At 35.1% G+C, this 143489-nt stretch overlaps 15 protein-coding genes and 1 pseudogene across 20 annotated transcripts in view; 9 read left to right on the forward strand and 7 right to left on the reverse strand.

Annotated features, from left to right (window-relative positions):
- Positions 1–1081, forward strand: part of LOC116120345 (multiple organellar RNA editing factor 7, mitochondrial) — a 1734-nt gene extending 653 nt beyond the window's left edge. Inside the window, exon 4 of the mRNA XM_031406298.1 lies at positions 766–1081. Coding sequence (XP_031262158.1) covers positions 766–908 — 143 coding nt within the window. The 3' untranslated portion in view covers positions 909–1081. The remainder of the gene's footprint in view (positions 1–765) is intronic.
- A 3665-nt stretch (positions 1082–4746) lies between these two features.
- LOC116120250 (putative receptor-like protein kinase At1g72540) lies at positions 4747–6718 on the reverse strand. Its single transcript, XM_031406195.1, has 5 exons — positions 6227–6718; positions 5990–6125; positions 5747–5883; positions 5525–5648; positions 4747–5428 (listed from the first exon to the last, which is right to left on the reverse strand). The coding sequence occupies exons 1-5, from the start codon at positions 6626–6628 to the stop codon at positions 4881–4883; spliced, it is 1347 nt and encodes a 448-aa protein (XP_031262055.1). The 5' UTR covers positions 6629–6718; the 3' UTR covers positions 4747–4880.
- Positions 6719–12708: 5990 nt separating this feature from the next.
- LOC116120283 lies at positions 12709–14380 on the reverse strand (annotated as a pseudogene).
- Positions 14381–20706: 6326 nt separating this feature from the next.
- On the reverse strand, positions 20707–27530 carry LOC116120302 (exportin-T). The gene is given in 15 exon segments (XM_031406263.1): positions 20707–20935; positions 21048–21101; positions 21185–21337; positions 21919–22065; positions 22256–22354; positions 22441–22506; positions 22640–22813; positions 23158–23322; positions 23917–24012; positions 24103–24165; positions 24480–24539; positions 24657–24761; positions 25012–25101; positions 25245–25334; positions 25467–27530. Coding segments are annotated over 13 exon segments (2973 nt in total). The 5' UTR covers positions 27195–27530; the 3' UTR covers positions 20707–20935; positions 21048–21101; positions 21185–21247.
- A 7062-nt stretch (positions 27531–34592) lies between these two features.
- Positions 34593–38255, forward strand: LOC116120239 (probable GTP diphosphokinase RSH2, chloroplastic). Its single transcript, XM_031406183.1, has 6 exons — positions 34593–35755; positions 35856–36041; positions 36414–36874; positions 37056–37214; positions 37306–37657; positions 37750–38255. Exons 1-6 carry the CDS (start codon positions 35093–35095, stop codon positions 38056–38058), a joined length of 2130 nt encoding a protein of 709 aa, XP_031262043.1. The 5' UTR covers positions 34593–35092; the 3' UTR covers positions 38059–38255.
- Positions 38256–38778: 523 nt separating this feature from the next.
- LOC116120286 (transcription initiation factor TFIID subunit 9-like) lies at positions 38779–40789 on the reverse strand. Its single transcript, XM_031406240.1, has 3 exons — positions 40711–40789; positions 39748–40020; positions 38779–39331 (listed from the first exon to the last, which is right to left on the reverse strand). Exons 2-3 carry the CDS (start codon positions 40003–40005, stop codon positions 39029–39031), a joined length of 561 nt encoding a protein of 186 aa, XP_031262100.1. The 5' UTR covers positions 40006–40020; positions 40711–40789; the 3' UTR covers positions 38779–39028.
- Positions 40790–45388: 4599 nt separating this feature from the next.
- On the forward strand, positions 45389–47060 carry LOC116120245 (2-hydroxy-6-oxononadienedioate/2-hydroxy-6-oxononatrienedioate hydrolase-like). The gene is made up of 4 exons (XM_031406188.1): positions 45389–46218; positions 46413–46505; positions 46598–46665; positions 46760–47060. Exons 1-4 carry the CDS (start codon positions 45475–45477, stop codon positions 46875–46877), a joined length of 1023 nt encoding a protein of 340 aa, XP_031262048.1. The 5' UTR covers positions 45389–45474; the 3' UTR covers positions 46878–47060.
- A 746-nt stretch (positions 47061–47806) lies between these two features.
- LOC116120244 (E3 ubiquitin-protein ligase SPL2) lies at positions 47807–51119 on the forward strand. The gene is made up of 6 exons (XM_031406187.1): positions 47807–48190; positions 48767–48865; positions 49440–49610; positions 49802–49923; positions 50368–50487; positions 50621–51119. Exons 1-6 carry the CDS (start codon positions 47807–47809, stop codon positions 50913–50915), a joined length of 1191 nt encoding a protein of 396 aa, XP_031262047.1. The 3' UTR covers positions 50916–51119.
- A 67-nt stretch (positions 51120–51186) lies between these two features.
- Positions 51187–53114, reverse strand: LOC116120246 (nodulation-signaling pathway 1 protein). Its single transcript, XM_031406189.1, has one exon. The coding sequence runs from the start codon at positions 52494–52496 to the stop codon at positions 51336–51338; it is 1161 nt and encodes a 386-aa protein (XP_031262049.1). The 5' UTR covers positions 52497–53114; the 3' UTR covers positions 51187–51335.
- A 7061-nt stretch (positions 53115–60175) lies between these two features.
- Positions 60176–62901, forward strand: LOC116120346. Its single transcript, XM_031406299.1, has 7 exons — positions 60176–60184; positions 60262–60799; positions 61017–61166; positions 61315–61461; positions 61543–61545; positions 61696–62132; positions 62302–62901. Exons 1-7 carry the CDS (start codon positions 60176–60178, stop codon positions 62899–62901), a joined length of 1884 nt encoding a protein of 627 aa, XP_031262159.1.
- Positions 62902–67612: 4711 nt separating this feature from the next.
- On the forward strand, positions 67613–70150 carry LOC116120406 (ankyrin repeat-containing protein NPR4-like). Of its 5 annotated transcripts, none has more exons than XM_031406367.1 (5): positions 67613–67992; positions 68211–68640; positions 68716–68778; positions 68921–69278; positions 69431–70150. In XM_031406367.1, exons 4-5 carry the CDS (start codon positions 69015–69017, stop codon positions 70028–70030), a joined length of 864 nt encoding a protein of 287 aa, XP_031262227.1. In that variant the 5' UTR covers positions 67613–67992; positions 68211–68640; positions 68716–68778; positions 68921–69014; the 3' UTR covers positions 70031–70150. The 5 variants fall into 5 exon arrangements, with proteins under 5 accessions (XP_031262227.1, XP_031262224.1, XP_031262223.1 ...); XM_031406364.1 differs by having other exon boundaries at positions 68211–68360; positions 68509–68640; positions 68722–69278; XM_031406363.1 differs by having other exon boundaries at positions 68722–69278.
- Positions 70151–73662: 3512 nt separating this feature from the next.
- LOC116120347 lies at positions 73663–75729 on the reverse strand. The gene has a single exon (XM_031406300.1). The coding sequence runs from the start codon at positions 75727–75729 to the stop codon at positions 73663–73665; it is 2067 nt and encodes a 688-aa protein (XP_031262160.1).
- A 3346-nt stretch (positions 75730–79075) lies between these two features.
- Positions 79076–83024, reverse strand: LOC116120349. Its single transcript, XM_031406301.1, has 2 exons — positions 79296–83024; positions 79076–79162 (listed from the first exon to the last, which is right to left on the reverse strand). The coding sequence occupies exons 1-2, from the start codon at positions 83022–83024 to the stop codon at positions 79076–79078; spliced, it is 3816 nt and encodes a 1271-aa protein (XP_031262161.1).
- A 4110-nt stretch (positions 83025–87134) lies between these two features.
- LOC116120230 lies at positions 87135–90331 on the forward strand. Of its 2 annotated transcripts, XM_031406171.1 has the most exons (6): positions 87135–87326; positions 87415–87912; positions 88669–88721; positions 89775–89868; positions 90042–90178; positions 90278–90331. In XM_031406171.1, the coding sequence occupies exons 1-5, from the start codon at positions 87167–87169 to the stop codon at positions 90125–90127; spliced, it is 891 nt and encodes a 296-aa protein (XP_031262031.1). In that variant the 5' UTR covers positions 87135–87166; the 3' UTR covers positions 90128–90178; positions 90278–90331. The 2 variants fall into 2 exon arrangements, with proteins under 2 accessions (XP_031262031.1, XP_031262030.1); XM_031406170.1 differs by lacking the exons at positions 89775–89868; positions 90042–90178; positions 90278–90331 and adding exons at positions 88989–89125; positions 89225–89278 and having other exon boundaries at positions 88669–88815.
- Positions 90332–90484: 153 nt separating this feature from the next.
- Positions 90485–96718, forward strand: LOC116120350 (ankyrin repeat-containing protein At5g02620-like). The gene is made up of 5 exons (XM_031406302.1): positions 90485–90844; positions 91094–91488; positions 91664–91848; positions 96493–96630; positions 96699–96718. The coding sequence occupies exons 1-5, from the start codon at positions 90485–90487 to the stop codon at positions 96716–96718; spliced, it is 1098 nt and encodes a 365-aa protein (XP_031262162.1).
- A 39238-nt stretch (positions 96719–135956) lies between these two features.
- LOC116120351 (classical arabinogalactan protein 1-like) lies at positions 135957–136328 on the forward strand. The gene has a single exon (XM_031406303.1). It carries the CDS (start codon positions 135957–135959, stop codon positions 136326–136328), a length of 372 nt encoding a protein of 123 aa, XP_031262163.1.
- The last annotated feature ends 7161 nt before the right edge of the window (positions 136329–143489 follow it).

Below are 143489 nucleotides of genomic sequence, written 5' to 3' on the forward strand. Positions count from 1 at the left end.
TTTTAGTGAGACATCTGATTTTAAGCATGAGCTGGAGCTAGTAAATTTAGGTGTTGCTAAAAATTGAGGCATCCGATTATAATTTGTTTTTTTATGGTGGTGGTGGTGGTGTTGGTTTCTTTTGTGACCAAGAAGTGGAAGGCATTAGAGAGGATACAATTGAATAGTTTCAATGTCACACGACGGGTTGTATGAACTCCTTGCTTGGACGAATAGGCCTACATGCATTTGAATTACTGCAGAAACAAAAGTTGATGCATTACTTTGTAATTTGTTCGTTTCCGGCATGTTTATCAATATAATTGTAGTCAATGTATTCATCCAATGGATCTATAACTTCTCTAGTGTGTGCTGTTAATTTGTCATGATGATAGTTGTGTTTGATGAAATCCCATGTGGTGTCTATGTTGTTCCTAAGATAATAAATTAAGTACTTGTACTGGGCTGAGGAAATTGTTATGAATGTGTAACAGTATAAGTAACACCAGTCTCAATCCATTAATTGGGAATCCATAATCAAGGTCTATGTTCTGACTTGATACAATGAACGATTTGATGCTAATTGCAAGTTGTTTGAGTCCAAATCTATGTTAAAGGGAACTCAAACAGAATGATAACGTAATGATTTTGCCGTGCATATCCTGATTTTGCATTCATTGCAACATCATGTGTTATTTGGTTATGTTTTTGTAATTGGAAGGCTCATTTTGGGTAAATTACAAGTTCTTTTTTGTTTATTATAAAACTGTTATTATTTTCTCGCAGGAGAACCGTTTGTTAATGGGGAGGTTGTTCCATATAATGACAAGTATCATATGGACTGGATCCAGGACAGAAATGTTGATAAATGTAAGAGCTTACCCAACTTAAAGAAATCCAGGAGAAAACGTAGAAAAAACCACGTCTAACTATAGGCATGCAGCTGGATTTAAACTTTTCCATCTTCCTGAAAGTGAAGAAGCAGTGCCATCCAATCCACAAGTTGTACTTTGCCGAGGCTATCATTTGGATGCATATCAGTGGCTGGTTTTCTTTGCCAAGCTTGGACTCAATTGGATTCAGGCTTAGAGAAATACTTGGTTGATGTGGAATCATATATAGTTATGTCAAAAATTTAAAGAGCAACTTGGTACTGCAACTACAACGGCATAGATAGTTACTTAACATGGTATTGGAGTTAAAGTCTTCTTATTACAATCAGCATTTGTTCATCTGTAATCTGTTCTGTCTGGGTTTGATACGTTTGCGGACAGTCCACATTTGATAGATGGAGAAGTTGTTATTACACAGGATTTGGCTACTTAGGAGACATCCCCCTTGGGAAAAAAAGTTGTAACATCAGCTGATAGAGCACAGGATTTGAGGGCCAGGAATTGTAAGAAAAATTTTGACAACTGATGAAAGGGAGGAGCATTCTCATTGATCTTCAGGATTTAGGATTTGTATATATCATGCTGACATGTTCTGTAGGTAAGCAAAATGTAGCAAATTGTGAATTTTCTTTGTTTCAATGTCTTAAACGTGTGTGATTTTGTTCAGACGCTTAAGAATCAATCAACTTCTTCCGACTCTTGCAAGGGAATCATCTTACCTCATTGATTCTGACCATGAGCTCATTTCAAACTCCTTTCACATGAACTACCTGCAGCAAAAAGTATGATGTTCCCGAACTGGATTGCCAAGTTTCTCAATAAAAAATATATACCTGATAACTCCAATGGTTAGGTTAATCTCCAAGATCTAGAACTGACTAAGTTTGTCCAATTAGGCAAGAAATAAGTCAAGACCAGTTTGTCTGCTTATCTTAGTATTTAGTTCTGCAAATGGTCAATCATGTTCTTTTATTCTGTTAAGATAAGATGAAAAAGAAAGAGGCACAAAATGTGGACCAAATGAATTTTACCCCTTAACTGAAACTATATAATAACCAAATACAGATGTATAAAGTATGCTTGGATCAAACTTCAAGGTGACAATCTTTGAAATTTAAAGAGTCTTGTTAGAGGTTACACCATATAACACTAGTGTTTACAATTTTAAACTTGTAAAAATACATATGCTGCCACCAAAAATCTTTCCACAGTTACATCATCTTCGGTTGACAATTTCATTGTTTATACAAATTTCTCCAGACTTTTGATCTTCATCATTGCTCACTTTTCCAGAATTTCTGAGGCCACACGTTTCAGGAAAATAGAATAAAGAAAATGAGCAAGGCCAGATATTTATAAAATAAGATACATGCATTTCAGCCTTGCCTACTAAATTATTTGTAAATTGTAACAGTCAGAGGCATGCTGAATTATAATAATCTAGCTTTCATTTCCCAGTTCTGACCAATGAAGAAGCAGAGTCCCTGTCTAGCTTTTTGTTTTACAACTTTTTCCTTATAATGATAAGATCTGGTTAGACTTTTTGAATGAATACAGCATTGTAACTTTCTGAGATGACTAATCATCAGTAGCTTTATATTAACCACTTTATGAGACTCATGGAAGAAGATTTCACACCTATGATTATCAATATGCTCAACAGCTGGTGATTCTCCAATCCTGAAAATTACACTAATAAAGTTCTTCAATGACTTGGTATGAAAAATTACTACCATATTAGACTGATAATGTTGATGCTTAATTTTGATACTAACAATTTGTAAGTGGGAAATGCTGAGCTGACTCAAGAGACACACATGAATGAGGGATTGAGATGAGTACAAGGTGGAGAAACAATATTTAAAGTGATTCGGATGCTTAAACAAGCGAATCTTACGTCTACTGATATTATATTTATATATGTAGGATCAGGTCGCATCTAGCGAGCTGATTTAGAGTATTTGAGAATACAAGTGAGAGAGAGAGAGAATGAGCTATTACAGAGTGAAATTCGCTAATCCTACAAACGGGAGGGGAACTCTCTATTTATAGTGGGATGAATTGGGGTAATGATTACTGGATCTGTAAAAAAAAAGATATCGTGCAAATCCTTCTTTGCATCCCGTTGTTCACCTGCTCGAGTGATTTTCTTGGTTTGTGCAGGGATTGGACACGTAGAAAGCCTCCAGCCTTTCGTCAGTCTGGCGCACACCCACTGCACTGGCAGAAGCATGTTGCTCACGCCAGCATGCGACGTGGTTGCGTCTGAACGGCTGCAAGACTTGCCTAAACTCTGACCGCTGATGCTGACAGGGCTTTATGTCAGCCCTACTTTGTCAGGCATAACAAATAACATTATTATTTTCATTATAGTTCATGTTTGATTTTTGAGGAAAATGATGTATGACGTGTTATTTTATGAATTTTTTTATTTTTTATTTTTAAATATTAAGAAGAACCATTTACAGAAAATGAAAACACGTTTAACTTGTAGAAAAAGTATTTTAATAAGTGTTGATGCGTGATTTAGGCACCAACCAATTGACACGTGCGCAACGTTGATTGGACAAGGAACGCATGTGAATACGGATTATGAATACGAAATAAATGCTATGAGAGTTTTTAAAGTGGTTCGAATGCTAAGGTAGCAAGTCCTACGTCCACTGATTTGTATTGATATTGATAGTGTGAGTCAGATCGCAACAGCAGACTGACTTACAAAAGATTTAGAAAAAAGTACAATGTGTTGTTTACAAGAAAGAGAACACAAATGTAAAATTGTCGAATCCCCTTAATGAAGGGGTCTTCCTCTTCTTATATCCAGTTGAATGTGCGCAATCATCACTAAATCCTTGGGTTGGTGTGATTGTCAGGACCTCATCTGATTTTACATCCCATTATCCATTTTCCAAACCGATTTCACGCGATTTGGAGCAGGTTAACGGACACGTGGGAGCACTAGGACATTTGGCAGGCCTGACGTGCGCTTACCGTTCTGACGGGAGCAGGCCACGTTTCATCACGCGACTCCACGTCAGCCTTTGATTTCTTAGTCATAACAATAAGAAATCATAAATCACAATTTTATTAGGCGGCGGTTGTGCGATTTATTGTTTTCAGTTGAATTATATTGTTTTTGACTTTAAAATCACATTTAATTGTTTTAGAATACTGTTTTTTTGGCATGAGTTGTTTAGAAAAGAAGTTTTAAATTCCAATTTCCTTTTCATTTATAGTAAAAATCATATTTTCATCGTTTCTTATTTAAAATTAGGATTTCCTTAACCATTTAAAAAGCTGTAAATGCTAAAACTTTTATTCAATGTTTATTCTGAATAAAAACTACTCAATATAGAGACCGACAAGGAATTCTCTTTCCTTATTTTTCACATTTCTACTTCAAAATCCAACCCTGCCAAATTTTTTGACTTAAACTCAAATGGGAAATTTAGGGTTCATGAATAGTTCCTTGTAGTTGCCTCAAGTTGCTGTAGATGGAGTAGGTGAAATGGTGGGAATACTCCAAGTCTTTGCTTATAGAAGTTTAAAATATCCAAGCTAGCTAGCCCCATAGAATTTGTTGCACAGCTTTTAAAGATTAGTAAAACCTGAGAGTCATCATCTCTTAGAGTTGTTGAAACTTTGAACATCCCACCCCAAGTTAGCCTGTTCTTAGAATGTTGACTTTGAACTTTCATTGAACAATTTTAGTTTTGAAATTCCACAAGATTTTAGGTAGAGTTGCACTTCTCAGCAAGGCCTCAGCATGAGTAAGATTTCCAGAAGATGATTAAGTTGGAATGTTTGTGCTCTTGAATATTAATGAACCACAAATTCAGAACACATTGGACTGTATTTTATACAACCTGAAGTCCACAATTTAGGCTGATTTAAAATTTTTTAATAACCCTTTTCTCCTTTTAACAATATAGAACAATTGTAAGATTACATCACTCAAACCAAAAAACAAAAGAACCAAAAAAAAAAAATCTATATGTCCCCTTGCCTTTAGGTTCTGGGGGAGTATAAGCTTGTTCCAAGAGCTTTATACAAAACAGTATCAGAATATACATCTCTAGACCTTGATGGCCTAATCCGTCGACGTTGACGGCGACCTTTTCGAAGCCGATGGCAGCCGATTTCTTCCCTTTTCTCATCCTTTTGTTCGTAGTTTCGGGCATTGTTGTGGACATAAGTAATGTTGCCATCATTTGAAACAGTGCAGACAAAGGATCCCATGCGGATGTCATTCAATTCCAAAAGAGGCTGCAAATTCTTGACCACAGTGCTCATTGTGGGTCTGGACCTGGGGTGATGGCTCAGGCATTGATAAGCCAATAGTGCAGCCTTCTTAACTCCCTCAGTTGAGTACTGACCCTCTAGTCTTGGATCTATTATTTGCTCCAGCCTGCGAAAGTCCTTCAACAATGGTCTTGCCCATTCCACAAGATCTTGTTCTCTTCTTGGGCGGTTCTTGTCAATAGATTTCCTGCCGGTTAATAGTTCCAACAGCACCACTCCGAAACTATACACATCACACATAGCTGTCAAGTGACCTGCCAAAAAAACTCATCGATGTTAGCAATCTTCCATGATTAACCCGATAGTGTCGCATTAAAAATCGCATTAAAATACTTAAAAGCGATTATTACCAGTCTTTATGTATTCGGGAGCTGCATAGCCCTCTGTGCCCATGACACATGTTGTAATGTGAGAAACATCACCCTGCGGACCGTCTGTTGCCAATCCAAAATCAGAGAGCTTGGAACTGTAATCCTGGAAAGAAAATTAAAACAATTGAAAACATAAACTCCAGCTCACTGAATATGATATCTTTTGAAAATACAAGAAAGGCTTGGAAGAGAAGTGCTTACTGTATCCAGTAAGATGTTTGAAGCTTTCAAATCTCTGTATATTACTGGCTTTTCTTCTTCATGGAGAAAAGCCAGACATTGTGCAGCTCCTAGAGCAATTTTTATTCTTGTTAACCAGGGCAATGTTGCAGCATAATCTGCATTATACAATTAAAAAAAAAAAAACGCTCATTAATTATAAAAAGAAATACATGTATTAAAATACAGATAAAGCAGCGAGTTCAAGAAAAAAAGCTTATTTACTTTTAAACAGTTTATCCTCCAAGTTTCCAAGTGGCATGTATTCATAAACCAGAAGCCTGTGATCATCCTCACAACAATATCCAATCAAATTCACCAGATGAGGATGCTTCAATTGTCCAAGAAAGATTACTTCAGCCTGGAAAATCAAATCCATTTCTCATTAAAATCACAATCTTCAATTGATAGTAATAAATATACTTCCAATGAACTTTATTTATACACTTATTATAATCTTACCAGCCATTCCCTATGCCCCTGCGAGCCATTCAAATCCAGGACTTTAACAGCAACAGGCTGAGCCTTCAAGCCAGGCCTTAGATTATCATCAATAAACCCTTTATAAACTTGTCCAAACCCTCCTTCTCCAAGAAACTCGCTCTTGGAAAAACTATTCGTCATCACTTCCAGCTCCTTGTGAGTAAAAATATGAAGATTTGATCCCACCAGAGAGCTCGACAAATCATTCAACGATATCTGAGAGCCAGTGTTACTCACATCAGAAAGTGACAATCTCCGCATAGACATTTGATTGGAATCATCCTGAACTCTCGGAACCGATGAAGAAGGATGTGGCTTCTTGGCCTTCACACAACCAGGCAGAAAATATTTCCAACTGACCCTTTTCAGAACAAGAGCCATAGTGTATTGATTAAGCTAAAGGTAATTCCTGAGGTTCTATATATATAAACCAACCCACCAATATTTATTTACTGAGGAGTTACAAATGTTAAAGAGATTCAAATGCGGAAGAATATCAAGAAAATGTTTTAAAATAATTATATATATAGAGAGAGAGAGAGAGAGATTTCTTGTCACGCCTCTACTGGCTTGAGAGCAAAAATGGAGAGGCCCCAGCTTGACTTTGAATTGGACAGCGGTTTCATATTGTAAAAAATGAGGTTTGTGGCCGAGTAGATTAAGTGTTTTGGCCTGTTTGTTTGGTCATATGCTAAAATGTTGAGCTTCTTGGCATTTTCATGGCTATAATCCAGTTGGGTTCCTCTATAACTTCATGTCATACCAATCAAATAGCAAGCTGAAAATAAATTTGAGAAGAGAGAATATTATTTATAAATATGTATAAATGAGTATGAAAATCAATAAATATATGATTTTCATGGCAATCTTTCTTCATGTTAAATGATTAAAATAAGGTTCTTGACTTTATTTGATTATGAGTAAAAAAAAAAAAATTTAGTGTGCTGGTCTTTGGGAGACTGCAGGGAAAAGGTTAGTTCATACATGGTGGCAATTTTTTATTATCCACAGTCCACACGCCTTCTTTCTATTTTTTTTTTTTTCTTTTTTACAATATCATGATGTAAATTTTACTATTAATAATCCTTGAATATATTATATATTATTAAGTCGACATGAAATTTTATCAATTAAATTAGTGAGTACCCATAAAAGAAAATTATGGTTGTTGCTGATAGAGATGGTCATTGAAACTCTTAATATAGTTTCAAAGTCTCAGAAGATTAATTGAGGTACGCACAAACTGACTAGACCACCTCCAGTCATTAAAAACAAAAAAGTTCTGAAATTTCAAAAATGTCTTTATCCTTTTTTTATATATTTGATTTGATTTCATAAGCTCTTCTATTTTCTTTTATAAAAGCTATATTTCCATAAGCTCTTCTTCTATAAGCTCTACTCGAATAAACCGTACCAAGCGTACACTTAATCAGTTTCCACAATAGAATTTTATCTTTGTTTCGTACAAAAGTTTTATAATTCAGAATTAGTTAGTAACCACAAAAGAATTTTACAGTGACAGAATGATGAGAGGAAAGAAAAAGAGGCCTATAAAAACTGTCGTATTATCAATGACAAAAGTTCTTGGAAAGAAATGAGAAAGAAGAAATTACTGTCTATAGCATCAGCCATCCCATTAAATTCAATAACTTAACAAGAAGGCAACAACAAAATTTAGTAAGTCAAAGTCTTGACAAGGTGAGCCGTAGCTGAAATTATGAAGTTCATTAAACAATTAAACCTTTGATGGGTCGGCTCCTTTATATCCCTTTCAGCATAATGCATGCATCTCTTATTCTTGAACTCATTTTTAATCAATCAACACTTAATTAGGTAACTCATTTTGATTAAACATTTGATTAGGTAAACAAGACTTTTCTTTCTTAATTATCTCATTCTTTGACAATAAATAAATAAATTAATTAATTAATTAATTAATTAAATTAAACTTCTAGTGTATATATATATATATACACACCCTCGTTCTTGTAAAATTATATGTTTTTTTTTTAACACATAAAAGATTTAAAAACATGTGATTTATATGTAGGGTTTCTTTTATAGATCCTTATGAGATTGATTAATATTAAATATATTTAAAATTATTAATAGTCCCTCGGAATTATTGAACTTAAGTTTGTAAAAATCCACGTACCAATATAAAAAACATGATACTTGATACTTTCTAATAATTATAAGTAAGTTTAGTATAAATATCATAATTTTATAAGGATTTGTATATATGATACCCTTGTTCCTATAAAATTATATGATTTTTTTTTTTTTTTAACATATAAAAGATTTTAAAACATGTGATTTATATATTGGGTTTCTTTTATATACCCTTATTAGATTGATTAATATTAAACATATTTAAAATTATTAAAAGCCCTTTGGAATTATTGAAAACCCCTCTTAAGCTTATAAAATTCCACGTAACAATATAAAAAACATGATACTTGATACTTTCTAATGATTATAAGTAAGTTTAATATAAATATCATAATTTTATAAGGATTTATATATATGATACCCTTGTTCCTGTAAAATTATATGATTTTTTTTATTTTTTAACATATAAAAGATTTTAAAACATGTGATTTATATATAGGGTTTCTTTTATATACCCTTATTAGATTGATTAATATTAAGCATATCTAAAATTATTAAAAGCCCCTCGGAATGATTGAAAACCCCTTTTAGTTTATAAAATCCACATAACAATATAAAAAACACGATACTTGATACTTTCTAATAATTATAAGTAAGTTTATTATAAATATCATAATTTTATAAGGATTTATATATATGATACCCTTGTTCCTGTAAAATTATATGATTTTTTTTTTTTTTTTAACATATAAAAGATTTTAAAACATGTGATTTATATATAGGGTTTCTTTTATATACTCTTATTAGATTGATTGATATTAAACATATCTAAAATTATTAAAAGCCCGAATTATTGAAAACCCCTTTTAAGTTTATAAAAATCCATGTAACAATATAAAAAACACGATAGTTTATACTTTCTAACAATTATAAGTAAGTTTATTATAAATATCATAATTTTATAAGGATTTATATGTATGATACCCTTGTTCCTGTAAAATTATATGATTTTTTTTTCTTAACATATAAAATATTTAAAAACATGTGATTTATATGTAGGGTTTATTTTATATACCCATATCAGATTAATTAATATTAAATAAATATAAAATTATTAAAAGCCCATCAAAATTATTGAAAATTCTTAAGCTTATAAAAGTCCCTATAACAATATGAAAAATGTGATAGTTATGAGTAAGTTTAATACAAATCAATCTCACAACGGTATATGAAATAAATTCTTTTCTAATATATGTAATTGGGTACTCATACTTTATCTACTTATATCAATCACATTTTATATTAAACACGAGGAGTAAATAATACAAGTGAATTGAATGGTTCTAAAGAAAAATCAAATATTATACAAAAATGAAAGCAATAAATTAATAATTACTTGGGGAGTCGCGAGGGTGGGTTGTTGTGGGATAGTTTTTCTTGAGTATTAGTCGAGATGTGTGTAACTGATCCGGAGTTCGGACATTTCAATTAACAAAAATAAAATAACATAAATAAATAATTATCAAAAATAAATTTCTCGTTTTAGTTTCCAAAAGGTAGACACCAGAGTCGTTGGGGAGTCTAAGTCCCTTAGGAAAAAAGTTACAATGGCTAAATTGTCAAAACAATATGCTCAAAATTCCAAATTAATGATCTTTCTTGACGGTTCTATTTAAGCAAAGAAAAATTTAAAAAAAAAAATAAATTATAATCAAAGTCATTGGACCACATCACTAATGCCTTTCAAAATTATTCCAATCAAAGTCTTTCTTTGGATGTGACTTTTGGGTGTCAAAGTTGTCTATCTTTGGTGCCTCCATGACAACCCCTTAATGTTTCATACCTTACCTCATCAAATACAGAAAATTTCCTCATCACATTACCAATTCTAAAAAATAAACTTAAAATTTTCTATATTTATATCATACAATTTATTTTATTAATGATCTAAAAAATCCTAAACTAATTCATAACAAGTCCCCCACCCATTCTATAATTTTTTAGGAATAAACAATAATCTTTAGTCATGTAAGTGTATTTAACGTGAGATTTGAACTCAAAGCTTGAATTTTAAGGATATGATATCTTGAATTTATTTCTTAACATAAAATTTATATGATCAAATGATTTCATCACAGTGCAACGATGTATAAGATGTCAGTACTTAGAAATATAAAGTATGGATAAAGATGAAAAAAACGCAGCTCATCAACTTTGATAATTTCTTTGATTAATTCTTGGTCTTTTGTCACAAGGTTGAACTTGAATGGAGATTAATGGAGATGAAAAGCAGCTACAGAAAACCCACTGAGCCCCAAAATTAATTTGAAAGAATTATTATGATGGGTTTTTGAAAATATGAAGATTAAAGATGAAGACAAAGATTAATTGGGGTGATAAAATTAATAATGGTTAGAGATTTGATTGTCCATTTCAATTTATATTTAGGGCCTTTGGTTAGAGGTAATAGAGATATTGGGGTTATGTCATATTATATTACTTGATTATCATGTGATTCAGTAATCTTGCATACCAATAGTTGTTACTGTTGGTAATATGAAGGTAATTTGATTATCTCAATTTTCTTAATATTGTAAAATTATCAAGGTAATTATTTTTGTTATAATTCTATCTTTATTAATAAACATTTTGGACAATAATGCCCTTATTTTAAAATAAGTTTACATTAATATACCATTTCAATTTTACCTTTGTTTAATTAAATTTTTGGACAATAATGCCTATATTTAAACAAAATTACAAACCACCACTGTCACCCAGCCACCACTGTCGATAGTGGGCCAACACCACAGATTGTCGTCGGAAAGTCATCGGAGTCCCTAAAAAAGATCGAGATTCAATGGGAGGCTCCGGGAGGCTTCAATATCGTCGTTTCCAATCTGGCCATATCGGAGCCTCGTGGTCACGGTAAGCCTACTCTCACGCGACCTTTTGCGAGACTTCCGGCGATGGTTTACGGTGGCGGCAGGAGGCGACAAGTGTGGGGGTGATTTTGTCATAAATTAAAGTTTTATATAAGCAGGGGTGTTTTAGCTAAATCTGAAATATTGGGGGTTAAAAGAAATTATTCAAAAATTAATAATAAAAATAATATTATATTAATATTTAAAAGGGGATAATTTAGTAATTTAAATAACATACCCACCAATTTATTCCCCCTAACCAAACATATTAATATAACATACCCACCACCTAACCAAACACATTTTCCTAAAGATTCCCAATAATCTTCAAGGTAATATAAGATTTCAGTAATCTAATATTCCCTGAACCAAACGCCCCCTCAAAAGTAAATACAAGCAGGACCAATTTGGCCAAAAGAGCAAATGGGCAAGCATTGTTTGTTTATAACTTTTGATTTAGAGTAAACGACTTTTTCCCACCCAAGGTTTGCCTTAAGGACACTTTTCCACCCAAAAAATTTCAAAATACCACTTTCCCACCCAAAGTTAATATTTTGTTACCACCCAAAGTAAATTCCAACGATGAAAATTCTGTTCGTCACCATTTGAACCTCTGGTCTCCTTTCTACAAAATCTCTTTCACTTCGACTCCTGATGTCTTGCCGATTATCGGACACCGCAAAGCTATGGTTTTTTGTTCTTAACTGATTTTAGACTGATTCTGACTGCGAATATTCAATCAGTCACCACCATTTGATCCACCGAACTTCACTCTAAGAAAAACACTCTTACCCTGACTCCTTGTAACTCGCCGAATATCGGCTGAGAAAGTGAGATGCATTTTGGGTATTAACGGAATACAAACATTGGGTGGAAAAGTAGTATTTTGAAACTTTTTGAGTGAGAAAGTGCCATTAAGGCAAATCTTGGGTGGGAAAAAGTCGTTTACTCGTTGATTTATTAGGCCAGCTTCAGCCAACCCACACAGAAATAAATAGCAAAAGAAAAATGACAAGTTGTGAGTCTCTCTGCCTATGTTCAGCTCAAAAAAGAACGAAAAGATTTACACATTGATGTCTCAAAGACCTACACCAGATTTGTCTCCAAAGAAGGGTAACAAAAGTCTTGGCAACCATCATTCATAAAGCTACAAATATTGTTCTACTTCATTTATACGTATGTTCGATTAATCAGATTATGTTATATCAATGTGTTTACATGTTAGGTATCTCAGAATCAAACAAATGTATATTAATGCAGCTAAATCTTTCCTTTTGATTGCAAAAACATGCTATTTTGGTTAAATCGAATAAGCCTTTGGATTCGAATAAAGTATAGAGATCTGATGAGCTACTAATGACTAAAATCAAGATTATAAATAAATCAAAGATTCGTATGAACAGTTTTTTATCTTAATTGGTTTCTTATTCTGCAAATACATCACTCTAGAAATAGTGCCAAAAGAAAATTGATCATCTTAATGCTAAAAGCTATGCCTCATTTTGCCCCACTATTGCCTCTAGTTCTTGAGAGAGTACAGTCTACTTCCAAGGGCTTTATACAAAGCAGTATCAAAATATACAGCTCTAGACCTTGATGGCCTAGTCCGACGCCGTTGTTGTTGAACCTTTCGTTACCGATGGCTGCTTTTGTCATCCTTCTTCTCCTCCTTTTCTTCACCCTTTTCATCATTGTTATTAAGCACAAAACTTGTGTTGCCTTCAGGTGAAACAATGAAAACAAAGGGTCCCCTTGGGATGTCATTCATGTCCAGGAGAGGCTCTAAAGTCTTGACCACATTGCTCATTGTGGGCCTAGCCTTGGAGTCACGCCTTAGGCATTGATAAGCCAATTTGGCAGCCCTTTTGACTCCCTCTGTTGAGTACTGGCCTTCAAGTCTTGGGTCCAAAATTTGCTCAAGTTTATTGAAGTCTTTGAGCATCGGCCTAGCCCATTCCACCAGATACCGCTCTTTTCTGGGCCGGTTTCTGTCAACAATTTTCTTACCAGTTAGTAGCTCCAAAAGCACCACGCCAAAGCTATAGACATCGCACATAGTCGTCAGGTGACCTGTATAATCCCATTACTGTTAGTAAATCCATTGTCTAATAGGACATATTCTTATACATCTAGCATTAAACTGAAAGATACATATTATGAAACAGACCAAAATTCTCTCGTTATCTGAACATTCGGATAAGTTTGAGGATCACGGTTCAGCTTATAATTGACTATATTTACAGATATATTACCAGTTTGTAGGTATTCCGGAGCTGCATAGCCTTCAGTGCCCATGACACGGGTTGAAATGTGTGTATCATCTCCCTGTGGACCATCCTTAGCTAATCCGAAATCAGAGAGCTTAGCAACATAATCCTGAAAAGAAAAACACAAATTAAATCAGAATGTTCAGAGAAAGAAATAATATCATCAGGACCAGGAATTAAAATGAGAAGAGATTACCTTGTCTAGTAAGATGTTTGAAGACTTTAAATCTCTGCATATTACTGGTTTTGCTTCTCCATGGAGAAAAGCTAGACACTCAGCAGTTCCTATTGCGATTTTTATTCTTGTTAACCATGGCAATGGTGCATAATAATCTGCATTATTCCAGAAAAGAATCACGTATATTAATCACTTTAGCTGATATATATTATTGTAAAATAAAATGTTGAAGAGAAGGCTTCACATACTTTCAAATAATTTGCTCTCCAAGTTTCCAAGTGGCATGTATTCATAAACCAGAAGCCTGTGCTCATCTTCACAGCAAGTCAGCAACATCCGATCAATTTCACAAGATGGGGATGCTTCAATTGTCCCAGGAAGATCACTTCGGCCTGTGAAATATAAATCAAAGCCAAATTAAATTGTGTCCGGATCCTTAAAAAATCAGGATGTCTGCAAGTAATCAGAAAATCTATATGAATAGGCTTACCAGCCATTCATCATGACCTTGAGAGCCATTTAAATCCAAGACCTTAACAGCCACAGGCTGAGCCTTCAAGCCAGGCTTAAGACTGTCATCAATGAAACCTTTATACACTTTTCCAAACCCACCTCTTCCAAGGAACTCATCCCTGGAAAAATTATTGGTCATCACTTCCAGCTCCTGGAGGGTAAAAAAATGCAGATTTGATCCAACAAGAGAGCTCGATAAATCATTTAGTGAAATCAGCGAGCTGCAGTTGCTAAAATCGGAGACTGATAGCCTCTGGAGAGAAATCTGCAGCCTGGAAACATCCATCTGAGACTCTGAAGCTATCTTCTTGACCTTCACAGAACGTGGAAGAATAATACTGGGCTCGACGCAATCAGGACGAATAGTTTTGCACCTCATCTTCTTCAGAATGAAAGCCATAATGTCTTGAAAGAATTTTCGAAGTTTCTATCGAAGTTGGTTGAATTTATAAATAAGACGTTTCTGAATTCGAGTCAGGACTGAAGTTCAGGTAGATATAGTGAGAACATTATTTGGACTTTTGGATGTGTACTTGGAGCAGAATCTGTATATTGACTTTATGATAACTAACACACAAAATTTTTCAACGTTAGGCACTAATCTTAATTCAATCCTAGTATCGTAGAAACCCTTAGTCTTATATCAAGTTTTTTTTTAATTTGAAGTGATTTGATTTTTTCACATAGGAATGCATAACGTTTTCATATACAACTAATCAAATCTTAAGAGGTGTATTACCGTGAAAATGTTTACCCAAAACCTGAATGAGACAATATCAAATTATAGTTCTTGATAATTTCATTAATTTTGATAAACTAGATCGAGTATAACTCATCACATGTATACGCTATAACAGCTCTTGACGTCCAAACCTACAAAGATTCACCATCGTACCAAACAAGAGTGGCTTTGATATCATAATAAACGGGTTTGGGTAGAATTTATTCCCAAAAACTAGTTCAAAGGAGGAAGAAACTCAATCATATATATACACAGTCCACGAAATTGGCATGAATACAAAACAAATACAACTTCTAACAAATTTCATGTCCTGAAGACATTTGGAAACGTTGAAGGGGAAAGTGAGTTGAAAAATTAATGGCATTGTCATTAATTTGATTAATTCAACAACGTGTGGCATGCAGATCAAGGTTTTAAAACCCTACCTGGGGAGTGACCTAATCAGGTCATTGGGTCGGCCTGTCGAACCGGTTCAATCGCTGAGTCGAATCGTGATGTCATCATACTAATGTCAGCGTGATGACATCATTCTGACATCAAAATGACATATAAAAAATAAAAAAAAAACAGTTCAATCGTTGGACCGGCCGTTCATAACAAAAAATCCAGTCCACACGCGGTTCAAATTAGATTATTTGAAAATTTCAGTTTTTTAGCGATGACTGACCCCGCTCGATCATCGTTTCCAGTTGAACCGGCTGGGCCAGGCCAGGTTTTAAAACCATGATGTAGATTACTACAAATTTACAAGTTTGACTGACTGACTTCACGAACGAATTGAGTTGATTAAATAATTAATTATCCGATTTAATTAGTAATTTTGAGAGAGAAAGATCTATTATACTGAAGGTGGCATTCTTTGACTTCCATAATCCAAAATAAATTAAGGATTTAAAAATGGAAAAGAGCACAAATACATGCATTACAGCTCTTCCATTTGTTGATCATGTCAAAAGATTCTTAAATGTGAACCAAGAACTAGGAAAATACCTTTCTCTACGGAGAAACCAGATCCTATTTTCTTCAAAAATAAATTTAATATACAAATAATTAGTTACCCACCTGTTTATTTTTATAGTTTCCAGAAAGTGTTTCCAGAAGGGTGGCCATGGCCAGGCCAACCAAAGTCAACACGATAGCAAGAAAATCGGAACACTTTGGCTCAGAAGTTTGTTGTTGTTTGATATATAATTATATATACTTCCAATCTCAATCTTTTTGAAGGTCTAGTTCATACTTAATTTTTCCTTTTTTTCTCTTTTTTTTTCTTTTTTTCAGTGAAATAAAAGCATTTTAAGGTTGAAACTTTGACCCATCCGTGGGTACCCCAGATAGTTAGGGCGAATTGGGGATAGTGTGGATAGATGCACAATCTTAAGTTTGATTCCCCATATGAGCATTCGCAATTTAAATAGAGGCCCTATAACGGTGGATTGGTGCATTGGTCTGGAGGACTAGTCGAGGTATATATAAACTGGCCCGAACATCTTAGTTAAGAAAAAAATGTGGAAAGTTTGATTTCTCCACTGGGCATTTACAATAAATCAGTGATGACGCTTTTCTCATTTGGGATATTATTAAGGGGCAATGTTCACTCTTCTTATCGATCCCTAAATCATAATCCAAAAGTTGAGTATCGACAGGTATTGCACCCCAAAAAATTTTATTTATACATTGCATAAAACACATTTGTTTTATCTCCGTGCGTTCAGTGATGGACAATCTCATACTTTTAGTAAGAATATGAAATCTTTCTATTTCTAGATTCAAGTAAAACACATTTGTTTGCTCCCTTTATTGACTTTATAGATTCGAACCACTTTAAGATCGTCATTACATTTGTGGCTTACCTTGAAACATTGAACTGATAGGGTGTTCAATGGGCCCTAAGAATTAGTTAACAGTTCTCTCTAGAAATGGCCATGCCCGGTTTATCAGACACTATTCTCTTCTAGGACGGTACTTGTTAGTAGATCGCCTGCCAGTTAGCAGCTCCAAAAGCACTACTCCAAAGCTATACACATCACACATAGTTGTCAATTGACCTGCAAAATCCCATTATTGTCAGTAAAATTTTGGTATATATTTTTGAGAGGATTAATTGTGGAGTATATTACTACTTGCTTACCAATCATTATGTATTCAGGAGCTGCATAGCCATATGTGCCCATGATACGGGTTAAAATGTATGTGTCATCTCCTTCAGGACCATCTTTTGCCAACCCGAAATCAGAGCGCTTCGCGATATAATCCTGGAAAGAGAAGTAGAAAAAATTGATTAAAAATCTATCATGCAATTTGATGCTTAAGATTTGAATAAATTGCCTTGTCTAATAAGATGTTTGACGATTTTAAATTACTCGTCATTAATGCCCGCTCCTTGAGTGAAAAGATATGCAGATTTGATACAAGAAGAGAGTTTGATAGATCTTGTGGTGAAAATGGAAAGCTGGGGTTGCTAATGATGTAGAACGAATTCATGGAGGGGCTGAACATCAGAAGTCCATGTGTAAGGCCCAAAGGGCCTAAATGAGCATGTCCCATTCAAACGGCCATAATTTTTTATCGGGGAAGAGTTAAGAGGCCTGTAAGATACCGTTGGAAAGCTTTAGCCTATTGGAGGTCATTATCGAGGTCAAAATCCACCGTTTTGGCATGTTTTGGAGCTGTTTTAGATATTTATGCGTTTTTTCCTATTTTATTTCGGATTTTCTTGTTTTAATTGATTTAGTTTTTGTTTCCTGTTGTTATTATGAGCCTTATTAGGGTTGGTTGTCACCCTATATAGACTTATTTTTCATTTTGGAGAGCATTTAATAAACTATTTGGATTTGAATTTTGATTTTAAGTTTTAAGTTTCTGGTTTGAGACTTGTGTTATCAGTTCTAAAGGCGTAGTCGAGTGCTAGTCTTGTTTTATCACGCTATTCACTGCATCAGCTAACTTCAGAGAGCGATAGCCTCTGAATCTGAGGAGAAATCTGCTTGGGAATGTTAACTGTAGAAACAGGAGAACATGGCTTCTTGGCCTTGAAACAATCTAGAGAAACAATTTTGCCCCTCATCTTCTTCATAAAGAGAGCCATAAGAGTGTTTACAAAATATGCGCTGGATTTCTTTGACAAGTTCAATGATTTATATAGTTCATGTCAGCCTGAAACGAATAATTGATTACCGAGTTAGGAATTTGACATTGTGTACCTTGTGCAGAAGTCCATGGACTTGATGTAACAATACAAGTTTTGTACTCCATTGTCTTAAATGTGTTATTCTTCGCAACAAACAAAAGTCATAAATGTGTGAAACCAAGAATTTGAACTCTCCATTGTCTGAATTGCTTTTGATAATATATTTGGCTAAACTATTGGATAAAAAAAAGGCACAAACTCTTTTGATAAGCATCATCAATGGCATCAGCTAAATTAAGTATATCGACTGCATCAGCTTGCAAGAAAGTTAGAAGTACATTAATTAATCCAATTAAGTAGGACTATTGAAAGAGAAAGATGATAAGAGGCTGACATTCTTGACTTTGGTAATTCAGGTTCAGTAAATTAAAACTTAGAATCAACACGACTGAAAAATTCTTTGGATTATCAAACAAAATTAGTTTAATCTATATATAAATATGCTTCCAGAAAGGATGAAAAGTTCTTGGATTATCAAATAAAATGAATCTAAGAAGGTGGAAAGAGAAAATATAGATTAATACAAATAAAATACCAAAGTTTATAATGAGTCATTTTCTGGTGTCCCACCACATATTCTGGTTTTTATACTGATGAAACTATCAAGAAAGGGTATTATTATTGTACATAGACAAGTGTTGTGGTGGTGGTGGATTTTTGTGTCCATGTTTTTTAGATTTTTCTTTCTGGATTTTGTAGGTGACAGAATCAGAAAGAAGTCAAATTAGAATATTAATTGTTAGAGGTTGGAGGAGATAATCTTATATATTTATGAAAAGAAAAAACAATACTTGAAGTTGAAATGGAGAAGTAGAAATATAATTGTATGTGGTACCAATTCATTAATTAATTATAGTAAGAGTTAAGAGATGGGGTCGGGCGTGGTTGAAGGGGGGATGGCTTTAAGAAAAGGAAGGACTTTGTGTCTGCAACTTTTAATGATTTCAAGCAAACCACATTGATTAGAATTGTAAAATGGAATTCGGGCCGAGGATGGGATAAACCACATCCCTGCGGGCCAAGCTTGGGGATTCCCCATCCCAAGGACGGATTGGGCTTTGAATCCCCTTGGCAAGAGGGCCTGGAGACAGGGATCCCCGGTCCTACCCGGGCCCGTACCTATACTAATTCTAAACTTAATTAGGGTTTTTTTTGTTTTATACCATTTTTCTCAATCTCAAACTTAATTATGTTTTTTGTTTACACCCTTTCTCCCTCATTTTCCTAATTTAAAATTTGAAACTTACTGTTTCTTCTTCAAGTTCAGATTCATCATTCATCCCGTTTTGTGATTACTTTTTCCTTAGTTTTAATATTATATTAAGTAAACGACATTTTCCCACCCAAGGTTTGGCAAATCTTCAAGTTCCCACCCCTAGTTTCATAAATTGTAGATTCTCACCCTTAAATTAACAGAAAACAGTTTAATCCAACAATTAAAAGGGTAAAATAGTCATTTCAAATATTAAAATTTTAAAACGACCCTTCACTTCTCAAATTCACCCCACCGAAAAATTTTAAAATAACCCTTCATTTCTCAAATTCACTCCACCAGCGATTTCAGGCTATTCTGGCACAATCGACCCCTCCCAACACCACCATTACAATCCCCTCAACCCCCACATCAAAACCCCTAACTCCCCGCCTAATTGAACTCCCCAATCGCCGGCCGTCGCTTTTAGTGTCAATCGGTGTTTCATCCAAATTCTAGCAGGTCTTAGCACCGAAAACCACCCCTAAAACCACCAATAGCATCGTCGACTTCCCCCACCAAAACCCCCAACATCACCGACTACAATTGCCCGTCGATCATCGCTACCTCTCCCTTAGGTTTTCACGTTTTGTTGCCCCTTTCTAGCCAAATTCCGACACCTTGCCGATGTGCAATCGGATGAAAAAGTTAGGGGTTTTGGTGAGGAGGATAAAGGGATGCTGATAGTGGTGTCAGGGAGGTTCAATGGTATCAGAATCAGACCAGATTTTTGGCTTGGTCGGGATCTCCTCTGGGGGTTATTTGAGAAAAATTTGAAATGTGGGGTTATTTTAATTATTTTAAGAGAAAAATAACAGTGGGAATTTACAATTTATGAAACCAGGGGTGGGAACATGAGATTCGCCAAACCTTGGGTGGGAAAATGGTGTTTACTCTATTATATTTTATCAAACAAACAAAAATTTGAAATATAACAAAAGGACTCAATAATTATGAAAATTGAGGTTTAGGATTTATGTAAGGTTAAATGGTAAAAATTAAAACAAAAATATAAAGTATGAATGTATAAAAATTATAATATCATTTCTAGTAATTTTAATTATCGATCAGTTTGTCGAAACAAAAAATGTATTTTTATAGTAAGGGATATTGATAACCCCGTTTGTTTAATTTTTTTTTAATTTAAAGTAATTCAATCATCTTGAAACACGCCAATTTAACGATTTATACAAAAGAGTTCATATAGTAATAAGTTTGTAAACAAATTATTACTGTCTACTCTAATATTTGCTATGGTGAATTCCTAAAGATAAATATATTGACTTTATTGAGTACTACAGTAAAAATTTTACATTTCATCCCAAACAAAATAGTATACAGAAACATAGCCAGGAAAAACATGGCCGTTTTACCAGGGGATAAAGAATTAAAACAAAAAGACTGTCAAATACACACATTAGACGAATAATATTAGAACTTTGAGAAGGTAATATTATAACAAACTCTTCAACTTCTTCATGAGCAAAAACGCCTTTTTCCCGGAAATCTACAACTACAAAAACAATGCCGAAGAAAAAAAAAATTAGTCACTCTGTATGAAGCGGTTAAAAAGGTGCGATAAGAGGTTTTAGTAAGATTAGGCGAAAACGAAATGTCCTATGTACCTCAGTTTCATTGAATGGACAATGGACATAAATTGCTATTTACAAAAAGAAATCCTGCAGAATATGCCAGTATAAGTTTAACAGAAAGAATTTATTGATTTGAATGGAGAAAGAATCTGATGCCGAGACATTCGCACCTTTGATGAACAAAAAATGGATTGCGGCGATCCATAACAGAAATAGAATTTTCTTTTGTGCTGCTATCTGAAAACAAGGCTCCCGTTTTGTTGGAGTCTTAGTTTTTCAATCAGTGATTGATAGGACGATTTTAATGCCTTAATATCACTACCCTGCAAATATTGATAGCATATCATAAATTAGAGAATGCTTTCCTGTATGATATGCATCGACTAATTAAAATGTCAAACACCAAATTTAACTACTGTACTGCTATTAGATGCAACACTTCCCATTTCAATGAATTTACAATGGTCAACGGGTAGGGGGTGTAAACTACAGGAATTACTGACCAAAGCTCAATCAGCTTCCAAGGCAAATTTAAGCAAATAAGCTCCAAATTTAAGGCCAAAAGGTTTGTTATTATATAATTTCTCGCTCCAGTTTGGCCAACATCCCAGCTTGAGCAAAGTATAAATGGATTATTTCAACAGTACAGATCGTGTGCAAACATGGGCCAGAAAATTTACTAGGATTAAACTCTGGATTACTGAATGGCAGTCCAAATCATACGAAACGGAGGCCACAACTTTAAAATAACGAAGGAAATTTTCTTTTAACTAGAGGTCCTGCCCAGACTAGCTTTCAACGATAAGATGGATAAATATATAAATCCATAGCAAAGGCTTCATTTTCATATGCACATGCATACTAACAAAATGCACTCTAGGAAAAAAACACATTATTTCATTACCTGCAACTTTTGACAGTATTGCTCAGCCAAATCGTGAGGGCAACATGCGGAAGGAAAGTCTTTTGATACAAGATGGATAAGAAAATCATTGCCAAACTTTTCATACATGACCTTCTGAGCAGTCACAATTTCTCCAAATAAAACAAGCTGGAAAACAGCCAAAATAATATTTGTAAATAAATAGGATTTCCAGAGAATATGCTCAGTAAAGATTACAAGAAGCATATAAAAAGATATCAATTAGTCGAAGACCATCAATCAAGAAATTATAAAACCTATTAGCACACAAATATTTAAAAATAAAAAACAAAGCACATAAAAGTGAAGAGTTTCTTACTGTATTTGCATCTCCAAACTCAAAGGATTTGTCAAGCACGCTGTACAAACAACAATCCCTTGCAAAGATTTCAATTATAAAACTTTGGAAACCAGGCACCTAAGCTCCATCAAATATTAGCCCCATTAGATTCAGAAAAGTATGCTCAATATGATAACGATAAAAAAATTTAATGGAGAGCAAACCTTTTCTTCCCCATAAGGCCTGACACACCAATCTTTGATTAATCTAATAAATATCTGCACACATGCCTATACAGAAAATAAAACTTTTAGGTTCACTCTATAGTATTCTAGTATTTTAGAAATCACAATCCTTCCAAAATAAAAATGAAGAAAATCTATATGCAGTGAAGAAATGATAACTTGGATGTATTACACATACCTTTCTCACAAGATAATCCTTATGATTACAAGATGTAGACAATAACAATTGCATTATTGGATCCAAGTAGCTCCTACTTTTGGGGGAAAGGAACACTGAAGACAGATCATGTGTGGCTATCACATGAAGAAATGTATACAATGTCCTCTGAAGCTCTTGCAATTCACGAATTTCCTACAAGGAAAAAAAAAAGTCGCAATAAGCAAAAAATTGCTCAACATACCATCTTCACAGTAGGAGTCTGAAGCACTATTTAAGACTCCAGTATGCAAAATACACGCGCATTGGAATCTAATTTTAAGCTAATGCAATGAAAGCCACATGTGGCTAAGAATTCAAATATTTGAGCTACTCAGCATAGAGTTTTGAACTAGGTCAATCAGCCATGCAATCAAACTGTGAATATATACTCATAACATTTGACTGGAATATAAAAGCATGCATCGCATCAAGGCTGTTGAACCATTCACATGTTTTCTAAGAAATTTAGGGAAGTGTCACTACACTAGAGGTTGTACCTCTGTATTGGTTCCAGGTCCTGAAGGAAACCCATCCCTTGGTATAACATTAAATATCCTTCCAGCAATAGCAGGAAATATTTCATCCAATATGTCACGCACTGAGGTGTTGAATTTACATATCAGTTGATTAAGTAATACAAGGAAGCCAACCATTTCCTTTGGCTGCAACACGAAAAATCCAAAGTCAGACAGTAACATCACATGGGTAAAAAAACAACAGAAGAGCACATATATTTAACAACTAGATGTTCACAAGGCCAAAAACCACTTCATTTCTAGTAATGAGCAGGAGACCTAATGTCACTACGGTTCTAAAAGGTATACACAAAAGATGATCATGTTTTTGACACGCAATCAGCCTATACACAGCAAGAAAATGGCTCTTTCAGTAGGTGCATCATATTCCAACACTATTGACAACTGGCAACAGATTTCGCACAGAAACAGTGACAGGGTATGCCAACCAGATCAGCCACCATAGTAACAGAATTAGATGTATTATAATTCGCATAGGCTTCTCAGATTCTAAACTTCAATTAATTTAAATACCCAAAAAGATGTATCCAGATGAGATCATTTGCTCGCCATACACATGAGAATGTAAACACAAGTTATAATAAAAAAGAGCATAGTTATAAATGATCAATGACTGCACTGTAGCATGTGAACAACTGGTTCCTTGGGTATAGAATTTAAACCCACCCTCAAACCCCCAAGAAAAGAAAAAGTATTATACTAAACCGGTTTCCACAATACCTCACTTTCTGCAAGCAATTGTCCCAATGCCTTAGGAAGATAAGGAAATACAGATGATCCCAGAGTGTCCACCATCCTATGTATGAATGAGGTGACCTGTGAATACCAAAATGTAAGATTTAGGCACTATGTACAGTCAAGAAAACAAGAAAATATTGCTCACATTATTCCATAAATAACTCTTACCTTGCTCCGCAGAGCCTCTACCCTTGGAAATACCACGAGAATTTGAACAAGGACATCTAATGTCTGGATCATAAAGAAAGCAAACCCATTAGTATGAAAGGGAAGAAAAAGAGACCATTTTCAATATCAAGTCTGCTGAATTCATATGTTATCACTTATTAGATAAGTAAATACCTAAAATAAATAAAAAAAGGATTAAAAAAAAAAAAAGCCATGTCTGATCATTTATAACTTGTAATATCAACTGTGAAGTAATATCAACTGTGAAGTTTCATACACTCCTTAAGTTTAAATCCATAAAATTGACATAAAACTCAAAAAATTAAATGACATCATGCTTACAAGAAAAATACAGAAATCCAAATTCAATTACCAACCTGCTTGAACATGAGACCAATTGCAGGGCGACTACTGGTTACAAGACGCTCACTGAAGCCCTGAATTACAAATGAATTTGTGAGGGAAAATTGCATATATATAAATAAAAATCCAACTAGCAACAAAACCATATACAGAAAATAAAAAATGAAAGCAAAAAAGTGGAGAAAAAGAACCTTGCTAAGAGAATTAATAGCCATGATTATTTGCTGGGCATTCGCAATTTTTACAGGGGACTCTTCAGGATTTAAAGCTTTTGCATTCTGAAGCAATGCTTGAACCTGGATACTAACAAGACAACTTCAGAAAACATATACTATGGAATTGCCTAAAACACTAGGCATATGAAACATAATGCCTCAGGAAATGCATGTCAAATAAGATTGGTTACAGTGTCAAGCACATGAAGAACTTTGAGGAGGAACTTGAGAAATGTACATAAACACAAGATTGTAATAAGTTTAAGCACATGAATTACAAAAGCAAACATATAAAGGATTCCTAAACAAATAGAGATTTAATAACCATAACCTGTTGACAAAGGGGAGTGAGCAATGAAGAGAGATAATCTGATTGCTTTTCCAGCAGTACATCTTCCATCCCAATCAATAAACCAATTGCCTGTGAAGTTTGAACAAAAGTTAGAACCAAAAAGAGCACCCTAAACCTCTCTGAAGAATAACTTCTACCACTTCAAGCCATCTTTTTAATATGTAGTGTTAATACATGCATATTATATACATAAAAGAGACAGGACCAAATACCTCAAATATGTGACTGCCATCTTCGGATCCCGAAAGTTCTTTCGATGAATAATTCATACTCGTAAAACGAGCAACTGTATCTTGCAAGCTCTGACAATAGATTAATAAGAATCAGGATACATAGAAAGAAGCAAGGTATTCTATATGATACGTATATACAGAAAAAAAACAAAAAGTATATATGATGAAAATACTTAAAGGTAGAAGACAAGTAGATGATACCTGCAAAATTTTCTCTATATAAGGTACAAGCTATGCTTTCAAAAGTTTCACAACCCTCATGAACAAATAACTTGCCCTACGACTAACATGGATGTTCGGATGGTGTATACCCCTGTCGTCAAGAAAGGCACCCAGAACCATAGGAATATACTGGATGTTCTCCTGAACAAACTTCATATATCTTGTAACAGTCTCCAAATACACAAGTGCAACTAACCTATTAGAATGGCAAGGAAGCCTTGTCTGTAAAAGCATGGGCATCAACTCACTCAAGAATCCACTTCCGGATCTCATTGCCTCATCACTCATAGACTCCCCAAGTGCATATAAAAGGGAAAGTGCAGCTTCCATCTCTTCAACATTTCTGTCGGGGGAGGATACAACAGAACTAACTAATGCAGTTCTAATAAATAACTGAGTCACATCAGGTGCTACACGACCGACACTGCGCAGCAAAACAAGTAAATCCTTTCTAAACTCCACCATTCTGGCTTCCTCTTCTATCCCAATTTTATCCAATACATCAAGATGATCTCGGTACACAGGCTCATAACAAATCTGTGTACGAATTACTTCCAATATCTGACCCACATGCAACAGTTGTTCCTCTCTCAACGGCGAAAGGCTCCTCATAGTGGCAACATAACCTGAAAGAAACTGGACAATACTGAATGTGGTGTCTATCTCACAATTCTGCATGACATAAAATACTGAAGGCAAAACTTCATTCAACAGCTTCATTGAAACCCCAGTAACATCTTCTGAATTCAACCGTTTAACGCACTCTAGAGCCTCCACTGCGTATCCAGTAAGCAATGCAGCTACCTCTGAAACCAACTCAGATTCAACATCCCCAGAGACCAAACCAAAAACCCGACTTATTTGGAGTCTTTGCAAAAGGCATAGTTTTGATTGTGGATCCATCCTTTTAGAAACCACAGCCAGAACACACCGCACAGCTGCACCACGGAACCGTTCCGACAACCCGTCCCCCAAAATCAACTCAAACAATAATGGAATAAATGCATCATTCACTATCAAATTAATATCAATCCAAGATATGTACCTCCTCATGCAATCCAAAACGCTAGTACAAAGTTCAAAATCCGAATTCCTATACATTGTCACAATTTCATACCATGCTCTAACAATCTGCTCCACACATTGCTGCCTCATTGCATCCTTTACTCTTCCAGCCACAGCTATTTCCTCAGAAGTTCGCAGATAATCTAAACTAATCAGTTCATCATCCAACGAATTCAAAACCCGGCAAAACATATCAATCACAACAGAACCTTTACTTAAATGAGGCAAAAAATCAACAAACACTGAGGACCAAATTAAAGGGTACTCAAAATAAATCAAAGTAACCAACACTTGAGCAAGCTTGTTCCTTATATATGGAGGACTCTCTAAAACCCGAACAGCACTCTTGTTATCATCAAAGAACTCATAACAAGCCATCGAAAACACGGATTTCCGAATAAAATTCTTCTCCTCTACACTCATCAATGCATATTTAACCTTAATAACCTCATATAAAGTCTGTAAACACCAAAACTGAACCTCCACAAGCTTGCAAAAGTAAAGCTTTTCAATGCAAATAGTACATATCAATGGCGCCCCTTTAATCTGCTGACAAAAACTCACTGCTTGTGATTTCAGCGCTGAATCAACAGCACCCGATTGATCAAAGCTAAAACGTATCGCCTTTTCAAGATCATCCATTGGTTCAACCGCTCAAAACCCTTAAAACAAAACACCCACAAACTTTTTCTTCACTTTCTCTTCAAATCCCAATAAAGTTCAGATTTGTCCCTTGATTTTCTCAAATCTCATCCGGGTTTTTCTGGGTTTTTAGGGTGTTTCGGTACAACAAAGAAAAGGGTTTTTGAAAGCTTACCTTAAATTTGTGATCAGATGAAATTGAGAGATCTTTTATAATGTGTATTACGTTTGTTTCTGTGCTTAGGGTTTTGTGTTCTATAAAGAAACCCTAGGGCGTGTTTGGATTGGATTTTAATTTTATAGCTTTTTAAGATTTTCTTATCACAGAAGGACGAAAAAAATATATGTGAAAGCAATGAGGAAGAAGAGTTTGAAGCGAAGATTTTATATTGGCTGTTTAATTACTATTATACCCTTCCAATTTGAATGTAAACAGGGCTTTGTTGTGATTTGATCCTTTTGATTTTACAACAGATAAATAGATGCGGTAACGTGGCAGAATCTTAACCGTGAAATACTTTTGTGATTCGGTGGGTCCATGGTTTCTAGGTGAATCAAGGAGAGAACAAGAATGTTGAGAATTGTGGAAGGATTTTTTAATAATTATGCTTCCACTAATTGTGGTTGAGTTTAAAAATTTAATGAGGGTATTATTGGGATTTGGATTATTTGTTTAGTCTATTAAGCCCAAGCCCAAGTCAAAACCCAAACCCAAACCCAAGCCCAAGCCCAAGCCCAATATGTGAATAATGAACTTCCAAGAGTGGTTTGTTTCAAAGTTTAATTTAAACAGAGGTTCTGAAAAAGATTTGAACCTCTTGAATTTACTTTTAAAAAAGTTTTTTTAATATATTATAAAATCATGTTTTGAATTACAGAGAATCTTTCCTATAACAATCATATGTAGAATCAACCAATCATAAGATACATGAATGTCGTAATAGATATACGATGTCATTACACATACAATTGTTATAAGAATTTTATTGGTTTATTCGAGTCTTAATTAATTTTTCTTGTGAAAATGATTTAAACTTAAGAAAAATAAATAAAATAATTGATATCTCATAAGCCCAAGCTTAATGGGTATCAAGCCCAAAAGTATCAATGCCCCTCACAAATGTTCCACAATTGACCATAAGACATGATAAAATAATAAAAACTCTCATTAGAATTTATATTTTATATATTAGTAGTTGTATTTATCTCCCATTGTCAACTTGGTAGACCATTATGGTGTATATATATATATGATTGGACTCCCTTCTCCCTTAAACTAACTTTTGAAAGTGAGTTCTATCCAAACTCGTTTATCATGGTATTAAAATTACGTTTGTTTGCGTGAAGAAGGGTGTTAGGAGTACTGTTTTAAAAATCGAACCGGACCGGCCAGTCGAATCGGTTGGACCGGGAACCGGCAGCTTCTCTGGTCCGGTTTAGGTCTCAGGGGGGCTTTTGAAATATTTTAAAATTATGATGATTACTTTGTAATTTTATAGGGGTATTTTAGAGATATATCAAAAGTTTAGGGATTAATTGGTAATTTTATTGTGGCATTTTTGGAATAGATAAAAATTTTAGGGACCAATTTGAACTTTTTAAGGGAAATTTTTGTAATATATTGAAATTTAAGGGGTTAATAGTAATTTTTTAAAAATAAAATATTGCTGACATCATCGCTCCAACCGGTTGGACCGGTTGACCCGTGACCCGGACAGCAAAACGGTTTGTCCTTAGATCCGGTTTTAAAACAATGGTTAGGAGTTGTATTTAGTTCTCTCATCTCTTGAGGTAATTTTTGGGAATGAGTCTTAATCAAACCCGTTTATCATTATGAATTGATATATATTTACCTAAATGTTTTTATGTCCTATAGTTTATTTTAACATCTAAAATTTAACAATAAGAGAACTTTTGTTAGTTAATCAAACCCCCAAAGAATCATGCAATTAAGCAAATCTGAATTAGTATTAGGAATGTTGGATATTTTAGAAACGTATATTTCTTAAATTAGTGATAACTAGAAGCCACACTCAAGCAAGTAATTTGAGTACGGACAAAATGGTAGTTCCACAAGCGTCTAAGCAAAGTAACACATTCAACACGCGCTAACTCATGCAATGGTGTTGGTTTGCACGTTTCATCAGACAGTTTGTGATTGTGATTAAGTTGCCTTCACTGCCCAATCACATGTTCAAGCCTTTTTTGCACATTCTTTCCAAGCTTTCTCTTCACATGCATAATACAAACCAAATGCCCAACACCCCAATAATATTGGGTAATGCTTTGGATATTTATGGATTCTACAAATTGGTGTACTAACTTAAAGCATAGTACGTGTACCATGTACATAGTATGTGTATTATGTGTGATTTTAACAAAGGTTAATACATTGGTTAGTAAAATCCGTTAATACGTACAGTATTATTTATAATATTACTATCATCATTTAATCTCAAAATTCTATGACAGAACAATTTAGATATTTGGTTGGGACTTACAATATTTGGTTGGGTCTTTGGATGTGACAATCAATATTTGAGTGTATTTGTGTTCAGGCAAAAATGTTTTTTCTTTTTTTTTTCACCAAAAACGCGTCTATTTAGTTATAGAAACTCAAACATAATAAATTGAAAAGTTAGATTACTTTGAAGATTATTAGAAATCTTTAGGAAAATGTGTTTGGTTAATTGGTGAGTATGTTATTTTAATATGTTTGGTTGTGAAGAATAAATTGGTGGATATGTTATTTAAATTACTGAATTGTTCTCTAATTAAATATTATTATTATATTATTTTTTAATATTGATTATTATTTGGATTATTATAACCCTCCTGCATTTAAAAACTTAGCAAAAACAATCTCATAATAAAAGTTTAAAAAATCAACAAAGCACTCCCACCAACCCAGCCACTGTCGGCTGTTGGCAACCACTGCAGGTCACTGATAACCGACAATCTAACGGCACACAGAAGATAGGAAATGGCCTCTATGCGCCGTATGGCCATTTTCGGCCAGAGATCTGGTTGGAAATGGCCATATCGGCGTACGCCGGCCTTTTTGGCCTTCCATGCGCCGTTCTGACGGGCGCGATGGTGGTTGCCTGCGACAAGCGATGGCAGGTGGGTAGGGGTGGTGGCGTGGTTGAGCTGCAATTTGTTTTGAATTCAAGGATAATTTTGTCCAAAAAGTTAATTAATTAGGATGAAATAGTGAAAGCTATATTCATATAAATAAATTTAAAAATAAGGGCATTATTGTCCTAAAATTTTATTAATAAGGGATATAATTGTAACAAAAAAAGATAACCTTAGTAATCTTAGAATATCTAAGAAAATAAAGGTAATAAGATTTCTTCCAATATTACCAATAGTAACCACTATTGGTATTTGAAGATCACCAGTATCTTATATTATTTGACAACCAAACATGATAATCAAGTAACATAAGATGACTTAACCCTAATAATACCAGATAACTCTCAACCAGACGCCCGCTCAATATGATTCTACTTAATATTATGATTAATTTGTACTAATTCTCATGTGATAGTTGTTATTGGTTGGGTGATGTAATAGAATAGTCTCCTTCCATTTATTTCATAGTTTGAACTTTGAAGTTCTTGTACCAATTGGGCAATTAGTGTGGACTTAACACCAAAACGACACCGCACAAATTTGCGGAGACTGTGCTGAGTCTGCTGACAGACCAGACCGCCAAGTCGGCACAAACACAAAAGCAGCACGTGCGTGAAGTTTGACAGTACGGGACAGTGATTGTAGCCAAACAAAAACCCGCACCTACTGTCCGTCATTGCAGGGGCACGTGGAGGACGCAACGGCTGACCAAATGGCGCTGTTCTTTGCCACGTGCTGCTCAACGGCGTTCACGAAACACTGAATCAGAGAGAAAAAAACAAATAAAGAATCAAAGAAATGGAGTGTGTTCTTATCGTGGACTTACATGTTCTAGAGGTTCAAAAGGATGGTGACATGGAATTATCACTGACTTTTACTTGTGTTGTCCATATTACCCCTCTATGAATTTTTTTTTTTAATTTTAAGTTATTATGAGAAAAAAAAAACTTAATACATTGCTCAATTAAAATTAATTAAAGAATTAAACAGTAATATTTAATTAAAATCAAAATCAATTCTTTAGATAATTAGATAATTTATTTCAAAATTTTACAAATTTGAAAATATTTCATAATGTTAAATTTTTATAATTTTTAAAATTTTTTAAAATTCCAAAAATCTTCAAACTGATTAATACTCGTTAAAGTTATAGTCCGACGACTTTTTGGCATGTTTGAACAACATGATCAATGCATGGAGAATAAGCAATGAACGATATGCCAATTAGGGTAGATCTCAATCATGTACGACCGGCGATGTGACGCCATTCGTGATTATTGCGATCAACAATCATAATGAGTGATGTCATGTTGTCGGTGGTATGAGGTTGTGATGAGCTCAAATTGACATATCTGATCAAATGCGTTTATCTCACTTAAGATTTTTTTTAGGGTTGATTTTCTATTTTCATATAAAACCTAGTCAATATTAAATTTAAAAAAAAAATCTATATAATTAATATTTAAATATTGTCATTGACTAAATATAAATAAAATCTTAGTTTAAAATTCCCATAAATCATTTTACTATTACAGTAAAACCTCTCTATATTAATACTCTATATAGGAATAAACTTTATATTGTAATAAGTTATAATTTTTATGATTCCTGCCTTAAGAAAAGTTATCTTTACATAGTAATAATTATCTGTATATTACAAAAAGAAAAAAAAATTGTTATGTTACATTTAAGGTTTAAGATGAAATAAAATATTTATCTAAAGTTGTTTGAGACAATGATTTATGCTTTATAATTGTTACTACATCTTTTATCTGGTAAGTATGTAATAACTCGTTAGTATTGACATCTTCCTTGTTAAAACCAAAATATTTTTAACTTCTCAAGCATGTTTAAAGTTTAATGGCATGAAACTCTTTGTAATTTCATACTATCATCTTTAGGATTATTTTCTTTCTCTTTTTGTCTAATTACAACAATAATTTCTTCATTGGTTAAAGCATACATGATTTGTTGCTTATTTGGATGATCGAGGAAAACATTAATATCCATTTGATTAGTGTAGTAAAATTGTCAAATCTGATCACTGAATTCTGCAATGACTCTTTTATTCTTCTCATCCACTTTATTCGTAACTTTTAATTCATCGACATTGGGGGGTCCTAATTTTGCTGTGCTTAAAACCATTTGCAATTATCTGTGGCTTTATATTAATTGACTATGCATCAACTGCATTTACAGTTCCATCAATGACATTGATTTTTGCTCGTTCCAAGATACAATCTTCTATTCGTTTAAAAAATAGACAATTGAAAGGTTGAATTGAAATCCTAATACTGTATTACTAAAACGTTAACTATAAAATAAAAAATTAAAAAAAAAAATTTTGTAACTACACCTCCATTAAGTTATAACCTCCTCATAGTAATAAAATTAGTTAGTTCCATCATTATGACTATAAAGAGGTTTTACTATGTTATCTCAAATCAAGACTTTGCTTAAATTTTCATAGAAATATACCTGTTTGAAGTTAGAGAAATTATAGGTCCGTTTGTTTTATTATTTCATACCCTATTCCCAAAATAACTGTTTGTTTAACTATTTAGGAAATGCTATAATATTTTTTTTATTACTTTTAAAACCCTTAAGTTTATTAATTTCATAAACACCCTTAGAAAAAAAGTTTAAAAATTAACAAAAATATCCCCACCCACCCATAATTGCCAGATTCCGGCAACCACCGTCGGTGGTAGCCGAAATCTATTGCAACGACCTACAAATGACCAGAATTGGCCTGTAATTCGTCGATCTGGCCTTTTCCTGCTAGATCCGTGGTAGATCTGGCTAGAAAAGGCCAGATCGATGCACTTCCGACCAGATCCAATCGGTCTGCGTCGTAACGGAAGATTCCAATCAGATTCCGACGGTGGTGGTCGGAATCTGGCACTATGGGTGGGTGGGGGTGTTTTTGTCATTTTACAAAAATTTTATATATTGGGGTGTTTAGTTAAATTAGCAAACCTAGGGGTTTTTTTAATTAATTTTAAATTTTACCTCGTAATAATCACCCTATTCAACTATCCAATATTATTTTTAAAATCATATCCAAAATAACAAACCAAACGGACCCTATAATTTAAAATTAGAGAAATTATAATTTATATACTAAGAAGTCAATATTCTTAACCTTTTTTTTATTTTTTATTTTTATTTGGGGGTAATTCAATATTCTTAACTTGATATCCCTTAGACTCCTTTATATCCCACCAAATCTAGAATAAAGTATTTAGGAGATCTAATTTATGGCACCAATAAGAGCCATTGGATTGCTTAGTGAACCAATCAATGGTTATGGATGTGACAAATCCACCACCATATAAAATCATGATATTTTATTTTTATGATAAAATATTTAAGTGGAATCTCTCTTATTTTTATGACCCTACCCAACTTGCCATGCACTAAAAGTAGGGGATTACATCACTACAATGTTCCTCGAATCACAAGCAATAAATAAATAAATAAATAAATAAATAAAATTATTTTTTATATTATTGAGTTCCAATGACATGGTCGTTCCAACAATGGATTAAATTATGATTAAAGAAAAGGAAAATTTAATAAGAGGATAAGATCAAACAAGTTATAATAAGTTAACCAAGATTTTCAATGTTGGGATAAAGTTGTCGCACTAATCAAATCATGTAGTAATAAATAAATAAAATTAATATATCATTTAACACATTTCATTGACTCGTATGGATTTCTGATAATTTTTTTTAATCGAGTATTCGAATTAGTTTGTCGTACATTTTAATTCATTATCAGGGTTTATTAAATACCCTAAATAAATAATAATTGTGATAGGTCCCATCTTTAGGTAATACACTCGGATGACTAAAGTTTTATTGTCCGGTCACAAAACTAACTATTCTTAATTATTCTTTTTCTTGTCTTTTATTTCTTAATTTTTTCATAAAAAAAAATTTGATTAAAGGGAAATAAAACATGTATGTTCAATATAATTCTACCATCAAAATGATATTTAGAATTTTTTTTTAAATGATACATATTTTGAAAATTTAAAATTTAATTATTTTTATAATGTTTTGGAGTATTAAAATTTCAAATTTCAAATTAGTATTAATTAATCAATAAGAATTTTATAATTAAATATCCCACTATAGAAAATACGGAAAATACCGTTAAATCCGGTATAAAGCGAGGACAAAACGGTAATTCTACTATCGTATTCCCCGGCCACCAACCAAAGAAGAACTTAAGAACCAGAGGAAAGAGAAATTACATTCGCAAGAAAAATCACAGAAAGCAGGAAAGAAGGAAAAACGAAATTCTCTAACACGCAAATTTCAACATCTCTTTGACTTTCTGGTTTTTTCTTCATAATTCTTTGGCTTCAACGCTGTAATTTTTTTTTTCTTTTTTTTAAATTTCGGCTTCTCTTGTTTACAAATCTGTGTATATAAATTTATAAATTCGACCTCAAACAAACAGAGCTTTTGTTTCCAGTCAATCTCTCAAGTTTTTGGGTTCTGAACCAGATTGGGTGTGTTAATTTAAGTGGGTTGTTCCCAAAAATTTGATTTTGATAAAGATATTTTAGTTTCACGATCTGGGTTGATTTCCAAAGTGTGTGATTAAAAACGTCATGACAGAAATTACGTCAAACAAATCTGCATAGTTTCTGTCTTTTTGATTCTAAAATTCAATTCGATCTCTCAATTTTACTGGGTATTTCTCAAAATTTGATTTTGTATAAACAAAAACTCAAGATTTAATCAATGACGGGCATGGCGGTTCCGGCAATAGCTCTTTACGCGAGTCCACCGAGCAGTGTGTGTTCCTCAGCTCACCAGATCAACGCCCACACAACGTACGACCTGGACCTCAACTCCAGATCTTCATCTTCAACTCCCTGCTCTACGGCGCCGTCTCATAAACAAATAATCGGTGGGCTGTCCTGCTTGTTCTCTTCTTCAAGTACTGACGTGGCAGCTTCCTACAATCGAGGGGAAGATTTGAAGGAGCTAAGTAGCTCATTTGGCTATTCTTACGGGTCCATAAAGAGGGAACCCAGTCCGGTCTCAGTTTTTCAGGGCCCGGTTTCGTGTAGCGGGTCAAGAAGTAGTCCCATAAGTGTTTCATTGAAGGGGAGTAGTGGGTTGTTCAATGGATTTGTGAGGAACGCTTTGGGGTCCTGTGTTGATTATAATAATTATAATCCTCCAAGCTTTGAGGTTGATGATAGTGGGGGTTTAAATGTGGGTTCATCTTCAGTTTCAGTTCATGAATTAACGTTTAATATGGAGGATAGTATCGTGGAGGGTACTGTAGAGTCGTATGCTAAGGATTTTCTTGCTGATGCACAAGCTAGACACAAGATTTTTTGTGATGATTTCGTTGTCAAGGCGTTTTATGAGGCCGAGAAGGCACATAGAGGGCAGGTAAATGAAGAAAGGATGGGAATTGGTTTTGATTTTGAATGAATTTTGTTGTTTTCATAATTTCTGATGTGGGTTGTGTTGTTTATTTTTTTTGTTGTAGATGCGGGCGAGTGGGGATCCATATTTGCTGCATTGTGTGGAAACTGGAGTGTTGTTGGCAACGATTGGTGCTAATTCTACCGTGGTGGCTGCAGGGCTTTTACATGATACGCTTGATGATTCCTTTTTGAGTTATGACTACGTTCTTAGAACATTTGGAGCTGGAGTTGCTGATTTGGTTGAAGGGGTAAGAAAGAGCGTTGTTATTGAGAATGTTTATGAGAATTTTTTTTTTTTCGTGCATGGAATTTATACGTGGATCAGACATTTATTGGTTGATAAACTTGAGTTGTTTGTATTGAGCACAAGAAACTAACGTGAGCAATCTTTTATGATTAGCACATTTGATTTTCAAAGCAGTTGCGTTTAAAGATATGTGGACAAATGTTGCAGATACAACAATTAGGCATTGAAGAAATTGATTCAAATGAATAATTAAAGATAAATATTTATGCAGGCTTGTCATATATTTAGTGTATGACTAAGAGCGTTCTTTTTCTTTCAGTAAAATGTTTGATCAGTGAATGAATCTGATTGAGATTTTTATGCCTTTTATTAGGTATCTAAGCTTAGTCAGTTGAGTAAGCTTGCACGTGAGAACAACACTGCGAGCAGAACAGTTGAAGCAGATCGACTCCACACCATGTTCCTTGCCATGGCAGATGCTAGGGCTGTTCTTATTAAACTAGCAGATCGATTGCACAACATGATGACGCTTGATGCTTTGCCTTTGTGCAAACAACAAAGATTTGCGAAGGAGACATTGGAGATATTTGTTCCCTTGGCTAATCGTCTGGGTATCTTCAGCTGGAAGGAGCAACTAGAAAATCTATGCTTTAAACATTTGAAACCAGATCAGCACAAAGAATTGTCTTCTAAGGTTGTAGAATCTTTCGATGAGGCAGTGATCACTTCTGCAATCGATAAATTAGAGCGGGCTCTCAATGATGAAGCCATCTCTTACCATGATTTATATGGACGGCATAAAAGCTTGTATAGCATTCACTGCAAAATGTTGAAGTATGCTCTCTCTCTCTCTCTCTCTCTCTCCCCCTCTGTATATATTTTACTGCTGATAAAAAATTGTGTTAGTGATGATTGTAAGAAACTTTATGATATCAAGAATCAGTATGTCAAGACATGTAGTTGCTGTAATAAAACTCCCATAAGCAGTCTGATATTAGTTAATAACCTTGTGCAGAAAGAAGCTGACCATGGATGAAATCCATGATATTCATGGGCTGCGTTTGATTGTCGAAAATGTGGAAGACTGTTACAAGGCATTGAATGTCGTGCACCAGCTGTGGGATGAAGTGCCTGGAAAGTTGAAGGATTACATAGCACACCCCAAGTTCAATGGGTATGTTGTACCTCTTTAGTATTGGTATTTTCATGATTATAATAATATAATTTATTATTCATGTTTGTCTAACTCTGAGCTTACACTACAGGTATCAGTCTCTTCACACAGTAGTGATGGGTGAAGGCGTGGCTCCCCTTGAAGTTCAGATTCGAACGAAGCAGATGCATTCACAAGCTGAGTTTGGATTTGCAGCTCATTGGATATACAAGGAAGGTGACTGCAAGTATGCTTCTTTTGTGCTTCAGATGGTTGAGTGGGCACGATGGGTTCTCACCTGGCAGTGTGAAGCAATGAGCAAAAATGGGTCTTGCATTGGCTATGCTGATTCCATCAAGCCACCCTGCAAGTTCCCCACCCATGCTGACGACTGCCCATATTCTTATAAGCCTCAATGTAGCCAAGATGGACCTGTCTTTGTCATCATGATTGAGAATGATAAGGTCTGATTAACCATCTATTACATTTCTTTTGTCATCTTAATCCATTACTTTAGTGGCATGGATTGAACATGTTTGGTGTTCGAATGTTGCAGATGTCAGTCCAGGAGCTCCCTGCAAACTCCACGATAATGGATTTACTGGAAAGAGCTGGACGGGGAACCTCAAGATGGTCTCCACATGGTTTTCCTCTAAAGGAAGAATTGAGGCCAAGGCTGAACCATGAGCCAGTGGGTGATCCCACATGTAAATTGAGGATGGGGGATGTGGTGGAGCTCTCTCCAGCCATACCTGACAAGTCTTTAACAGAGTACAGGGAAGAAATCCAGCGAATGTATGAGCGCGGCCTGACCGTTTCAAGTTCAGGGCCTGCTGCTACCAGTGTGGTTGGATGGAGAAGCTGACCATTCCCTCATTCTTGGTTTTACACTATACCATTTAGTCACAATTGGTTATTCTTGTAAATACATGATAAATGTCTGTACAGAACGACTATATATGTTTCTGCCATGAGGAAGCAATATCTAACTGGATTCAACAAAGTGCTAAAACGATTGATTTCACAAATTCCTTTATGAATGAAATTATATTTATATTTCCACTGTTCTTCTGCATTCCAATTTGTTCATATTTTGCTTTTCTAATATGTGTGAAGGAAGCTGATCCTTCCTGGAATTAGTATCTCAGTGCTTGCTTCAAATAGTATGAAAGATTTGCCAAAAAATGTATAAAAGATGTCTTGGAAAATGATAGTCACCGAAAATACTCACCGAATCTGTGCACCGAATGACATGACAAAATCTTGACCGTTGATTAATATCAACTGATAATGAATAAACGGTTAGATTGTGTCACGTCATTTGGTACACGAATTCAGTACGCATCCTTCAATAACTGTAGCATTATTCGAGATGTCTTTGGTCTTTGTTTCCAGCAAGATAAATTGTAGTGGTCATTTCTCCTCTGGTCTTTGTCGACTAACACAATGAAAAATTGGTTGCCATTTGTTTGTCCCCAACAATTGTTAAAATCAAGTCACGATGCTTTCTAACTGTCAACCGACAATCACTGCTAAATCAACCATTCAAATTTCAGAGTTTGCTGTGCCTAATTTGGATGTTGTGTTTCTATACTCATGGGTTAAGTCCTTTGCAATTAAGTAGAAAGTACACATCAAATCCTTAATAATAGACTTAAGCACTGGACATTTATAACAATAAGAGTATACAAGGGCTGAATAACAGTAACCAAATGGTCCAAATGATTACAATGATTCAATTAATATGCTTTCTTTCTTTCTTCTTATTGACTGATGATGCACCTTAAGCCCTATTTCTTTCACATTACAGGGCGTCAATGAGATGTCTTGAAAAGCTAGAACGTCTCGCGCTTTGGGCGTTTAAGTTGAAATGCAACCCTTTGAGCTTGAGGCGTTTGTTGTGGCAAATCTATTCTTTGTTGAGGCAAATCTGTTTTCTGTTGCTGGGATGTGCTGGGTTCAGCAGTTTCTTCATCCTCCTCAGTTTCTTCCATTGGCTGAGCAGAATTCTTTGGGATGAACAGTTGGTAGTTAGGACCGATTAATGTGTCCTGCTCAGGTGGAAGTGCAATACCAGGTGATGCTATTACCTTTGGCAATGGGATTCTGTTCCTGGTTCTAGACAACTCTAGTAGGACCTGATAGACGGTGAGATTAAAAAAGTTACTCAATAAACTAGAATCTCTGTATGCTTGTATCAGCGACAGAAAACAGAAATATATTGTCACGAGAAACTAACAAATGAACAAAAGGAAAATTGTGCATCTGAACTCGTAGTTTGCTAGAGCAATCAAATGAAATCCTACAGCAGGGAAGCTACTTTAATAATGGGTTGCCAAAAGCGAATAAGAGCCAACAATCCAATCAATTCAATCTCAGTCAAAATAGCACTGTGAGTGAGTAAACCAGGACAAACACAATAGAAAAGAAACAGAAATTTGATCTTAAAACCAAACCACAAATCCCATTGCATTTATATTTGGGACTCTTAGCACGTGGAACATCAAGTAGAATAAGCTTCAGCATATCAAGGAAAAGTAAGCGACTAACTTACCTCTCTTGGTGGGGGTTGCGAGAAGCTAAAATTGACTTTCGACTGAATAGCAAGCTTGATATCCTCACAATCAATTGTAGACTTGCCAGCGTGCTCTGAGTAAACCTGTGCATCTGTTAATACTTCAACAACATACCGGTACCAGAACTCCAGGAACTGATGTATGACTCGAGGTTCATAGTCTTCCACACCCATCGATTTCAGCAGTGATTTAACAATCTTTGCATCCCTAGGCATGTTCTCATCTCCCTCTGCCATTTCCTTGACCGAATACTATCACCCACAAAGTAAACCAACATTAGACATCTTTGCAAATGCTACCCACACAACAAAATATTCTCACCCTTATCTCAACATAACATCACTTTCTACAACATAAAAACTAACATAGCAACGGATTTAATACTTCCTACGAAGCCGAACACAAAAGCTCAGATGAATGCCATTAGTTTCAACCGGGTATGAAAACTCGAATGTACAGTTATAAAAATGAAAAACGCTCGCTTCCATGTGCCAAGTAAAACTCAAATTTATTTATAATTTCATGGAAACTAAGTAAACTGTTACAATTTATTCAAATAGAGCAAATCTCAAACAAAGATAAACATGCTGAAACCATGAACAAATTTTTCTACTTTTAATTCAGCAAAAGTTTTATTTTTTCAATAAATTATCTTATATAACTTCCACAGACGCCAATAAACAGAAGCTGCAACTTAAAAAATGGAAAAAAAGAAAAAAAAAAAAGGTTTTTTTCAGCTCACGTTGAACCTGCGAGCTCTCGATTGCACCAAAAGCTAACTAAAATCGAGTACAGAAGATGAATCCGTTCATCCCTCTGTTCAAAACCCTAGTAACAAAAACCATTGAAGTCGCAAAACTTCAGGCTCAGCCCAACCTCTATTGACTCAATGACACCGTTCAGAATAAAAAGATTAAAAATTTAGTCTCCGCTCGACTAACCTCGGCTCGTCGACGAACAGTGGAACGCGCAGCAGTGAGTTCTGTTGAAAGCAAGTGAATTTCAGTTGGTAAGTGTATTTCTGTCTTGTTTCCTCTTTCCTGCTTTATGTGTTTCTTTTTATGAAGAATGAAGGTGATTGACTTCATGGGCTTGTTCAAAAGCCCAATGGGCCTGAGCCCAAATTAAACTAATGATGTCAACAAACCCAATATGAGATGAAAGTAGTACGAGAAAATCTTGAACAAGATGAGTAATCAGACACACCCAGACGTACATATGCTTATTTAAGATAGGTCACATATACATACTGTTGATATAAAATATTATTTATAAACTGATGTATCAATCCTGTCTGTCGGCATGTCGTCTAATTTATTTAATTTATCATTAAATTAAAGTAATATGATTAGCTTAAAACACGTTTGTTTATTTGTATGACATAATTTGTTGATGCGTCATTTCGACACCAATCAAATGCATGTGTGAAATACTGAGTTGGCTTAAAAGACACATATAGATGAAAGAGTGAGAGTAAAAACAATGGAGAATATCATTTAAAGTGGTTCGGATGCTAATGAAGCAAATCCTACATCCATTGATTTTGTATTAATGATAGAAAGCGAACTGACTTACAAATGATTATACGAGAGAGAATGCTATTTTTCCTTTGGAGAGATTAGCTAATCCCCAAAATGAGAGAGGAGCTCTCAATTTATAATGGGATGGAATAAGGTTATGATTACTAATTCTGTGAGTTGGTGGGATTATCCGTGTAAATCCTTCTTTATGTCCCATTGCCCACCTTCTAGAGTGATTTATGCGATTTGGTGCAGGGATTAGACATGTGGAATCGCTACAGATCTTGGCTGGTTTGACGCACACCCACTGCCCTGGCAGGAGCATGTCGTCCCTGTCATTGTATGACGTGGCTGCCTTTGACTGGATGCGGGCCTACCTAAGCTCTGACTTTTTACACTGACTAAGTCTTGTGTCAGTCCTACCATTTTCAGGCATAACATAGTTAGTATAAGAAGTTTGTATATGAAATATGATCGATACTTATATAAGACGATACCATTGTCTTAATTTGTTGACGAATGGTGAATCATGACATATGCTAAATATTCTTGAAGCTCTTTTTCGATGGTATTTTAATATTCATTATAATGGGTGATTTTAAAAAGTTATATAAGACATTGTTTTATTAAACGTCTCCTCTTGTGACTGAATGGGAAGCCTTTTAGCTATTGGGGTTAATTATATCCAGAGGTCTTGTGTTTGAGTCACAGAAGAGATAATTACTGAGTTTACCGAAAAAATAAATTAAGAGGTTAAGTTATTGAAATGAATTGGAAATTTGGACTAATATGAACAACAAAAAAGTGGAGCTTGAGCATCACTGAATTTTATCAAGCATAAGTATTATTTGATATTCAACTTGTACAATCAAAATGACAAATATAATGAACTATATATGATAACTAATTATAACTAAAGTTGTTTAATTGACCCTTTGAATCTCTCTCATCTCCAGAAGAAATCTTGGACAGAATCCTGCCATGAAAGCACAAGCATGAGCAAGATCAAGACGCCAGCAAGCCCCCATGATGAGCTCCCAATTCTAAGCACCCAAGAAGGGTCAGGAGATGGAATAAATGAAGAAGAAGGTGAAGAAGAAGAAGAAGTTGTTCTAATGGCAATTATAAGCCCACCAAGAACCACAGGAAGAAGAAAGCCAGAGTTCCATTTTGTAGTCTCATAAAATCTTGAGTTCTCCTCATGGTTTTTTCTTGTCACATATAATGGTGACAATACTACTGCTGATATTAAAGCCAACACCATGGCTACTCCTCTTGAGTTTTGGCCATTTGAGTTACAATAAGCATAGGTAGAAGCCATGGGATTGGGAGGAGGACTCAAAATGTGTCAAACAAAATACCCTTTTGATCTTATGGAAGAAACTTAACCAGATTGATTGAATTTATAGGAGGAAGAAGAGGGAGAGAGTAAAGGAATCTAGTTGGAAAGGTTGTGATTTGATGAAGGAAGAGATAGACAGCCGGCCAAAAAGTTGTATTATAATAATTAAAGTTAAGAGAAAGGTAAAAAGAAAGAGATGGAAGATTTCAAAAAGATTGTAAAGCTTTGGAAGTAAGGCATCTTATTTTGCTGTGTTCATACATGACTACAAGCATTTGCTAGCTAGCTGGACTCACTTTTCTGGGAATTCTTTCTACTTTATTGTTTACATTTGTCTCCGAGAATTCAGAGAGTAGTATAAAAGATATATCATCCCCATCATGTAATATTCTTTCAATGTCTATTTGGATCCAATTATTTGTATCTTTTATGTTAAAAGAATTAGAAAAATGATTTAGTATAAGTTCTGTGATTGGTTATGACATTCGTATAGGGCTAGTAACGGGTAAGCTGTGATGTAATTGGTCCGACTGGGAATCGGTCCCTAATCTAGTCTACTGAAGTTTTAGCCATTAGACTGAATTGACTTGGGGTTGAACCGACGAAACAATGTCAAACTGCGGTTCAACCGTCAGGTCAAATAAGGAATGCCCTTACCCCATTAAGAAACACCTGTTTTCCATTAAGGAACGCTTGTTCCCCATTAAGGAATGCTCGTTCTTATTAATTATTAGAGTTTTAAAATTTTATTACATCATGTTGACATCAGCATGATATCACTAGTCTGACCCATTGGTTGGACCAGTCGAACCGATTGGACCGCCTAACCTTGGGACCGACCCCTTGACTGCGTCAAGGTCCAGTCTAGGTATAAAAACATTGGTCTTAAGACGTTGTCTTGTAGATATAGATTCCTATTACCGTCCATGACATTATTGTGCATCAGTAGAATAAGCGTCAATACATGATAGAATTCCTGTGGTGTACTACTGGTATATCATTCATTTTCATCTATATTTCCACATATTTTAAGATTCGTTCTGGGTTAATAGATTGATCAGCTTAATTACTTAGATTGATAGACAAATATTCATGAATATAATGTGGAAGAAGCATGTGATTTGGAGGGCCACAAAGCCTGACATGTACCGATTTATATTATATTGTTTATGTATGAGAATTAGTGATCACTTGAATAAAGTAAATAATTAATAGCTTGAAATTCAACACTATGACATTACTTTTTATATGAATCTATAAATAAAATATTTTGAGACCTGGGTTTTTCCCATTTTTGTGTGTCTCTCTCATGTACTTCTGTAGTCACTCACTATAACCATGAAAGCTCAGTCTAATCACATCACCAAAATCCTCTCATTCTGCCATCTCTAAACACTTCTCATTTATTGTGGCAATTTTGATTTTTGATAGCTGATATTGATTACTGATGATCATTTTTTAGAGAAAAAATTAGACACGGTGTCCAGATCAGTTTATACGTACTTCAATTAATCTACAGGGTTCATTGAACACCTCACATGATCCATTACACACTCGAACATAAGACCTCTGAGAAACCTATCTAGATAACTAAAGTTTTGTTATCCGGCTATAAACCAAATGGTTAACAACGAATATACTTATATACATACATTGATCGATTATGAAGTGTAAATACAAGTCATCCACGCACGTTTCAGTGATTGGATTTATATATCACAGAACAACTGATCTTAAAGGTATAATAGGAATGTATTTGCTGTTTTTCTGTTAAACATGCACTCAAAATCTTTATGATAGAAAGTGTCTACTTTAGTCACTTAAATACTACATTAATTAGAGTTAGCTTTACTCACCCGCATCAGGTATTTGTAACTTCAAGTATTGATTTAAAAAAAGATATAAAAATCCTTAGAAGGGTCAGATCCAGGACAAAAATCTTGGGGACCCTTGTCTCAATCTGCAAGCCAAAATATCGCAAATGGATTCCCATTTGCCGGCCACCAACATGGTTTGCCTTCTCGATATATAAAAGTCATTCTCTAGACTATATAAATGTTCTAACTATGATTGAACGAATACTCGTATATACATTTATAGATTCATATAAAAGTAATGTCACCTAAACAACGTGAGATTGTTACGTTGATGTATGTTGGATCCAGATATATGATAGGTGTATGCCGAATCCAGATACAACATGATAGGTCGATTCCCAGAGGTTAGGTGGTGAGGGTGTCCCCATGGGGCAAAGGGACTAGGAGTAACCTAGGCCCTCAGACACGTGGTAGGTGAGTTTTAAAGGTATTGTCCCACTTTGAGCCTTGAAAGTGGCATAATTTTGTTTTGGAAAAATGCCTTTAGAAGATGAAGGTGTTTTTGTGCTATATAAAAGAACAAAACCATAGTTATCTAACAGATGTGGGAATTGGGCACCAACATACATACTGTATATACTCGTTTTTTCTGTAACAACCTCGACTTTACTTGCAATAGAATCGGGAGAAAGTCCGAACGTATGCAGTTTCAGTTTTCTTTTATTTACAACAATATAAAATTTGATTTAACTTTGGTGACCGTCGTGACCTTCTGAATTATTATTAATTTGATTTTCGATTCGTGAAACGTACACGATGTGAATTGCTTTTAGTGTTTTACAATGGCAGCTTTTGCTTCAAGTCATGGTATTTAAGTAATCATATAACTATTTAACTTACTTTTGATCTTATTTTATATTAACATAATATTCAGGTAAAAAACAAACACAAAAAGCTCAATTTCTGCCATAGAAGTCTACCCACAAAAGCTTGAGAAGACGAAGAAAGAAGAAGATTGATCCAGAAATGGATTTACCAAAATCTATTCTACTACTCATTTTCAGATACTTTCTTTTCATCTTCCAGAATTTACACCGGTTTTCAATCTCAATTACATTCGATTCCTTTCAAGAAACCATTTCCAGGGTTTTCCAGGCTCCGATCGTCGTTGCATCCATCGATACAATGCTGTCCCTCTATTTTCATATGTGCAATCTTTCGCCATGCACCATAGATTTAGATGACAAAACCACCATGCATTTCTGGACCCCGAAACACAGGAGATTAAACAAGCCTGATCTGGTGATTCTCCATGGCTATGGAGGCAATTCCAGGTGGCAATTTGTGTACCAGGTTGGTTCATTATCTAATAGGTTTAATCTTTACGTGCCGGATTTGTTATTCTTCGGCAAATCCTACACTACCAGGCTGGAGAGAAGTGATTATTTCCAGGCTGAGTGTGCGGTAGAAGGGCTGAAAAAATTGGGCGTGGAGAGGTTCTCGGTTTATGGAATCAGTTACGGCGGTTACGTGGCGTACCGTATGGCTGAGATTTATCCTCAGGTGGTTGAGAAGGTTGTGATTGTGAGCAGTGGAATAAGCTGCACGGAGAATCAGAAAGATGGGCATCTGAAAAGAATTGGGAGATCTCTTTTGGGAATTCTGGTTCCTCAAAGTCCTCAAGATCTACGGTTGCTAGTTAATTTATCTGTTTACAATCAATATTTGATCAATTGGGCCCCTGATTTCGTGCTTCGACAGTTCATCAAGGTGATTAGTTTAACTTAATTTCTGGATTACAGTTTAGAGTTAAGAGTGTGTTCTTGACAACAAAGAAAACACTTCCAAGTTCCAAGCTCCAACACCTCCATGTACAGATAAAAAATGCTTTATGAAAACACTTTCAAGTTCCAACACATTCATATGCATAAAGGATTGCACTAACTTTTAGAAATGTCTTTCAGATTATGTATGACAGTCACAGGAAGCAGAAGCAGGAGCTGGCAGAGTACTTACTGTATAAAGGTGCCAATCCAAACATACCCATTTTATCTCAGGTAATTTTGATTCAACGTTTACAGAGAGAATGACCATTCGAACGTTTTCAACCTCACACTGACAAGATCTCTGATCTGATTTTGGGGTGAAGGAAACACTGATAATTTGGGGTGATCAAGACAATTTCTTTCCACTGGACTTTGGCTATCAGTTACACAGGTGCAGAACTGCTACTTAATGTCCTTTCAGTTTTGACCTTAAAACTGCTTGATCCTAAAGTGATTTGTGACGAATATATGTTGATGAAATGCAGCCACTTGGGACCCAAATCAAGGCTGGAGATCATCAAGAACACAGGCCATGCTGCAAATGTTCAATCACCTTCACAACTCAACAGCCTAATTACATCTTTTGTTTTGGCTCAGTCCTAGCTTCCTTGCTACGTTTAATTTTGGACATTTCTCATTCAGGCATGTAGAGGGGCTAAATTAATGTTAATTAGTCTTTGTTTTTGTGAGATCAAGTTCTGAATTTTCTCTTCTTTAATCTTTGTATATGGGATTTAATTGAAGAAAAATGCTAAATTTACCCACCCATGGGTAGCCCAACGGTAACGGCGAATCAAGGAGGTTGTAAATGGTTTCAACCCATAGTCAAAGTTTGATTTTTTACTGCACGCAAAGGTACCTCGTGGTGTTGGGTTGTTATGGGATAGTTTCTCTGAGGAATATTTAAGATGCACGTAAGTTGGTTTGGATGCCTTAACCAAAAAGAAAAAAAAAAAAAAAAATCCTTAATTTATTTAAAAGCTTACTATCAAATGGCAATGCCCAAATCCAAGATAGGAGCACGCCCGACAAGTCGTATTAACCAAGGCGACATACACGACTAATAGTTTAAATTGAATTAAAAACTCAAGAATAGAATGTCATCCGCTGAAATGGCATGAGCAAGAACAAACATAATAAACACGACATGTCGGTCCAATAAGAAATAAAAACGAGCCGCGTCGGTCGTTAAAAAACGAAAGAAGTAATACGGCTGGTAGTTTGATTCAATACCATGAAAACGACAAATCGGTCAAACAAAACAATTAAAATTTTACAAAATACCCCTTCTTGTTATATATTTTTATCCAAATACTCCCTGTCTTCTTGTTTTCTACAATAAATCTCACTCGACCACCGCCACTCGCTCGATTCTCTCCTCGACCACCACCACTCGCTGGATTCTCTCCTCAGGTGCAGCTCACGTGACTCCAACACAGCCCAGCGACATCGCTCCGTCGCACCACGTGCCGCTGACGCGGCAAAGGACCGGATGTGAGCAAGAAGAACAAACAAACAAAACATTATTAAAAATGTCATCGCACGGGAATGACTTCGCTGCCATCCTCTGCCACGTCTTCCTCTCCTATGACGGCGCCGTTTTAGGTGTAACCCTAGCGTACTCCGCTGTCCGTACGCTCTTAAAATTCCGCAGTACTTCCCACGCCCTAGGCAAAGTCGAGAACGCTCCGCAGTTTAGAGTCTCCGATCTTCGCTCGCTTTTGGAAGACGATGACAAGAAATCGAAGCAGTCAGATCACCAGCAGAATAATAGTCGCCTTGTGGTCGTGCGTGGCCACGTGGAAGCAAAATCGGCGGTTGAGGGAAAGAATTGGAAGAACTGGACGAATGGTACTGGCGTTTTGGTCTCTCATTACAGTGGAGACAAAGCTGTTATTATTCAACGAACACAAACTGTATGCATTCTTGAAAATCTTAAATTTACGTTTTCTTTTTTTAATTTTTTTAGTTATTTATTTGTTTTTAATATAGGGTTCTTTAGTTCACAATTTTAGAACAAAAATTTTGAACAAGCTCGAAATTGTATGAGTTTCTGGGTGTCTGTATGTGTATGTGCATGTGTTTATCTGAATTTATGTGTGCTGTTATATCTCATGAATTTTCTAACTATGACAGATTGTGTTCTAAAACGTAAGAAAAGTTTTGTGAATTAGCTATAATTTGTGGATGAGCTATCTATATTGAATTTTTGTATGAGTGATATTTTTGCATTTTTATTTATGCTTAACTAAGTTGATGTAGTTGGTGTTTTGCTTATTGTAGTATGAGTCAGCTTTCTTGTGTAGGAATAATATGAATGTCTTGTTGGGGATGATTTTAGTTTTGGCACACATTTGTATGAAAAATATTGTTTAGTAAACAGAGAACACACCATTTTACTTGTAATTTGTATAGACAGATACAGATTATTGATATGCCCTAATGAAGAAACTATTTCTTTTCTAACTGATTTTCTGGTTTGTGTTGCAAAGTGGCTGTACAATGAATGGAGGGGCTTTTTGGGATGGACTCCTGATATACACGCCATTTTTGGGAGATCTTGGAGAAAAAAGGAATCGTCTTTGAGGACGGTAAAATAATTATTTGCAAATTCAAATTGATATGTTTGCTGATTAGTTACTTTTAGTAAGAATGTCGTTGAAGCAACTAATGCTTTTCTGTCAGTATTGACATACAGAGAGCATTTTTCTGTGGTTTGAACAGATAACCATTACAGTTCCGTGTTGTGTTGCATATTCATTCAATAGCCTTTAGTCTTCCATATATGTGTTGTTTTTTCGCTGACACTGCCACTTCACACGTATTTGAGCATTGACTTAACATAAAGTAGTGATTCTTTAGCCTCAAGTTGGGAGCATGTTATTTTGATTTTGGAATATGTTATAAGATTTTTGTTGCTTCATTTTTTATGTATAAATGTCTCTGTTGGCCTGGTTGGTGTAATTAAGATTTTGTTGAAATTTAGTTGAGTTGCAAATGTGATTGAGCAGCTTTTGTTAGATTTTACCTTTATAACTTTGCCTTCTTAACCATTTGAATCCTTAAAACCATTTTGGCTGGTTGTTGGTATTTTAAAACTATTCATGTTGAGTTTAATTGTGGTTGTTATAGCTATGATTAATCTAATATATTTGTATTATTCAGGTTCCTTTTATTCTCGTTGAAGGGGGTTGGTGGCCACAATCTGATTATGTTGTTGTGAACATGGATGGCTCCAAGCATCGCTTACCTCTTGTTAGAGTCTATCATGATTTGCAACCGTTTAATGTTTCTCCTTATGCACTTCTTCAGACAATTTTTGGTCATGAGTGCCCTGTAAGTTCAAATTTTGTGAAGTCGAAATGTGACTAATGCATTATAGAGAATCTGACAATACCCAAAATCTGAAAGATCTGGTTCTGGTGTAGCATTTTGTTTGTCTTAATGATCAGCTCATTCTTGTTACAAAAGTATGATGTTATTCTTGTTACAAAAGTATGATGTTCTACTTTGTTTGCTTGTTGAAGGTTGGTGTGCTTGACGAAGAGAAGATTCTTCCACTGGGAGAGAATATCAGTGCTGTTGGCATCTGCAGTTTAAAAAATGGAGTCCCTGAGATCCAGTCATGCAAAGATCTTCCCTATTTTCTGTAAGTGTTTTATTAAAGAACAATTTCTGTTAGGTCTTTTTGTTGTAAATGCAAAAAAATCCATGCATGTGTACGATGTAGTCTCTCTCTTCCTTGATTGTGTTGCTATCATTCATCTTAAAGATATTTGAAGTGTTTAATGAGTTTCCAGAAAGTCATTGGCCAGTTCCCTCATTCTATGCATTGTTTTCATCTGGTATAGTATTAGGGAATAGATTTGAGAACGAGTTTGCCCTGTTTTAGCAAATTAAAACATATAGTGCTCTATATGCTAACCTATTGATCTGCTAAGTCTAATGTTAACATGCAAATCCAGCAATTGGGCTATAAACCTTCTTTTATGCTGGCATTTTCTTAACAAATTTGGCAATGGTGTCTATTAGGAGGTTCTGGTTTTAGGAGGTTTCCATCTTTAGTTGAAACTAGTAATTTGCTTTTCTGCAGGACTGAGATGACAAAGTATCAAATGGTAGCCGATCTTGCTTTCAAGTCACAAGTACTCTTCTGGAGTAGTATTGTTCTTGGTTCGCTGTCTGTTGGTATCCTTGGGTATGCTATTTTCAGGTACATTAGTTTTAAAGGACAATATCTTTCATCTCTCATCATTAAATTTCAATGAGTTCAAATCTAGTGTAAAGGGGTTATATTAGTAATTGGTAATTTAGTTTTGAACCTATTAATCAACATTTGTCTCCAGGAGCTGGAATAGATGGAAAGAATGTAGGGAACTGAGACGGTTGCAGCAGTCAACCCAAGCTACTGGAGACAATGCCAATTCTCAGGTTGGTGGAGACGATGAAGCAGCTGGAGATATTCCAGATGGGCAGCTCTGTGTGATCTGCCTGATGAGGAGGAGGACGTCTGTATTTGGTCCATGTGGGCATGTTGTTTGTTGTCATCGATGTGCCACATCAATCGAACGTGAAATATCACCCAAGTGTCCCATTTGTCGCATGCCAATCCGTAATTCAATGCGGATATTTTTCTCTTGAGCGAAAGCGTTTGGTAATTCGATGTCGTCTTCTTTTTCACTAGTCCATCCGAAACTTTCCAAGTCAAAATACATAGGCGAATTAGAGTTGTAGAGTTAAATTTTGTGAATATTTTTTAGTACATATTCTTGTAAATGCTTCTCATATTCTTGGAAATGCTTCTTTGACAGCTAGAAAGTGATACCACCTAACAAGTTACTGTTATCTACTCCCTAGCACATCATCTTTTTACTCTCACCAAACTACTAATGATAGCACAATTGACAGCAAATGAGTACAACAGAAACATTCACTGATAAACTAAAAGAGCTGCCAAACAAGAACAAGGATTACAAAATCAGCATTCTAATGCATGGCTGAATCTTGTTCAAAAGTTACACAGAAATTCTTGTAGATAAAATAAAAAGTAAGAACGGATAGTTATGTATTTGATCTAATCTCATTTACTTTCATCTCCAGCTTCCACAGTGAGCAGAAAGAAACAGGCTGAGCTTTCCACCACAACCCAACACACCCATCTTTCTCATCAACTCTCATTTCCCAGTTACTATCATACTTCCTCAACAAAGCCTTCCCTCCATCAATCACATCTTCTCCAAACACTTCTCCAACAAACCCCACTTCTTTCATTCTCTCACACCATTTCTCCTTCCCTTCATTCATCTCTCCCCTGTTTGTCAACGCCTTCGCCGCCTCCCCTTCCATTACTCTCCTTTCTTCGCTCTCTCGCCCTTTGAATGCAGCACTTGTTGAGTCCAAAAACCTCCATAAGTACTCCACTCGCCGCGCAAAACCTGTTGCAAAGTCCGCACAATTGCTGCAGCTGCAATCCATGTTGTTTTCGCTAAGAATTACTCCTTTTGGCTCCAAGCTTTTTATCATTCTCAAGAATTCAGTTCTTTCATCTGGGGTGTTGTGATTCAAATGATGCAGTCTAAATTGCGCGCAAACGATTAATGTTTCTTCAGGGGAGAGGTCGATGACTTGTGCATTAAGATTCTGTAAAGGGTGGTTATCTAGTCTGTTGATTTGTAAGTTTATGTTCATAGACTTGGCAAAAGTGAGAAGTTGTAAAGTATAATTGTCACCTTGCGGACCAACTGAAAATGGGATTTCAGTGTTTTGGTCATTTTCAACACTTGGAGCGACAATTGTTAGGCGAACTAGAGGAGGAGGACCTCCTGGTCTTCTGGTCAGGGGCTCAAGAAGTGTAGGCCATTGCACACCATGAGAGACTCCAATATCAAGAATGTGAAGATTCTGCGAATTGTCGTGTTCTTGAGCAAGAATTTGAAGGATGGAAGAGTTTGCAATGTTGTTAGGAAAGGCAAACCATGGACTCTTATCATAGAAATTGAGTAAAGATTTTTGGAAGAATTTTGGTTCTGTAGAAGCAAAAGTAACAGCTCCTATTGAGGTAGATGTTGAAGAGGAAGATGATAACGAAGACAAATGATAAGTCATGGCTTTGAGTCCGTGAGCCGCCAGCCGGTGATTGGCGTCACCGGTAGGTGAGGCAAGCTCGTGGAGGACGTACAATAGGTGCTGGACACGTGTCAGGTTGCCTGCTGTGACCGCCATGGCACAAGGGTTAAGCAACTGCTCTGCCCATCTACCATCCTTGTTATTACCGTTAGTATTGTTGTTTCCTGAAGACTTGTTTGAGGTTTTCTTGTTACCAACTGACCTCTTAACTGTCACAATTTCTTCATCCCCTTCTTAACTTTCATTGATCCGACGGCCATGATTCTTCCTCTGCTGCTGACTTTGTGATGATCTTGGAAGAGGGTCATCGGCATTCCTCCTTTTCCTGGAAGGATCCGACGGCCGTGGAGGGCTTGGAATGGTAGAAAGATCACTAGGCGTTATGCCAGTAGCATTAGTGCTAGTTGTAACATTTATGTTCTCCACAGGACTAACACTAGCACTAATCAGCTGTTCTTGGACTAAATTCTCTCCTTGTGTCCACCACTGATAAGTATCGATACCGCCAGCGTGGTAGGGATCATCAAGGAACGAAGGGAGGAACGTTAACGAGTCCTCAAGCCAGTCCAGAATATGATCTGAGGTGGGGTTTGGTTCAGGTTCTTCAATGGTCATTGTTCCTGAGAAGAAAGAAACTTTGAGTCTTTCAAATGCCAAAGAAGGGAAAGCTGTACTGTTTTGGTAGGTTTTGGTCATTGACCAAAAAAGGGCTCAAATAAGTTAATCTTTGGTTGAGAGTTGCGCGTTAAAATAATGAAATGGGCAGTGATGTTTTGCGGAATGAGGTCAGTAAAGAGAATATTGTAAGCGTTGGCGTGGTGATTTATTTGGAAGATGTGATGTTTTTATTGGAGATTTAATAAGCCGATTAGAAAGCAGAGACTTTGTCTTTTGTTAAGTTATTGGTTTCTATGCCAATGGTGGTTGAGATCTACAAGTTGAGGATTGTGATGTGTTGAATATCACTTTTCAAGAGACGGCAAACTCTCTTTCTGCTAATTAAAAACTATTCAGTCTTTGTTTGTTTTTGGTTTCTGCCATTTGGGACCAAATGGATTTCTGATAAAATTTTAATGGAGACTGTTGTTTATTATTTCCCATGTGAACAAGTATTCTAGCCTCATGTCACATGAACACTTCGTTTATGTAAATTGTCAGTCAAGCTTAGCTTGGAGGCTGATTTCTGAGTCAAAAGTTTGGTTCTGTATTTTCCAATTTTTTCAGGTTCCTGAAATTGACCCAGTTCAGACTCATCTGTTAAGCCCTTTATTATAGGTAATCTAATCAAGATGGGCCTTTATCCACTTTGTGCCAATTAGGCTGGTCAAATTAAGAAAGAGGCATTAGCTACCCCATGAAGATTGAGTCATTTGGTGCATAAATGTGATCACCATACGCTGTTTGATAAATCTTGTAATTTGATGGATCTTTTGCGGAGGATGAAGAGGACTACTTATTGGACTTACCTTAGCTTGGATGAATATTGAACTTGATCAGACTTAGACCTTTGATTAAGAATATGAACTTGGACATAGATCAGATCAAGGATACCTCATTACTGATCAATTGACCGAACACTTGCAGCCATCACCCAAGTATGATCTATCCCTTGAACTCGGATTCGGATGCCGCGACGCCTAAGTTCACATTACTAGTTGATGTTTGATAAAAAAACGACCGTCAACAGTTGACACATCAGGTTGCAACAAAATTATTTGATTACTTTATAAGTTAAAACTCTTAACCACTTCCCTTGTGACCGGATTGAAAAAAGGGGCTTGGCTGCATAGGGTCTCCCCGACCTCGTGTTTGAATCTCATAGGGAGTGATACTCACCACATTTATGACTTACTTAGTTCATTAGTTTTTTAGAGTATTCAATGAACCCTAAGGATTAGATAGACTAATTTCAATAAAATCTCACTCTGTTCTTTATCCCCTGTAGAATACTTTCGAATATCTAACCCCTTTATTAACAATAATGTTAAGGTGTAGAAAATCAAGAAAGAGAGGATGAGAATGAGAAATCCAGGGGGAAATTCATGGACAAACCAGAGTTGGGTAAAATTCCTTAGCACCCATAGGTTTTGGAAACTAACAATAGACCCCAACCGTTTGGTAAAACTGTCAACTTTTATAGTAACGTTGAATGTACCCTTACCCTTATAAAGAAAAATGAAACATATAGATAGTATATCATTATGAAACCATTTGTTATAAAGAAATGTGGATTTTGGTAATTCCTGGATTACGTAAGAAGAAAATTACTATGTGTAAACAAATTTTCATAGATGAAGTTTCTTGTCAGATTGAAGGTTGTGGAAAAAATGTTTGATATGAAATTTAAATACAAATGGTAAAGTCACTTATTAGATAAGTTTATACCTGTTTGTCTCAATATCTCCATAACTTCAGGTTGAGTATAAGAAAAAACAAAAGCATATTGAACACAAACAGATAAGGATAATCCTGCACCACTTTCTTTTAACTCATCCGGGTTTAAATTCTTCCTCATTTGTGATTCAGCAGTACTATTCTGAAATTTCATTGCTTTTAATCTCAATGACCTTTCTCATCCCAATAATTTATTGAAACAGTTGAAGTTAATGTAAGATTTGCAACTTTGACTGTCATGGAAAAGATTAGCCAAAGCAAAATACACAATATCTTAACCTTTACTAATTTTTTTTTTCCATTTATTCTGTTTACGCATGATTCGTTTCCAAGGATGAAGTCTTAGGTTCGAAGGACATGCNTCAAGCTTAGCTTGGAGGCTGATTTCTGAGTCAAAAGTTTGGTTCTGTATTTTCCAATTTTTTCAGGTTCCTGAAATTGACCCAATTCAGACTCATCTGTTAAGCCCTTTATTATAGGTAATCTAATCAAGATGGGCCTTTATCCACTTTGTGCCAATTGGGCTGGTCAAGTTAAGAAAGAGGCATTAGCTACCCCATGATGATCGAGTCATTTGGTGCATAAATGTGATCACTATAGTCTGTTTGATAAATCTTGTAATTTGATGGATCTTTTGCGGAGGATGAAGAGGACTACTTATTGGACTTACCTTAGCTTGGATGAATATTGAACTTGATCAGACTTAGACCTTTGATTAAGAACATGAACTTGGACATAGATCAGATCAAGGATACCTCATTACTGATCAATTGACCGAACACTTGCAGCCATCACCCAAGTATGATCTATCCCTTGAACTCGGATTCGGATGCCGCGACACCTAAGTTCACATTACTAGTTGATGTTTGATAAAAAAACGACCGTCAACAGTTGACACATCAGGTTGCAACAAAATTATTTGATTACTTTATAAGTTAAAACTCTTAACCACTTCCCTTGTGATCGGATTGAAAAAAGGGGCTTGGCTTCATAGGGTCTCCCCGACCTCGTGTTTGAATCTCATAGGGAGTGATACTCACCACATTTATGACTTACTTAGTTCATTAGTTTTTTAGAGTATTCAATGAACCTTAAGGATTAGATAGACTAATTTCAATAAAATCTCACTCTGTTCTTTATCCCCTGTAGAATACTTTCGAATATCTAACCCCTTTATTAACAATAATGTTAAGGTGTAGAAAATCAAGAAAGAGAGGATGAGAATGAGAAATCCAGGGGGAAATTCATGGACAACCCAGAGTTGGGTAAAATTCCTTAGCACCCATAGGTTTTGGAAACTAACAATAAGACCCCAACCATTTAGTAAAACTGTTAACTTTTATAGTAACGTTGAATGTACCCTTACCCTTATAAAGAAAAATGAAACATATAGATATTATATCATTATGAAACCATTTGTTATAAAGAAATGTGGATTTTGGTAATTCCTGGATTACGGAGGAAGAAAATTACTATGTGTAAACAAATTTTCATAGATGAAGTTTCTTGTCAGATTGAAGGTTGTGGAAAAAATGTTTGATATGAAATTTAAATACAAATGGTAAAGTCACTTATTAGATAAGTTTATACCTGTTTGTCTCAATATCTCCATAACTTCAGGTTGAGTATAAGAAAAAACAAAAGCATATTGAACACAAACAGATAAGGATAATCCTGCACCACTTTCTTTTAACTCATCCGGGTTTAAATTCTTCCTCATTTGTGATTCAGCAGTACTATTCTGAAATTTCATTGCTTTTAATCTCAATGACCTTTCTCATCCCAATAATTTATTGAAACAGTTGAAGTTAATGTAAGATTTGCAACTTTGACTGTCATGGAAAAGATTAGCCAAAGCAAAATACACAATATCTTAACCTTTACTAATTTTTTTTTTCCATTTATTCTGTTTACGCATGATTCGTTTCCAAGGATGAAGTCTTAGGTTCGAAGGACATGCAGAAATACACAATATCTTGACAATGAGCCGTGTTGACAAGATATGAATTTTACATATTGGAATAAATGTAGTAGAAAGAAATGTAAATACATATTAGTTCACCATGAATACCATAAGTCTATGTTTTAATTTAGACCGTAACTTAACCAATGACATTAAAATAATGGTTAACCCGGTCCACTGTCAAGATATTGTGTATTTATGTGCATCTCTCTTGATTCAAACATGAGAAGTCATTCATTTCTTAGGTTCAAATCAAGAGAAATGAATATAAATACACAATATCTTGACAATGAGCCGTGTTGTTACATCTTTGGCTTTAAGAAATTTTATAAAAATCAATTTGATATAATTTAGTACAAAAAAACCGCTCTCCTTTTGAAAGTAACATTTAAGTAAGAATTGAGTTGGTAAATTTTTTAGTTAAGAAAGTCAATATTTATTGAACACTATCCGTTTTAATATTTTAATTGGTTAGGAGAAAATTAGAATTATTTTCATTCACTAAAATAAAATTAAAACAAAATCGACTTCAATATATTTGTAAGAGGTACTATAGTTCATGAGTAATCCTTAAGTTTTGGAAGTTAAAAAGATAAAAAATAATAATAATAATAAGTGATGTAATAAGCTATGAAGATTAGACAAAAGGACGATATCACTCACTAAATGAAAACTAATTAAAGAGTACCTATCAAAATTTATGCATCACCTTAGCCAAAACCTCAGCATTTATAAAGTCTTGTTGGAGTGGTATTGTTGGTTGGAGTTTAGAGGGCATGGCCTAATTAGTGTAATCTGTCAAGGGTCATTCATGGAAGATGGAGTTGTGTTACATTGCCTTTGTGAAATTAAATTACACTAATTAGGAATAAATAGTTCTTATTTTGATAATTAAGAATGTTTATAAGAAGATTACGGTATTCGACAATCATATCCAGGAAGTACTTCAAGGTATATTAATCTTCCAACTGAAAAAAGCTATACATAAGCATGGAACATGTTGATGATTTTAAAAATCTAGAATGAATGAAAACAGCTACTGAGGAAAGGAATAAATGGAAAAGAAGTAAAAAGAAGAAAGTATTCTTGTAAACTTTGATTATCATGGAAGAAATGAATTTCATGCGTGTTGGGATATTATGGCTCGATTTCCTATTTGTTACCATGTAAAATTGTATGTCTTTATAAATAGAATTATGAATGTCTTGTTAGGAATTGAAATATGGATTCTATTAGAAATAGAATATCTAATGAGAACCAATTTAAAGTTATAAGAGAATGTGAGAATACAAAGTATTTGGTATAAGAGTTATTAAGCACCATGATGCAAATCGAGCTTTAATGGGTTCTAATTTGCAACCCCAAGCAGATCCGCTCACTCTTGGTAAGGCGAGTAATTATTTTGAAGCTTGACTTGAAAATCTGAACTAAAACAGAACAAAAACAGAGCAGCAACCTTTCAGCACTTCCTTTCAAGCACTGGACTTCCTCTCTCAGCCCAATAAAATATTAAGAACGAGGGTTCATCAAGTTAGAAAAATCCTTGAAGTCAATATTTACCAGATCCCAAATCCAAACATCTTTTTCCAATCAATGATTGATTATATAATGAATAGTTGGAACCTGTTTGGCACTAAAAATAAAGGTCCAAATTACACTGGAAGATTGAACATAACACAGAGAATGAGGGTTCATCTATTTCTAGGCGCAATAATATTGTCTTAGCCAAATTAAAACAGTCTAATTAGGAATATCTAATAATTACTTTCGTAGTAATTGCTTATAAGCTGACTGTTTTTTGCTATAAGAAAGCAATTCTGAAAGAAATAGAGAAGCAACAGGAACAAAATAATAATAGTTAAACAAAACAAACAGTAAACAAAGAATGTAATACGCGCGATTTACCCTGGTTCACCCAATGTAGGCTACGTCCAGCTGAGTCAATATTATTGCAATATGACTCACATCTCTCGTTTACAATGAATGAATTGTTCTCACACCCATAACAAGAGAAAAGAATGTTTATATACTAGGTTTAAGAGATTAAACCTAGTTTTACAAGAATTCCTATTCCTAAGCCCAACCCAAAAAGGAATTAATAACTTAAAAGGAATCCTACAGCGGTTATACATGGAAAAGCCCAAAACCGCCTACGGGCTCGGGGGCGCTGCCCCCGCGACCCCCGCCCGCTCACCGGGGAGCGGGGCACCCGCCCGCTGACCGGTCAGCGGGACCCCCGAGTGCGTCTCCGTTACCCATTAATGCTGAAGTAGTCGACAACTCCAACAAATTCAAGGATCAAGACATTTTTTTGATGGGAACAAGAAAAAGATTTAAATTTGTGGAGGCCAAAGAGAGGATTTTAATTTTGAAAGTGTCAGGAAGTATTCCATGGAGCAATTTAAAGTAAATCAATCAAAAGCTGGAGACTTAATGATTTTTGGATGATAGAATATATATTAAAGGAAGACAGCTACCGAGATGAGAGGCATAAATGGAGAACAGTAAAAGTTGAAGTGGTTCTTTCTTGTTTTATTAATATTAACTTGTTTTCACTTTTTCTTTTTCTCCTTTTAGTGATAGTAATGTGCAATTCTTTCATAAATTGGAAGTGTTCCCCAGGCCCCAGCAATTTGTATCTTTAGGAGAGAATTGCAACTTTGCTTGTCATGGAAGAAATGAACTGATGCAAAAATGAGTTTCATGCAAAATATTCTAAGAACAAAGTATTCTCTTCTAGTAACACACAGAGTTAAAATGAAAATAATGAACTCTGCGAATTCATTTCAATAAAAAAAGTTATAAGAACTTTCTTCCGTTTTGACTCAAAGAATCTAACAGAAAAATTAATTCCCAGCAAAATTTTGTCCCGGGGAAGTTATTGCTTTTCCAAGAGAAGAAATGAATGATTACAGTTGTTTCTATGTATTGGCTTTAGGCTTTTGAGATCCTTATAAATAGTACTTGAAATTAACTGACAGAGCACTCTTTGTCCTAAACTGATATCGACAATGGATTCTGCTCAACCTTTCACTAATTTGGTTAAAAGAAAAGGAGAGGAAATTACAGAGGTAAATGAAGGTGCATCGGGTGAGCAACCAGCAAAGTCTCAAAGCCATAAGAATGATGAAGCTGTGAATGCCGAAGGTAAGTCAACGACACTGATATTAAGTGAACATTAATGCATTGCATAGTATTGATTATATCGTTTAAACTCTTTTATTTATTGACATGCTTTCTCATGTGTGCATGATTTGGAATATGACAGCGAACAGTAGGAGTATAAAAGGCAATTCTGTTCAACCTACGATTGATCAATTTTTTAGCAAAACAGGACAAGGAGTCACTGAGGTGAAGCAAGGTGATCCCAGGGAACAAACTGCAACAACACAAAGCTATAAGAATGATGAACGTGCTAATGCAGAAGGTTAGTTAGTTAAAGATACGTACTGATGTGGTGTGAAAGTTCTCATTATAAATAATTATCTTTTGAACTCTTTTTAGATTTATTCAGTAATATATGTTCATAATTTGGAATTTATAGTGAAGAAAAGCAGCGAGGGGAATGAGGATCATATTAAGTACCGGTCATTATACAAGGCTGTACAAGAGAATGATTGGAAGGGAGTTGACGATTTCATATCCAAAGATCCCGCGGTGTTAACTGCCAAGATTAAAGTATATACTGAGGAAACAGTTATTCACGTAATTACTCGAAACTTAGATACCCCCTTTTGGCTTCTGGAGAAGCTTGCATCGATGGCTGGCCCAGAATTACTAGAACGATCGAATAATGAACATGGCCTAACGCCTATATTCGAGGCTGCTAGATATGGCAATACGAAGGCGGCAAAAGCCTTTGTTCATAAAAACAAAGAATTGCCAAATATAAGGAACAGCAACGGTTTACTTCCAATTCACGAAGCTACAGTTCGTGGCCACAAGGAAACAATTCAATATTTACTCTCAGTGACAAGAGTGCCCTTAGATGACACGAACGGAGTGACTCTGCTTAAAAATCTGATCAATTCTAGTATCTATGGTCAGTATGTAAATTATATTAATTCTCTTTTATTATTTAACATTACAAAGGATATGGTATTTATATAATTGTCATGACTCATAGATTCATCTTTCAGATATAAGTCAATTTTGTTTTGCTTTCTCAGTTTTATTAGTTTAACATATTTTCTTCGGACCCTGGTCTTGCACAAAAATCCTTTGCTCTAATTTTTGATTGATTTCTACTGCATTTACAGGTATAGCTTTAGACTTATTGAAAAGATATCCAAACTTAGCATGTCTCCAGAGCCAAGACAGACGAAGTATTTTATTAATACTGGCGAATAAGCCTCTGGCGTTTGAAAGTGGGATCAGACTTGGATTTTGGAAACGCTTAATCTATGAATGTTGGTGTCAACAATCTTCTAATTTTTTACTTTCTCTGCCAAGTCGCAACATACGCAGAACTCTGTGGTTAAAATAATACTACATATACAAATTCCTTATAGAATTTTTCTCTCAAATGTACGTCTCATAACTAATATAATTTGTCAGGGATTCCTGTGCAAGAAGAACATATTCCTGGTCCTGAAAGTGTGGACAGAGACATAGAAACTCCCTTCGAGAGACCAAAGACAAAGTTAACAGAATCCACACATATGGGATTTTTTCAACAAATGATGTCTACTGCCAGAAGCTTTGGTTTGTAAACCTCCCATCTAAATATCTCTTCATTCCTAGAATTATGATACTGAATGCTGGCATTTGTTTTTATAATTATAGCAGGTGCTTTGTGCCAAAAAATATATATTATGCTCTGGAATGCCGTCATGCACTTAGGTAATTAAGCATTGAATTATTTATTCTCTTAATTAAAGGAGCAGTTTGAAAGAGAGTCTCTAGCTTGTTAAATGAGTAGAGTTTAATTGAATGCAGTTCCGATCACCAAGAGCATACATGATACAAAGTTAACGAATATGCAAGCACATGAAATTGTCAGAATCATGTGCCATGACAGAGTTATTTGGAGCAATGAAGAAGCCTTAAAGTCATTAACTGCACCAGTTATTACTGCCGCAGCATTAGGGACTTACGAGCTTGTCAATGAAATTATGAAGGCCTATTTCTTCTCGTTTACTTTATCGATAAGTGGTGGTGACATATTTCGAACTGCAATTCTAAATCGCCACGAAAAAGTATTCGGTCTTGTAAATAGAAAAAATATTTTACTTACATGGGACAAGGACATGAAGGAAGTGGCTGACATGAGAGTAAAAGAAGACAATATTTTGCATTCCGCTGGAAGGTTTGTCCCTTCAGATCATATTCCGGGTCCCGCATTGCAGATGCAGAGGGAGCTACAATGGTTTAAGATAAGCATCCAACCATGCAACGATTGAGTTCTTTTTATTATTTTAAATACTTCTTCAATTTAAGGCCCGAAACTCATGAAAATGAGATAAATTTTATATAACATGTAGTCCTCAAATTGTCCAGCATTTTCTTATCTATTAAGCTAAGGTTTTATGTTTATATGTTCAGGCTGTGGAAAATTTTGTTCATCCATCCCGTCAAGAACAGCGAAACAAGTCCAATAAAACTCCTAGACAAGTGTTTACCGAATCACACAAGAATTTAGTCAGAGAAGGTGAAAAATGGATGAAAGAGACAGCTTCGTCCTGCACAATTGTAGCTGCACTCATAATCACAGTAGTCTTTGCCGCAGTTTTCACAGTACCAGGTGGCAATGACTCTGCTAAAGGGACGCCCATTTTCTTGCGCAAACCATCTTTCATAGTGTTTGTCATATCAGATGCATTTGCACTCTTTACTTCGACTGCTTCACTACTGATGTTCTTGGCAATCCTCACTTCGCGTTATGCAGAAGAAGATTTTTTGGAGTCGTTGCCGAAGAAGTTAATCTTTGGGCTAGTCACCTTGTTCTTTTCTATTGCAAGCATGATGGTGGCATTTGGTGCAACCATTTACATATTTCTTTCCCATCCATGGAAATGGACCATCATTCCAATTTCCCTTCTTGGCTGTCTCCCAGTATCCTTATTTGCTCTTTTGCAGTTTCCTCTGTTGGTTGAGATGATCTCTTCAACTTACGGACGAAGCATTTTACAACCAACCAAGTAATTCTCCAGAAGAGCAACAGAGGAATACATTACTTTAACAGTACTCTGCCTCTAAGTTACACGTTTTTGTCCCTTTTTTTTATTTGTAAAATGAGTGTAAATGAAATTCTTGAAATTAAGAATTACATGCCTCAGTGCCTCTAAGCCATAAGGCCTAAGTAATTAGAACAGAAAAAAAAAAATCAGAGCAGCAAATTGCTTTGGCACTTTCATTTTAACTTTAGGGGTTTAAATTCTACCTCTTTTATGCTTTGGTGGTGGTGTAATGATTTAGCCTTATGAAATTAAATCTAATTCTGTGTGTTTAGAAAAGATGGACTAAAATTTCTTCTAAGTTACATAATTCTTATGTAAATGACGTTACTGACTTTTGTAAACCAGTATAAAATATGGATTTAACTGGTCTTGTGTTAAAGCCACTTCTCTTTTTCAGTTTATCCTCAAACCTCAATATCTCGAGACTCAAATGCTCTCTTCTTGATAAAGTGGGCTTATACAAGCCCAAAAGTTTTACACTTCCAAGAGTTAGCACACTCCATAATGTCAAGTGGGCTGGTGTAAAAGCCACTTGCAAAAGCTAACATACACCATAACATAAAAGCGGCCCCTCTCGAAACCTTGCATACACCATAACTAGGGGTGTGCAGGAATTTAGAATTGAAAGCAGCAGGTACATGGGGTTCTAGTTCTGGTTGCTACCAGGAACCAGCCCTCACAAGGTTGGTTCTGATTGCACCATTGTAGCTTGTAGGAACCGGAATCAGAAATTGGGAATAAATTAAAATTTTAGAAAAATGTGGGGACCACTCTAAATTTTATCATCAATTTCAATTAAATATTTGGGGGTGTAGTTGTAATTTTCATAGGATATATTTGTTATTTTTGTTAATAGTAAGGATGGGTCGTAATTTTCTCGAGTACCCGAGTCCATGGGAGTTGGCCTAACTATAACTATGATAAAGAGGACTAGTAAAACTCACTCCCAAAAGTTAATTTAAGGGAGGGGAGGGCCTAATGATATATATACATCATAATAACCCACCAACTTGACGATGTGAGGTATCTCTTCTAACCCCTTCTTAATTTTCATCTTCAAATCTTCTCAAAAAAACTGTAAAATATTAGGGAGTATCACGTCATTAACATTTATTAATGTGATTAATAGTTGTTGTATTGAATATTTGTGTTCTAGCCCAGCTTCCCTCTCCTCTCTCATTGTTTCTTGGCTCATTTATTTTCTATCAACCAAAGGATGAACTACTATTCGTATGCTTTCTAAATTTCCTGCAATTTATGGGAACAGAGAGAGGAAATTAAGCAGAAAATACAGAAAGAGAGGACAATTATTATTCTTATTGAAACGTCCGTACAAAACGCAGAATCGATCAAGAAAAAAAGTAGAGAAGAGATAATGAAAACAGACAAAATGAAAGGATATCATTTTATCCATATATTACAGCCTCACGGCGCAATTTCCTTTTCTAAGAACATGTAAAGAGTGATGGAAATATTGAAAAAAGTTGAGTGAGAAAGTGTGAAGAAATATTAGCTAGAATCTTTCCTTCTTTACTTTTGCTGCAATTTGTATTTTGTAGGACCTTCTACTTCTGACTAGAAAACATCCCTTTGACAATAATGCCAACAGGCAATAGGAGAGGTAGATCTGAATGTTTTTTTAAGTATTAAATCCTCTTGAAAATATAAAATATCATTTATAAAATGATCAAAAATCCCTTATAATTATCAAAAACTGCATATCTCTTACAAAATTATCAAACAACCTCCTAAATAAAATGAATGTGTTTTTTTTTTTTTTTTTAAATATCTGGAAAATTTGGCTTAACTATATATAATGGCCGATAAAATTAACCCAACGACTAAAAAGTGAAGAAAAGAGAAGTGGACATTGGTAAATTATTGCTTCTCTCACCTTGTTCAGCACACATTAATATTATTTCCTCCCCACCAAATGCCAGAGTTCAGAAAGGAAAAGTAAAGAAGAAAAGTTTAAACGGACAAAAAGTAAAAGGTCGCAGCAATAATGTATGTTATATAAAGCTTTGGCTATTACACATCATTTCAGCTGGAAGTCACGTACGAAATAATTAAGTCACAATATCTTAATTTCGATATAAAAATTAATTTAAGAAGGTTTCATCTTCTATATTGCCTTAATGTGTGTTCTAACAATATACATAAAAGATATTAGAAGATAAAAACTTTAGCATTTTGATATATTAAAATTAAATTTTTTTTTTTTTGTCTTTATATATAACATACATCAACATAAGTAAATATATTATCTTTTAGTGTCTTTAACATGTACATATGCTCTAAAGACACATGTTAAAACAATCTTTACCTTATGGAAATGAGGTGGTGCAAAACTAGAGGTTTTGGATCATAAAAATGTTTTAAAATGTATAAAATAAGAGTAATGTTATATCCATAAACTTTTCTCACAATTTTTTTCTCACTATACCGACGTGATAGCTCACAATTGGTCAACCGTGGGACCTAAATGGGACACATTACGAGCTGAGAGTTGTCACGTTTGGGTTGTAAGAGAAAATTTGTAAGAAGAAATTGTGGGTGTAACATTTTTCATAAAATAATGGAAAGGCAAGATATTATATTTGCTACAAAGATACGGAGATTACAAAATTAGTTATAAATAATTAATAATGTTTTACAATAATACAAAGGCAAGATTCAGGATATGCTACAAACAAAATTAGGTATGGAGCTTCCTTTCTTTATTAATTACATTATTACAGCTAAATATTACTTCTTTTACTTTTTTTAATCTATTAATCTTTACTTTCGCTTTAAAATTCTACAATTTGTGAATATATTCTCATTAAGGAATTAAAAATAAGCAAGAGAAGACGAGAATTAGAAATCAAGGGGGAAGTTTTGTGGACATCCCTCAGGCTAGGGTTAAAACCCTTATCGGCCATAGGTTTTGAAAACTAAAAATACGACCCCCAACCGTTAGTAAAACTGTTAGGCTCCGTTTGGTACATAGTTTGGGAATGCTATTCTAGTATTCCCAATAAAGTTAAACACAAAATTTGTGTTTGGTTCACTATTATCAAAATATTATTCTAAATTATTCAACTTCTTTTAAACCCCATAAATTTGTTAATTTAACTAAACAACCCAAAAAGAATTTTAAAAATTGACAAAAACACCCTAACAATCCACATTTATCAGATTCCAGCCACCACTGCCGGAAGTTGGCCGAAATCTGATGTAATGGTGCACTACTGACTGAATCTGGCCGGTAGTGCGTCGATCTAACCTTTTCCATGGATCTGGCTAGAAAAGGTCAGATCTACTACCAAAGATCTAGCCGTAGACAGTGGTCAACGACAGCCAAAATATGGTCGTCGTTGACCATCAACGATGGCCGTATCTTTGGCCGTGGATCTGGTTGGAAAAGACCATATCGGCGCACGAACGGTAAGATCCAGTCGGTCATGTGCTGATACGGCGACTCCGGCCACCCTCCAGCGGTGGTGGCCGGCTGTCCGTATTTAATGAGTGGGTTTAGGGTACTCTTGTTAACTTTGAATATTTTATTATAGGGGTTTTTAGTAAATAAACAAACATAGCGGATATTTTTGTTAATTTTTAAAATTCTACATTGTAATACCCATCCAATTTAACTTTTTTCAAAGTATTATTCTAAAAACTATCGAAACCAAACCGGCCCTTAACTTTTACTATAGTGATAATGACATACGCCAGTGGCGAAGCTAAGAATTGAGGAGGGGCAAAAATAATTCAATTAGTAAAAAAAAAAAAAAGAATATGGGAAAAAGACACTCCTGGAATTCATTTCAATAAATAAAAGTTATAAGAACTTTCTTCCGTTTTGACGCACAGAATCTAACGGAAAAAGTAATTCCCAGCAAAATTTTCTTCCGGGGAAGTTATTGCTTTTCCAAGAGATGAAATGAATGATTACAGTTGTTTCTATGTATTGGCTTTAGGCTTTTGAGATCCTTATAAATAGTACTTGAAATTAACTGACAGAGCACTCTTTGTCCTAAACTGATATCGCCAATGGATCCTGCTCAACCTTTCACTAATTTGGTGGAAAGAAAAGGAGACGAAATTACAGAGGTAAATGAAGGTGCATCGGGTAAGCAACCAGCAAAGTCTCAAAGCCATAAGAATGATGAAGCAGTGAATGCCGAAGGTAAGTCAACGACACTGATATTAAGTGAAAATTAATGCATTGCATAGGATTGATTATATCGTTTAAATTCTTTATTTCTTCGACATCTTTCTATCATGTTTTCCATGATGTATTTCCTTTTGTTTCATATTTTGGAATGTGTAGTATAAGTGGAAAACCTGATACCAAAAGTTTCCCTAACTATTTTCTTTTGTAAAACGAAAGATGATGTATGTATTTAAACAGGTTTCGCAGTTTTTCTACATGGCACGTCTCGGGTATCCGAGTCTTGTGGGAGCGCCCGGATCCTACGGGACGAGGAAATTCGGGACGGGTTGTGTCAGTTCTCATTATAAATAATTATCTTTTGAACTCTTTTTAGATTTATTCAGTAATATATGCTCATAATTTGGAATTTATAGTGAAGAAAAGGAGCGAGGGGAATGGGGATCATATTAAGTACCGGTCATTATACAAGGCTGTACAAGAGAATGATTGGAAGGGAGTTGACGATTTCATAACCAAAGATCCCCAGGTGTTGACCGCCAAAATTAAAGTATCTATCGAGGAAAGAGTTATTCACATACTCGAAACTTAGATGCCCCCTTTTGGCTTCTGGAGAAGCTTGCATCGATGGCTGGACCAGAATTACTAGAACGATCGGATAATGAATATGGCCGAACGCCTATATTCGAGGCTGCTAGATATGGCAATACAAAAGCTGCAAAAGCCTTTGTGCTGAATTGCCAAACTTAAAAGACGGCGAGGGTTTTCTTCCAATTCACCATGCTGCAAATCGTGGCCACGAGGAAGCAATTCAATATTTACTCTCAGTGACAAGAGTTCCCTTAGATGACACGAACGGAGTGACTCTGCTTAAAGATCTGATCAATTCTGGTATCTACGGTCAGTATGTAAATTATATTAATTCTCTTTTATCATATAACATTACTAAGGATATGGTATTTATATAATTGTCATGACTCATAGATTCATCTTTCAGATATAAGTCAATTTTGTTTTGCTTTCTTAGTTTTATTAGTTTAACATATTTTCTTCGAACCCTGGTCTTGCAACAAAAATCCTTTGCTCTAATTTTTGGTTGATTTCTACTGCATTTACAGGTATAGCTTTAGACTTATTGAAACGATATCCAAACTTAGCTCGTCTCCAGAACCAGGACAGAGGAAGTATTTTATTAATACTGGCGAATAAGCCTTTGGCGTTTGAAAGTGGAAGCAAGCTTGGATTTTGGAAACGCTTAATTTATAAAAGTTGGCGTCAACAATCTTTTAATTTTTTTACCTTCTCTGCCAAGTCGCAACATACGCAGAACTCTGCGTTTAAAATAATATACATATACAAGTTCCTCATAGAATTTTTCTCTTAAATGTACGTCTCATAACTAATATAATTTGGCAGGGATTCCTGTGCTAGAAGAACATATTCCTGACAGAGACATAGAAACTCCCTCCGAGAGATCAAAGACAAAGTTAACAGAATCCACACATATGGGATTTTTTCAACAAATTTTGTCTACTGGCAGAAGCTTTGGTTTGTAAACCTCCTATCTAAATATCTCTTCATTCCTATAATTATGATGCTGAATGCTGCCGTTTGTTTTTATAGTTATAGCAGGTGCTTTGCGCCAAAAAATATATATTATGCTCTGGAATGCCGTCATGCACTTAGGTAATTAAGCATTGAATTATATATTCTCTTAATTAGAGGAGCAGTTTGAAAGAAAGTCTCTAGCTTGTTAAATGAGCATACATGATACGAAGTTAACGAATATGCAAGCACATGAAAGTGTCAGAATCATGTGTCATGACAGAGTTATTTGGAGCGATGGAGAAGCATTTGAGTCATTATGTCCGTCAGTTCTTACAGCCGCAGCATTAGGGATTTACGAGCTTGTCAGTGAAATTATGAAGGCCTATTTCTTCTGCTTTGCTTTCGCTACAAATGATCGTGATGACATATTTCGACTTGCAATTCTAAATCGCCACGAAATAGTATTTAGTCTTGTAAATAGAAAAAATATGTTACTTACATGGGACCGGGACATGATGCAAGTGGCTGACATGAGAGTAAAAAAAGACAACATTTTGCATTCCGCTGGAATTTTTGTCTCTTTAGATCATATTCCGGGTCCCGCATTGCAAATGCAAAGGGAGCTGCAATGGTTTAAGGTGAGCATCCAACAAGCAATGAAGGAGTTATTTCAATCTAAGGCCCGAAACTCATAAAAAATGAGAAATTTTTTATATATAACATGTAGTCCTTATGTTGTCCAGCATTTTCTTATCTATTAAGCTAAGGTTTTTTGTATATATCTGTTCAGGCTGTGGAAAATTTTGTTCATCCATCCCTTCAAGAACAGCGAAATGAATCCAATAAAACTCCTAGACAAGTTTTTACCAAATCACATAAGGATTTAGTTACAGAAGGTGAAAAATGGATGAAGGAGACTGCGAAGAATTGTACAGTTGTAGCTGCACTCATAATCACAGTAGTCTTTGCCGCAGCTTTCACAGTACCAGGTGGCAATGACTGTGATAAAGGGACACCCATTTTCTTGCACAAACCATCTTTCATAGTGTTTGTTATATCAGATTCAGTTGCACTCTTTACTTCCACTGCTTCATTATTGATGTTTTTGGCAATCCTCACTTCGCATTATGCAGAAAAAGATTTTTTGGAGTCCTTGCCGAAGAAGTTAATCATTGGGCTAGTCACCTTGTTCTTTTCTATTGCAAGCATGATGGGAGCATTTGGTGCAACCCTTTACATATTTCTTTCCCATCCATGGGAATGGACCATCATTCCAATTTCCCTACTTGGCTGTCTCCCTGTATCCTTATTTGCTCTTTTGCAGTTTCCTTTGTTGGTTGAGATGATCTCTTCAACTTATGGACGAAGCATTCTACAACCAACCAAGTAGTTCTCCAGGAGAGCTACAAACAAATTATTCTTTGGCACTTTTGTTTTAACTTTAGGGGTTTAAATTCTACTTCATATGTACTTTATTAGACTTGTTCTTATTGAGACTTTTAAAGTTAAATTTCATGCTCTGTTTTTAGAAAATAATACTTGAAACAAAAAATTATCCCGTTCAGGACTTAATTTGATAAATCTTGTAATTTGATGCAATTTTTAATCTTGTATTGTGTAATTTAACCAAGTGAAACTAATCGATATGATGTATACAAATGAGGAAGAGAAAGAGACGACTCAGACGAGTGTCTTCTATCGTTGCAATATGAATGATGTATAGCCTCTTGTTTCCAACGTCTTCTCTACTTGATTACGACTTTCTAAACAAAGAACAATGTCAGGGGTACTGTGCCAGCGAGATTGCCGAGCTCAAGTCAACATTAAATAGCAAATAATAGAAATATATAAACTGACGGAGCACTCTGTGTCCGAAACTGGTATCGCCAATGGATCCTACTCAACCTTCCACTAACTTGGTTGAAAGAAAAGGAGACGAAATTACTGAGGTAAAGTTGGGTGATTCGGCTGAGGAAACTGCAAAATCTCAGAGCCATAAGAATGATGAAGCTGTGAAGGGGGATGGTAAATTAAAGACATAAAAAGTGAAAGTTCATGCATTTGCATGGTATTCATGATTATATATTTTAAACTGTTATATATATATGTTGACGTGCTTTCTCATGTATACATAATTTAATTGGAATTAACAGTGAGCAGAATGTGTGTAAAAAGCAATCCTGTTCAACCTTCAAATGATCAAATGGTTAGCAAACCGCGAAATTGCAAAGCCGTAAGAATGATGAACCTGCAAATGAAGAAGATAATTATTTAAAGACATACTGTGATGTGGAGTGAAAATTCTCACTTCGCGTTATGCAGAAGAAGATTTTTTGGATTCCTCGCTGAAGAAGTTAATCATTGGGCTAGTCACCTTGTTCTTTTCTAGTGCAAGCATGATGATGGCATTGGGTGCAACCATTTACGTATTTCTTTCCCATCCATGGAAATGGACCAACATTCCAATTTCCCTTCTTGGCTGCCTCCCTGTATCCTTTCTTGCTCTTTTGCAGTTTCCTTTATTGGTTGAGATGATCACTTCAACTTACGGACCAAGCATTCTACAACCAACAAAGTAATTCCCAAGAAGAGCTGCAGAGCAGTAGATTACTTTAACAGAACAAAAAAACAGAGCAACAAATTGCTTTGACATTTTCTTTTTAACTTTTGGGGATTAAATTCTACCTCTTTTATGCTCTAGTGGTGGTGTTATGATTGAGACTTTCTCAAATTAAATCTAATTCTAAACACAGATAAGAGCTTTTTTATTTTATTTTTGGGGTTTAAATTCTACCTCTTTTATGCTCTGGTGGTGGTGTTATGATCGAAACTTCTGAAATTAAATCTAATTCTAAATACAGATAAGAAAATGGCAAGGTGGGTTAAATGGTGAATGAAAATTCAACCTTGTGAGGGCATTTGGAGTAGGGTCTGATACCATGTGCAAAAGCTAGCTCAAGAAAGGAAAGAGTGTAATCACATATATCTATACCATAACAATTCACCAACTCGATGGTATGAGACCAATACAATTTCTAATAAAAAGTAAAAAAATCAAAATGGGATATTAAGAAAAAAAAATATATAAAAAAATATGGAAATTTAATCAAAATATGGCTTTTCCCATTTTTGCCAATTGGGCTGGCCAAGATAATGGGCTTTACCTTGTTTAAATGTTTAATATTTGGTAGCCTATGAAGATGGCTTGAATTGGTGAATGATAAGTCACTTGTTGGCTGTTGCATCTAAACAAACTCTATTTTAGACATCTGTCTGCTTAGGCTTGCTTAAACCTTTATAGATGGATCTGAAATATGATCAAAATACTTGAAACATAAAATATCCCCTTCATGACTTTGATAAATCTTGTAATTTGATGAATGTTTTAATTTTGTAATGTGCAATGTAACCATTTGAACCTTATACTTTATTTCTTCTTTCTTCTCTATTAAAGATCCAACACAAAATTTGAACTATGAGATGGAGTGACCCACTGTCAAAAAGCCTAAAATCATTGTTTATCCTCAAACTTGAATATCTCGGGACTCGGTGTTTTTTTTTTTTTTTTTTTTTTTTCAATCTTCATCTACAAATCTTCTCCAAAAATTTCCAAAATATTACGTTATTAATACTATAAATTAGTATATTTACACAGTATCTAACTTTTATAATTAATGTAATTAATAGTTGTTGGATTGAATATTTATGGTCTAGCCCGGCTCTCCTCTCTTCTCTCTCATTGGTTCTTGGCTCTATTTATTTTCTTTTCATCTTCTCTTCTTCTTTCAGTAAAACGTGATTCATGCACCTCCCCAACTTTTCTACAAGACTAGTTCCAAAGGATGAATTATTCTTCATACGCTTTCTAAATTTTCTGCAATTTGTGGGACCTTCGGACTTTAATTTTCTACAATTTGTGGGACCTTCTGACTTAAATTTTCTGCAATTTGTGGGGACCTTCTGAGTAGAAACAGAGAAAAGAAATTAAGCAGAAGATATAGAGAGAGATTATACAAAATGCAGAATCGGTCAAGAAAAAAGAGTGAAGAAATAATTGAAACAGACAAAATGAGGGGAATCTTCCACCCTTTATTTTATTTTAATTTTGATAGTTCCTTCTTTACTTTTGCTGCCATTTGTAGGACCTACTTTTGACGATAATACCAACGGGAAATAGAAGAGAGAGAGATGAGCCCTGATGAACTGCATCTCAGGGTCAGATACTGACGAGCTCGTTGACCGAGAGTTCTCACAACTTTGGAATAACAGGTGGTGCAAGAAGAGCAAATTTTGGATTATATATTTAATAATGTATAAAATAATGCAACGGCAATATATTGTGTCTGCTACAAAGAGAATTAGATCTGGAGATTCCAACATTAGTTATAAATAATTAGGTGTGGAGCTTTCTTTCTAATTAATTAATTTCATTATTACAGCTAGTTATTACTTCTTTTTTTTTTTTTTTTTATCTTTTAATCTTTACTTTTGCTTTAAAATTCTACAATTTTGAGGTACGTTTTGATTGGGAAACAGAAAAGCTGTGAATATTTTTTCATTCAGGAATTAAAAATCAAGAAAGAGAATATGAGGATTGGAGTTTAGTATCATTTCTGACTGTAAAACTGGTTACGGAATAAGCTTATACAAAAGAAAATCATGAACAAATTGGAAAATTAAGAAGAAAATGAGAGAGACAATTGGAGGGCCACATTAATTATACAGGCAATTATTGATTGGATTGTCAATTTAAGCTTTAAACATTAACAGGGAGGTGCCATTAAGCTGTATTTATTCAACCTTAATAACTGGAGAAAACATATCTAACAGAACATACAAAATAAAATATCTACTCCCATAATTTCATGGACATGTCAAAATAAACTCCCATTGATATTTTCAACTTAACATTAGAGGCTTTGTTCACCAAAATTTTGTTTGATAAATGTAAATCGAAGTCAAAGTAGAAAAACTCAAAACAATTAATCAGAACAAAACTAGCAAATTAAGCAGATATTACAACTATTTAGCAATTAGATAAGCTCTTGCATGACCTTTCGATATCTGAAACTGCTCACTTATACCAAAATTTGCCATAAGAAGCCAGACATGAGTGAGGAGCTCTCCCCCTCGTCTCAGGTGACTACCATGTTCACTTCCTCTTCCTTCACTTGCTGCATAAGTTAACATCTCCAACCAAACATCTCTAACCATCTCCCATTTAACTTTTTCTTCTGAAATTCCATTTATTACCGATGCCACACTGCAAGCATCAAATAAAACGGACTTGCATCTGTCTCCTTTCACTTTGATAGGCTTTACGTGAGTTTTCACTCCCAATAACATATTCCAAGCTACATTCTTATTTTCTTCAATTTTTTTCTTTTTATCAAACCCTCGTTCTTTGAGAAATTTCATGGTCTCCTCTCGAGTATCCTGTAACCTGATTAGGCCTATCCCAACTGGCAACAGGGAAGGATACATAACTAGGAGATACATCATATAATTTGACAAGACACTGCTCATATCACAATTCTTTTTGATATCAGCTGAAATGCTTCCCCTATTATTTGAGTAAACGCAGCAGAGTTCTGTTGCAATGTGCCAGATAAGGATGCTTTGGTCAAACTCAACGTCCTTAACACTCCATTCAAGATCATGAACCGAAGAAGGAATAAGCTCGTTATATTTTTTAAGAACGCGGCTTCCTCTTGTGTTTAAGTCTCTAAGATTACTGTCGTTTCCTTGTCTCTTCTCAGATTCTTCAAGTTTCTTCTCAAATTCTTCAAGTTTACTCTTGACATGTTTGAATATCATCTCTTTCAAGTCTTCGGGAAGTTGGATGTGGAAGTTATATTGATGCTTCTCCCATAGTTTAAGCACGTGGATGTGCTTCAGGACTTTGTAGTAACCAGGTCTCTCTTCAAAACAATGCCTTGTAAAACTGTATTGCGCAATGAGATTTGACCACCGTGATGGTTTTATAACTGGTTCCAAAAGCTGTATGGGTTTTAATAAGATGGCAATCTCCTTGTGCTTAATGAACCAAATTCTGGACTGGTCTGAGAGGACTAGAACAAGAGCAGCATATATTTCTAGACCAATAGCTACCCATAGCAACGAGTAGGTTATATAAATGTCAACCTTTTGATAATTCTGCTTCTCTGCAGAATAAAAAATCCCCAACACAACGCAGGTTAAAAGAGTAGAGATAAAGCGGCAAGCAAGACCACGAACAGTAGTAATTATTGTGGCCTTGGTGTATAGCAAATCATACATGAACCCCAGTTCAATGGCGATCACATCAAAAACATCTTTGTAATTTTTCATCTTATGAAATAAAGATTGACTCGTCTCGCGCTCTTGGTTGCTAAGGATGAGATCTGCTAGCAGACGCTTGAACAATTGAAACAATGCATGTGCGTGTTTAATTTTATCATCAGAAGTGAAATTGTCTTGAGATTCAGGTGTGTCTATTGTAATTGCTACCGCATCAGGCATCTCTTCTGTCTTCAACATGTACCCCTCGGCATGTTTCAAACAGTACTCATGCATGAATCTGTGATAATTGGGACCAGCTTCAGGAGGAGAGAGCATAGAGTCTCTAAGTCGATTACTGCTTGCTAACCAAAGAGTAAGAGTCCTCTCTGCGTACTTGATGAAACCAACAATAATCATTGGAATTGCGAGACGTGAAGGATGAGAACCATTCCATGCCGTGAGAAAGATTAATATTGTTGCCAGTGTTTGGACAATTAGTTGAAATGCGTGGCGTAAGAACAATTCATTGTCTTCTAAGGCATAAGCTGTAATAGTATCAGGGCCACCCAAATGCAAAAGAAAAAATGGTGCCCAAAATGCAGTAACCTCCGTGTTTTTGTCAGCATGGCCACGATTGTGATAGATTTCTCCGAGGTCATTTAAGAGTATGCCAAGGGCAATGGTTGCTACAGAATCTGCGAGCAAGTAGGCAGACCAGACTACCGCTTTGATCCAAATTCGGGGAATACACTTTCTGCGATTTCCCAGAACAATAAGAAGTATTTGACAGGTGAGGCTGACGTAAACCAATGCTCTTAGCCTCCCCATTCCTTCCACACTTTTCTTAATTCTGGAGGAAACACCTCAATCATCTTCCTCGTCTGCGTTATCATAAAGCCGCTAAAACTGAAGATGAACACACATTGAGTATACATACAGGGAGAAAAGAAAAAAAAGGATAGAAATTAAGTGAAGTACAGACCTGTGGCTATCATCGCATGGTATTGCAGAGCTATTGCAAGAGAAAATATCTTCCAAAGAGGACTCAATGTGCTCTACGCTTGCAGGAGATAGAGGAAGAGAGAGAAAGAAAAAGTCAATATACAGTGCGAATGTGCTATTGTACGCCAAATAATAATCATTTGATCTCTTCTTTCTTATTTAAAATCGTAATATCCATCTTTCTATACAATGTCCTGAAAGGATTGGGCCGATCAAGGGCTCGGTTCTGGGTTGACTGATGACAACAGCCATTCCAGCAGACTTGAAATCTAGGAAACACATCTCTGTAAATTACATAGTAATCCTTAAAAGTTTGAAATTCAGCAAAAACACCTTTGCCAAATTACAATGCATCTCTCAAGTTTGAAATTCAACAAAAACACCTATGATTGGGCAATCGTGCGAAAAGACTTTCGACAGGACGACCGAAACCAATCAGAGTTCAAGATGATGAGACTTTTGATGTGGAGATGAAGGCAATCTTAGACCATCTCCAACCCATTGCACTAATTTGGTGCAAAACACTATTCATCTCCAACCCACAATACCAAATATTACACCAAAAAGAATATTTCTAGAATATTCTTAGAATATTCTTTTTTTTTCTTTTATTGTAATAATCAACAATTAATTTATTTCACTCGTTATTTTGTATATATTAATTAAATATTGGGAATGATATTTTATTAATAATAATATTTTGAAAATTATACTAATTTAATAAAATTAAGCATTTATTTAATCAAATAAACATTACATTTAAATAGAAAAACATTACATCTAATATAAAATGATAAAAAAAAAAAAAAAAAACAACACAACAACACAAAGGTAAAATTTGTGGCTTATTCAAAAAGATAGTTGTCCATTCAAGCTTTTGAGATTTGTGGCTTATTCAAAAAGATGTGTTGTCCATTCAAACTTTTGAGATTTGTGACTTATTCTAGAAGATGTATTGTCCATTCAAGCTTTGAGATTTGTGGCTTAGCAAAAAGATGTGTTGTCCATTCAAGCTTTTGAGATTTATGGCTAGTCAAAAAGATGTGTTGTCCATTCAAGCTTTTGAGGTTTGTGGCTTGTTTAAAAAGATGTGTTGTCCATTCAAGCTTATGTTATAAAAGGGCATACAACACATTAGTTTTGAACACATCTCTTCTACTTCCTCTTAGAAAAAAAAAAAAAAGCATAATCTTCTTCATTCGTGTTACAAAATGACTACACAACGAGTTCTTCGTACACAAATGAAGAAGACATGCATCTATGTCATATTTATCTTGATATTTCTCAAGACTTCATTTTAGGTATAAACCAATCTAGTGATCAATTCTGGTCTCGAGTTGAGCTTGACTACAATAGTTCCAAACCCGTGTTCTCACCGAGGTTTGAAACAAAAGATCTTTGCAATGTCGAATGCGACTGATCTTTAAAGCTATTGGCAAATTAGGGGATGCGTACGTCAAATTGAAAATATGAATCAAGTGGTGCATCTAAGCAAGATATTGTGAGTATTTGTTACATTTCATTCAAGCGCTTTTTTTTTTATCTAATTTATTTTAACGTTATATGTATATTGTTTTGTAGATGATTCAAGCCAAAATGTACTAGCACAAGATAAAAGTTACGAGAAAGGTTTCAAATTTGATCATGTGTGGCCTATACTTAAGAATATTAAAAATTTACAGAAATGTAACGCTGCAGAAGTATTTCAAAGGCAAACCGATAGGTTTAAATCCACAAGAATCAGAGACTCCCACTTCAAAATCTCCCCAATCGATGCCTTGTGACAATCGTCAAATTCTCTAAACATAAGTGATGAAAAAATGGGGGTAGTCAGCTCAACGACCCATTGGGGTGAAGAAAGCAAAATTTAAAAGGAAAAATTATAAAGAAGTTTTAAACAGTTTTGAAACTATTCAAGAAGAAATGACAGCTCCCTGTTATTTTCAGGGGCAACTCAGCTAGGGCACAAAATTATGAAATCCAATGAAAAACTTGGCTTTGGCAGAATATCGAGAAGATAACAAAATTTTATTCAAGGATTTGAATTTATAACCGATCCAGCCTAGTGAGTTTTTTCAAAATGAGCAATTAAAATATGCAAAAAAGAGCTCACAACAAGGTCAAGGATTTCAAAATAACTCTAGTTCTTTTCAATATTTTGATGATCTACTGGATCCGGAACTAATCTACCGAATACTAAATTGTTATTTGAGTTTATGTTGTATTTTCTTAATTTTGTGTTTTAAATTAGTGTTATTTTTATTTGAGTTATTGTAGATTAATATTTGCATTGAATAAAGTTCTATTTTAATTTTTATCATTTTTAAATATATCATTATTATAAATAATAATCAAATTAATTAAATACAAATACTCAAATTGATGTGATTTTTGGTGTAAAATTTAATACTCAAATTAACTTAACAAATTAAAACAAAAAACAAAAAAAGCAAAATTAAAAAAATATATATATATATTATTCGCGCTACAGTGTTGCACCATTTTGGCGTCGCGCTACAGTGCCGCGCCAAAATGGTGAGCACTGTAGCACCACGCCAAAATGGTGCATCCAACCCACGCCAATTTGGGTTTTTTACGCCATTTTGGCGTGGGTTGGAGATGCCCTTATGGTGGTGTCAGGGAGGTCGACTGGGATTGAAATCGGCCAAATCAAGGAAGAAGTTACCTGTTGGATCGACGGTTTTGTACTATTTCGCCGGTCCAAATTCGACCCAATCTAGGCCAATTATAAATCCAGGTTTGAGGGTAAACCAGACCAGAGTTAGTGTTGATTCCTGGTTGGACCGGCCGGTCCGGTTTGTTTTCTAACATTGCTTTCTAACCCTTATATTTAAAATTGATAAAATTATTAACCACCCAAAATTTCGAGGTGGATGTTGAGTTTGAACTTTTAGTAATTTCTCTCAATTTCTCCCTGAAAGTTAAAGAAATTACTCAGAAACCAGTATTGTCCTTACCTTATGTGAAAAATCCAATTTTTTTACACTTATTTGAAAACTTTGCTTGGAAAAAGGAAAAAGAAAGGTCCCATACCATCTTGCTTAGAATACTTAATAATATCTTACAAAATTTGTATAAAACGAACAAACTATTGCATTACATTTAAGTTGTTAGTGCAGATAGTTGCCGACTCAATTGTCTACTTGGTGCTCTAGTTTAGAGTGCTTGACCTCACAATTGGTGCACCATCTCTCTGTTTACTCTTCTGCCGGAGTTCTGCTGCTGTTCTTACTGATTCCTTTAAAAAATGAAACAAATGTCAAGCAATTTTTAGTCTATCTTTAAAGTGATTGGAAGAAGAAAAAAAAGGGCAAAGGAGTTAAACATAAAAACTTGGGTACATAGAAAAGACAATTAAACAATAAACTCACCCATGAAGGAATAAATCTCCAATTGTTGACCCCTGTCTTACTGCCAAAGATTTCTCTAACATCAGATACAAATTTCTCATTCATATTCGTTAAGGTCAATTTCTCCAAGGTAGTCAAGCCCTCCAATCCTGTAGGCTTCTGCAGATTTCGGCAATATCTGATCTCTAATTCTTTTAGCACAGGCATTGCTCCTTCAATTTTCCACTCGCTCAGATTCAATAGCATCCATAACTTTAGAACCTCGAGTTTAGAAAATCTACCTGCAGGGCCACAAATCATTGTTTTCCCTGAGTAAGAATTAGCGTAAAGCCTGAGGATTCTGAGGTTTTCCAGCTGTCCTAGCGCTGGCATTGGATCTTCTGACAGTTTTGACACTGACAATGTAAGGACTCTGAGTTTGGAGGGAAGTTCTTCAAGGGAAATCTTAAAGCCGTTTGGTAGCTGTCCCACCAAATACAAGTCTGTTAGCATATTGTTGGATATCCATTTGAGGTTGGAAGGTTCACCATTGTCATCTACCGATCTCAACCGCAGAGAATGAAGACTGGTTCGTGTAGAAAGCCAGTCAGTTATTCCCTCAATTGATTCTGTGTGGCATGTCAATCCCAATTTCCTAAGGCTAATCAACTTCGTCAACCAGTGGACTGTAGGGCTGTTCTTGCCTATTAGTAGGCCTGACAATGTCTGAAGGGTATTTAAAGAACTACTGGAGATTTGTTTGGACGTCTCAAAATCAATCCCGTTCATATAGAGGTGCAGAAGCTTCTTAGCATTGCAGATGGAATTAGGTAATTCAGATATATTAGTGTGCTTCACATCTAAAGTATCTAGACAAGGAATATCACCTACTGACTCTGGGATTTCGTCCAGAAATGTCCGTCTCAGACCGACGTACTTTAGAAGCGGCAGCCTTCTTAGTGTTTCAGGTAGCAGCACTGGCTTGTATACACGTTCCAGATCAAGCAGTGTGAGCAATCCAAAGCCTCTCTTGGTGATTGTCCTTTCCAGGAAATTGCCTACTCCATCTGCAGCTTTATCTCCCTTTCCCTTGTTAAAAGATATATATGAACGTAATTGTTTAATTTCTTCATCTTTAAGAGGATTGTTCTGAATGTCCACTTGTTCTGCAAGCCTACGGATGCTAAGATTTGTTGATGATTTCGATTCAGGACCTGAGTTAGAATGGACGTGAAAAAATCCCAGGCTCTTGGCATTTGAACATAGCGAATCATAGGGAAGACCTTCCACACTACATGTTTTAGGCCTTCCATCTGACTTTGCCATCTTGATCATGTTTCTTTGCTCCAGTTGTTGAAGATATTCTTCCACTAGATCTTCAGGTTCTTTATCGCCATTTGTCAAGACTTCCACCAAGCCTTCTGCAATCCACAATCTAGCCAACCTTCTTATGCGGATTAGATCTGATCTTGGGAAAAGACATAAATAATTGAGACATGCCCTTAAACGGAAGTTTAAGTCCTGATAGCCCAAAGAAAAGATATCGGAAGCGCTCAAGTCATCTGAGGAAACTGATTCATTTGAAGAAATGGATTGATCTTCTACTTGTTTGCTGTAAGAGGCTGCATTTACAGTCCCTCTTTTTTCTGCCAAAACCACCCCTGCTTCTTCAATCTCTCCTTGTTGAATCTGCTTACCAGCCCTTTTTCTTTCCTCATCAATCTCCTTTACTTCTTCAATCTCTCCTCGCTGAGAATGTTCACTAACGCTTTTTCCTTCTCCAACGGCCTTTGCATCTACAATCTCGTCTAATTGAGAATGCTCACTAGTACTTTGTTCTTTGTTTTCTCGCTTTGTACGCTCAGTAAACCCTTCTTCTTCCTTCTTGTCTTGCATTGCATTCTCGCTCGTCCCTCCTTTTCTCTTTTGTTGGGTAGACTCAATAGCTTTTAACCATGCATCAGAGCCAGGTTCCTTAGTGGACAATAAACCAGCCAGCATGCATATTGCAAGAGGTAGACCCTTACATTTTTGCAAGATCTTTCCCTTGTGCTCCACCAAATATGAATTAGCTGATATTTTTTGTTTCAGTTTCTCCGAAAACAACTCCCAACTCTCTTCATCATTTAGTCGACGTAGATTGTGACAATAATATATCGATGGATCAATATTTTCAGCTACATTAAGATCACGGATAGTTAGGACTACCCTGCTACCACTTAAGTAGCTAAATGGGAAGACCCTTTTGAGTTTGTCCCAAGTATCAGGTGTCTGGACATCATCCAAGACTACCAGGTACCTCTTTCCAACAAATAAATAACGAAGCCTCTTCCGCAATTCCTCAAGGGACAATTTCGCCTCGTCCTTAACCTCTGTAACCTGCTTTAATATCTGAAGTAGGAGATTTCTCTCTTCAAAAACTTTAGAAACAGAAATCCAAACACGGTTATCGAATTTCTGCTTTATATGTGACTCGTTGTAAACTGTATTTACCAGAGTTGTCTTACCAGAGCCTGCGACACCCACCACTAGGATTAAAAAATGCAACTGGTACCGCCTACAAATTAGTTTATGCAACTTCTGTATTTCATCCTTCAGGCCAACAATATCAGTTTCCTCATCCAACGAAGTGCAGACATCTTTATTTAATGCTGACGGTGACACCAACTCTGTTCCAAAGATTGTACCCAAGAACCTTGCATTAGGAATACTCGGTGCTGCAGCGGCTCCATGAAAACTTACAATCATCCGACCACCATCTAAATTCGGTAGAGCAGAACTCAGAGACTCCCAGACCTTAGGAGTTCGGAGATCGTAGAAAACTAATAGGTACTTCTTATTACTTAAGAAACGGCAGAGCTTTCTTTGCAGCACCGTTGGAGGCAAATCATTTTCCTGCTTCATTCCTGTAAGTTGTTCCATGACACATTTTATAGCTTCGTAGACATCAGAAACATAAGTCCAGGCGCAGCATTCAAAATGCTCCTTGATAGTGCAGTAAGTCCTCCATAGCAGAGTCGTATTGTGAGAGCCTCCAGGACGACCCGCCGCTGACAAGAGCAAAATTGGCAAGTCGTCATGAAGGATTAATTCGGCTAACTTCTTTGCTGTATCTTCCAAATCAGAAGTATCATCTTCATCTGAAAAACTTGATTCCAGACCCGCACCAACGTCAGCTCCGGCGTTGCCATCAACAAAGTGCTTTCCTTGAACTTGGATATCTTCATATGAAAATTTCGATCCCGAAGTACCCTCTCCGAAGTTTTTGCTCTCCAATGGCGGGACTTGCATATCCTCCACATTGGTTGGTGAGTTTTGTGGATGAACTTCCGCATCACCAACTTTCATATCTTCCGATAATAAGTTACTAGGGGAAACCATTGGCTCGACATGAACGGATTTGTTGTTTATGAAAGTTGTTAAATGTTCAACAAAGTTTCCCATCTTACGGCTTACACGAGATTGGCTATACTCTGATTTCAAGTGGATTGAAGGGAAAGACTTTTGTTTCTGCGATATCGTACTTGCAAGGAAGGTATCTATGGTGTCCTCTGCATCATAAACAGCTCGCAGAAGCTCGATCTTCCCGTTACCATTTGTCAGATGGCTTCCTTTGTCATCCTCTAAAGCTTTCAAGGTTGTCAGAGACTCTTTGAGCTTCGCGATGGACTCATTGACTTGTTTTAGCAAGCTGGGATTTCCGATCTTTGTTGTATCTCGAAGGTTTTCTAGCTTCTCTCTCAAAAGCGAAATGGTTATCTCGGCTGCCATGGATTCTGAATCTCCTTGGTCTTCTTAGTGCTTTTTATTTTTCTTCTTTCAAAGTTGGCTTACAGATTTAAGATTGAGAAACTGTGAGCGAAGGAGTGAAAAGATGAGAACAAAAAAATTCAATACAAGTAGGAAGAATGAATGGTGTTGTATTAAAAAGGTAATTTTAACAATTTATATAAAAAAAGGTTTTATTAGTTGTGTATAATTAATCCTATTTGCTTATCATGACAGGCTACCACTATTTAGATCTGCAACAGTCTAGTTTTTGCTGCACACAAATGCATAAATTTAATTAAGTCACTCTTATTTTACTCTGTATTATGAAAACCGGATTGGACCGTCTGATCGGACCAGTTCGACCGGGATCTAACAACATCTTCGATCCAGTATACTCTAAAAACCGGTATTTATAATCAAACCGGATTGAACCGCAGTTGGACCGTCAGAATAGTGTCGAATCGCAATCCAATCGCAACTCAATCCCATCAGATTCCGGCATCATTTGGGGGAGAAAACACCACCATTAGTCCATTGTTTTAAAAAACCAAACCACTCGTTAACCCGGTCAAGGGCCAGATTCACAGGTTGACCGGTCCAACCAATTGGACCGGTTGGTCTCACCGGTATACAGCAGTCACATCTTTAAACAATTCCATTAATTGTTATAAGTTTGAAACCAGCAAATATATTCTAAAATTTACCTATAAGCCCTTATAAATTTAAAATAAAGGAAATGCACCTACAGATTTTATTATTAATTATTTTTTCTCTCTTCCCATCATTTCCATCTTTCTCCTTTTTTCTCTCTTCCCATCACTTTCTTCTTTCTCTTTTTTTTCTCTCTTTCTCCCCATCACTCCCCATCACTTTCTTCTTTCTTCTAACACATTCGCGTCTGTCACTTTCTTCTTTCTTCTTTCTTCTAATACATTCGCGTCTCTCTACTGTAATTTTTCTCTTCTCTTCTCTTTCTTCTTCCTTCTCTTTCTCTTCATCTCCTCTTTTCTTTCTTCTAATCTTCTTCCTTGCTCTTTCTCTTGTCTCCTCTTCTCTTTCTTCTTCCTTCCCCTCCCTTTAATTCTTCTTCTTTACGCTATAGATTTTAGAGTAATTGAAGAAGAATAGAAGATGAAAATGGAAGATGCAATTTGACTTTTTTATTCAAATGAAATGGAGAATGAAACGGTGTTGCAAATTGGTTTAGGAATTAGGAATGTGAATTTTTTAGGATCAGATACCCAAACATAGCAAACCATTTTAAGCCCTGGGCTAGTTGGACCTATGATTTTGTACTGTTTCGCCGGTCCATTACCAGTCCAAAGTGGGTTTAATGACATTCCCAGTTTTTATGTTAACCCGGACCGGAATAAAGGCCGGCTTCCGATCAAACAGGTAAGATCGACCGGTTCGGTCCGGGTTTTAAAACAGAACATTAGACTTGACAACATCTCCATGACAAAACAAATCCATTTTTAGTGGCTATTGTCCAGCTTTCGTTGCTCGTCATCCACCTATAGTTCACATGACTATCGGACTTCCTTCTTGATTCTGGCAAATTTTGGCACCGGTGCAACTCCCTAACACCACCATAAGATTCGCCAGCACCTATACATCAAAAGCCTCATGATTCCAAACTTGGATTGGTTGTTGATGGTCACTGCCGCCACTACTCACCAGTCTATTCGCGCGACAGGGGTGTTTTGGATAGATTTCAAACCTTAAGGGGGTATTATAGGGGTATTTTTGATGAAGTTCAAACATTTAGGGACTAACATGTAATTTTATAGAATACAGTCCAACCGATCGATCCAACCGGTCAAACCGAGAACCGAATCCTTGAATGAGTCATAGTCCGATCCGGTTTTCAGAACANGCAAGCTTGGATCTCCAATCTTTGTGCTAGAAAGAAGGTTTTCTAGCTTCTCTCTCACAAGCGAAATGGTTATCTCGGCTGCCATGGATTCTGAATCTCCTTGGTCTCCTCAGTGCTTTTTATTTTTTCTTCTTTCAAATTCGGTTTACAGATTTAAAATTGAGAAATTGTGGGCGAAGGAGTGAAAAAGATTCAATACTACTAGGAAGAAATGAAGAATGAATGGTGTTGTATCAAAAAAGTAATTTTAATAATTTATATAAAAAAGTTTTATTAGTGATGTATAATTAAATTAATCCAAGTATTAATATTGGAAAATACTGTTGGTCAGTGCATATAGTTTTATTCATAATTAATTCTATTTGCATTATTTATATTCTCTAACCCTAACATCTTTTTTTTGGCCCTTTCCCCCTATCTTTCTTTTTTCTCTCTCTCTTCTCCTTCTCTTTCTCCTTCCTTTCTTGGGCGCCGTCAGAGGAGATTGTGTGGCTGCCGTGAGTTCCTCCTTTGGCCTACCACGAGCTCTTCCCTTGGCCACCAATCTACTCTTGTGGTGGTGAGTCATTTAAGATGGACCCATCTTAAACTGTGTTTTGTGGTGGATCTTTGGGTGGTTGATGATGGATTTTGTGGTGGTTTATAGAGGTTTTGTGGTGGTAGAGAAAGAGGGGAAAAGAAAGGAGGTAAAAACGAAAATAAAAAACAAGATGGGGGATAAATGAGAAGAAAAGTCTTTAATAACTTTTAGTAAATAACGTCAAATGAATTTTTTTTCAAACTTTAATTTATGATATGAGACGTTTTAATAGAAGACCCTTTTTTTTTTTTTTTTTTTTTTCAAGTTTGGGGTGACTCAACTTAATTTATGTATATCACGATTAACTTTTTGGACTCTGAAATTATCGATTGGTCAAAAATTTTAGTGACTATTTCTTTTAGTAATCGAAAAAGGATTTAAACTTAAGACTATTTGAATAATACATCTAAAATTTTTTATCAAATTAATCATTTGATTATCTAGAGATAATTAATAAAAAATGTTTGTTATTTATTAAGAATACTTTAAAAAATAATATTATATCAATAATTCACTTTTATAAAAATTTTTACATAATTGTAATGTAATAGCTTTTAATTCATCAATAATAGATTTTATATGAGTTTTATCTGAGTTTCACTCGTTAATTATGAACTCACTCATTATAAACTGTTGATCAGAATTTTGATAAAACATTCATGAAAAAGGGTTATCGGTATAGTGTCGGTAAGCATATTTGTAGGAGTGACAGCAAGGTTCACTCCTGGTCGAGGGTCAAGACCTGCATCATCAAACTTTTTGACTCAAAGACCTTTCAATTCAAAGCATCGAGCCGCCTGGCAGAGCCTGGGTCAAGTCATTAATATAGGAGGGTCCACTGCTTTGGAAAATTAGATAGACCGGTCTGATTTTTTTATTTTAAAAAATATTTTTCAAATAAATTGAAAGCAACCTTATTGATTTTAAAATATAAAAAATAAAATTTTTAATCAAACCTAATAAATTTATTAAATTTTAAGGAATAAAATATAATTTTTAATAAAAAATATAATAAAAAAATAAATTATAAATAAAATATATAAAAATTTATTATTTATTATTTAAAATTAAGATAAAGAGTAAAATTTAAATATAGAGAGTTAAATTTACTATTTAATCTATATTTAAAAAATAAAGAGTCTCTTGAATTATTATTTTTATGAATAAACTTTAGATTATATAAATAGTTATTTAAAGATACTCTAAGAACTATCTTTAAGGGACTCTTTATATGATGCAAATTCTTTATTATAAAGAGTCTAATAGACCTTTTATTCCTTAAATATAAATTAAAGAGTGTGTTTGACTCTTCATATTTAAGAAATCAAATTTTACTTTTTATCTTAATTTTAAATAATAAATAATAAATTTTATTTATAAATTATCTTTCTTATTAAGTTTTTTTTAAATATATTTTCTTTTAAAAATTAAAAATATAAAATTATTTTGAATAAAAAATTTATTTTTTATATTTAAAAATTAATTTATGAGGATGCTCTTTACGAAAAATACTCTTTGCAATAAAGAAAATGTCACCACGTTCAGTCACCGAAAATAATAATATTAAATAAATTAAGTAAAGGGAGTGATTAATTATTGACCGACTACAAGCACCTTCGCGTTGGTATTCTGTACATTTTGACGTCTCGTCCTCGTGAGTACTACTGTTTTTCGTATTTGAGAAAGATGCAAAGAGAGGAAATCACTTACATGGAGCAAAGAATCAGCAATAACGGTTTCAATCAGAGAAGTGAACTGCTGGAGCATGTTCAACCTCACAAAGAGATGAAGTTCAGCGGTAAAGATGAATCCGGTAGTTCGAGTCATGACCCTCCGGAGAGAGAAAGTAAGTTGAATACATGCACTGATAGTATTTCAGTATTACTTTTAAATTCTTATACTGAGTATTTGTGTTGGCAATTTGAAATTTATAGTGAATCCAATTAATGAGGAGATTAAGGATCATGTTCGGTACTGGAAATTATACAAGGCTTTACAAGAAAATGACTGGAAAAGTGTAGATGATTTCATAAGGCTAAATTCTGATGCCTTGACAGCCAATATTAGAGTACATTGGCAGGAGACCATTTTTCACATAATTACTCGGAAGTTAGGCACACCCTTTTGGCTTATCAACAAGCTTGTTTCAGAGGTCCCTGCAAAGCAACTAGAACAGTTGACAGATCGGTATGGCGGAACGGCTTTGTTCTGCGCTGCTTCGTTCGGAAATAAAAAGGCTGCAGAAGCTTTTGTGGATAGGAACAAGGATTTGCCTAATTTTCCGAACATCTATGGTTTACTTCCGATTCACCGAGCTGCGGCATGTGGCCACAGGGAGATGATTCAATACCTACTGAAAGTGACAACTGCTCCTTTGAATGATGACAAAGGCGTTACACTGCTAAAAAGTTTGATTAGTTCTGGTCTCTATGGTAAGCGCTATCCCTATTAGATTATGATTATAGAGTATCCGAACTTTTTCCCACTTTAGGTTTGCCTTAATGACTTTCAACCCAAAAAGTTTTGAAATACCACTTTCCCACCCAAAGCTTATATTCGATTAATATCCAAAGCCGATTTTGATCAATTCTAACAGCAAAAATTATTTCTGTCACCACTATGTGAACTTCCGATCTCTTCTTTACAAAACCCCTCTCACTCCAGTATCTGATTTTTCGTCGATTGCCTATTATCGTAAAAATAAGGTTTTCTGTTCTTAGCTGATTTTCGGCAAAGAAGATTCAATCGGACACCACCGTTAGATCCATTGGCCTCCATTCTACAAAACCCCTCTTACCTTAGCTACTTTACAAAACTCCTCTTATCCTAGCTACTAGTAACTCGTCAAACGTCAGCTGAGAAAATGAAGTGTATTTTTGGTATTAACAGATTTTAAATTTTAGGTAGAAAAGTGGTATTTTGAAATTTTTAGACAGAAAAGGTAATTAAGGCAAACCTTAAGTGGGAAAAAGTCATTTACTCTTCGATTATATAATAGGAATTTACTTTTTCTGATTAAATAATTAGACGACATTCAATTATCAACATAAGTATCTTAAATAAGTTGTCAATAAATATGTTTAGATTATATTTAATTGTTTTTAATGTACAGCCTTCATGAGATCTTTAAAAACTCTAGAACTAAGATGAAGAGATGATCTTAATTTTTCTTTCAACTCCATCTACAGGTTCAGCTTTTGATTTATTGAAGAAATATCCGGACTTAATATCTAAGACTGAGGACAGAGGAAGTATATTAGAAGCGCTGGCTAATAAGCCTCTTGCATTTGAAAGTGGGAGTGGGTTTGGCTTTTGGCGACGCTTAATCTATCATTGTACGTTACTCACCATCTTCTCAGATTCATAAAATATGAACACGAATAGTCTTTTAATTGAGGAATTCATAAAATATGTTCAGCTGCAGCCTCACACCGTATGGTGTGTAATCTAGCATTCATGATAACCAAGTACATCAAATTAAAAATCCATTGCATGTGTATTTTTACAGGGATTCCTTTACAGGAAGAACATATTCATTACCCTGAAAATGTGCATGGAGATGAAGAGAATCAAATTGAGAGTTCAAAGAAGTAAAACAATTCACTTTTTTTGGATCTATCGTTCGACAAATCTTCACTAGATTTGGTTTGTTGATCACCTTCTATCTGAGTTCATACATATACTAAGTTAGTAATTATAATAACTTTATGATCTAATCAAAAGCTACTATTGTGTATGTCACAGGTGCTTTGGGCCAAAGATTACACATTATGCTCTGGAATGCCCTCACACATTCAGGTAAATATTAAACATTTAAAGAATCATTTCTATTTAAAATGGGTACTCCAAGAGCCATCTTTTGTTGATTTGTGTTGAACTGCAGTTCCAGGCATCAAATACATTCGTGATACGAAGTTAATGCACATGCAAACCCTTGAAATAGTTCGAATAATGTGTCATGAGGGAGTTATTTGGAGTAGTGAAGAAGCCTCCCAGTCATTGTGCAACCCAATTCTCACAGCCGCAAGATTGGGGATTTGCGAGATTGTCCGTGAAATTCTGAAGGCCTGTTTCTATTCTTACACTTTTGGGAATGAAAACCGACATGCTATATTTCATCTTGCAATTTTACATCGCCAGGAAAAAGTTTTTAATCTAGTAAATAAAATGGACTCGTTTTTATGGGAGTGGAAAGCGGCCAACAGGTATGAAAGAACCAATAACATTTTGCATTTAACTGCACGGTTGGTAATTTCAAGTCAAGTCTCTGGTGCNCTTAATATCTAAGACTGAGGACAGAGGAAGTATATTAGAAGCGCTGGCTAATAAGCCTCTTGCATTTGAAAGTGGGAGTGGGTTTGGCTTTTGGCGACGCTTAATCTATCATTGTACGTTACTCACCATCTTCTCAGATTCATAAAATATGAACACGAATAGTCTTTTAATTGAGGAATTCATAAAATATGTTCAGCTGCAGCCTCACACCGTATGGTGTGTAATCTAGCATTCATGATAACCAAGTACATCAAATTAAAAATCCATTGCATGTGTATTTTTACAGGGATTCCTTTACAGGAAGAACATATTCATTACCCTGAAAATGTGCATGGAGATGAAGAGAATCAAATTGAGAGTTCAAAGAAGTAAAACAATTCACTTTTTTTGGATCTATCGTTCGACAAATCTTCACTAGATTTGGTTTGTTGATCACCTTCTATCTGAGTTCATACATATACTAAGTTAGTAATTATAATAACTTTATGATCTAATCAAAAGCTACTATTGTGTATGTCACAGGTGCTTTGGGCCAAAGATTACACATTATGCTCTGGAATGCCCTCACACATTCAGGTAAATATTAAACATTTAAAGAATCATTTCTATTTAAAATGGGTACTCCAAGAGCCATCTTTTGTTGATTTGTGTTGAACTGCAGTTCCAGGCATCAAATACATTCGTGATACGAAGTTAATGCACATGCAAACCCTTGAAATAGTTCGAATAATGTGTCATGAGGGAGTTATTTGGAGTAGTGAAGAAGCCTCCCAGTCATTGTGCAACCCAATTCTCACAGCCGCAAGATTGGGGATTTGCGAGATTGTCCGTGAAATTCTGAAGGCCTGTTTCTATTCTTACACTTTTGGGAATGAAAACCGACATGCTATATTTCATCTTGCAATTTTACATCGCCAGGAAAAAGTTTTTAATCTAGTAAATAAAATGGACTCGTTTTTATGGGAGTGGAAAGCGGCCAACAGGTATGAAAGAACCAATAACATTTTGCATTTAACTGCACGGTTGGTAATTTCAAGTCAAGTCTCTGGTGCAGCATTACAAATGCAAAGAGAGTTACAAAGGTTCAAGGTGATATATATATCTTCTGCATATAACTATCATCTAATCATGCAATAAAAGTCTGATATTATTCATTGTTTCACCTTAAATAGCACTACAAAAATGACTAATTTCTTTTCTTTATCATTTATAACCCGCCTTGATTGGGTTTATTAGGTATATTCTTGTAGTGCTTCCAATATAACCAATAATGTCCAAGATTTTTTTTCTCATAATCAGGTTTTACTGCTATTTATATGCTGTTCTTTTTATGCTTAGTCGGTGGAAAATTATGTCCATCCATCACTTCAAGAACAACGAAATGGGTACGGTAAAACTCCTAGAGAGGTGTTTACCAAAGAACACGAGAAATTAGTGGAAAAAGGTGAAAAATGGATGAAAGACACTGCTTCATCATGCTCAATTGTAGCTGCACTCATAATCACAGTAGTCTTTGCAGCAGCTTTCACTGTACCAGGTGGCAATAAAGAGAATGGGACACCCATTTTCTTGCAGAGCATAGCTTTCATAGTCTTCGCTGTATCGGATGCACTGGCACTCTTTTCTTCCATTTCTTCAGTGCTGATGTTCTTGGCAATCCTCACTTCACGTTACTCCGAAGATGATTTTTTAGAGTCACTGCCAAAGAAGTTAATGGTTGGCCTTATCACCTTGTTCTTTTCTATTGCAAGCATGATGGTAGCCTTTGGTGCAACCTTTTACATTGTTTTTTCTAACTCATGGAAAGGGGTTATAATTAAATGCAGTTTCAATCACCAAGAGCATACAAGATAAAAAGTTAACGAATATGCAAGCACATGAAATAGTCAGAATCATGTGTCATAACAGAGTTATTTGGAGCCGTGCTGAAGCAAAGCCATTACATACACCAGTTTTAACAGCCGCAACATTAGGGATTTACGAGCTTGTCAATGAAATTATGAAGGCCTATTTCTTCTCGTTTGTTTTCGCTAAAAATGATGATGATGACATACTTCGACTTGCAATTCTAAATCGCCACGAAAAAGTATTTGGTTTGTAAATCGAAAAAATATGTTACTTACATGGGACGACGACCTGAAGAAAGTGGCCGACATGAGAGCTAAAAAAGACAACATTTTGCATTCCGCTGGAAGGTTTGTTCCTTCAAATTAAATTCCGGGTCCCGCATTGCAGATGCAGAGGGAGCTACAATGGTTTAAGGTGACCATCCAACCAAGCAATGAAACTCTTCAATCTAAGGCTCGAAACTCATGAAAAAAATGAGAAAAAAAAAATATATATAACATGTAGTCCTTAATATTGTCCATCATTTTCTTACCTATTAAGCTAAGGTTTTATGTATATATGTTCAGGCTGTGGAAAGTTTTGTTCATCCATCTCATCAAGAACAGTGAAACAAGTCCAATAAAACTCCTAGACAAGTGTTTACCGAATCACACAATAATTTAATCAGAGAAGGTGAAAAATGGATGAAGGAGACTGCTTCGTCCTACACAGTTGTCGCTGCACTCATAATCACAATAGTCTTTGCTGCAGCTTTCACAATACCGAGTGGCAATGACTCTGCTAAAGGGATTGTTGGAGATCTCATATCGACTAGGCACACTCAAGCCAATGGGTTTATAAGAGTTGACAATCCTCCCACTCAATAAGGCCTTTTGGGTGAGGAGTGAGACCCAACTCCAACAAGTGGTATCAGAGCCAGCCCCATTTGAGCTGAGTGATTGACTTGCGGTGGGCTGCCAAACTACCTCCATTCATAGGCAAGTGGACCATATGGGCTTGACCGTGAGGGGGAGTGTTGGAGATCCCATATCGACTAGGCACACTCAAGCCAATAGGTTTATAAGAGTGGGCAATCCTCCCACTCAATAAGGCATTTTGGGTGAGGAGTTAGGCCCAACTCCAACAAGAGGGATGCCCATTTTCTTGCACAAACCATCTTTCATAGTGTTTGTCATATCAGATGCATTTGCATTCTTTACTTCCACTGCTTCACTACTGATGTTCTTGGCAATCCTCACTTCGCGTTATGCAGAAGAAGATTTTTTGGAGTCCTTGCCAAAGAAGTTAATCATTGGGCTAGTCACCTTGTTCTTTTCTATTGCAAGCATGATGGTAGCATTTGGTGCAACCATTTACATATTTCTTTCCCATCCATGGAAATGGACCATCATTCCAATTTCCCTTCTTGGTTGTCTCCCTGTATCCTTATTTGCTCTTTTGCAGTCCTCTGTTGGTTGAGATGATCTCTTCAACTTACGGACCAAGCATTCTACAACCAACCAAGTAATTCCCAAGAAGAGCTACAAAGCAGTAGATTACTTTAATGGTACTAACTTTAAATTACACGTTCTTTTCCCTTTGGTTTATTTGTAAAATGAGAGTAAATGAAAAATTAAGAATTACATGTAGGCCATAAGGCCTAAGTTATTAGAAATTAATGAAATTGCTGTGGCATTTTCTTTTTTAACTTAAGGGGTTTTATGCTTTACTCGTGGTGTACTGGTGCTATGATTGAGACTTCTGAAATTAAATCTAACTCTCTGTGTTTAGAAAAGACTAATAAGAAAATGGTAAGGTGGGTTAAACGGAACTCCATGTTTAGAAAATGACTAAAAAGCTAGTTCAAGAGAGGAGAGAACCTAACTACATATATTATATACCATAATAAGTAACAACTCACCCTTAAAAGCTAGCTCTAGGTTGGTAATGTGGGACAAATAGGATTTGGAGCCACTTGGAGATATGGGACAGATAGGATTTGAAGTCTCCCTTGCGTGCAGGGGCTTAGAGCCTCCCTCTGGCAATGTGGGACAAATAGGATTTAGAGCCTCCCTTGCCTGCGGGTCTGATACCATGATACTTGCCTAGAACTTACTTTTAAAAGCTCGCTCGTGAGAGGAAAGAGTCCAACCCATTTTTTGCCATTTTTTGGATTAAAAATATATGGAAATTTAATCAAACTGGCATATTGGATTAATAAAAAATACATAAAAAAGATAAAAATTTAATCAAAATATGGCTTTTCCCATTTTTGCCAATTGGGCTGGTCAAGTAAATGGGCATTTTTTGGAATAATGGGCTTTACTTTGTTTGAATATTTAATATTTGGTAGCCTATGAAGATGGCTTGACTTGGTGACTGATAATTCACTTGTTGCATCTAAACAAACTCTACTTTAGACATCCATCTGGTTAGGCTCGCTCAAACATTTATATATGGATCTGAAGTACTATCAAAATACTTGAAACATAAAATATCCCCTTTATGACTTTGATAAATCTTGTAATTTTGATGACTGTTTTAACCATTTGAGCCTTTTACTTTATTTCTTCTTTCTTCCATATTCAAAATCCAACCCAAAATTTGAACTATGAGATGAAGTGACCCATCTTTCCAAAAGCCCAAAATCATTTTTTATCCTCAAACCTGAATATCTCGAGATTTGGCATTCTCTCTCTCCCTCTCTCTCTCTCTCTCTCTCTCTCTGTCTTTCTTCTCGATCTTCACCTACAAATCTTCTCGAAAAATTTCTAAAATATTAAGTCATTAATACTATAAATTAATATATTTAATTATTTATACTATATCTAACTTTATAATTAATGTAACTAATAGTTATTGGATTGAATATTTATGGTCTAGCCCAGCTCTCCTGTCTTCTCTCTCATTGGTTCTAGGCTCATTTATTTTCTGTCGCCCAAATTCACTAATAATTTGTATATGGATCTGTCTAAATTTTCTAAATTAAATGCCTTTCTAAACTTTCTGCAATTTATAATTAATGTAATTAATAGGTGTTGGATTGAATATCTGACTGTACAATTAATGCAATTAATAGTTGTTGGATTGAATATCTATCTTTGTAATTAATGTAATCAGCATTTGTTGGATTGAATATTTATGTTCTGGCGCCAAGAGCTGTCGTAGCCTCTCTTCTCTCTCATTAGTTCTTGGCTCATTTATTTTCTTTTCATCTTCCCTTCTTTCCCATTACAATTATTCTATCACCCAAATTCACTAAAACGTAATTCATGCACCTCCTCAACTTTTCTACAACACTAGTTCCAAAGGATGAATTGTTATTCGTATGCTTTCTAAATTTTCTGCAATTTGTAGGGACCCTCTTACTAGAAACATTATTATTCTTGTTGAAACGTCTCCTTTATAACTTTATAATTAATGCAAGGGTAGTGCTATTTGTATCAATTGATCCGGATAAAAGTAGTGCTATTTGAATCAATTGATTCGGATCAAATTTTTTTTCAGAAAAGTAAATTTATAAATTTACTCTTTAGTAAACGAAAATATTTTTGGCTCCTAAACCTTGCTTTTTGGAGGAAAAACAATTTGCAACATTAACATTATGAAATGATGAGAGAGAAGTAATTATTATTTCAATATTTTCAAGTTTCAACAATAGAGATTGGAAAGTAAGAATTAATTTATTGGGAAGTTGAAAAATAGGAATTAATTTATTGTAATAATTAAATTGCTTAAAAAAACAAAACAAAACAAAACATGTAAGTGTAATCCTTATTGCAAAGTATATGTTTTTTTCTTGTGTCAACATGTGTCACCCGTATAATCAAGTGTGAGAGAACCGTATTGAATTTACAGTATAGACTTGACTACGTAATCTGCACACTCATATAATATATTATTTCAAATTCCAAGTCTGGGCAATTAACCTTAAGTCCGCACACTAAAATCTTATAATATATTATTTTAAATTCCAAGTCCTGGCAATTGATTTGAAATGTAAAAAATTTGATTCTTTAAACAAAGAATATTAAAGAAACCATGGGGGATGCGTTGCACATCTAACAGCTGGAAGTCATATATGAAGTAACTAAGTCACACACATTATCTTAATTACGATATAAATATTAATTTAAGAAGGTTTCATCTTCTATATTTGCCTTAATGTGTGTTCTAACGATATAGGTAAAAGATATTAGAAGATAAAAAACTTTGGCATTTTGATATATTAAAATAAAATTTTGTCCCGGGGAAGTTATTGCTTTTCCAAGAGATCAAATGAATGATTACATTTGTTTCTATGTATTGGCTTTAGACTTTTAAGATCCTTATAAATAGTACTTGCAATTAACTGAAAGAGCACCGGGATTTTGAAACAATGGACAAAGGTAGCCTAGCTCAGAGAAGACCCCAGGTCCGATCTGATCGGTTAAACCGACTAGACTGGACCGAGTTTCAAAACATTGTTAGATATAATCAAATAACAAAAATCCTCCCATAATTGTAATAATAACATAAATACCCAACAGTTAAGTTTTTATGTTAAAATAAACAACAAAGGGGTAATTTCATAAATATTTATTAACTCATCATATTGAAAATTCTAATTACACATTAACAACTCACTAATGGCAAAAAAACTTCTTTTATTTCTGAAATTTAAAGGAAACTGTTGTTATTTAATTAAACATCAGGGGTTGAGGAAAACCCCTTTATTAATCATAAACCTATCTACACTCAAAAGACATAATGCGAGCGAGAAAAGAAGACACTGTAACAAGCCATCTTTTTATTGATTTCACTTTAATCAAGTTTTTTGTTTTTTCACTTTCAGGGGAGGTTGGAACTTTGTTTTTGTTGGTCATATTACATATTTTTGCTTTTTGAGAAAAATGAACGATAAAATGAAGTGATTGATCCTGTTCACTTAACTGAATTGGCCATTAGAAATGGAGACGAAATCACTGAGATGAAGCAAGGTGGTGATCCTCGTTATCAAACTGCAAATTTGCAAAGCCATGAGAATGATGAATCTATGAATGCAGAGGGTAAGTTACTTAATACAAACCTATTATTCTGAGTAATATATTATCATGAGTGATATATTTACTTGCAGGGGCTCTAATTGGGATGTAAAATTAATCTTATTTGTGAATACAAAAATTGATATAATATTAATAGTGTAAAAGCGATCTGATCATGTTCGAATTAAGAGTGGCAAGCATAATTGCACAATATCCTGACAGTGAACCGACTTGGTACATCTTTGGCTTTAAGAAATTTTATAATTATCAATTTGACATAATTCATTATAAAAACACGTTCTCCTTTTGAAAATAACATTTAAATAAGAATTGAGTTAGTAAAATTTTTTGTTAAGTGTGAGATTGGTGAGATTTTGAGTAAGATTAGCAAAGAACTAAACGAAGACAAGAGAAACAAGAGAGAGAGTGCGTGATAGCTGAATACTGTGTATTTACTTTACTAATTTCTTTTCTTAGTACATTTTGCTTAATTGTACACTTTTATAGTGTTTACATGAGTGTAACAATATACTAACTAATCTTGTTACAGCTTAACCGAAAGCTAACAGAAATGTAACAACTAACAACATTAGGAAATGACAGTTTTACCCCTTAACTAACATCTTCCCTTAAGCTGAACCTGGGAACCTTGAACTACTGCAAGCATTTTCACTCTTTTACTAACATCTTCCCTTAAGCTGAACCTGGGAACTTTGAAACATTCCTGCTTAAAAGATTCCTCTGTTTTCATTCCTCTATAGCTTTAGTTTCCAAAAGAAAAACTATATCAACATGAACACTTGAACTGATCATCATCACATCACATATTCAGTACAACTTCATGTAACAATTTGATCCCCAACATGAACACCTGAACTGATCATCATCACATCACATATTCAGTACAACTTCATGTAACAATTTGATCCCTAACATGAACACTTGAACTGATCATCATCACATCACATATTCAGTACATCTTCATGCAACAATTTGATCCGCAACATGCTCATTCACTACAGCTCCGTGTGTCTCAATACTTCTGGAGCAGTTCCTTCATCACATCACCAACTACAACTTAATTAGATACATCAAGGAACTATTAATCAAACATACAACTCCATGCATTACAATCTCCTGAAGCAGTTCCATCATCACATCACAAACTGCAACTCAATCAGATACATCAAAGAGACTTCCATCATCACATCACAAACTGCAACTCAATCAGATACATCAAATAGACATCAACAAAACATCCAACTTCCATGCATCACAATATTCCAGAAGCAGTTCCTGCAAAGAAGAATCAACAAACATACAACTCCATCCATCACAATATTCCATCCATACATCACAATGTTCCTGGAGCAGCTTCTTCATCATACCACACAAAAAAAATTAGTCAGAAAAACCAAAAAGAACATCAACTAAGTCATTCTAACTGTGTTTCCAGTTTGTGCACTAGTAATAGATTTATCAGCAGCAGCAGCAACATCAACTAAGTCATTCTAACTGTGTTGCCAGTTTGTGCACTAGTAACAGATTTATCAGCAGCAGCAGCATTCTCATTAGCAGACTCAGTACTAGAATGGCCAACCACAACATTCAGTTTGTCTTGAAGAGCCTCAAATTTGGTGGTTGATAAGGCTTTAGTAAAAATGTTAGCTTTTTGGTAATCCGTGGGCACATATTGAACTTTGAGATAGTTGGCTGCAACCTGCTCTCAAACATAATGAGCATCCAACTCTATGTGTTTGGTTCGTGCATGAAACACTAGATTAGAGGCTAAGGATCCAGCACTTTGATAGTCACACCAAATAATAGGTGTAGTGTGCAGAATCAGTCCCATTTCAGAGAAGAGACTTCTAAACCAGGCTATTTCTATGGCTCCTTTTGCAAGGGCACGATATTCAGCTTTTGTGGAGGAAAGAGCTACTACTCTCTGTTTCCTAAAACTCCACTGAAGTAGATTTGGACCAAGAAACAAACAGCAGCCACTTGTGGATCTTCTGTCTTGGATACAACCTGCCCAATCAGCATCTGTAAAATAGTCTAAGTGAAACCTATGAATTTTTTGAAATGTAACACCAAAATCCATGGTTCCTTTGATGTATCTAAGAAGTCTTTTGCAGGTCTGCCAGTGAAGTTGAGTAGGGGCCTTAAGAAACTGACTTAACTTGTTCACCGAATAAGCAATGTCAGGCCAAGACAAAGTGAAAGCACCCATTTGAGTATCAAATGTAACAACATCTTGCATTTATCTGGAAAATCAATATGTGCAAATCCTTGATACAGCATGGCGGATGCAGGGGCCCGACGGGTTTCTATATGTTCAAGGCGAAACATCTTCTATGCATATAGGATCTACCACTACTCTAAAATTTCAAAATGACTTAGAATTTCCTGGCTTTAGATGCTTACAACCTTATGATTAGTTAAATGAAGGTAACTCTGGTATTATCTTTGAATATATTTAGATTAGCAAAACTGAAAACAGAACAAAAGCAGAGCAGCTGAAGGCTTACAGCATGGAATTCCATTTACTTAGCAAGAAAGAATCCAGTAAGCCTTCAAAGTAAATTAATTATCCAACAGAAAAAAGCTAGAGACAAGCATGGAACATGTTAATGATCCTTCACATTTAGAATCAACGAAAACAGCTACTGAAGAAAGGAATGAGCGGAAAGAAGTAAGAGTTAAGTGTTGGACCTTTCCTATTTTATTGCTGTAACTTCTTTTTAATTTTTATTCTTCAATCTTATGTTTCTTTTTGTAAAGGTTCTGTCTCTTTCTTAAATTCAAATCTATTCCCAGGCCCTAACAATTATTTTTTTGTTAAGATTTGAACTTTGATTGTCATGGAAGAAATCAACCGATCCAAATGAGAAAGCAAATTTGATTATCAAGGAAGAAATGAATTTCATGCAAAATTATAATTAAAGTTTCATCCTGGGGAAGTTTTTGCTTTTTCAAGAATAAAATTATGATTAGAATTGTTCTATGAATTGGCTTATCCTTTTGAGATATTTACAAATAGCTTAACCCGAGAGAGTACTCTTCGTCCCAAACGGCCAATGAGGGATCCTACTCAACATTCCACTGATTTAGTTATAGTAAGGAGACAAAAATTACTGAGGTTAAGCAATATGAGTCCAGTGAACAAACAGCTGAATCGCAGAGCCTTAAGAGTGGACCTGTGAATGTGGAAGGTAAGTAAAGACATTGATATTAAGTGAAGGTCGCATTCTTTGTATTCATTAATATCTTTTTAACTCTTCATTTGTTGATTCATAACTAATACATCATAATTTGGATTTAATATAGCGAGCACGAGGGGAGACCAAACCAGTGAGTTAAGCAAGGTGATTCTGGTGAACAAACTGCAGAATTGCAAAGCCACAAGAATGTGACCTGTTAATGCAGAAGGTAATTAATTAGTTTGAAATACATTGATTCGGAGTGAAAGTTCTTTCTATTGATCTATCTGTATATAATTCGGAATTCATAGTGAACGAAACGAGTGAGGAAATGAGGATCATATCGGTACCGTCATAAACAAGCGTACAAGAATGATTGGAAGAGTTGAAGATTTCATAACCAAAGATCCCAGGTGTTGGCCGCCAAGATTAAAGTATATCGTGAGGAAACAGTTATCCACATAATTACTCTTAATTTAACGCCCCCTTTTCGTTCTGGAGAAGATTGCATCAAAAGTTGGTCCAGAAGCACTAGAAAATTGAAAAATGAAACGGGCGGACGCCTATATTCCCTGCTACATATGGCAATACAAAAGCTGCTAAAGCGTTTGTGCTTAAGCCAAAGATTTCGAACGTAAGAGACAGCGAGGGTTTACTTCCAATTCACCATGCTGCAATCCGTGGCCACAAGGAAACAATTCAATATTTACTCTCAGTGACAGGAGTTCCCTCAGTGACACGAACGGTGTCTGGCTGCTTACGAATCTCATCAATTCTGTCTCTATGGTCAGTGTAAATTTGATCTTACAGCAATACTTTAACCTGGTTTTTCATTGTTAATCTCTACCCCATTGATTTACAGGAATAGCTTTAGATTTATGAAGCGATATCCAAAGTTAGCACGTAAAAACCAGGACAGAAAACGGATATTGAGCATACTGGCTAATAAGCCTTCGGCGTTTGAAAGTGGGAGTCGGCTTGGTATTGGAAACGCTTAATCTATGATGTTAGTGGTAACAATCTTCTTTTATTTTTTATTTTCACAAAGTCTTCCATTTGTTCACAAAAGACACAAAAATCTTTGAATGGTGGTTATTAAATTTGTATTATAAGGGAAGTATAAAATCTGTGCAGTGATTCCGGTGCAAGAAGAACAATTCCTGGCCCTCAAAATGCGGATGGAGACATGGAGAACCCTGTTGATGATAGATCAAGCAAGTTAGTAACAAATTCACATCTAATTTCTTCAACAAATCTCTATTGCCTTCGGTTTGTACTCATATCGCTCCCTCTGTTTATAATATATCAGTGTATGTTCCTTCTAAATCATCAATCAATGTTACTTAGTAATTAACTTATGATTCTGAAACAATTTTGCTTATGTAACACAGGTGCTTTCCACAAAAAATTGCATCTAGATGCTGGAATGCTCTCGTGCTGCTAGGTAACCATTCATTATACATTCTCTTTAAAGGAATGTCTCTTGTAGGATATCTTGATTATCTCTTTCATTGACTTGATGTGAATTGCAGTCCCGGCATTAAAGCATAAGTGAAACAAGTTAATGCATATGCAAACCCTTAAAATAGTCAGACCATGTGTCATGAGGAGTGATTTGGAGTAATAAAAGCTAAGAAATCACTGTGGGAACCGATGCTTACAGCCGCAACATTAGGGATTTACGAGCTTGTCTATGAAATCATGAAGGCCTGTTTCTATTCTTTTACTTTCCTTGCCGATAATCAAGATGATGTATTTCGTCTTGCAATTCTTCATCGCCATGAAAATGTTTTTAGTCTTGTAAATAAAAGAAATGTTTTACTTTCGTGGCACCCGGACATGAAGCAAGTGGCCAATATGAGTGTAAAAACTAAAAACATTTTGCATTTGGCTAAAAGTTTAAACCTTCTAGTCAAATCCCAGGTGCTGCATTGCAAATGCAGAGAGAACTACAGTGTTTCAAGGTGATAAATCTTCTATATGTCAAATCTAACATAGCAATAATTAATCTTTTAAGAATCAGAATTGTACTGTTAATGCCTTTTGTTGTCTTCAGGCTGTAGAAAGTTGTGCCAATCCATCCCTTCAAGAACAGCGAAAGAGTCCAATGAACCTCCTAGACAGGTGTTTACCAAAGAACATGAAAGACTAGTCGAAAAAGGTAAAAAATGGATGAAGGAGACTGCTTCATCATGCACACTTGTAGCTGCACTTATAATCACAGTAGTCTTTGCAGCAGCTTTCACTGTACCAGCGGCAGCAACACTGAAGGCATACCCACTTTCTTGCACAAACCACCTTTCATTGTTTTTGTCATATCAGATGCTCTTGCACTCTTTTCTTCCACTGCTCTCTTGTTAATGTTCTTGGGCATCCTCACTTCACGTTATGCAGAGAAGACTTCCTCGACTCCCTACCAAAGAAATTAATTATTGGTCTTATCGCGTTGTTCTTCTCAATTGCAAGTATGATGGTAGCATTTGGTGCAACCATTTACATATTCTTTCTCATCCATGGAAATGGGTTATCATTCCAATTTCCTTACTTGGGTGTGTCCCAGTGTCCTTGTTTGGTTTGCTGCAATTTCCTCTTTTGGTTGAAATATTCTCATCCACTTTGGGCCTAGTATTTTTCAAGCAAGGAAGTAAGGATGTAATAATTCTCCAGAAGAGCTGCACAATTTATTTATTAAGTTATTAGGCCATTTTTTTTACGGAAACATTAATGGAGGAGGTGAATTTATTATAAGAAGATCAATGTTGAATTGAACAATGAGATGATTGTTAATACACACTACCACGAGGGTAAACAAGACGATGTTTTAAGACGTCTTCTATTTCATAAAAACGTCTTTAATTTATAGTAAAATGTTTTTTTTTTTCAAACTTTATTTATAGTAAACGGTTTTTTTCCACCCAAATAATGATCTAATGACACTTTCCGACCCAAAACGTTTCAAAATACAATTTTACTATCCAAACGTTATATTCCATTAATGATTTCCGTTAACTACATTGATATTATTGTAAAGACAAAAAACCCTTTACTATTTGGCTTAAATTATTTTTATATTTTTTTTGTCATTGTGATTACTAATATACACTCTTTGAACATAAAATTACTATATTGCCCTCTATAAATAAAATTAGGAAAAAATTAATTCTTCCCTTCTTTTATTTAAAAAAAAACAAAAACAAAAAAAAAAAAACTCTAAGGGTGTGTTTGGTTGTGGGTTATATGATATTACTAAGGTAATGTTATCTTATATTACTTTATTACCACATTTGGTTGTCAAGTAATATAAGATTCCAGTAATCTTCCAATACTAATAACAGTTACTGTTGATAATATATGAGGTAATCTGAGTACCTCAATTTTCTTAGGTATTTTAAGATTACTTGATAATCTTATTTTTGTTACAATTCTACCCTTTATTAATAAATTTTAGGAGAATAATGCCCTTGTTTTAAAAATAATTTACAAAAATACCAATTGACTATTTTATCCTTATATACAAAGTTTTTAGGATATAAATACCCTTGAAATTTAAAAAAATTACGAAAGGGTGGTGGTTGGACTGGCCACCACTGCCAGCCGCCGGCAACCATCGTCGACGGTGACAGAATGGTGCACAATCAGCCATATATGGTCGACTATAAGCCGCTAAAACTGTTTCCAGCCCGAAAATAGCCAGATATTTGGTTGTGAAACAACTGTCTTTTCACGACCAGATCTGCACTTTCGCCGTCGCCAGCGATGGTGGCGGGCTGCCAACAGTGGCTTGGGGTAGGTGGGGATGTTTTTGTTAAGTTTTAAACTTTTTTTGTTGCTAGGGTGTTTTAGCTAAATCTGAAATATAAGGGGTTAAAAAAATTATTCAAATAATAATAATAATATTATTATTATTATATTTAAAAAGGAGAGAATTTAATAAATTATATACATACCTACCAATTTATTCCTCTCAACCAAACATATTAATATAACATATCCACCAAACCCATTTTTTTTTAAATATTCTCAATAATCTTAAAGTAATAAGACATTCCTAGTTGTACAACATTCCTAAACCAAAAACATCCTAATTGTTTTTTCTTTTCTTTTTCGTTTTCTTCCATCTCTTCTCCTCTTCTTTTTCTTCTTAATTTCTTCTCCCTTTCATATACATTTTCTTCTCTTTTTCTCATATCAGTTCTTCTCATTTTTTTTTTAATTTTATTAATGATTTTCTTCTCAGTTTACTTACTCAAGAATAACATTTCTAGTAAAAAAAAAAATTTGTCACCAAAGAAAGCCTCCCTAAATACAATTATCATCATAATTCCCTTCTAAAACAAAAGTCTTCAATTTTGTCACCATCCAACCAAATCGGCAAGGGAAAGTTGGGTGGGGATTTTTAACGAATAGGTGGTGTGCAGGCTGGGCTGAGGAGTGAATAGAGGTGACTAGTAGGGTTAATTCGGCCAGAGCAAACACAAGAACACTCAAAATGAACAACCAAACAACATCCAAACTTCAATACAAACTTCAGAATACTCCATCAATGTCAAAAAAAAAAAAAAAAATTAGAAAATACAGAACAACAATCACGGCGTTGCAAGCAGTAATCGGTGGGTAGGGGTGGACGGTGTGTGAGTGGGTTTTGAAGAGCAAGTGAGGGATGTGGTACTGCGACGATGAGAAGTGAAGTGGGTGGGTTGGTGCTGCTATGCGGGAGATGCGGGGAGGGAAGGTGGTAGGGAAATGGAGCGAGTAAATTGTAGGTGGGCAGAGCAATGGAGCGGAGGTAGTGGGAGGCATAGTGAAGAGAGGAGAAGTGAGGGAAGACTGGCCGTTTTGGCTTTGGTTCGGTTTTGAGAAAGAATACTCCATCAATGTCAAAAAACAAGCCACGACAAGAAAATTAGAAAATACAAAACAACAATCACTCGAAATAAACAACAATGACGGTGTTGCAAGCGGTAAGGTAATCAGCGAGTAGGGGTGGACTGTGTGTGAGTGGGTTTTGAAGAGCAAGTGAGGTGTGGTTTGACGGCGAGAAGTGAAGTAGGTGGGTTGGTGCTGCTATGCGGGAGATGCGAGGAGGGAAGGTGGTGGGGAAGTGGAGGGAGGAAATTGTAGGTGGGCGGAGCCGCGGAGGGGAGGTAGTAAGAGGCATAGTGAAGAAAGGAGAAGTGAGGGAGGATTGGCCGTTTTGGAATTGGTTCGAATCTAAGAAAGAAAACATTAATGAAAGAAAGAAGAAGAGGATGAAAGGAAAAAAAAAAGGAATGAAAGAGAAGAGAATGAGAGAAGAAGGATGAAAAAAACACGTGGCAACAATTACCTACACTTGAATTTAAAAATTTTGATTTTTTTATGCAAAATATTAATTGATCATTCTATCCTTTTTTTAACGAATTTTTGACCATTTTACCCCTTGTTAGTCGTCACAACTAAATTTACTAATGGAAATTTGTTGTGGGTAGTAAAATTGTATTTTGAAACGTTTTGGGTGAGAAAGTGTCATTAGTCCATTTTTTGGGTGGGAAAAAGTTGTTTACTCTTTATTTTACACCAACATTTTATAGAATTAATATATTTAATACTTTTCATGTTAACAATTAGATTAATTATTTATATTATAAAAACATTAAAGAAGACATTTTTTTTTTAATATCTGATAATCTTTAAAGATGTTTTAATAGAACAATAATGCTAGGTCCATAACCTTCTCTCACAACCGGCCAACGGCCGACGTGGCAACTCGTCATTGGTTAGCTCACAAATGGGTAGAGTGAAGCTTCAAAAACTACGACATATGTACTAAATAAGGTTCCAACCAAGGCGGATCACAAAACCCTATGTGAATTATGGAAAGGTTGGAAACCTAGTTTAAGACATGTACATGTACAGGGCTAGCTGAAGTTATGGTTTACAATCCACGTGACGCAAAGTTAGACTAAAAAAAAAAAAAAACAGTTATTGGATATTTCATTGGCTATGCAGGAAATTCTAAGGGATACAAATTTTACTATCCGTCTCGTGCAACAAGAATCATGGAATCTAAGAATGCAAGTTTTCTTAGGAATGATGAGCCAACCTTAAAACTTTGGTTGTGTTTCCTAATAATCATCAAGATTTGATAATTCAGGAACAACCAATCGTTGAAAAACCACATCATCATGAGGATATTCCGATAGATCCAATTACTTAGCATTCTCTAGTTGACGATGTTGATGTAACATTGAGAAGATCTTCAAGAGTTAGGAAACCTACAATTTCTTCGGATTATGTTGTGTACTTGCAAGACTCTGACATAGATATTGGTGCTGAAGATGAACCTATTATGTTTTCACAGGCTTTAAATAGAAATAAATCCACATTATGGTATGATACCATGAAGGATGAGTTGGATTCCTCAGCTAATAACCAAGTTTGGGATCTTATTAAATTGCTTAAAAGGGGGAAATGCCATTGGTTGTAAATGGGTCTTTAAAACCAAACAAGACTCTTTAGGTAATATTAAAAGATATAAGACAAGACTTGTAGCCAAAAGATTCATTCAATAAGAAGGAATTGATTATCATGATACCTTCTCTCTTATTTCAAAGAAGGATTCATTTCGGATAATCATGGCATTGGTGGCTCATATTGATATGGAGCTACTTTAAATGGATGTGAAAACAACATTCCTCAATGGAGACATAGAGGAAAAGGTTTACATGAAACAATCAGAAGTTTTATTTTAGAGGGGAACGAACACTTGGTTTGTAGGCTTAAGAAACCTATATATGGGCTAAAACAAGCCTCCCGTCAATGGTATTTAAAATTCCATAATGTCATTTCTTCATTTGGTTTTACGGAGAATATTATGGATCAATGCATATATGATAAGGTCAATGAGAGCAAAATAATTTTCTTAGTCCTATATGTAGATGATATCCTACTTGCTTCAGGTTATTTGGGCTTACTTTATGAGGTTAAGCGATTTCTCTCGAAACAATTTGATATGAAAGATATGGGAGAAGCTGCATATGTCATAGGTATAAAGATTGAGAGAAACAGATCTCGAGGGACATTAGGATTGTCTTAAGAATCCTATATCAATAAAGTTTTAGAGAGATTTCGTATGAAGGATTGTCCATCTAGTGTTGCACCTATTGTCAAAGGTGACAAATTCAGTTTGGAACAAATCTCAAGAAATAATTTAGAGAGAACAAATGAAAAACGTTCCTTATGCTTCCGCTGTTGGGAGTTTAATGTATGCTCGGGTTTGCACAAAGCCTGAAATTGCATATGTAGTTGGAATGTCAGGTAGAAATCAAGATAACCCAGGTTTGGACAGTTGGAGAGTTGCAAAGAAAGTCATGTGATACGTTCAGGGGACTAAGGACTATAAGCTTATATATAGTCATTCTAATCATTTAGAAGTGATTGAATATTCAGAAACTGATTTTGTTGGTTGCCTTGACTCGAGAAAGTCAACATCAGGATATATCTTCTTATTAGCAGGAACAACCATTTTTGGAGAAGTGCAAAACAATTTTTGGTTGCTACTTCTACCACTGAAGCAAAGTTTGTATCATGTTTTGAAGCGACATCACAGGCTATGTGGTTAAGGAGATTTATTTTTGGGCTTGGAGTTGTTGACTCAATTTCCAAGCCATTGAGGATATACTAGAATAATTCCGCTGCAATGTTTTTGGCCAAGAACAATAAAAGCGAAAGTCGTAGTAAAAATATCAACATTAAGTATTTAGTTATTCGAGGACATGTCAAAGCAAACAAAGTGGTTATTGAGCACATCAGTATTGGATTGATGATTGTTGATCCGCGGACAAAAGGTTTACCACCTATTGCTTTTAAGGGACATGTTGAGCGTATGGGACTCAATTATATTATGTAGTTTTTTTTATGTAACTTAGGTATCCTTTATGTTTGTATCACATTTTGTTGATTTGAAAGACTCCATGAATTTCATACTTGTCATGTCTTATTTAGTTGTATACATAAAGGTTTGGAGAATGACAATGTGTGTTTGAATTTCAGTTGTTGACCTTGAATGAGCATTTGGAAGTTCATTCATAAAGTTGTGTACCACATATCAATGGCGGATCCAGAATTTTTGTCCAGGGGAGCCTCCACGGCTCCGCCATTATTTGCCAAATAACTAGTGAAAACTTTAAAAAATCACCAAACCCTAATAAAAAAATAATACAATATTAAGAATCTGAGAAAAAAGAATATACAATAACACAATATTTTCTTACTTGAATAAATCTATGAGAAGCAAAATTTTGAGTAAAAGTGTTGAGTAAACCTTGAATAAAACATTCTTTTAATATTTTTATTTTTGGCTTTCAAATATTATAACATAAATTTTCATAGCGTTGATCAAACCTAGCCTAATTAAGCTAAAGTCAACAAAAATTTAAATCAAGTCAATTTACGTTGACTTTTAATATAAATTAATAAAAGAGGGGAAATTTTTTTAGTATAAACATAGATAGTAACTCAAATTTCTTTAATAATTTTGAACAATTGAACGGTAACGTTTAAAATGTAGGAAAGTGGTGGGCGAAGAGTAAAGAATAACGTCCTTTAAAATATAGTTGAGGTTTTAATTTGAGAAAGCAGATTCATTCTTAGACAGAATTAAAATACAAAATAAACTCACAAGATTAATATGTTTTTCTTCCAAATTAGAATAAAAAACCTCAAAAAGAAAAAAAAAAATGATTCAATCCTTAGATAAACTAAATTGAAATGAACATTACACATACCTAAAATCGATAACACAGAAAACGGAGCTAATTATGACACCTTGAGTTATGCAAATTTAACAATTTCAGTTTTCAAAAATTTTAAGAGCGAATAACATGAGAAAGAGAAAGAGAGAGTAAAGAATTTTGCGATAAAATCATAAAAAATAGGTAAAGTTGTGTAGAAAAACACTGAAGAAAGTTTTAAATTTTTAATATGACGTGGGCTTGAAATATATATAACAAAATTTTTTTGTAAGCCTAGATATATAGTATGTATAATAATTTTTATTTTTTAAAAATCTGAAGGTGGTCTGGATATATATGTTAATTAACAAATTTTTATGGCCTTTATATTAATAAATTTTTTTTCAAATCTGAGGGTGGGCTGAATCCGCCCTTGCCACATATGGTTCTCACTTAAAAGAGAAAGTTGTATTGTAATATGTGGAAAGTAATACTTGCTCTAAAAGGTCTTACCGTCTCAATTCATGCAATTTAAACTCTTTTGTTTGGTTATAAGGTTATTATATCTATGGGAAGTTTTGAGGATGTATCAATATAGAATTGATACATAGGCCAACTGGGAGAATGTAAGTTATTGTGGCCCATTATCATTATTATTATTAAGAACTTCCCATATCTGTTACTTGTTCCTTATATACTTCTTCTTCTTTGATGGATAAGAAGAGATATAGATTGCGTAAAATTTCTACGTAAAAAACTAAAGATTACACAGAGGGAAATAGGTCACTAGTCTACAAGAAAGTCTGTGATTCTCCATCGATACATAGAATAAAGTCTTGGATAAACTAGAACTAATCCCAAGTGTCTCCTACGGTATTTGGAAATTGATTGCTATGGCTGGATTTCTTGGGCTTCCGCTTTTGATTTATTAAACTGATGATTTATTGCTTACAGTTTTTTGTCTTCAGTAGCTAAATATGGTTTTCTAACAGCAGATGAAATATTATGCAGAAAATTGTTTGTAATTTGCATAATGGACTGATACTACAGAGCCAAAAAAACAGAGTTTGTGTGATTCTGTCTGCAGGTTTTTTATTCTGGATTTTCTGGAATTACTTAGACTGATATCGTCATATTGTTTTATTAAAAGCAAAGAGAACTCTAAATATCCTACAAATTACGAAACATCAATATGTTATAAAATTAACCACAGGGAAAATACCCAAAGACTATTTCACAGAACAAGTGAAGTTCCGAATTCTGCATAATTTAGTTACTTTAGAAGTACTGATGGATCCTGTTCAACCTTCCGATGAATTGGTTAGGAATATAGACATAATCAATGAGATCAAGCAAGATGATTCCGCTGAACAAGCCTCAAAACTGCAAAGCCCTAATAATGATTATGAATCTGAATACATTTATAACACTAGTTTCTTATATAATTAAAATTCAACTTGATTTGCACCAGCCATTAATTTATTAATAACGAACTAATGAAAGTTAATAATTGTATTAATAATATAAAATTATTAGCAAGACTTGAGTTAATAGTCTTTGTTTAGATTAACTTCAGTTTTAGCCAGCTGATTCCATTCATCTATCACTATTTCAACTTAACTGTGCCAGCCTAAACTAGTTATTATTATATTTAATATTCATAAAGACAGTTCACACAACAAAATTACTAGTTAATCGCATTCATATTGTGCTAATTATCTCTAGTTTAACACCAATCTTTCTTCAAAAAATAATTTACAATAATTGTATTATTATATTTTATAATGTGATTAGTTGGCTAAATATGTTTAAGTAGTAATTAAATTAATTTAAGTTTTTAAATTTTACTAAAAGTTGGCTAGATATGTTTGAATAGTAATTAAATCATGAAGAAAATGCACACAGCAAAATGATTAATTAATTAATTATTTAAATGATGTTTTAGATCTAATCTTGTCATCATGCGATACAATATATTTAATTAATTATCACATGCATGCTCTCAACAGCTTTCTAGGACAGCTAACACGCAGGAAGTTGTCTTTGTAAATTTATTAAGGCCGAGCGACTTGCGCATACCCAAGGTTTGTCGTAACAATAAGTTGATATCCAAAAGGTTTTGAAACGATAAATAGGTACCTTCCGTCATGTTCTGTTAGTGATTTCTGTTTATTAATAGTGAAAAGATTAAAATGCCCTTGAAAGTTTGAATTTTAGTTTTTTATAAATTTAAAAATTTCTAAAAAACCCCTAGGTTTGCTAATTTAATTAAACACCCTCATATATAAAAAGTTTGTTAAATGATAAAAACACTTCCACCACCCACAGTGCCAGATTCCGACCATCATCGCTAGAATCTGGCCGAAAAATTGAGTTACGACACAGACCCGTCGGATTTGTGTCGTAACGTGCCGATCTAGCCGTCGAGGTAGCAGCCGGATTTGGTCTTTTCTGGCCAGATTCGTGGCTGATCTGGTCGGAAAAGGCCAGATCTACGGCTAGATCTGGCCGCCGAGGCCGCAAAACTCCATCTGCGACGTCGACGGCCAGATCTGGCTGTAGATCTGGCCTTTCCGGCCAGATCAGCCATGGATCTGGCCAGAAAAGGCCAGATCGACGTGTAACGACACAGATCGGATGGGTCTGTGTCGTAACGTAATTTTTCGGCCAGATTCTGACGGTGGTGGCCGGAATCTGGCACTACGGGTGGTAGGGGTGTTTTTGTTATTTTATAAAATTTTTATATATTGGGGTATTTAGTTAAATTAGTAAACCTAGGGGGTTTTATAGAAATTTTTAAATTTATAAAAAACTAAAATATCAAACTTTCAAGGGCATTCTAGTCTTTTCACTATTATCAAATGAAAATCACTAACAGAACATGACGGAAAGTACCTATTTATCGTTTCAAAACCTTTTAGGTACTAACTTGCCATTTCGGTAAACCTAGGGTATTCGTTCTTTCTTAATACAATGGTTCACGTTGGAAACATATTTTGGGGGGTCAAATACTGTTTAATAAATGAGGGGGTCAGAGGAAGTTATATTTATTGGGCCAAAGTTGCTAGGTCCAAGAGATGTTTCTTTAAATGTCCCATTATTTTATTTTATATATAGTGCGATTAGTTAGCTAATTATTTATGCCCTCAATGATATGGCAGCTTTATCCACACGTATAAGTCTTAGTATATAATTTAAACTAAATTATGGTAAATTATAAGTTAATTTCATTCACATCATCGCCACTGACCTCGATAAACACAAATTTTCATATTTTTACATCTAATCTCATAATAAACATACAATAGTCATGAGTTTTAATCTACTCGAGAAATTATGAATTCTAATCGACTTAAATTTCTTATAATTTATCTCTAAGCGTACAATATGAAGCTTTGAAATAAAAGTGTGGAGATAGAGGATTAAATCAATTGTATGACAATTATATCCTCACTTACAGTAGAAGATGGTTGGAGGCTATAGTATAAAATGACGGAGTTTTAAAAATCATATTATGTCCAGGGTTAAAAATCAGACTTTTGAGATTAGCCCAAATGCTATGTGGACCTCTCTGCAAGTCCAGAAAAGTTTTTATACGGGCTGGAAAACTCATTTATAATTTTTGGCTTCACTCAAATTTTCTTCGATAATTAAAGACCAACTTGGCTTAATATGCAAATTTCAAATGTCAGAAATACATTTAACTAAATTCATCACGTGTTTGATATATAATTAAAGACCAACTTGATCTGCAACAGCCATTACTCTGCAAATTAAGCTTAAGTTCAAAGTATTTATTTATATTAATATTGGTTTTAGTGATCCACTAATCACGGGTTTGAACGTTATTGTACCAGCCTAGCTAAGTATGACTTAGTTTTTTAATGTTAATTTTGTAAAGATTATAAAGGCAGTGCGTACAACAAAATTATTATTCAATGTATTTACATTATTTATATACTGTTAGTCATTGTTTTTACATTATTTATAGACTGATTTGAAGACATCTTGCTTTGAAAATTCAATTGCCTTGAGGGTAGCTAATTATGTCCGTAATCAAAGGCCACCTTCATCTACACCTACTATTAATCTTATTAATTTAAACCAAGTATAGTAAATTATTAGTTAATTGCCTTCACGTTATCGCTTTAACCTAGAAGATTTATTTTTTTATACAAAAAGCTTTGAATAAGTAAATAGAACTATCGTCATTGACCTCGATTGTTGAATGAATCAAAAATCAACCATTAATTGTCACATGCATGCTGTGAACAACTTACTTGGATTCACATGTTCACTTTCGTCATCCTGTGCCAGCATTACTAACTTCTTATTGATAATTGGTAACTTTATTAGTTGTAAGCAGGGTGAAGTACTGTTAAGTAACCTCTGAGAGATGGAATTAAGATACAATTTCTTTAGGTTTTGTCTGGTACACGGCTTATTCAAATAAAGCTTATTGATATAGAATTTATTAGCGTAAAGTATGAAAATGTAGTTTTTATTAAAAAATTGTTAGTTTGGTTAAGAAAATATTAAAAGAGCATTCTAGTATTTATTTAGCAAAAAAAAAAAAAAAAATTAGGGTTGAAATTAGTATCAAAAGATATCTTCATTGTCTACTCGAATGCACCTATAAATTCTTAGAAAGCTTACATTTGTTTATGCACCAAATTCTCTATTTTCATCTTTTGGTCCCTGAAAAAATTTAAAATACTTGTTTATTTATGTTTTTTCTTTTTATTCTCATGAAACAAAGAAAACTCATGTATATATATACACACACACGCACAAAAGTTCTCTAGTCAAGACCGTCATAACATAAACTTTGCTAGAATGTTGTTGGATTCACTCATTAGACTGAAATGATATTTTACATAAAGATCCAACCATGATAAGTATGATCCTAACATAATTATAACGAGACATGATCTTAACTAGATAATTACTTTGTGTGTCTGTGTATGTGTGTGTGCATATATATATATATATATATATATAACAAAAAAGCCATATTTTCTCTATAAACATTTTCTCTCTCCTAAACAAAACTTGTATGAAACTTTAACCTCAATTGATCTCTCAAACATGATTTTTTCATTCGATTTACACCATATTTTGTTCCATCTTTTTTTATGTAGATCAAATTAAGATTCATTGTGACTACGCTTTGTTGTCAAACGTGATTTCAAATTATATTTTATAATTTTTAAAAAATTATCATTATTAGACAAACATATCTAATACGTTTTTATTTTAACATTTTTAAAATACTATTTTTAGACGTATGTGATGAACGTGTTTTCATTTTCTATAAATTAATTATCCATTTCAATATTTCAAAAGAACACAAAATGAATTCATAAAACTAACATACCCTTAATAACTTACCCTAGCTAATTGGTGTTATGTGTGATTTTGTGCACCGAATGACGTGACACAATTTTAACCGTCAATTAATTATAATTTAATATTAATAGACGATCAGGATTACGTTACGTCATTCGATGCATTACTCTCGGTGATTGTAACATTGCTCTAATACTTATCATCTTTAAGGTTGTTTCAACTTTTCAAATTGATGTTAAGTTTCATTGTTTAATATTTTGTTTAGTAATTCAATGGGCTTTATTATTATTATATAATTTATAATAGTCTCTCGTGTTTTAATAAATGCCAGCTCGATCTACAAATAACCGTTAATTTATTAAGCATGATCAATGATATTTTTATTTAAAAAGCTTTAAATAAATAAAATAAGTTCAAATAAAATTATGGTTGTTGACCTCTATTGATGCAACTCTTTAGGATATACTATTGTCATCATGTAAAATAAAATAATCAGACTTCATTTTCATATTAAAGTTTAAATAAACTCAAATCATTAAATTAATTTCTGGGCAACATTATACTAATCGGGTTAGGTTTAAGCATGAATTTAACCTTTTAATATGAACGCAAGCTAATGACAGATATTAATTAATTTCTGTCCCATCATATATGTAACTTTCACATTTCCCTATCCCCTTTATTCATTGAACGCTACTTTCAGCCTCCTAGAAAATTTGTCACATGCATGCTCTGATTTGTAAATTTATTAAAGTTTAAAGAAGTCAAATTATTATATCAATTTCTAGGCAAAGATTATACTAGTAATGAATTTGTAGATCAGATGCAGTGACCCACTGTCGAAAAGCCCAAAATCATTGTTTATCCTCAAACTTGAATATCTTGGGACTCGGTGATTTTTTTTTTTTTTTTTTTCTTTTCCAATCTTCATCTACAAATCTTCTCTAAAAATTTCAAAAATATTACGTCATTAACACTTTAAATTAATATATTTACACAATAAGTATTAATTGTAATAATATTTGTTAGACTGGATTTAACAAATATTATGTGGGTATAAATGGTATCAGAGTTTTGGAAGACGGGGGGTATAGGTGTTTATACCTGTTAACCTGTTGAAAGTTTCTTGATAGCATGAATAATGGTTCAGATGATGTAGTCTGTTTAAATAAGACTTGTTTTCATTTGGATCATGGACTCGAGGTAAAACCGGAAATCGGTTTGTTAAATACTGTCGTAGATAAGTTAGAGTTTTTGACCCAGAAGCTTGAAAACTTAGACAGGAGAGTAAACTATACGGTGTATCGTATATTTGCTCTAAACGAAGAATTAACCCAGATCGGGAATCAGATTGAAAAGGTTAATTCTGTACTTCAAAAGGTTACAATATTGGAACGTGTTCTAACTATTTTACTAAGCCGGTAAAATAGGAGATGTCTCTAGTGTTGAGTGACATCGAACAAGTGTGGCCTATTGAAGGATATACTGAACAAGAGGTAAAACAGGTTGTGTTGGACCTCTGTAACGGCAATCCAGATATTCGAGAAGAATATTTGACTTGGCTAGGTGTAAAGCGACTTTTGGATGTTGTTCAAAAGGCTTAGTCAGGGGTGCACAAAGATTTTGTGTTTTATTTTCCAGATTTCCACCATTGAAGTCTCTGAGTTAGAGCTTCGGAATAAGTGGTTGGAAAAAGCTGAGGCGGTAATTCCTTACTGGTACGGCGAATCCCAGCCGGATCCAGATCCTGAAAATTATAAGGAGTTGGACTTTGCAGCTGAGTTGAAACCTGATTCAGATTGACCATGGGTGGTCAGGATGTCTTGGATCAGTTTGCAGCTAGTTTGCAAGAAAAATATCTGGGACTGCCTCTTGGATATGCGCAGTTCGTTGCCAAGGAAACCCAAGGCGATTGGGAAAAGGCAGAGAAACTCTTTATGAAAGGTGTAAAGGAAGAAGACTTTGTTTCTAAAACGGATGGAAAACGGAAGGTTGATATTCCAGAAATTTCTACCTCGGATGCTGAGCGAATCAGCAGGTATTATGAGGAAGAAATGAAGAAACAGAGGAAAGGAAACGAAACTGGAGAATTCAAACCAACTCCAGGTCCAGGTCCTAAAAAGGTGGAGCTCGATGAGCTAATCTCAAGACTCAGGGAATATGAGTTTAAAGATGATCCCCTTGAAGGAATTCATAATCCTTTAAATTCTTTCGAAGGATTCCTTAAGGAAATCTCCAAACCTGAATACAAACCTACTTATCCCACAAAGCTAAGGTCAAAATTTGTACCTAGGGGAATACCGAGAATGGTGGAGATACCGTCAAGCGGAAGTTTCTTAAACATTGATTGTGTTACGAATGTAACGGATGCAATCAAAGTTTAGGAAACTGTTAACTGGGTTCATGTTCAGAATAAGAATTTTGGACTCAATGATACTTACAAGTTTCTAAGATCTACACTGCAGGGTGCTGCAGGAAGCTTTTGGAGAAGTCTAGAAGCTGGTACGGGTCTGTTAGATACTGTAAGGGACTTGAAGAACAGAGAGGCTATCTTTGCACTCTTCAAGGATATGCTCTGTAGAGAGTTTACTGGAATAACTATTACCAGTAGGAATCTCGCGGAGGTAGTTGCCTTAGAAGCTTTAACAAAGCTTAGGCTTTGTGACATGTGTCTGTTTGAAAATTTCGTCTGTGAATATAGGCGATATTTTTATCAGTTGCCTGGTGGCACACAGGAAGTCATAAAGAATATTTTCTTTGCTAAGCTTCCCCAAGGATGGGAGAAGGCAGCAAACGAGGCGTTTAAGCTTCTACTCGAAAAGAATCAGGTTATTGATTCTTTAGCAGGACGTATAGAAACTGTTAGACAACTTGTGAGGACAAGATGTTTGAATGCCAAGCTGAATAAGGAAGCTAAAAGGCTTGAATTCAACGAATCTTGTTGTCAAAACTTTGATGGAGTGCCAGGACAATATGGCTGTGAGTCGAGGGGTTCGACTAAACATCAAGGTTGGAAAACCCATATGAAGCAAAAAGGATTGTTTGGTAGAAAGGATTTCAAACCAAAACGTTTTCGTAATATGGTAAAACAACTTGTTACTAATAAACGGAATCTTCCGGATCATGGAAGGTTTATTAGGCGAACAGGGAAAGGTAGAGTAAACGCAAAAGAACGCGGAGCGCGTAAGTTTTGCGCTACCTGCCCATCTGGCAAAAACGCAAAAGATTGTAATTGTTGCTGGATTTGTGGTGACAAAAATCATTTTGCGGACAAATGCCCTCATAAGAGAAAGAAGAAGGCTGCAGTAAGATGATAAAAGCTTGAAAATACATATTTTGTTAGTGATTCAATTAGATTATTTGTGGAAAAATGTGTTTAATTTGTGAAATTTAACTTAATTATTTCATAAATGTCTTTTATGGGATCACAGGTATGTTTCGAGTGTTTTCAGGTTCTTAAAGATGATATTCAGATGAAGGTTATATCGATGATGGAATGTAGGACGACAAGAATCAAATGGTTCGTGATTTGGAGCTGAAACGAAGAAGTTAGGGCGATTTGAAGTTAAAGTGAAAATCCTGGAAAACGCTCCAGTTTTGAACATGCGACAGTAATTTGACAATAACTTGAGCTGTATATTTTGGATTGAGATGAATCTTAAACCGTTGGAAATCTGATTCAAAGGGCTACAATTCATATGTTTACCACTTGGCAAGATTCGAACGTTATCATGCTTAAAAACCACCGTCTTCTCAAGATTTCGAGTCCTGGGGCAAAATCAACTATGCCTAGGCATAATGCTGCGACACAACTGCGATTCTGGACCCTTTTACATTAAATTTATGACGTGTATTTCCTGTTTTAAGAGTTCTAATGTGATTAGGATAGTGGGAATCATAACCCTAAAACCCTAGGAGTATAAATAGATGTCTTTAGCTGATTTTTAGAGAGGAAAAAGGAGAGAGAAGTTGGGCGGCTGATTGGAGATTGGAAATTCCTGCAATTTTGAGTCATCAATTAGAGAATTTTTTCTACTCTTTCTTATACTCATGTTTATGAATATAATGACTTTTATTACTGAAAGTATGAACTAATTTTATTTTCTAGGGCTAAGATGTAGCCCAATTTTATGAATATGCATTGAATTATTTGTTGCTAATTTTTATTAAGTTTTGTTTTAAGTTTTATTATTGCGCTTAAAGCTTTCAATTCTTAAGGGCCCTAGAGTTGAATGATTTTATGGGTTAGGTTGAGATCGAGAGATGAAACCTAATTAGTCTAAGGTAATAAAACCATAGATTGAGCGAACGCTAGAGATAGGTTACCGCGATCTGTGAGGCTCTGGTAAATTCCATAGAACTTAATGATCTCCAATTGCTTAAATCTGATTAGAGATAATTCGGGTTAGTAATTAGGAGTTAATTTGTTAATTGTTCGAGAGAAAGTTAGCGAAATATTAGGGAGTTTGGTCTTTAGAATAAGCTTAATTGGGTTAACGATAATTGTCAATGCATAAGATTAAATTGGTGTGAAATCTATGCCCTAGGTTTAGTCATATTGATTTCCTACTAAAGTGTTAATAAAAGTCTGTTTCTATTTTGTTTCTAAGTTGTTTTATTTTTCATTGAATCATTATGAAAATCTAATTAATCAAATAGTAATAGGATAGTTTAATTCGTACTTGGTATTAGTAATTCCCTTGGGTTCGACATCCGTATTCTTACACTTTATTACTTGCACGATTTCGTACACTTGCGAAAATCAACAACATAAGATTTTTGGAAATCAACACGGAACGCCAAACTTCTGAATTTGAGCCAGTTTGGGGATACGAAATTGATTCTGATGATGAGGTTTATGAATTAATTTCGGATTACTCTGAAGATTCTGATACTTCAGAGGATGACTCGAATGATTTGTCATTTGAGGATCAATCTTCAAATCTTCAACGCATAGGTATATTCATGCAAAGGACTAGTAGTCTTAATGAATATCCTAGGAATAGCGGAATCGGGAATGAGGATGATCTTATCCCAATAAGAAATGAAGATGATAACCCTAACTCGGTAATTAGTTCATCATCTAATTACGAGGATCACTCGGATAACCCGGAGACATGGGTAATTCCGAGGTTAACACCTAGAGAGGTTTTTGCGAAACGCTCTAAGTGGATATTTAAAGCGGAAGGTTTGGAAGATGTACACGAGAAACCAGTTCGTGTAGCGCTATCTCAATCTCGAGAGGGTGAATTGATACTCTCAGACAATGAGTGGCTACGCAAGGTTCGAAGTCTTGCCAAACGGGCAAATGGCAAGTATAATTATGTACAACTTGGTGCTGTACAAATTCATGTACAAGGACTATTACGTGGAGGAATGAATGTACCTGTTCAGGTTACTTTACTGGATAGACGATGGCTTACGTTTAGCAAAGCTTTAGTTGGTGGATTTCACACTAATTTGGCTTTGGGGGATGCCTATGGGACTGTTAAACCAGGATATATGGTTAGTCTCACGGATCCAAATCTTAAATGGATTATGGTTCTTCGAATTCATACTTCAGGATTAGAGGACTTGTTGTCTTCTAGTGATGGAATAGCCGTTCAGTATAGGTTGATTTATCGGTTGATAAATTTGGTTAATCCTATACGAATGAACTCCAGTGCGGATACTGAGGTTCATGGCCCGGGACAGGATTCTGTAATTCCAATTCAACCTAGTAGTCAATGCTAAGACTCTTACGTGGCCGAAACGATGGGTTTTGGAATACTCAACGCAGCCCAGCGTGGTGGAGTTAAATCCCAATCGAGGAATTCAAATCCAGGAACTTGATAATGAGGTTGAGGTTAGTCTTCCTATGCCTAGAAACTCGGTGTCTCTAGAGTGGAACAAAGAGGTTCAGCCTATGATATCAAGGAAAAATATATTGGACACAGATGACACTACTAGTGACATGAGTAGTGGAAGCAGGAAAATTATTGGGTATAAATCTGTGCAAATTCCAGTATATGAAGAAGATACTCCAAGCACGAGAATGATGATGAGTCATGGAATGCATTGTCATGCAATAGTTCAGGGGACTATTGACACATGCATACGTGCAAAACTGTGTTTTCCAGAATATGAGGAATATACTCTGGATATTCTTGTAAACACAAGAGCAACTAAATGTATTGCAAGGAAGCAATGTTTTCCACAAGAACTTTGGAGATCCTTGGAAAGGCCAATCCTAAATACAGTTGCGGATGGAGGTCAAAGTATGATCACGGATGTGGTTGAGAACGTGGTGATACTGTTAAACGAGAAAAAATTCACTCTAAGGGAAGTCCTGATAGTGGATTATTTAGAGGTACATTTTATTCTCGGAAATAGTTTTCTGCGAGGTCAGGCAGAGGTTAGACCATTTACTCAGAATAACGACCACATTATCCTAGGAGGTCATAAAATCCCTATTCTTGCTAAGCCAGAAGTTTCAAAAGTCAGAAATGGTTTTAGACCGGTGAAACTAAGGCAAGAAGTAGATCACATTGTTTTCCAGGTTTTGGAAACAAGGAATTGGTGGTTGAAAACTTTGGAAGCAGAAGAAGTGGATGAGGCTTGTTATGTTTTCTTTCAAAGATTGTATCCTAGTTATCATCAACACCGGATCGCACGGGGTATATCGCAAGAGGAGGATCCCTCTGGTGCATGCCCTAAGAGCACGGATAAATTTACACATAAGGAAAAAATCTTGAAGATTGAAGACAAAAGCCACAAAAACTCTTTAAGGGTTGAGGAACTTTTAAAATCCTTAAAAGAGGAACTTTCTCCATGCTTTGATGATCAGCCATTGAAGTTATGGAAAGGAACGGTATCTATGCTTCACTTGAATTGAAAAATAGGAATGATACGATTGTGACCAAATCGTTTCCTTATACTCCTGATGCAGAGGAGGAATTCAGTAAGCAAATACTGGAATTGCTGGAAAAGCAATTGATACGCGTGAGCAAAAGTCCACACTCGTCGCCAGCATTCATGGTTATGAATCGAGCTGAGTAGTTAAGAGATAAAGCGTGGATGGTTATCGATTATAGGCGGTTAAATGGGAAAACCATTGATGATGCTTATAAGATACCAAACAAATCAGCTTGTTTGAATAAAGCTAGATTTGGAAAAATCTTCTCAAAATTCGATCTAAAGTCACGTTTTTGGCAGATCAGAATGGCTGAAGGAAGCATTCCTTTGACGGCTTTCACCTGTCTGAAAGGATTGTTTGAATGGATGGTATTGCCTTTTGGACTTAAGCAAGCACCATCAATATTCCAGAGGAAAATGGATCGAGTCTTTGGGGACTTATCTAACTTTTGTATAGTCTATGTTAATGATGTTTTGGTTTTTAGTTAAACCAAGGAAGAACATGTAAATCATCTTAGACTTGTTAGCAAAAGGTTCCTTGAAAATGGAATGATTCTAACTGAGAGAAAGATAGAATGGTTTAAGAACAAGGTGAAGTTCTTAGGCGTCGAGATAGGTAAAGGAGGTATTCAACTCCAAGATCATATCTCAAAGAAGTTGCTGGATTTTCCAGATGTGATGGAAGATAAGCATATGCTACAGCAATTTCTTGGATTAGCCAATTACATGTGCGAGTATGTTCCTAATCTCGCTAATGTAATCAATGGCTTAACGCTTAAAATTAGTGATAAAGTGCCATAGGTTTGGACACTTGAAGACACTAATTGTGTTAAGCGGACCAAGGCATTGACAAAGCAGTTACAACCATTAAAACTCCCAGATGATGAGGATTAGCTCATTATTGAAAGTGATGCGTCTCACTTGTATTGGGGAGGTGTGCTTAAGGCTAAGGGTACTGATAATATTGAACGGATTGTTCGATATGCGTCAGAAAAATTCTCTCCTGCTGAAATAAACTACCCTGTCCATGAGAAGGAAGTTTTAGTAGCGAAAGAATGTATTGACCGATTTCGATTGTTCGTTATCAGTCAGGAATTTACTTTAAGGACAAATTCTAAATGTTTAAAAACTTTTATGAAATTGTCTTTAAAGGATGATAAAGCTAGATTGATCAGATGGCAAATTTGGTTTGCAGAGTATAGAATCAAGTTTGAGTATATTTCTGGTAAATCTAATTTTGTTGCTGACTTTTTGTCCAGACATTGTGCAGACGAAGTGCAGGATAATGGCGGACAAGAAGGAAACTGGAAATCACTTCTCATGTTCCAAGTGTAAGCAACGAGGACACTTAAGGAGGAATTGTCCTTTGAAGGTCACTTCTACTTCAAAGGTCACTTCTACTTCAAAGGTTACTGCTAAAAAGGAGAAAACTGCGGATAAGCAGGGAGCTTTTTCTTCTAAGCAGGTTACTACAGAAAAGCAGGTTACTGTGGTATAGCAGGTAAAAGAAGGAAAGAATCATGATTATGATTCTGACACTTCGAAACGAAGAAACCCGAAATTCCAGAAATTGAAGGGTGAAACTTCTACGAAGGTTTCTACTTCTGTAATGGAGGTTACTCCTAAGAAGGCAAACACTCAGAAGAAAGCAATTGTTTGCTGGTCTTGTAAACAGGAAGGACATGAACGGGCTACTTGTCCATTGTTAAAGACAAAAGTTTCTGAGGACTCTTCGTCAGGCGCTGCAAGCGTGGTGACACCTACTCCACAAAAGAAACGGTTAATTGACGTAGATATTTGTGAGAGGTTTAGCTTTTCATAAGGAATACGGTTAACTTCGGCTAGTCAAACTCTCTGGGAGAATCTGGAAACCCAAATTAGGATCGCAATGGCGACAGGACAAGTGGAAGTACAGCTGCAGAGGAGTTTAGAGAAGCTAGCAAGGAGGTTAGCATGGCTGGAAGCTGATAAATTGTTCTATGAGGAAGAGGAGTTTAGGGGAACTTCTCAACTCTATGATGCAGGAATTCAAAAGCTTGAGGTAATGAGGAAATGTCATTTGTTTGACATGGTAAAACTCAAACTCGAGAATTTGAATGAGATAATAGTGAAATTGGGAAAAACTGACTTGACGGATTTGGTTCAAGGATTATCAGTTTATCCTAATGGCGCTATGGAATTGTTCGTTCCATGGAAAACTTTTAGAAAAGGTTTCTGTAGAAATCTTTTGACTAAAGGATGGATCGATACAATGCAAATTGACGTATAGGAAGCAATGGTGGACCCGAATCTACCAGACGCGGCCAAGCAGACGCTCTGTGTTTTGAATCGGAAAGTCAACACATTCACTTGCATGATCACTTCCTCATTGCAAGAGAACGATAATGTTCAACCTGTACAGATATGGGAATTTCTTGTAGGAGAACCATGGTATCGCATTATGTTAGATAGTGAGATAAAAATGGGTTCTTATGCACTAGAAGAAATTCAGAAGAAAGAAGAGGAAGATTGGACCAGGTTACACATTGCGAAGATGTTACTGGTAAAATCTAAACTAGAGGAGCTTATTAAAGCTAATGCTACTGTCCATATTCAAAATGGAATTGTGGTGGTTATACCAGACAGGTATGCATTGATCCAGGATACTCTATTTTCTCATAACCAGGCCTAGTTAAAAACGTTTTTAGAAGGGTCTGAATCAGCCCATCTATCAAAGCAGGCCTTAATGGAAGGAACTATTGATCTTCTTCGGTTGGTCTTAGCCCAGGACCAGGAAGCCCAAGAGGATGAATCTCTGAAAGATTTTCTCGACTTAATTGAAGTAGATAACTTCAAGGATGAGTTAGAAATCCAAGAGGATGGAGATTTGGACAACCATTAAACGTCCAACACGTAGACGCGACCTGTATCAAACAGCGGAGTATAACACGTGTACATTTAGGATTTTGCCGACGAAATTCAACGAGTCAGATTTAAAGAGGCATTGGATGTTGACGCGTTATCTGTAAAAATTTGTCTTGTAAGACACGTGGGAGATATGTGGACCTCAGTATCATTATCTATCATTATAGGTTAGATTATGTGTCATTGTAGCTTAGTTGTAAATTAGAGTAAAGTTTACTTTACTTTACTTTTACTTTTTTTAATTTCTAAGCTTGTAATAATTATGTTTTATCTTTTACGGATTCAATTAACTTTGAATTCCGGAAGCCTTCTCTATATAAGGAAAGGCATTTGTACATTACAAAAAAAAAAGGGAAATCAATAATATTTTTAGTTTGGAAAAATTCTCTCAATCTCTTGTTTACTGTAAATTATTTACTCGAGACAAGAAACAGGTTTTATTCAAGACGATTGAATCCAGGTATGAATTATTCCTGTTAACTGAATTTATATGTTTTCTTTTTCCAATTAATTAACTAGGATTATTGTTACTAGTTATTAATTGTAATAATATTTGTTAGACTGGATATAATAAATATTATGTGGGTGTAAATAGTTGTTGGATTGGATATTTATGGTCTATCCCGGCTCTCCTCTCTTCTCTCTCATTGGTTCTTGGCTCATTTATTTTCTTTTCATCTTCTCTTCTTCTTTCACTAAAACGTGATTCATGCACCTCCCCAACTGTTCTACAGGACTAGTTCCAAAGGATGAATTATTATTCGTTCGCTTTCTAAATTTTCTGCAATTTGTGGGACCTTCTGAGTGCTTTTGACTAAAAATTTTCTGCAATTTGTGGGAACAGAGAGAGGAAATTAAGCAGAAAATGCAGAAAGAGAGAACAATTATTATTCTTATTGAAACGTCCGTACAAAACGCATAATCGATCAAGAAAAAATGTAGAGAAGAAATAATGAAAACAGACAAAATGAAAGGATATCATTTTATCCATATATTACAGCCTCATGGTGCAAGAGTGATGGACATATTGAAAAAAGTTAAGTGAGAAAGTGTGAAGAAATATTAACTAGAATCTTTCCTTCTTTACTTTTGCTGCAATTTGTATTTTGTAGGACCTTCTACTTTTGACTAGAAAAAAGAAAAGTTGAAAACATCTCTTTGACAATAATACCAACAGGCAATAGGAGAGTTAGATCTGAATGTTTTTTTAAGTATTAAATCCTCTTGAAAATATAAAATATCATTTATAAAATGATCAAAAATCCCTTATAATTATCAAAAACTGGATATCTCTTACAAAATTATTAAAAACGTCCTAAATAAAATGAATGTGCTTTTTTTATTTTTTTTAATACTTTAAAAAATATCTGGAAAATTTGGCTTAACTAAAATTAACCCAACGACAAAAAAGTGAAGAAAAGAGAAGTGGACATTAGAAATCAAGGGTAAATTCCCAGGCTTTCCTTTCTTCTCTCACCTTGTTCAGCACACATTAATATTATTTCCTCCCCACCAAATGCCAGAGCTCAGAAAGGAAAAGCAAAGAAGAAAAGTTGAAACGGACAAAAAGTAAAAGGTCGCAGCAATAATGTATGTTAAATAAAGCTTTGGATATCAGTATATTACACATCATTACAGCTGGAAGTCACGTATGAAATAATAAAGTCACATTATCTTAATTTTGATATAAAAATTAATTTAAAAAGGTTTCATTTTCTATATTGCCCTAATGTGTGTTCTAACAATATACGTAAAATATATTAGAGGATAAAAACTTTAGCATTTTGATATATTAAAATTATATTTTTTTGTCTTTATATATAATATATATCAAAATAAGTAAATATTTTATCTTTTAGTGTCTTTAACATGTACATGTGTCCTAAAGACACATGTTAAAACAACCCTTATCTTGTGGAAACAAGGTGGTGAAAAAAAAAGAGATTTTGGATCATAAAATGTTTTAAAATGTATAAAATAAGAATAATATTATATCCATAAACTCTTCTCATAAATTTTCTCTCACAATAACGACATGACATCTCACATTTGATGAATCATAATTTGTCAGGTAGGACCCAGATCTAACAGATTATGAGCTGATCAATTACGAGTTGTCACGTCTGAGTTGTAAGGGAAGTTTGTGAGAAGAAATTGTAGGTGTAACATTTTTCATAAAATAATTACAATAAATTTCACTTTCAGGAATCCTTGCTCCTGGCTTGGCTCATATTCACATAGGCCACTCATAAGAATAAGACGTTCAACTCCCTAAAACACGTATAATTGAGAGACTCAGAATATCAGTGCCTTGGGTAAATGCCTACCTTCGGGAGAATCTTACCGAACGAGTTTCAAACCTGTCCTCTTCGCTTCCCAAGAGATTTAGGGAAAAGGGCCTTGTACAAAGGCAAGATTCAGGATATGCTACAAACAAAATTAGGTTTGGAGCTTCCTTTCTTTATTAATTACATTATTACAGCTAAATATTACTTCTTTTTCTTTTTTTAATCTATTAATCTTTACTTTTGCTTTAAAATTCTACAATTTGTTAATATATTCTCATTAAGGAATTAAAAATCAAGCAAGAGAAGACGAGAATTAGAAATCAAGGGGGAATTTCTCTGGACACCCCTCAGGCTAGGGTTAAAACCCTTATCGGCCTTAGGTTTTGAAAACTAAAAATACGACCCCCAACTGTTAGTAAAACTGTTAACTTTTACTATAGTGATAATGATGCGTTATACGCCAATGGCGAAGCTAAGAATTGAGGAGGGGCAAAAATATCCAAAAAAAAAATTCAATTAAAATTTTTTAGCTCCAATTATATATAATACTTTATATCAAATGAATGTCCAATAATTTAACCTTTAAAAAAAAAAAAAAAATTAGTAAAAAGAATATGGGAAAAAGACACTCTGGGAATTCATTTCAATAAATAAAAGTCATAAGAACTTTCTTCCGTTTTGACTCAAGAGAATCTAACAGAAAAAGTAATTCCCATTAAAATTTTCTCCCGGGGAATTTATTGTTTTTCCAAGAGATGAAATGAATGATCACAGTTGTTTCTATGTATTGGCTTTAGGCTTTTGAGATCTTATAAATAGTACTTGAAATTAACTGACAGAGCACTCTTTGTTCTAAATTGATATAGCCAATGGATTCTGCTCAACCTTCCACTAATTTGGTTGAAAGAAAAGGAGACGAAATCACAGAGGTAAATGAAGGTGAATAGGGTGAGCAACCAGCAAAGTCTCAAAGCCATAAGAATGATGTGTTAGACTTTTTACATTATGGTCCTATACTTTTAATATAATTACATTAAGGTCCTACACTTTTATACTGATGTGGAATGATGTTTTCATATGGTTGTGTCTCTTCCCTTGGGCAGTTGTCTTTGCTGGAAAGACAACTGCATATAAAGGAGACTTTACAGGTCTCCATTAGACGCATTTTTTTTTTTTTTTTTTGATTCCTAAAACCATCACTCTGAAATTGCAGTCAGTGGAAGATTCTGTATTTTGAAGGAGCTTTGTTTGAATCTCTGCCTAGCATGAAATTGTTTGGTGCAAATCTAAAAAATATTGCATAAAATTTGGGATTTTTTCAATTAAAACCCATACTGTAAATCAAGCATAACCTTTATTATAAATATAATCTGTTTTCGTTTTTGATGTCATTGGAATCCTTGTCGAAAAAGCTTTCCAACGGTATATTATTTGTCAAAAACGGAGTTCTGGTTGCAAAGTTATGCTAGTTTAAAATCTTTGTTAGAAATTATCGTTTAGGTGTTTTCGGAAGCTATTTACGACACCGATTTAGGACAAAATTGTCATTTGGGTTGTCAACAATATAGGTCATAAGTCGACATTCAAGTTTCCTGTCAAAAACGCTGGAAAAATAGCCGAAAACAGGCTGTTGAAAAACTGCAAAACTGGGTAAAAATTTAAAAAAAAAAAACTGCAGAAAATGGGTTAAGAAGAACCGACCCAATAGGTTAATCAGGTCAAACTGACCTGGTCAAAGTCAACAATCAAAACGGGTTAACCCGACCCGATCAAACTAGCCTAAAACCCGATAGTTCAACCCGACCCAGTCAACGGGTTAGGCCGGTCAACAAACCGGTCAAACAGTTCAGACCGGATAATATGGACCGAACCGATAAAGGGTCAACCCAAACCAGTCAAACGGGTCAAACTGACCCAGGTTGAGATCTGGTGCGTGCTTGCGCATGAGAATGCGTGTGCTTGCATCAAGCGCATGAGGATGGGTATGAGGCGCGTGTAAGCGCATGAAGGCGCGTGACAAGGTGTGTTGCCTTCTAGCGGCGCGTGAAGGCGTGTGGGGATAATTGGTTTAGTCACGGTGGCGTGTGGGAGTCGATAACAGCGTGTATGATGGTTTCTATGTCATATATTACTTTGTTATGCATAAATAATGTGTTATTCTTGTATTGATTTGTGTTATATTATTAATTCATGTTATAAATTATTTCATGTTTTATTATCGTATATATTTTATTAATTTAGAGTAGTTGTAGCATCTAAATTATGATAATATATGCATTAAGTAATATTAGTTATGATCATATTAAAATTAATAACATCGTTTTGTAGTTAATCATATTAATATAATCATTTTACCCATAGGGAATGTTATATTTTTATGATTAATTAGGGATGAAATAGAAATTATTCTTATTTCTTAATTAGCTGATAAGTATTATGAAATATTAATAATTTCTAGTTTCATCATTAAAGAATAATGAATCATAATATGTAATGTCTTTACCCACAGGGAGATTTTATCATATGTCGATTCATTTATGATTTATTATTTGTTTTACATTGGTAAACTTATAATTGTTATTGATTGTTTGTGCCTCATAATTTATTTAGTGAGCATATTTATTGATATACCTATAGTTGATCAAACTTTGATGATGGTTGAGGATAAGGTTCCCAATCTAAATGGTGATAACTACAAATCCTGGAGAGAGGCTGTCCTTCTTCATTTAGGGTGCATAGATCTTGACTATGCTCTTCGTAAGGAAGAGCCACCTACTCCTACAGATACTAGCTCTCAAGCTGAGATTGCTTTGTATGAACGGTGGGAGCATTCCAACCATTTAAGCATGATGTTTATCAAATCTCACATTACGACTAGTATCCGTGGGTCGATACCGGAGTGTGAAAATGTCAAGGATTTGATGGATGCAATTCACGCACAGTTTGAAACATCAGACAAGGCATTAGGTAGCATCCTAATGAGTAGATTGACATCCATGAAGTTCACTGGTATTAAAGGAGTCTGTGAGCATTTTATGAAAATGAGGGACATCGCTGCTCAGTTGAAATCCCTTCAGATGGTGATTAATGATGATTTCCTAGTGCATTATGTCCTGAACTCTCTCTCGTCTCATTATACTCTTTTTAAGATATCTTATAAAACACAGAAGGATAAATGGTCAATCAATGAGCTTTTGACCATGTGTGTTCAGGAGGAGGAGAGACTGCTTCAGGAAGTGAATGAAACTACACATCTAGTGACAGGAAATGTCAAGTACACTTCAAACAAGAATAAGAAGTGGAAGGGAAAAGGCAAGCTACATGAGGTTATGAGCAAAGGTAATAAGGACAATATCAAGTGTTTCTTCTGTAAAAAGACGGGACACATGAAGAAGGATTGTCCTAAGAGGAAGGCCTGGCTTGACAAGAAAGGTAACCTCTCATCTCTTGTGTGTTATGAATCTAATATGATTTGTGTTTCACATAATGATTGGTGGATTGATTCTGGTTCTACAATCCATGTTTCTAATACCATACAGGACTTTCTGGATCAAAGGAAGCCATTGGAAAGTGAATGGAGCATCTATTCAGGAAACAGGATGCCTTCACGTGTTGAATCTGTTGGAACATTTAGACTTATTTTAAGTACTAATTATGTTTTGAATTTGGAACGAACCTTTTATATTACTAGTTTTTCTAGGAATTTAATTTCAGTTTCTGAGCTTGTACCTTGTGGATACTCTTTCAACTTTTATGGTAGTTCTTTTAATTTAATTAAGAACTCATCTATTGTTGGAAATAGTACTTTGGTTGATGGTTTGTTTAAAATTCATTTAAGTGATATTGTTCCTTATAGTCTTATGCCTTCACATGCTAACACTGGTATGAAACGTACTATTATGTATGAAAACTCTTCTTTTTTGTGGCATAGGAGATTAGGACACATCTCCATTGATAGGATTAAAAGGTTGGTAAATGTCGGAGTTCTTGAAACTCTTGACTTTACTGACTTTGATACTTGTGTAGACTACATTAAGGGAAAGCAGACTAACAAATCCAAGAAGGGTGCCAGAAAGAGTTCTGAACTTTTAGAAATCATACACACAAATATTTGTTGCCATGACATGAGCTCTAGTGGTCAAAAATATTTCATCACCTTTATTGATGATTACTCACGATATATGTATCTCTATTTGCTTTATCACAAGGATGAAGAGTTGGATGCTTTCAAAATATATAAAGCAGATGTAGAGAAACAATGTGGAAAACAAATTAAGATTGTAAGATCTGATAGAGGTGGTAAATATTATGGTAGATACACTGGTATAGGACAAGCACTTGGTCCATTTGCTAAATTTCTTCAAGAGCAAGGTATTGTGGCTCAGTACACCTTGCCTGACACACCATCTCAGAATGGTGTAGCAGAACGGAGAAATAGAACATTAATGGATATGGTACGGAGTATGCTGAGTAACTCCAAACTTCCTCATTCTTTGTGGATTGAAGCTCTCAAAACTGCAGCGTATTTATTAAACCGAGTTCAAACTAAGGCGGTTCCCAAATCGCCATTCGAATTATGGAAAGGTTGGAAACCAAGTTTAAGTCATTTACGCATCTGGGGTTGCCCAGTTGAGGTTAAAGTTTATAATCCATAAGAACGGAAGTTAGATCCTAGGACTATTAGTGCATATTTTATTGGATATGTGGAAAAATCTAAGGGATATAAGTTTTTATTGTCCGAACCATTCTAGTGGAATTGTTGAATCAAGAAATGCCAAATTTCTTGAAAATGATGTGGTTAGTGGGAGTGATCAAATCAAAGACTCAGTCCTTGAGAAAATTGATGTTTTAGACAATGCTCCTACATTAAGTAAAAGATTGGTTGTTTATCCAAACAGGGTGAATAATGAGGAACCACTTAATCAAAATCCACATTCTGATCAGATTGTTTTAAAAGATCAATTTGAAGAACCTCCACTATAGGAGGAACAACCAGTTGTGCAACAGTCTCAACAAGAGACTGTTGATACAACATTAAGGAGATCTATTAGAACAAAGAGATCAGCAATTCCTACTGATTATGAAGTGTATATGCAAGAGTCTGACTGTGACATAGGTATTGAGGATGATCCAGACACATTTATACAAGCTATGAACAGTAGTAAATCTGAATTGTGGTATAATGCCATGATTGACGAGATGAATTCTATGGCGGATAATAAAGTTTGGGACCTTGTTGAGTTGCCTACTGGAAAGAAACCTATTAGTTGTAAATGGATCTTTAAAACCAAAAAGGATTCATTAGGCAATATTGAAAGATACAAGGCTAGACTTGTTGCCAAGGGGTTTATGCAAAGGGAAGGAATAGATTATAAAGAAACATTTTCTCCTGTTTCTAAAAAGGATTCCTTTCGTATCATAATGGCATTAGTTGCCCATTTCAATTTAGATTTACATCAAATGGATGTTAAAACAGCTTTTCTCAATGGAGATTTGGATGAAGAGGTTTATATGAAACAACTTGATGGGTTCATTTCAAGTGATGGTGAACATTGTTTTGCAAGCTTAAGAAGTCCATTTATGGACTTAAACAGGCCTCTCGATAGTGGTATTTAAGATTTCACACTGTTAACTCTTCATTTGGTTTTGTAGAGAATGTCATGGATCAGTGTATATACCACAAGGTCAGTGGGAGTAAAATCATCTTTCTTGTGTTATATGTAGATGATATTCTACTTGCAACCAATGATTTAGGTTTGCTACATGAGGTGAAATAATTTCTCTCTTAACATTTTAGTATGAAGGATATGGGTGAGGCGTCTTATGTCATTGGCATTAAGATTCATAAGGATAGGTCTCAACATGTTTTGGGACAATCTCAGGAAGCCTATATTAATAAAATTCTTGAGAGATTTAGGATGAAAGATTGTTCACCCAGTGTTGCACCCATTATTAAGGGTGACAGGTTCAATATGAACTAATGCCCTACATTTGAGATTGAAAAGGAACAAATGAAAACTATTCCTTATGCTTCAGCTGTTGGAAGCCTAATGTATGCTTATGTCTATACTAGACCTGACATCACTTTTGCAGTCGACATGTTAGGAAGATATCAAAGTAATCCAGGTTTGGATCATTGGAGAGCTGCGAAGAAGGTCATGAGGTATCTTCAAGGAACTAAAAGGTTCATGCTTACTTATAGACGGTCCGACATTTTAGAAGTCGTTGGATATTCAGACTCAGACTTCGCTGGCTACGTTGATTCTCGAAAATCAACATCCGGATATGTTTTTATGCTGGCTGGAGATGCTATATCTTGGAGAAGTGCCAAACAATCTTTAGTTGCCACTTCTACCATGGAAGCTGAGTTTGTTTCCTGTTTTGAGGCCACTACACAGGGTATTTGGTTAAGAAGTTTCATTTCTAGGCTTAGAGTTGTTGAGTCTATCTCTAGGCCAATAAAGTTATATTGTGACAATTTAGCTGCTGTATTTTTCGCTAAGAATAATAGGAGTGGAAGTCGAGGTAAACACATCGACATTAAGTACTTAGCAATAAGGGAGCATGGTAAAGCTAAAGAACTGCTCATTGAACACATACATACCGAGCAGATGATTCCTGATCCTCTAACAAAAGGCATGCCACCAAAGACGTTCAAGGATCATGTTGTTCACATGGGACTATGTCCCGCTTTATCACTATGAGAGGTAATACTTTCATTGTCTGAAACTTTGTAATTTAGTTTGTTTTCTCTTTTAAGTTGTATACATTTTGGTTGGAGACAAACAAACATTCTAGAGGACCTAGAACAAACATTTGAGGTTTGTTCATAAAGTGATATTCCACATTTAAGCGTTTATTTAGAAAGAAAAAAATATTTGCATTGTAATACATGGAAGGTAATACTTGTTTAAAAGGGACTTACCGCTATGGTTCATGTAATTTTTCCTGTTTCTAATTGAACATACCGCATATGCATCTCTTAGCAAAGAATACAGCAGCTGAATTGTCACAATATAACTTTATTGGCCTAGAGATAGACTCAACAACTCTAAGCCCATAAATGAAACTTCTCAACCAAATACCTTGTGTAGTGGCCTCAAAACAGGAAACAAACTCAGCTTCCATGGTAGAAGTGGCAACTAAAGATTGTTTGGCACTTCTCCAAGATATAGCATCTCCGGCCAGCATAAAAACATATCCGGATGTTGATTTTTGAGAATCAACGCAGCCAGCGAAGTCTGAGTCTGAATATCCGACGACTTCTAAAATGTCAGACCGTCTATAAGTAAACATGAAACCTTTAGTTCCTTGAAGATACCTCATGACCTTCTTTGAAGCTCTCCAATGATCCAAACCTGGATTACTTTGATATCTTCCTAACATGCCAACTGCAAAAGCAATGTCAGGTCTAGTACAGACTTGAGCATACATTAGGCTTCCAACAGCTGAAGCATAAGGAATAGTTTTCATTTGTTCCTTTTCAATCTCAAGTGTAGGACATTGGTTCAGATTGAACCTGTCACCCTTAACAATGGGTGCAACATTGGGTGAACAATCTTTCATTTTAAATCTCTCAAGAATTTTATTAATATAGGCTTCCTGAGATTGTCCCAAAACATGTTGAGACCTATCCCTATGAATCTTAATGCCAATGACATAAGACTCCTCATCCATATCCTTCATACTAAAATGTTGAGAGAGAAATTGTTTCACCTCATGTAGCAAATCAAAATCATTGGTTGCAAGTAGAATATCATCTACATATAACACAAGAAAGATGATTTTACTCCCACTAACCTTGTGGTATATACACTGATCCATGACATTTTCTACAAAACCAAATGAAGAGATAACAGTGTGAAATCTCAAATACCACTGTCGGGAGGCTTGTTTAAGTCCATAAATGGACTTCTTAAGCTTGCAAAACAAATGTTCACCATCACTTGAAATGAACCTATCAGGTTGTTTCATATAAACCTCTTCCTCCAAATCTCCATTGAGAAAAGCTGTTTTAACATCCATTTGATGTAAATGTAAATTGAAATGGGCAACTAATGCCATTATGATACGAAAGGAATCCTTTTTAGAATCTGGAGAAAATGTTTCTTTATAATCTATTCCTTCCCTTTGCGCGAACCCCTCGGCAACAAGTCTAGCCTTGTATCTCTCAATGTTGCCTAATGAATCCTTTTTGGTTTTAAATACCCATTTACAACCAATAGGTTTCTTTCCAGTAGGCAACTCAACAAGGTCCCAAACTTTATTATCCGCCATAGGATTCATCTCGTCAATCATGGCATTATACCACAATTCAGATTTACTACTGTTCATAACTTGTATAAATGTGTCTAGATCATCCTCGATACCTATGTCACAGTCAGACTCTTGCATATTCACTTCATAATCAATAGGAATTACTGATCTCTTTGTTCTAGTAGATCTCCTTAATGTTGTATCAACAGTCTCTTGTTAAGACTGTTGCACAACTGGTTGTTCCTCCTGTAGTGGAGCTTGTTCAAATTGATCTTCTTAAATAATCTCATCAGAATGTGGATTTTGATTAAGTGGTTCCTCATTATTCATCCTGTTTGGATGAACAACCAATCGTCCTACACTTTTAATATAATTACACTAAGGTCCTACACTTTTATGTTGATGTGGACTGATGTGGTCATACAGTTGTGTCTCTTCCCTTGGGCAGTTGTCTTTGATGGAAAGACAACTGCATATAAAGGAGACTTTACAGGTCCCGATTAGAGGCAATTTTTTTTTTTTTTTTTATTCCCAAAACCATCACTTTGAAATTGCAGTCAGTGGAAGATTCTATATTTTGAAGGAACAAGAAGATTAAACAACAATTGCTATGGCTGGAGGTTTGTCATTTACTTCCGCATATATTCCATGGAGATTTTATGATGAAATTGATTGTATTATCAAATTTTATATGAATATTGGAATATGAATGTATTTTACATGATGAAGCTGTGTATGCCGAAGGTAATGGACTTAAGTTAATGGGCTTTACCTTGTTTCAACATTTAATATTTGGTAGCCTATGAAGATGGCTTGATTTGGTGAATGATAAGTCACTTGTTGCATCTAAACAAACTCTATTTTAGACATCCATCTCCTTAGGCTTGCTCAAACATTTATATATGGATCTATATATTAAAATACATATAAATAGATCAAAATACTTGAAACATAAAATATCCCCTTTATGACTTTGATAAATCTTGTAATTTGATGAATGTTTTAATCTTGTTACTTGTAATGTGCAATGTAACCACTTGAACCACATACTTTATTTCTTCCTTCCCTGTTCAACATTGAACCCAAAATTTTGAACTATGAGATGAAGTGACTCATCTTTCCAAAAGCTCAAAATCACTGTTTATCCTCAAACCTGAATATCTGAGGACTCAACATTATTTGTTTTTTTTTTTGCAATCTTCATCTAAAAATCTTCTCTAAAAATTTGTAAAATATTACGTCATTAGTACTATAAATTAATATATTTATACCATATCTAACTTTATAATTAATGTAATTAATAGTTGTTGGATTGAACATTTATGGTGCAGCCCCAACTCTCCTCTTTTCTCTCTCATTAGTTCTTGGCTAATTTATTTTCTATCACCCAAATTCACTAAAACATGATACATGCACCTCCTCAACTTTTCTACGCCACTAGTTCGGTAGTTTACCCTAGTTAGTTAATTCGCGTATAATACGTGCGTATCCGAATTTTGTAAAATCTGTCGTATAATTCGCGTATAATAAGGTATACCGTATAATTCACGTATAATTCGCGAATTATTCGCGAATTTTTGAAAAAAAAAACATAACCTCACACCCCCAAAACGACGTCGTTTTGGTGGGTTTATACAAAAAATTATAACAGAAACAGATCTGGTTCACTTCGCTATGTACAAACAAACAAACACAAAGCACAACTCTTTATATCTCTCCTCAAAATTCATCATCTCTCTGCAATTGTAATGGCTTTCTCAAGAACACCTCTCATGTCTTTCCTTCTAATCTCACTCCTCTTTGCCTCCTCAATGGCTCAGTCTCCAGCTCCTACTCCGGCTCCGACATCTTTGCCTCCTTCCGCTTCCAAAACTCGACCAGTGGCTGCGCCGTCTCCTTCGAAGATTACACCGGCGGTTGCTTCTTCTCCTGTCGTCGTCACCTCACCGCCGTCCCCTCTTCCGTCGATTTCTTCTCCGGCTCCAGCGACTTCTCCCTCGTCGATCGCCTTCCCACCGTCTCAAGCTCCTGCTCCAGCAGAGAACGCTGCCGTTTTTAACAGATTTTCCGGTACTGGATCTTTGGCAGTTGGGTTGTTCGCTGCCGTTTTGATTATGTAGAGTGATGTGAAATCAGTGCAGTGTGAAGTTACGATCTCTTTATTTATTCGTTTATTTATATTATCTGTACCATTGTATTTCATATTATTTCATTATTCATTTAATAATATATTACCGTTCTTTTAGTAACTGATATTTTAAAGGAAGAATTCATGTTGTTATAAATTATAATATTATTTGATTGTGTTAAAGGGTGATGAACTATTTTTAGGACAAAGTTTAGTCTATTTAGTATTTCAATTTGGTGGGAATATTCAATTAATATTTGATTACAAATATCCGTTTAATTAAAAAATAAGAACTTGAAAAAACAAAAAATTAAAATGGATACCAAGTAAATAGAGTCTTCTCCATCATTCCACTCGTCCAGCCCTTTTCACGAAGCTGTACAAGTGAGGCAAGCAAGTATGGGAGAATTTGGGAATTGTTTGAGTCTGGAGACTATAATTTGAATATCAGTTATATATTGTGTATTTGTGTTATTGGTTAATTACATACTTTGCATTTGACCAGGTATTTGATGATGTTCTCTACTTCTCTTTTATGTTCTTGTAAATACAGTCAAATTGAATACTTTTGTATTTGAAATGTTATGTTGATTTTAATCAGGTAGTCCATAAAAGTGTTAAAACTAAGATTGATATTGCCGTATTTTTCAAAACGTATTATTGACAATGCACCGTATTAAACCCATATATATCCGTACCGTATTTTTCTCGTATCCGAATTTTATGGCCAAATTTTTCTAAACGTATTTTTCACCATTTATCGTATTATACCCGTATAATTGCCGTACCGTTTTTTTTCCGTACCCGTATTAACTAACTAGGGTTCCAAGGGATGAATTATTATTCGTATGCTAACTAAATTTTCTGCTCTGATAGAGAAATTAAGCTTAAAAAAACAGAAAGAGAGGGTAATTAGTATTCTTGTTCAAACAACTTTTTTCTAGACAAACGCCTCTTTTTCTATCTTTATAATTAATGTAGTTGATAGTTGTTGGATTGAACATTTATGTTTTAGACTCTCTCATTGAATTATAATTCGTATGCTTTCTAATTTTTCTGGAATTTGTGGAGACCTTCATACTAGAGAAATTTAGCTAGAAAATACAGAAAGAGATGATAATTATTATTCTTGTTGAAACGTCTCTAATTTCTAATTAATGTAATTAATGTAGTTGACAGTTGCTGGATTGAACATTTATGTTCTAGCCCAGCTCTCATTGAAATATTATTCATATGCTTTCTAAATTTTCCGCAATTTCAGGAGACCATCTGACTGGAGAAATTAAGTTAGAAAATACGGAAAGGGAGGATAATTATAATTCTTGTTGAAACGTCTCTTTTTCTAATTAAAGTAACAAAAATGCTTGTTGGATTAATTGATTGGATAAAATAGAGATATATTTGATTTTTCATAGGTTGATCCATGTATAAAAAGACATATTTATCCTTAATTAAAAAGTAAAAAAATGATTTAATGGTGAGAGAGAAAATGATTTCAAATTTTATTTAATTCTCTCTTATTATTAAGTCTGAAAATCAAATTCCAATGAGATATTTTTAAAACAATCCCCTGTTCCTGGGGCAGTTGAGCCCCCCACACCACCATCACAATCCCATCAACCCCAACATTAAAACCGCTAACCTCCCTGCCTGATTGAGCCCCCCCCAATCAACAGACGTTGCTCTTAGTTTCGATCAAGCGTTTAATCCATATTTTGGCTAATCTCGACATCGGAAACTATCCTTGACACCACCAATAGCATCACTAGCTTCTCCCGACCAAAACCCCCAACATCGTCGATCGCCATTGCCTCTACCTTAGGGTTTTGCTTGGTTGTCGCACCTTTCCAGCCAAATTCTGGCCGATCTTTGTGCTGGAAATCACTCTTGACACCACCCATAGCACCACAAGCATTCCCCTCCAAAACCCCTAACACCTCGACCTTAGTTGCCTACCGATCGCTGTCTGCCTTGCCCCTTAGGATTTTGCGAAATTGTTGTTTTTGGGTTGATTTGGAGTTTGTTTTGGAAGGAGAATGATTGGTTTTGAAATGTTTTTGGTATTTTGATTGATTGTAGTCTTTTTTTTTTTTTTTTTCGGCCATTTCACCATGCCGCTGGCCACCACCAACCTTACCGTTGAGATGTGAGGGTTATTTGAGAGAAATTTAAGATGTGGGGGTTATCTTGAGAGAAAACTAACGGTGTTAATTTAAGGGTGAGAATTTAGAATTTATGAAACTAGGGATGGAAACTTTACATTTCGCCAAACCTTGGGTGGGAACATGTCGTTTACTCTAATACTAATTAGTTATGGTACACAAAAACAAGATGAGGGTCCAAAACATATCAATTAAAGTCGTCTTCTAGAATTGTGTTACTGACGCCATGGTTGATATATGACCATGTTTCTTTTACGCCATGATCTAAGAAATTTATTTATTCAATAATATGATACATTTGGACTTCATATTAACATCTTAACTTACACATATATGTCAAATGGATTGATTAAAAGACAAAATTTCATTAACTTGTACCTCTAAAAATTAAACATGTACACTAATTCTCCATCTAACTCCAATTTTAAATTTTTACTGAACATATCCTTTAAAGTAAATAACCTTAATGCATCCACAAAAATTTTAATTCATCAACTGTAATTTATCAGGCGGGACCTAGATGTGACACATTACGAGCTGACCAATTACGAGTTGTCACGTCGGGATTGTAAAAGAAAATTTGTAAGAAGAAATTGTAGCTATAACATTTTTCATAAAATAATGGAAAGGCAAGATGTTATATTTGCTACAAAGATATGGAGATTACAAAATTAGTTATAAATAATTAATAATGTTTTACAATAATACAAAGGCAAGATTCAGGATATGCTACAAACAAAATTAGGTATGGAGCTTCCTTTTACTTCTTTTTCTTTTTTTAATCTATTAATCTTTACTTTCGCTTTAAAATTCTACAATTTGTGAATATATTCTCATTAAGGAATTAAAAATCAAGCAAGAGAAGACGAGAATTAGAAATCAAGGTGGAGGTTTTGTGGACACCCCTCAGGCTAGGGTTAAAACCCTTATTGGCCATAGGTTTTGAAAACTAAAAATATGACCCCCAACCGTTAATAAAACTATTAGGCTCCGTTTGGTACATAGTTTGGGAATGCTATTCTAGTATTCCCAATAAAGCTAAACACAAAATTTGTGTTTGGTTCACTATTATCAAAATATTATTCTAAATTATTCAACTTCTTTTAAACCCCCTAAATTTGTTAATTTAACTAAACAACCCAAAAAGAATTTTAAAAATTGACAAAAAACACCCCAGCCACATTTACCAGATTTCGACTACCACGGCCGAAAGTTAACCGGAATCTAGTGTACTGGCGCACTACCGGCTGATTTTGGCCGGTAGTGTGTCGATCAAGCCTTTTCTGTGGATCTGGCCAGAAAAGGCCAAATCTACAGCCAAAGATCTGGCCATAGATAGTGGTAAACGACGGCCAAGATATGGTTGTCGTTGACGATCAAATGTGGCTAGATCTGGCTGTCAATGGCCAGATCTAGCCGTAGATCTGACATTTTCCGACCAGATATGCGCCGATATGGCCGTGGATCTGGCCGGAAAAGGCCATATCGACGCACGAATGGCAAGATCCAGCCGGTCATGCGTCGATACAGCGACTCCGGCCACCCTCCGGCAATGGTGGCCGGCTGTCCGTATTTAATGAGTGGATTGCGGGTGTTTTTGTTAACTTTGAATATTTTATTATAGGGGTCTTTAGTAAATAAACAAACATAGAGGGTATTTTTCTTAATTTTCAAAGTTGTACATCTTAATACCCACCCAATTTAACCTTTTTCAAAATATTATTCTGAAAACTATCAAATAATGAACCAAATGGACCCTTAACTTTTACTACAGTGGTAATGACATACGCCAGTGGCGTAGCTAAGAATTAAGGAGGGGCAAAAATAATTCAATTAGTAAAAAGAAAAAGAATATGGGAAAAAGACACTCTGGGAATTCATTTCAATAAATAAAAGTTATAAGAACTTTCTTCCGTTTTGACTCAAGTTAGCCATGTGTGGAAACAAAGTGAAGTGCATTGCTACTCGAGGAGTTGAAATGACATGTGCTAGCAATTATCATTTCTCGATTCGATAGTTGATCGCCTTTCTTGGATATTTGCCACATGTCACCATTGATTGGTCAAGATTGCTTGATGAATGGAGGCTAAGATTTGTAGCAAATCAACGGCTTAGATTGACTCCCCCCATTTTGGCTTCCCGTTTGTCACTATAAAATGGGTTGTTTGCCTTTAATCTCCCATTCTTGCAATCTTGAAGGCTTTTCTGCTTGATCTTCATCTTCTTTGCTATCCTTAGTTCTTGTTTTCACGACAACTTCCGACGAACCTTTCCATCACTACATTTCAATAAGTTTCTCTTTGTACCCATGCTCTTTGTTTTCTTGAAGTTTTTTACTGTTGGGATCATCGTTATCACAGCTAGGTTAGTTCTTTTGGGTTTAAAAACACTCTGACCTTTGGTTTTAAGAGCATCTTGATAAGCGACCATTGGAATTCTCTGTCAGTTGTTGTGAATCTTGATAACTTGGTCGCATTTCTTTTTATGTGAGCATTCTAGATGCCTGAACTGGAGGCAGGTGTGGATAGGTCGCCCATTATTTGACATGTGACACTTCTTGTTTCAAGTATCCGTGAGCAAACTTGGTAAAAAATGTCTTCCTACAACATCAACAGTAAAAGGTTGTTTGTAGAGGGTTTCCCAACAGCTTCGACTGGTAGTGGGGAGAGAGCTTGGGATGAGCCTACTGTCGTGGCTCTTGAGCGGACTGTGGGTAGTTGGGTTGAAAACTCTTTGAACCTGGGCAAGGAAAACCCTAAAGCGAGCCCTCGATGTCAATCTAGGTTTAGAAAAGATCCAACCTCCTCAATCACCGAGGACGATCAGGCAGATAAGGGAGAGATTTGCAATCCTGCCCAAATATTCTCTTCGTGTTCCAGGAGATATTTTGCAAAAGTATCCCCTTGAGGTTAGGTGGCAATCTTCGAGACTCGCCTAAGGTGTCGTATGTCGATCCCATCTCACCCATTCATCTCTGACGTTATAGATCACTTTAACATCGCTCCCCTTCAGTTGACAAGGAACTCTTATATAATAATTATAGGCATGTACATTGCCTATGCTTTAGAAAAAATTGGCGAGCTATCTGTAGAGGAGCTTGTCCATTTGTATAGGCTAAAGAAAGGTCAAGGTGACACTTTCTATCTTTCCAAAGCGAGGAAAACCCATTTGGATGGGTTGATCAACGTCTCCAAGAAGTTCAAAAATTGGGATTCCGAGTATTTTTTCTATTGCTCTAGGGGTGATGGTGCTTTTGCCGATGAAGCCCATGGGCATGGTTTTAAAACCCAACCCGACCCGACCGGTTGAATCGGTTCGATCAAGAACCGATGGTTAGAACGGGGTCGGTTCATATAAAAAATTAGAATTAGCATTTGATCCGCTTCCACCCACAGTTGGACAAATTTTTTTACGACGAACCACAGGTGAAATAAATGATTGATATTTGTTATCTGTAGAACAATAAGAATAGAACAAGAAGAGCAACCTTCAATGTTAGTAGATTGTAGCCGAGAAGAAGCTGAAGACGTCGGAGAATCGACTCCAAGAATTGGAGTTGCTGAAGAGTGAAGAGTAAAGACGAAGGAGATGAGACAAATCAACGACGGTGATACACATACCTTGATGCATCGACAGTGGAGACTACAAATGTGGCTGATGAGAAGCGAAGACAAGAGAAGCGGCGACGATGGAGTTAGGGATTTCAATGACGATGAGTTTAAGAGAAGGTTGATGAGAGACAGAGAGAGTGAGTTTGAGTTAGGGATTTTGCGATTTGGGGCAAAATGAAAAGGGGAAAGGGTTTTTTTTTTTTATTTTATTTTAAAACAAGCGGGTACCCGCGAGTGTACCCGCTTGACCCGTTGGCAGAACAGGTCGGGCCAGGTATGGGTAGAAAAAAAGGGGTCCAATATTAAAGACCCACACCCTATATTTTTTATCTGGGTTTTGGGTCGACCCATGGGTCTAGACCCATTTTGCCAGGTCTAAAATTGACTCTTCCAAAATCCAGACCCATTAGGATTAAAACATCTATGAATGGGTTTATAACAAAGATGCCCTACATATAATTAAATAATAAAAATTCTCCCATAATTGTATTAGTAACAGAAATTCCTCAGTTAAGTTTTTGTTATTAAAAAAAACAGCAAAGCAACAATTTCATAAACATTTATTAATTGATCATATTAAAAAATTTAACGACATACTAATGATTCACTATTAACAAGAGATTTCTGTTATTTCTGAAATTTCAGAAAAAAATGTATTATTTAATTAAACATCAGGGGTTGAGGAAAAACCCACCCCTTTATTAATTGTAAACCTATCTTCAAAAATTAAGTTAAAGACGTGTACTGCAAGCGAGAAAGAAAACAATCTAAGGACATCTCCAACCCACGAGTAAAAAACACTAAAATGGCATGGGTTTTGGTGCAGCACTGTAGCGCCACACCAAATTGGCGTGGCACTGTAGCAATTTTTTTTTTTTTAATTTTGTTAAGTTAATTTGATATTTTGATTATTAAATTTTACACCAAAAATCACACCAAAAACGATGAAAAATTAAAAATAAAACTTTATTCAATGCAAATATTAAACTATAATAACTCAAAATAAAAATTAACACTAATTTAAAAACACTAAATCTAAAAAGCTTGTATAGACAACACATCTTTTTGAGCTTGAATGAATAATATATCTTTTGAAATAAGCTATAAATCTAAAAAGCTTGAATGGACAATACATCTTTTTGAATTAGCCACAAATCTCAAAAGCTTGTCGTTGATGAAAAAGTCAGATTTCAAAATTTTCTTGCTCGACATAGATAAATCAAGGATATAGAGGCTCATCATGCTCTTCAAAATGCATAAATTGATCATTTGTGAGAAGAACATACTAATTCGGAAAAAAAAATTTTGTATCATTTTATATTAGATGTAATGTTTTTCTATATTAAATGTAATATTTATTTGATTAAATAAATGCTTAAT

This window comes from Pistacia vera, unplaced genomic scaffold, assembly GCF_008641045.1.
Source record: "Pistacia vera cultivar Batoury unplaced genomic scaffold, PisVer_v2 Contig93, whole genome shotgun sequence".
NCBI classification, from domain to species: Eukaryota; Viridiplantae; Streptophyta; class Magnoliopsida; order Sapindales; family Anacardiaceae; genus Pistacia; species Pistacia vera.

Coding starts and splice junctions, on each gene's coding strand:
- LOC116120347 (XM_031406300.1), bottom strand. CDS start 75,729: ATGGGGAGGCTAAGAGCATTGGTTTACGTCAGCCTCACCTGTCAAATA.
- LOC116120351 (XM_031406303.1), top strand. CDS start 135,957: ATGGCTTTCTCAAGAACACCTCTCATGTCTTTCCTTCTAATCTCACTC.
- LOC116120239 (XM_031406183.1), top strand. CDS start 35,093: ATGACGGGCATGGCGGTTCCGGCAATAGCTCTTTACGCGAGTCCACCG. Junction 35,756..35,855: donor AGAAGGCACATAGAGGGCAG/GTAAATGAAGAA, acceptor TTTTTGTTGTAG/ATGCGGGCGAGTGGGGATCC. Junction 36,875..37,055: donor ATTCACTGCAAAATGTTGAA/GTATGCTCTCTC, acceptor AACCTTGTGCAG/AAAGAAGCTGACCATGGATG.
- LOC116120250 (XM_031406195.1), bottom strand. CDS start 6,628: ATGGCTCTTGTTCTGAAAAGGGTCAGTTGGAAATATTTTCTGCCTGGT. Junction 5,649..5,746: donor CAAACATCTTACTGGATACA/GTAAGCACTTCT, acceptor TTTTCTTTCCAG/GATTACAGTTCCAAGCTCTC. Junction 5,429..5,524: donor TCCCGAATACATAAAGACTG/GTAATAATCGCT, acceptor TTTTTTTGGCAG/GTCACTTGACAGCTATGTGT.
- LOC116120245 (XM_031406188.1), top strand. CDS start 45,475: ATGGATTTACCAAAATCTATTCTACTACTCATTTTCAGATACTTTCTT. Junction 46,219..46,412: donor TGCTTCGACAGTTCATCAAG/GTGATTAGTTTA, acceptor AATGTCTTTCAG/ATTATGTATGACAGTCACAG. Junction 46,666..46,759: donor TTTGGCTATCAGTTACACAG/GTGCAGAACTGC, acceptor GATGAAATGCAG/CCACTTGGGACCCAAATCAA.
- LOC116120349 (XM_031406301.1), bottom strand. CDS start 83,024: ATGGCAGCCGAGATAACCATTTCGCTTTTGAGAGAGAAGCTAGAAAAC. Junction 79,163..79,295: donor GGAGATTTATTCCTTCATGG/GTGAGTTTATTG, acceptor CATTTTTTAAAG/GAATCAGTAAGAACAGCAGC.
- LOC116120244 (XM_031406187.1), top strand. CDS start 47,807: ATGTCATCGCACGGGAATGACTTCGCTGCCATCCTCTGCCACGTCTTC. Junction 48,866..49,439: donor AGGAATCGTCTTTGAGGACG/GTAAAATAATTA, acceptor TGTATTATTCAG/GTTCCTTTTATTCTCGTTGA. Junction 49,924..50,367: donor AAAGATCTTCCCTATTTTCT/GTAAGTGTTTTA, acceptor GCTTTTCTGCAG/GACTGAGATGACAAAGTATC.
- LOC116120406 (XM_031406363.1), top strand. CDS start 68,850: ATGAGCATACATGATACGAAGTTAACGAATATGCAAGCACATGAAAGT. Junction 69,279..69,430: donor GGGAGCTGCAATGGTTTAAG/GTGAGCATCCAA, acceptor ATATCTGTTCAG/GCTGTGGAAAATTTTGTTCA.
- LOC116120346 (XM_031406299.1), top strand. Junction 60,800..61,016: donor GATCAATTCTAGTATCTATG/GTCAGTATGTAA, acceptor CTGCATTTACAG/GTATAGCTTTAGACTTATTG. Junction 61,167..61,314: donor GAAACGCTTAATCTATGAAT/GTTGGTGTCAAC, acceptor ATAATTTGTCAG/GGATTCCTGTGCAAGAAGAA.
- LOC116120286 (XM_031406240.1), bottom strand. CDS start 40,005: ATGGCAGAGGGAGATGAGAACATGCCTAGGGATGCAAAGATTGTTAAA. Junction 39,332..39,747: donor CGCAACCCCCACCAAGAGAG/GTAAGTTAGTCG, acceptor ACCGTCTATCAG/GTCCTACTAGAGTTGTCTAG.
- LOC116120246 (XM_031406189.1), bottom strand. CDS start 52,496: ATGGCGGTCACAGCAGGCAACCTGACACGTGTCCAGCACCTATTGTAC.
- LOC116120350 (XM_031406302.1), top strand. CDS start 90,485: ATGTGTCATGAGGGAGTTATTTGGAGTAGTGAAGAAGCCTCCCAGTCA. Junction 91,489..91,663: donor ATGGTTGGCCTTATCACCTT/GTTCTTTTCTAT, acceptor GTGTCATAACAG/AGTTATTTGGAGCCGTGCTG. Junction 91,849..96,492: donor TCGCCACGAAAAAGTATTTG/GTTTGTAAATCG, acceptor GATAAAATGAAG/TGATTGATCCTGTTCACTTA.
- LOC116120230 (XM_031406171.1), top strand. CDS start 87,167: ATGCAAAGAGAGGAAATCACTTACATGGAGCAAAGAATCAGCAATAAC. Junction 87,327..87,414: donor TGACCCTCCGGAGAGAGAAA/GTAAGTTGAATA, acceptor TGAAATTTATAG/TGAATCCAATTAATGAGGAG. Junction 89,869..90,041: donor GCGACGCTTAATCTATCATT/GTACGTTACTCA, acceptor GTATTTTTACAG/GGATTCCTTTACAGGAAGAA.